Source organism: Bufo bufo, chromosome 2 (genome assembly GCF_905171765.1).
Source record: "Bufo bufo chromosome 2, aBufBuf1.1, whole genome shotgun sequence".
In the NCBI taxonomy this organism is placed as follows: Eukaryota; Metazoa; Chordata; class Amphibia; order Anura; family Bufonidae; genus Bufo; species Bufo bufo.
Window position 1 is genome coordinate 145,529,939 of NC_053390.1, and position 144,179 is coordinate 145,674,117.

Below are 144,179 nucleotides of genomic sequence, written 5' to 3' on the forward strand. Positions count from 1 at the left end.
AGGTTAACACGTGAGGAGCGGATAGAAATTGTGTTGATGTCTGGTGAACGCAGTAACCGGGTCATTGCAGCAGATTTCAATACAAGACACCCTACGAGACCACCCATCTCCCATGCTACAGTTAGCAAACTGCTTGCTAAGTTTCGTGAAACTGGTTCAGTGTTGGATTTGCCAAAATGTGGACGCATGAAATCTGTCTCTAATGAAGAAACATCAGTGGCTGTCCTAGCTTCATTCAGCAAGAGCCCACAGTGTAGCACTCGCCGCATGTCACTGGAGAGTGGCATTAGTCGAACATCCCTTCGGCGGATATTAGCTACTCACAAATGGCACCCTTACAAACTCCAGCTACTGCAGCATCTCAACGAGGATGACCCAGATCGGCGCACTGAATTCGCAGAATGGGCAAAACAAAAATTGGAACAGGACCCTCAGTTTACGCAGAAGATTTTGTTCAGTGATGAGGCAAACTTTTATGTGAATGGTGAAGTTAACAAACAAAACCACCGCTATTGGTCTGACACTAACCCACATTGGATAGATCCCTCCAAGACTGTTGGAACAAAAAATTGATGGTATGGGGTGGTATATGGGGTACAAAGATAGTGGGGCCATTCTTCATCAACGGAAACCTCAAGGCCACTGGATATGCGAAATTGCTACATGATGATGTGTGTCCCTCTTTATGCACTGAAGCTGGCACGTTCCCTGAGTTTTTCCAGCAAGATGGTGCACCACCACATTATGGGTGTCAGGTCCGAGCATTCCTAGATGAACAGTTTCCTGGAAAGTGGATTGGTCGTCGTGGGCCAGTTGAATGGCCCACAAGGTCTCCCGATCTGACCCCCTTAGACTTTTATCTTTGGGGTCATCTGAAGGCAATTGTCTATGCTGTGAAGATACGAGATGTGCAGCACCTGAAACTACGGATACTGGAAGCCTGTGCTAGCATTTCTCCTGCGGTGTTGCTATCAGTGTGTGAAGAGTGGGAGAAGAGGGTTGCATTGACAATCCAACAAAATGGGCAGCACATTGAACACGTTTTATAAGTGGCCAGAAACTTGTAAATAACTCATGAAAGAATAAAGTTACGTTAAAACCAAACACACCATTGTTTTTCATGTGAAATTCCCAATAAGTTTGATGTGTCACATGACCCTCTTCCTATTGAAAAAACAAAAGTTGGATTCAAAATGGCCGCCTTCAAAATGGCCGCCATGGTCACCACCCATCTTGTTTCCCCCCTCACATATACTAATGTGCCACAGACAGGAAGTTAATATCACCAACCATTCCCATTTTATTAAGGTGTATCTATATAAATGGCCCACACTGTAGAATGTTTGGATACGAGGCTATGTCTTCTTACATTGATGCTACCGTATCTACTTTCTGTAGGATATGAAAGCCTACAGTGGATATACATTTGCCACAACTTGTATAATTTCATTATAGGTCTTGATCGCAAATGAACAAAGCTCAAAAACGTATCAGGAAATCACAAAACATTATCTCGTAGATAAAACCACAGAACATTGGAGGGTTTGTAGATAAAACCACTAGGAGAACATATCAGACCATTACTATTGTCATTATCAGAAAGCTTTTTACTGTAAATGTCTACAAAATGCGCTATAAAGAAATGTCAGGTCAAACCCCTCGCCGCAGCAAAATCAAGACAGGAAATGGAGTTCTATCAGATAAAGATAAGAATGCAGGAAGCAGCGCATAACATGAGCTTGTTAGGAGAGGACTATGATCCTGAGGTGACGTACCGTTCACACAGAGCTTTTTTGGGGCACATTTTGTCACGGACTCTGTGCCAACAATTTGAGCCAAAGATGCATGCAGTATTTGCGGCTCAGATGCGGACCCATTCACTTCAATGGGGCCGCAAAAGATGCGGACAGCACTCCGTCTGCTATCCACATTCGTATGTCCGTTCCGTAGCCCCGCAAAAAAAAATATAACATGCCCTATTCTTGTCCGTTTTAGGCATTGTTACAATGGATCCGCAAAAAAAAAAACGGATAGCATACGGACCGCAAAACACATACAGTCGTGTGAATGTAGCCATTGTAAGCCAAAACTAGGATTGGAGCCTCCGCAGACATAAGGTATAAGGGCTCATGCACACGACCGTATGTATTTTACGGTCCGCAAAAAACGGATCCGCAAAAAATACAGATGACATCCGTGTGCATTCCGTATTTTGCGGAACGGAACAACTGGCCCCTAATAGAACAGTCCTATCCTTTTTTCGTATGCGCATAATAATAGGACATGTTCTATTTTTTTGCGGATCGGAAATAGGGACATACGGAAATGGAATGCACACGGAGTAACTTCTGTTTTTTTTTGTGGACCCATTGAAATGAAGGGTTCCATATGCGGTCCGCAAAAAAAACAACGGAATAGACACGGAAAGAAAATACGTTCGTGTGCATGAGCCCTAAGGGAAAGACCTGCTCCTGTTCGGTGTTTAGGGCCACACTTGGTTTTGGCTCAAAATCACTGATGGAAATCACTGACCAAACACTGACTGTGTGAATGAGGCATTAAAAAGTTGCCTGTCCATTCTTGACACAGATTCTGTGTGGAATCCACATCTAGAATTCCCATAAAAATAGGTGGGAATGAAATTCCACATCAAAAAACATGTCACAAATTTTTTTTTCAGCACAGAAAATACTCAGTGTGAACATATCCTTAAATTCTGTCTGACACAAAGGGGGCATTCACACGACCGTAGTTTTGGACGGTATCTGACCCATGTTTTTTGCGACATTTGAATAGCGGACATGTAATGTACGACTAATCAAAGGCCATAATAACTGATCTCTGGAAGTTAGGGTGCTGAGCCTACCTTTTTAAAAAAAAAAAAAAAAAAAAAAAAAATTCTTCATGAGACAACCCTATAGGGGCCTTTACAATACAGCTTCTCTACTATCTGTGTGAGGGGCCTTCAGATCTTCTTGGGTACAGGTACGAGGGAAATTTGAGAATCTCCTCTAGCTACACCACTCTCTGGATCCAGGTAAAAAAAGAAAAAAAGAGTCACAGTAACTGCCGGCGTCCATAGTCTTCACCTTGTATCACACACTTGTAGACAGTGTTTCCCCATAGCAAGCAGCACAACACTGCCTACAGTCATCACAACGTATTCTGACTGCACACAGACACATCAGGGAAAAGCACCGCCACTGCCCAAGGCAACCAGTCATGTGCCACTTTGGAACAATAAACCATTGGTCACCACAGGCCACTACTCCACTTTTCACCACAGGCCACTACTCCACTTTTCACCACTGGCCACTACTCCACTTTTCACCACTGGCCACTACTCCCCTTTTCACCACAGGCCACTACTCCACTTTTCACCACTGGCCACTACTCCACTTTTCACCACTGGCCACTACTCCACTTTTCACCACAGGCCACTACTCCACTTTTCACCACAGGCCACTACTTCACTTTTCACCACAGGCCACTACTCCACTTTTCACCACAGGCCACTACACCACTTTTCCCCACAGGCCACTACTCCACTTTTCACCACTGGCCACTACTCCACTTTTCACCACTGGCCACTACTCCACTTTTCACCACAGGCCACTACTCCACTTTTCACCACAGGCCACTACTTCACTTTTCACCACTGGCCACTACTCCACTTTTCACCACAGGCCACTACTCCACTTTTCACCACAGGCCACTACTCCACTTTTCGCCACAGGCCACTACACCACTTTTCACCACAGGCCACTACTCCACTTTTCACCACTGGCCACTACACCACTTTTCCCCACAGGCCACTACTCCACTTTTCACCACTGGCCACTACTCCACTTTTCACCACAGGCCACTACTTCACTTTTCACCAAAGGCCACTACTCCACTTTTCACCACAGGCCACTACTCCACTTTTCACCACTGGCCACTACTCCACTTTTCACCAAAGGCCACTACTCCACTTTTCACCACAGGCCACTACTCCACTTTTCACCACAGGCCACTACTCCACTTTTCACCACTGGCCACTACTCCACTTTTCACCACAGGCCACTACTCCACTTTTCACCACTGGCCACTTATTTATGATGGGCTGTGGTGTTTGGCTCTGTTGGGGTGGTATAATGTGCCACAATATGGTATTCCTGGCCCTGCCTTCCATCAATTTGGACCCGACTACAAAACAGGCCCACTTTTAGTATTTTTCCAGTGCCACTTTAAGTTCCCAGTTCGCCCATGAGTTTTGGTAATTCTCCCCCACTGTCTGTTTTATACTACTGAGGTCACAACAGGCAAACATTGTACCAGGCGAAAAAATCTGGGCAGCCATGTTGAACACAATGGGATAGATATACCGATGCTATTGTCCTAGTTTTCTGTCAATAGTGCATTGAAAAGAATGGCGTTCGGGCTGAGCAGTGTTTACCAGGTCCTCCATGACTTTTTGCGAGATTTGTGTGGTGTTTAAAATAGTGGGTTTTGATGGCAAGTAGCACAATGTTTTTACCAAAAAGAGCAGCCATTTTCTGCAGGAGTGGGCAGGGAACGATGCCAGCTACAACCCAGCATAGCTCAGTAGATGCACCATATCCATCAGTGAGCGTTACAGGAAGGTTATTTATGTAAGTTTGTTCTCTTTCCAATAAGAAAAGAGAGGTTGTCTCTCAGGCGCGGCGTTCTTTGGGCGCACCAAAGGAAGATATTCTCTGGGCCCAACTGTATCACCAATAAAGTCTAATAGGTTTTGATTCAAAGAAATAGATTTTAGTGGCAAGTTATTGGCCCCACTAGTATCAGAGCCTGGGACCACCAAAGGATTCTCTGGCGGGCCAGACCAATGCTGCTCCACCGCCACCAGATATAATCCTGGAAGCCAATAGCTCAGATTTACTAATCCTATAGATGGCGTAAGATTCGAAAGGCTGTCTAGACCTGCACCAGATTTATCACAGAGGTCCAGGCTGGATGATAAATTTGGATCAGGGATAGACATTTTTGTCTAGGTTTAGACCAACTACTAGTTAGCTTGCTTCGAGACAGATTTTTATGCCATAATTGTTGTGCAAAATGGTGCATTTTAGGCCCAACCCCATTGTTGAGCATGTTGACATAAAGTATAAAAACTCTAGATGCACCAAATTGTGGCAATCTGTGCCATTTCTACACAGATTGTTGGTGTAGACACATCAGTAAATGTGGGCCAATCTGTGACCTATATACAGTAGTCTGACCTTTGACCTATGTACAATAGATACTGTGAGCGGAGGAGCTGTATACGGTATGTACTGTGAGCGGAGGAGCTGTATACGGTATGTACTGTGAGCGGAGGAGCCGTATACGGTATGTACTGTGAGCGGAGGAGCCGTATACGGTATGTACTGTGAGCGGAGGAGCTGTATACGGTATGTACTGTGAGCGGAGGAGCTGTATACGGTATATACTGTGAGCGGAGGAGCCGTATACGGTATGTACTGTGAGCGGAGGAGCTGTATACGGTATGTACTGTGAGCGGAGGAGCCGTATACGGTATGTACTGTGAGCGGAGGAGCCGTATACGGTATGTACTGTGAGCGGAGGAGCTGTATACGGTATGTACTGTGAGCGGAGGAGCTGTATACGGTATATACTGTGAGCGGAGGAGCCGTATACGGTATGTACTGTGAGCGGAGGAGCTGTATACGGTATGTACTGTGAGCGGAGGAGCTGTATACGGTATGTACTGTGAGCGGAGGAGCTGTATACGGTATGTACTGTGATCGGAGGAGCTGTATACGGTATGTACTGTGAGCGGAGGAGCTGTATACGGTATGTACTGTGAGCGGAGGAGCTGTATACGGTATGTACTGTGATCGGAGGAGCTGTATACAGTATGTACTGTGAGCGGAGGAGCTGTATACGGTATGTACTGTGATCGGAGGAGCCGTATACGGTATGTACTGTGAGAGGAGGAGCTGTATACGGTATGTACTGTGAGCGGAGGAGCTGTATACGGTATGTACTGTGAGCGGAGGAGCTGTATACGGTATGTTCTGTGAGCGGAGGAGCTGTATACGGTATGTACTGTGAACAGAGGAGCTGTATAAGGTATGTACTGTGAGCGGAGGAGCTGTATACAGTATGTACTGTGAGCGGAGGAGCTGTATACGGTATGTACTGTGAGCGGAGGAGCTGTATACGGTATGTACTGTGAGCGGAGGAGCCGTATACGGTATGTACTGTGAGCGGAGGAGCCGTATACGGTATGTACTGTGAGCGGAGGAGCTGTATACGGTATGTACTGTGAGCGGAGGAGCTGTATACGGTATGTACTGTGAGCGGAGGAGCCGTATACGGTATGTACTGTGAGCGGAGGAGCTGTATACGGTATGTACTGTGAGCGGAGGAGCCGTATACGGTATGTACTGTGAGCGGAGGAGCCGTATACGGTATGTACTGTGAGCGGAGGAGCTGTATACGGTATGTACTGTGAGCGGAGGAGCTGTATACGGTATGTACTGTGAGCGGAGGAGCCGTATACGGTATGTACTGTGAGCGGAGGAGCTGTATACGGTATGTACTGTGAGCGGAGGAGCTGTATACGGTATGTACTGTGAGCGGAGGAGCTGTATACCGTATGTACTGTGATCGGAGGAGCTGTATACGGTATGTACTGTGAGCGGAGGAGCTGTATACGGTATGTACTGTGAGCGGAGGAGCTGTATACGGTATGTACTGTGATCGGAGGAGCTGTATACAGTATGTACTGTGAGCGGAGGAGCTGTATACGGTATGTACTGTGATCGGAGGAGCCGTATACGGTATGTACTGTGAGCGGAGGAGCCGTATACGGTATGTACTGTGAGCGGAGGAGCTGTATACGGTATGTACTGTGAGCGGAGGAGCTGTATACGGTATGTTCTGTGAGCGGAGGAGCTGTATACGGTATGTACTGTGAACAGAGGAGCTGTATAAGGTATGTACTGTGAGCGGAGGAGCTGTATACGGTATGTACTGTGATCGGAGGAGCTGTATACAGTATGTACTGTGAGCGGAGGAGCTGTATACGGTATGTACTGTGAGCGGAGGAGCTGTATACGGTATGTACTGTGAGCGGAGGAGCCGTATACAGTATGTACTGTGAGCGGAGGAGCTGTATACGGTATGTACTGTGAGCGGAGGAGCTGTATACGGTATGTACTGTGAGCGGAGGAGCTGTATACGGTATGTACTGTGATCGGAGGAGCTGTATACGGTATGTACTGTGAGCGGAGGAGCTGTATACGGTATGTACTGTGAGCGGAGGAGCCGTATACGGTATGTACTGTGAGCGGAGGAGCCGTATACGGTATGTACTGTGATCGGAGGAGCTGTATACGGTATGTACTGTGAGCGGAGGAGCTGTATACGGTATGTACTGTGAGCGGAGGAGCCGTATACGGTATGTACTGTGAGCGGAGGAGCTGTATACGGTATGTACTGTGAGCGGAGGAGCTGTATACAGTATGTACTGTGAGCGGAGGAGCTGTATACGGTATGTACTGTGAGCGGAGGAGCTGTATACGGTATGTACTGTGATCGGAGGAGCCGTATACGGTATGTACTGTGAGCGGAGGAGCTGTATACGGTATGTACTGTGATCGGAGGAGCTGTATCCGGTATGTACTGTGAGCGGAGGAGCTGTATACGGTATGTATTGTGAGCGGAGGAGCTGTATACGGTATGTACTGTGAGCGGAGGAGCTGTATACGGTATGTACTGTGATCGGAGGAGCCGTATACGGTATGTACTGTGATCGGAGGAGCCGTATACGGTATGTACTGTGAGCGGAGGAGCTGTATACGGTATGTACTGTGAGCAGGGGAGCCGTATACGGTATGTACTGTGAGCGGAGGAGCCGTATACGGTATGTACTGTGAGCGGAGGAGCCGTATACGGTATGTACTGTGAGCGGAGGAGCCGTATACGGTATGTACTGTGAGCGGAGGAGCTGTATACGGTATGTACTGTGAGCGGAGGAGCTGTATACGGTATGTACTGTGAGCGGAGGAGCCGTATACGGTATATACTGTGAGCGGAGGAGCCGTATACGGTATGTACTGTGAACAGAGGAGCTGTATACGGTATGTACTGTGAGCGGAGGAGCTGTATACGGTATGTACTGTGAGCGGAGGAGCTGTATACGGTATGTACTGTGAGCGGAGGAGCTGTATACGGTATGTACTGTGAGCGGAGGAGCTGTATACGGTATGTACTGTGAGCGGAGGAGCTGTATACGGTATGTACTGTGAGCGGAGGAGCTGTATACGGTATGTACTGTGAGCGGAGGAGCTGTATACGGTATGTACTGTGAGCGGAGGAGCCGTATACGGTATGTACTGTGAGCGGAGGAGCCGTATACGGTATGTACTGTGAGCGGAGGAGCTGTATACGGTATGTACTGTGAGCGGAGGAGCTGTATACGGTATATACTGTGAGCGGAGGAGCCGTATACGGTATGTACTGTGAGCGGAGGAGCTGTATACGGTATGTACTGTGAGCGGAGGAGCTGTATACGGTATGTACTGTGAGCGGAGGAGCTGTATACGGTATGTACTGTGATCGGAGGAGCTGTATACGGTATGTACTGTGAGCGGAGGAGCTGTATACGGTATGTACTGTGAGCGGAGGAGCTGTATACGGTATGTACTGTGATCGGAGGAGCTGTATACAGTATGTACTGTGAGCGGAGGAGCTGTATACGGTATGTACTGTGATCGGAGGAGCCGTATACGGTATGTACTGTGAGCGGAGGAGCTGTATACGGTATGTACTGTGAGCGGAGGAGCTGTATACGGTATGTACTGTGAGCGGAGGAGCTGTATACGGTATGTTCTGTGAGCGGAGGAGCTGTATACGGTATGTACTGTGAACAGAGGAGCTGTATAAGGTATGTACTGTGAGCGGAGGAGCTGTATACAGTATGTACTGTGAGCGGAGGAGCTGTATACGGTATGTACTGTGAGCGGAGGAGCTGTATACGGTATGTACTGTGAGCGGAGGAGCCGTATACGGTATGTACTGTGAGCGGAGGAGCCGTATACGGTATGTACTGTGAGCGGAGGAGCTGTATACGGTATGTACTGTGAGCGGAGGAGCTGTATACGGTATATACTGTGAGCGGAGGAGCCGTATACGGTATGTACTGTGAGCGGAGGAGCTGTATACGGTATGTACTGTGAGCGGAGGAGCCGTATACGGTATGTACTGTGAGCGGAGGAGCCGTATACGGTATGTACTGTGAGCGGAGGAGCTGTATACGGTATGTACTGTGAGCGGAGGAGCCGTATACGGTATATACTGTGAGCGGAGGAGCCGTATACGGTATGTACTGTGAGCGGAGGAGCTGTATACGGTATGTACTGTGAGCGGAGGAGCTGTATACGGTATGTACTGTGAGCGGAGGAGCTGTATACGGTATGTACTGTGATCGGAGGAGCTGTATACAGTATGTACTGTGAGCGGAGGAGCTGTATACGGTATGTACTGTGATCGGAGGAGCCGTATACGGTATGTACTGTGAGCGGAGGAGCCGTATACGGTATGTACTGTGAGCGGAGGAGCTGTATACGGTATGTACTGTGAGCGGAGGAGCCGTATACGGTATGTACTGTGAACAGAGGAGCTGTATACGGTATGTACTGTGAGCGGAGGAGCTGTATACGGTATGTACTGTGAGCGGAGGAGCTGTATACGGTATGTACTGTGAGCGGAGGAGCTGTATACGGTATGTACTGTGAGCGGAGGAGCTGTATACGGTATGTACTGTGAGCGGAGGAGCTGTATACGGTATGTACTGTGAGCGGAGGAGCTGTATACGGTATGTACTGTGATCGGAGGAGCTGTATACGGTATGTACTGTGCATGAGCCCTTTATAAGGTAAAGCAGCCTTCACTATTGAGGTGTAATGTGTGCCCCATTGCGGTATATTGTACTGGGGGTTATATGTTTTACTATATTGAGCTGCTGGGGAGGTAATTCGCACTGTACTGCGATATAATGTGTTATTAGGGTTATGTATCTGTGTGTATAAAATATTGTACTTTTTGAGGGGGGTGGCATATGCCTGGGGGGGCCCTGATCTTCTGAGACGCTCCCCTGTCCCCAGTAGTACACATGCAGCGCCCCTGCAGACAGGCATGGAGCACAGGACAGCAGCCATGTGCCGCCCGGGGAGGGAGGAGGAGGGCGGGCTGTCATGGAGGGTGGGAGGGGAGAGGAAGTGTGCGGCACAAACACCCCTCCCCCGCCTGTCCCAGCACTGACACCGGGCTGCCCGCACCTGATGGCTGGTCTCTAGCTGCTGCCGCTTCTACAGGAGACAGGTGACAGGACAGCTGAGCCATGGACGCCGCATCCACCGGTGAGTGGTCGCAGGGGACCTGTCACATGTCATGTCCCCCCCCCCCCGGGTGCTGCGTGTTTACAAACAGTCCTGCAGCTCATCATGGCCGCACGCGGGTGCCCAGTGTAAGCCCCGGTGTGGGCAGCCTGTGCCCCGTGCATGCTGGCCTGCCCAGGACTGTGGGGAGCCTCTGAAGGTCACACACAGGGGGGCACATGAGGGGAGAGCCCTGACCTTCTACCCTGGCATGTAGATGCTGGGCTGCATGGTGGAAAGTCTGGTTGTGCCCACTTGCCCATGAAATCAGTGCCCCTCAGGAAGTGCCCAGCGCCCATCACTTTACACAAAGCTCCTGGTCTGGCCTCTTCTGATGGGACGTGGTCATTGGGCATGGTACATGTAGAAGTGGACGGCTTTTTAGGTATCGTGGAAAGTAGGGCGATCAGTCTTTTTAGCAAAGGACCATAATTCTCCTCAAAATGCTTATTGAGGAACGGAAGTGACAATCGTGTGTCGTCGGGTTATCAGGACCAGGTAAGTGTAGACTTGTGATGAGCCAACCTGTGTTTTCAAGTTTGGCGTTTGGGTTAAGAATTCCGTTACCACGGACCATAACGGAATTCTATGACGGCATGCACCACGGAACCCTATATGGCCAGCATAGCCTTCTATTATGACGGAATGCCTCTTATAGGCTTCTGTGGTGCTTGCCGTCATAGAATTCCGTTATGGTCCGTGGTAGCGGAATCCATTATGGAATTGTTAAATAACCTGTATCCCGGTCATCACTAATGTAGACGCACTGGAGCACCTCCGACAGGAAGGACATCAAAGGGGTTGTTCGGGTTCAGAGCTGAACCCGGATATATCCCAGCCTCATGCTCCGATGCTCTCCCTCGCCATGTGCTGTATCGCGCAGGGCAAGGGCTTTTTTGTTTACATTAGGGTACTCTCACACTAGCGTTAAAGTTTTCCGGTATTGAGTTCCGTCCTAGGGGCTCAATACCAGAAAAAACACATCAGTTTTATCCCAGTGCATTCTGAATGGAGAGCAATCCGCATGCTGCAGTATTTTCTCCGGCCAAAATTCCGGAACTCTTGCCTGATTGCCGGACCCATTGAAATGTATTAATGTCGGATCCGGTACCAAGTGTTCGGGAAAACCGGATCCGGTTTCCCAGTCTGCGCATGCGCAAACCTTTAAAAGTGTGAAAAAAATAAATTCCTCTAAGGCTAGTGTGAAAGTACCCTTACACGGCTAGGCGGAGGCTTCCACCAAGCTGCGCTACGGGTGACGTCACTGGCTTTGATGGGCGGACTTTAGCGATGCTCTAGCCGTTTTACAGGCTAGGGCAGCGCTAAATCCCGCCCATTAGTGCTGGTGAGGTCACCAGGTTCGCTGCTGGGCGGAAGCCGCCACCTAGCAATCCCCATGGAGAGCCTGGTACGTCGCCGGAGCTCCATAAAATGCCTTTTGCGCTGCGCTCAGGGGAAGGGAGAGCATCGGAGCATGAAGGGGTATAGATGGGGGTATGTCTAGGTTCGGCTCTGAACCCGGTCCATTCCTTTAAAGGGGTTTTCTCACTTCAACAAATGGCATTTATCGTGTTCTTTCAGCCATGGCGACATGAGCACCCGAGCAGTGCGATGTGCTGACTGGCCCCCTTTTGTACATTTCTCATGTAGACCGTTAATACAAGGCTCTCACTAATGTATGGTATTTGCCATATTGCTTCCTTTGCTGGCTGGATTCAATTTTCTATAACATTATACACGGCTCGTTTCCAGGGGTTTTGACCGCTGCGGAGCAGATACTCGGAGGCCAGGACTATGCGCGCTCCACGGTCCCGGCCGCCAGGTGCTTTTTCCACACGATGCAGATTACACATGGATTTTTGTGCAGAAAAACCAAAATGAGAACTGACCAATCTCCTGTAGACTTCGCTCTTTTCTTCCATGCGGAAATTGGGCTGCTGTGAGTTCTGAACTCTGCAGCCGGTCAGTTGTGTGATTCCACACCTTATGTAGAGGGTTTTCCCCCCAGAATTCAAAGGGGTTGTAGGGGTTGTTAACGTAACAGAAAATTCTCAATGAAAACGGCATAAAATGGCTACATGCACACGACCGTATGTGTTTTGCGGTCCACAAATAAAAAACGGATGACATCCATATGCCATCCGTTTTTTTTTTTTTTTTTGCGGATCCATTGTAACAATGCCTAAAACGGACAAGAATAGGACATGTTATATTTTTTTTGCGGGGCTACGGAATGGACATACTGATGCGGACAGCACACAGTGTGCTGTCTGGATTTTTTGCGGACCCATTGAAATAAATGGGTCTGCATCCTATCCGCAAAAAAAAAACGCAACGGAACGGACACGGAAACAAACAACGTTCGTGTGCATGTAGCCAAACTGCGCAAAAAAAAAAATGCAACGTTAGAAAGAAATAGTGCGGTTTTATGGGAATTTATTTATTTATTTTTTATGCAGTTTTGGCGCAGGCTTTCTGCGCTATGTTCAGGTACCCTTGGGCCGTCTGCACACAAGGGCGGGTGAAGGCACATAAGATCCACACAAATTTCTGCGGATGCAATGCGATTTTCACGCAGCCCCATTCACTTCTATGGGGCCTGCGTTGCGTGAAAAACGCAGAATATAGAACATACGCCGATTTTTCACGCAACGTACAGATGATGCGTGAAAAACAATGCTCGTGTTCACAGCCCCATTGAAATGAATGGGTCCGGATTCAGTGCGGGTGCAATGCGTTTATGTCACGCATTGCACCCGCGTGGAAAACTCGCCCGTGTGAAAGGAGCCTTACATGTACACTGGGAGATTTCATGGCACAAGCACCAAACTTGTGCAAAACAAGCGCGACGTGAACTTGCCGTAGATAGAGTCCTTCTTTGAATAGGGTTTGCAGGAATCCATGCACATGCTGACAAAATAACCCCTATACGGTGGACGGAGCTGCTGGAGGCTCTGCCCGCTGTGTAGTGGCTGTGCCCGGGTACTGCAGCTGTCGTACGTTGGCGCCTTCCATCCACAGTATAGTTTCCAGCATCGGCTGCCTGAAACAACTAATTGCTGGTGGTGCTGGATGTTGGGCTGTATATTGTTTTGATGATAAAACATATTTTTTTCTTTTAATAGAAAATGAAAGCTATGTCCAAAGATAAAAATATGCAAATATTTTCTATGTTTTTCTGCTGGGTCGCGGAACGGACATACAGATGCTGACAGTACACAGTGTGCTGTCTGCATCTTTTGCGGCCCCATTGAAATGAATGTAGACCGTAAATCTGGTCTTGTGAATGCCCTCTAATACAGATACAGAATCCAGCCTCAGGCCTCTCCCATGTCACTGAACCACAGACAGCTCATGTATCCATTGATTTTAATGTTTTTCTTCACACATCCTTGTTCTTCCACCGACCTGAAGCGCTGACGGTCTTATCACGGACATGTGAATATTGCGTGATTTCATCCTCATTGCAATTCAGATTGTGATTCTTCAGATTTAGGTTCAAGTCAGGGCCACGCGTCTGGAGTCTGGATCTCTGTGTCTTGCCGTTGACACTATTGACCTTACAGATGACATTTAAAACCTAGCTCTGCTCCAATTTCCTAAACTCATCTGGAAAGATGGAAGATGTCCTGTGATTAGTGATGAGCGCGGAGGTCAGTTTCTCTTTCAGACAATTCTGATAAAACAAGACTTGTTTGCCGCTGTATGGTAGTGTATCCAAGCCTGAGGTACAGGACTGACCTGTGAGCTCCTATACCTGCTGTATGGTAGTGTATCCAAGCCTGAGGTACAGTACTGACCTGTGAGCTCCTATAGCCGCTGTATGGTAGTGTATCCAAGCCTGAGGTACAGTACTGACCTGTGTTCTCCTATACCCGCTGTATGGTAGTGTATCCAAGCCTGAGGTACAGTACTGACCTGTGGGTTCCTATAGCCGCTGTATGGTAGTGTATCCAAGCCTGAGGTACAGGACTGACCTGTGAGCTCCTATACCTGCTGTATGGTAGTGTATCCAAGCCTGAGGTACAGTACTGACCTGTGAGCTCCTATAGCCGCTGTATGGTAGTGTATCCAAGCCTGAGGTACAGTACTGACCTGTGTTCTCCTATACCCGCTGTATGGTAGTGTATCCAAGCCTGAGGTACAGTACTGACCTGTGGGTTCCTATAGCCGCTGTATGGTAGTGTATCCAAGCCTGAGGTACAGGACTGACCTGTGAGCTCCTATACCTGCTGTATGGTAGTGTATCCAAGCCTGAGGTACAGTACTGACCTGTGGGCTCCTATACCCGCTGTATGGTAGTGTATCCAAGCCTGAGGTACAGGACTGACCTGTGAGCTCCTATAGCCGCTGTATGGTAGTGTATCCAAGCCTGAGGTACAGTACTGACCTGTGGGCTCCTATAGCCGCTGTATGGTAGTGTATCCAAGCCTGAGGTACAGTACTGACCTGTGGGCTCCTATAGCCGCTGTATGGTAGTGTATCCAAGCCTGAGGTACAGTACTGACCCGTGGGCTCCTATACCCGCTGTATGGTAGTGTATCCAAGCCCGAGGTACAGTACTGACCCGTGGGCTCCTATACCTGCTGTATGGTAGTGTATCCAAGCCCGCGGTACAGTGCTGACCCGTTAGCTCCTATACCCGCTGTGTTTGCGGTGCACGGAGCGGTATTATAGATACGAGCGGTGTCTTTGTCAATATAATTCCTCTGGATAGTTTCCCAAACCTGTCAGTGTGAGGGAGCAGGAGGCCCGGCTCTGTCCGTATATACAATAGCTAGTGATACGTGGGGAAGCCGCATTGTTGTCCTGAGCTCAGAATAGATCGAATTCATATTCGGACGAGGTTGATGGCTCCGCTTTTACACTCGCACATTCCTGGGTTATTAGGTTCTGGTCCTACAATTACTTACATGATGGTAGAGAGTATAAATACATGGTGTCTGTGTGGTTATATACAGAACATAGCTGCTTATTTGGCCTTGTGCACATGTTTTTGCGGATTGCACACGGACCTATTCATTTCTATAGGTCCACACCGGACAGCACATGGACGTCATCAAACAAAGGTGCTTCAAGTCCTGAGTATAGGGTCTGAATACTTATGTCAACGCAAGATTTTATTTTTTATTTTTAATAAATTAGCAAAGATTTTCAAGATTCTGTTTTTGTTTTCTCATTATGGGGTATTGAGCGCAGAATGATGGGGAAAAACATGAATTTTTTTTAAACTTTTGCACTAAATAACAATGTGAAAAAAGTATAAAAGCATAACAAACTGAATATCTAGTTTTTTTTTAATGTAACTTTTATGTCATCTATGACAATGCAGCTGATTCTTGTGCGGACCTGCGGCAGTGCCACAGAAATGCACAATTATTATATGGCTTCTGAACATACCCTTATGGTAGTATATATTTTTTTTCTATGGAAGTTATTATATGACAATCACAACATCGCAGTAAGAAAAATACTAGGAGGATGTAGTAGTATCATAACGTTTTTTTTTTGCTGTGCAATTTGTGAAAATATAATCCTAGTATTTTTTACATTATCACAACTATTAGTCTATAACATTATAATGTCCCTAATAGCAGTAGTGCACATCAGTGTCTGGATCTGCTAACAACTGGGGGCCCACATACAGGGGGCCTAAGAGCTTAACCCCTTAAAGTTGTATTCCCATCATAATTTTTATTTTTCGCCGGGCCGCTCGCTGTCCTGAACGCGCACGCCGCCACGCATGCGCCATGATGACTTCTTCCTGGCCAGAATACTACAGAGCCGCGAACGCGCACGCCAGCTCTGTACTATACTGGCCAGGGATAAGTCACCATGGCTCATGCGCGGCGGCGTGAGCATTCAGTCCAGCGCCCGGCTGGGAGAAGACGTCAATCAGGAAAAAAACTGTGTGCTGGCAGCTGGTAAGTATGAAAAGGCGCCATGGGAATACCCCTTGAAGGACCATGCCATTTTTCACCTTAAGGACCAGGCCATTTTTTGCAAATCTGACAGGTGTCACTTTATGTGGTGATAACTTTAAAACGCTTTTACTTAGGCTACATGCACACGACCGTATGTGTTTTGCGGTCCGCAAATGTCATCCGTTTTTTTTGCGGATCCATTGTAGCAATGCCTATCCTTGTCCGCAAAACAGACAAGAATAGGACATGTTCTATTTTTTTTTTTTGCGGGCCTTCGGAACAGACATACTGATGCGGACAGCACGGGTCCGCATCCTATCCGCAAAAAAAATGGTACAGACACGGAAACGAAATACTTTTGTGTGCATGTAGCCTTATCCAAGCAATTCTGATATTGTTTTCTCGTCACAGATTGTACTTCATTTGAGTCAAAATATTTCATTTAATTTTATAAAAAAAAAAAAAAAAAAAAATACCCAAATTTTTGACAAATTCGCAATTTTCAAGCAGATAGTGATACCTCTTAAAATAGTTATTACTTTACATTTCCCATATGTCTACTTCATGTTTGGATCATTTTGTAAATGACTTTCTTTCTTTGGGACGTTATAAGGCTTAGAAGTTTAGAAGAATTAGGCTGGGTTCACACGAGCGTGTCCGGATTAGTTCCGGATGCGTCCCGGTGTGTTGCGGCAAACCCGCGCGAGTAGGAATGCAATTGCAGTCAGTTTTGACTGCGATTGCGTTCCGATGTTCAGTTTTTATCGTGCGTGTGCAATGTGTTTTGCACGCGCGTGATAAAAAACCGACTGTGGTACCCAGACCCGAACTTCTTCACAGAAGTTCAGGTTTGGGTTCGGTGTTGTGTAGATGTTATTATTTTCCCTTATAACATGGTTATAAGGGAAAATAATAGCATTCTGAAAACAGAATGCTTAGTAGGTGATCAGTTGAGGGTTAAAAAATGGACCATGATGGACCATGTGATTGGAGCATGTGATCTTACGTCACCAAAGGTCCTTTAGCCCATAGTTTATCTTTTGAGAAGTAAAGAAGAGATCGGGACTTACGCGAACAAACGGAGAAGGTGAGTTAATTTTTTTTATTTTTTTTAACCCTCAACTGATCACCTACTAAGCATTCTGTTTTCAGAATGCTATTATTTTCCTTTATAACCATGTTATAAGGGAAAATAATACAGTGAATAGACTGTCACCTAGCAACCATGCGTGAAAATCGCACAGCATCCGCACTTGCTTGCGGATGCTTGCGATTTTCACGCAACCCCATTAACTTCTATGGGGCCTGCGTTGCGTGAAAAACGCAGAATATAGAGCATGCTGCGATTTTCACGCAACGCGTGTGAACGCAGCCTTAAAGGAAAATGAAGATAAAATTTCACTTTTTTGCAGATTTTCCATTTTTATCCATTTTTTCCAGTAACCAAGCAAGGGTTAACAGACAAACAAAACTCAATATTTATTACTCTGATTCTGTAGTTTACAGAAACACCCCATATGTGGTCGTAAACAGCTGTACTGGCACACGGCAGGGTGCAGAAGGAAAGGAACGCCATTTGGTTTTTGGAGGGCAGATTTCACTGGGATAATTTTAAGTTGCCATGTCACATTTGAAGACCCCCTGATGCACCCCTAGAGTAGAAAGTCCCCAAAAAGTCCCCATTTTGGAAACTGCGGGATAAGGTGGCAGTTTTGTTGGTACTATTTTAGGGTACATATGATTTTTGGTTGCTCTATATTAGGCCTCATGCACACGACAGTAGTATTTTTTCACGGCCTGCAAAACGGGGTTCCGTGATCCGTTTCCGTGTGTCTTCCTTGATTTTTGGAGGATCACCAGATATGAAGGAAAGTGAAAAAAAATCAAGATGCGGACGAGGATGACAATCTTGTGTGCCTCCGTGTTTTTTCACGGACCCATTGACTTGAATGGGTCCGCGAACCGTTGTCCGTGAAAAAATAGGACAGGTCATATTTTTTGGACGGACTGGAAACACGGATCACGGACGCGGATGACAAACGGTGCATTATCCGAGTTTTCAACGGACCCATTGAAAGTCAGAGGGTCCGCAGAAAATCACGGAAAACGGAACTACGGACACGGAACACAACAACGGTCGTGTGCATGAGGCCTTACTCTTTTTGTGAGGCAAGGTAACAAAAAATAGCTGTTTTGGCATTCTTATTTTTTGTTATTTACAATGTTCATCTGACAGGTTAGATCATGTGGTATTTTTATAGAGCAGGTTGTTACGGACGCGACAATACCAAATATGACTACTTTTTTGTTTTTTGTTTCAGTTTTACATAATAAAGCATTTTCGAAAAAAATATTTTTAGTGTCTCCATATTCTGAAAGCCATAGTGTGTTTGTTTTTTTGCAACTGTCTTATGTAGGGACTCATTTTTATCAGGATGAGATGACGGTTTGATTGTTACTATTTTAGGGTGCATATGACTTTTTGATCGCTTGGTATTGCACTTTTTGTGATGTAAGACAAAAATGTGATGTGACAAAAATGGCTGTTTTTAAACCGTGTTTATTATTTTTTTTTTTTTACGGTGTTCACCTGAGGGGTTAGGTCATGTGGTATTTTTATAGAGCAGTTTGTTACGGACGCGGCAATACCTAATATGTCAACTTTTTTTGTTTTAAGTTTTACACAATAACAGCATTTTTGAAAGAAGAAAAATCATGTTTTAGTGTCTCCATATTCTGAGTCCCATAATTTTTTATTTTTGGGGCAATTGTCTTAGGTAGGGTCTAATTTTTTGTGGGATGAGATGACGGTTTGATTGGTACTATTTTGGGGTGCGTATGACTTTTTTTGATCGCTTGGTATCACAGTTTTTGTGATTGTAAGATGAAAAAATAAAAGCTTTTTTACCACAGTTGTTATTGTTTTTTTTTTTTTAACGGTGTTGACCAGATGGGGTGGATCATGTGATATTTTTATAGAGCATGTTGTTACGCATGCGGTGATACCTAATATGTATGGTTTTTTTATTTATTTTTTATTTTTTATTTTTTTTACAATTTTATGTCTCTTTAGATGGGAAACATTTTTTTTTTTTTAATTGAAACATTTTTTTTTCACTTATTTAATTTTTTATTTTTGTCCCACTATGGGAATACAACATTACAATTGTTGCCTATGAGATCCAGCCTGGGGGCTGGGCCTCATAGGCCTCCGTACATGCCGGGCCTCATAGGCCTCCGTACATGCCGGGCCCCAAGGCCTTGGAATGGCTTGGGGCTGCCATGGCAACCATCGGGTCTCTGCCACCGCAGCGCGTTGTGATGTTTACACTGTCAATGAAGTCCTAAATCAGTGATGTTTGGACACTTCCTGAGTCATCTGCGGATCTCTGCTTCCTGCTCCCTTTTGACACCCAGGTAATGACCTTTCATCCCGTCCCTGGCCTCAGCAGTGACCCACCTTAGCCAGTGATTGACCGAATGGTCGATTCATGGATGTGAAGATGGACCAGGAAGCAGAGACTGTGCTTTTTTTACAGCATTCTGAGTCTTTTTCAAAAAATTATCAGCCATATAACCATTGTACTTATAGTTGCTGACAGGCCCAAGCTATCGAGTAGTAGATATCAGCATGGTGTGTTGACGTTCCAGGTTCTGTGAAAGAGAAACTTTGTATTGGGTCGGTCTTTCTCAGCACTTATTTTCTGATGTAATGTTGGAATGAGACCAAAGAAGAAAATTCTCAAACCCCTTATATTGTTTTTATCCAAACTAGAACAGTAAGAGGAGTTCCTGGTTTTGGTTGTGAAAGTGGTTGAGTAGACACTATGTGATCTGCAGTGGAAGGTTGCGTGATTTCTGTGATTTCAGGAGCTTCTGTCAGCTAGTAGCTTATCAATAGTACAGGCGTCATCTGTTGGTAAACAGAAACGAGAGGCGCACCATAGGGTAATAACGTATAGGAAAGGTAAGTATTGGGCTCCAAATAGGAGTTGTGCAGATCTAAGGAACAACTCTAGAAGAAGCTTGTCTGAGTGGTAGAGGGTGGATCTCAAGAAAGGGCGTTCTGCAGCCACGGATGTTGCTCTTCTTATCGGGGATGCCTGGTTCCCCAAAAAGATTTGGAAGTAAACCTGTTCAGGAAAACATCCCTCGGCGCAAGGAACCATCCTGAAGATCCAGATTGATGTAGGTTGTGAGTAGTTTATTAAGCAGAAAGATACAACGCGTTTCAGGAGTTATCTCCCCTTCATCAGGTAAAAACTGCATGTATAACATTAACACGTAAATCAGGTATATATACACATAAAAAAACACCCCAAAAAAGGGGTCAAAGGTCAGGGGGGTGGTCCAGGGGTGTGGTCCCCCAAGAAGAAACACCAAATGCAGACCAAAATCGTAAAATAGACATGCACATCGATAAAATTTGGTGGTTCAAATGGTCAAACATAAGAATTATTTATACTCTATAAATAAATCAGTATTAAAAAAAATCGCTGAGAAGGGTCACATGATCAAGCTGGGATCATGTGACCGCAGTAGCGGTAAAGTGACGTCTGGTTTCCTTGGTTGCCAGATGCATAGTATGTTGGCTAGGCTGGACAGGTACAATGTACCATCTGATCTGAGGGCCTGGGAGGAGGAGGTGCGGGAGCGGAGTGCCGTGGTCACGTGACCTCGGGGCCGGTCATGTGGATACCACGTTGCTAGGCAATCTGACGCAGATGTCAGAGCTGTATGCCTGGTTAAGCTGGAGGGAGCGGCAGTGTGATCTAGTCACCTAAAGTGACAAGAGGACCCTATGGGAAAAAGGAACGAACTGTGGGCATTAAATAGATAATGAATTTGTAATTCACATTTGGTGTTTCTTCTTAAGGGAACACACCCCTGGACCACCCCCCAAACACCTCCCCTGACCTTTGAACTCTTTTTTTGGTGTTTTTTTTTTTTATGTTTGTATATATACCCGCTTTTAAGTGTTAATATGTTATACATGCAGTTTTACCTGATGGAGAGAGAACTCACTGAAACGCGTTGTATCTTTCTGCTTAATAAACTACTCAAAACCTACATCAATCTGGATCTTCCGGCTGGTTCCTTGCGCCGAGGGATGTTTTCCTGAACGTGTTTACTAGCTAGTAGCTTATGACATTGTAGCACAAGTCGCATGCTAAATGTGTCATCAGAAAGTGACCTGTTTAAATCACATTTTTATATTTAACATATTTTTTAAGACTTTTTGGTGATGTTAGTTTTAATTTTCAATGTCAATATAATATAAAATACAATATAAACACAAAATCCTGCAGTTTTCACACTGGCCACTAAGCCTAATAATTGGTGCCACTTCTTGGTCTGTACAGATCACATTACTGCAGTTACCTGCTTATGTGTTATTCTAATCCTGCCTGTAATTTGATCACCTCTGTGTATAGATAAGATATATATATATATATATATATATATATATATATCCCCTATTTACAATAGGTGATTGTCAAAGCGTATCTATTCATGCTGTATACACAGAGCATGCCTAGAAAACTCTCCCATAGAAGTCAATGAGGTCCTCTCCTGACCATTGTGTCTATGGACCATGGGGCTGCCGGAAAGCAATTTTCTTAACGATTTCGAAATCCCGTTAAGAACAGCTCAGGAAAGATGTTCGCCCCTATAATCATGTTCAGGTAACAGAATAAAGAAATCTGTAATCAGAAAATAAAAAGAGATTAGAAAAAAAGAGATGTGTTTCTGTCTAATTTTAACTAGCAGATAAAATTTTTGGTGATGCACTTCCTTTAAAGGGAAACTATCACCAGTATTTTTAACAAATGGCAGTGCACACTATGGCTCTGTGTACCATCGATACAACTAGATAGGAGCGAATTTTTTAAAAATTTGGTTCGCCAAATTTTTTGAAATAAAATTTGCTTCGATCCGAATAAATTTGCGGCAAATTACGTAAAAAAAAACCAGCCTATTTTTGGCTGCATAGAGCCTTTATAGTGGTGTAGAACACTGTGCCTTGCTGTAACACGCATAGGGAGTTTGCTGTGGTAGTGATATTATACTGTGAGTCCGTATGGCATGCAGATGGCAGGCATCACTCTTAGAATCACTGCACACTTCACTTATTTGGGCAGTCACAGGGTCAAAACTGAGGTATCAACTCAGCCTTACAGGTCAATGTTAGCGCCAAGAAGAAGCGCACTCCTTTTACACCGTCGTCAGCTGATTCCACATAGATGTCTACAGAACCTGTTCTATTAAACGCTTATACAAGTAGAGCCCCCTGACAGAGTGGAGAGAGTGTCAGCAGTAAGTTTGTGTTGACCTCACTGATTATTTCGCCCTTCCTCTGAACCGTCAGAACAATAACCCACAAAAAACGGATCCTGTCTGTGGAGCATCCGCCTTCACTCAGTCAGCATTTGCTCAATAATCCATCAGTATTGCTAATGCCAAAAAAACAGGAGTGGATTGAAAACTGAGATGACGCGTGAATAGAAGATTTGCATGTCTTCTGTGTTTTGTACCCCCTCCTGCTTTTGGCTACCAAATCATAAGCCAATTCGGATGGGACCATACAGGCATTACAGCTGCTACACAGACAGGATCCGTTGTGCGTCTCATTTTTCCTTCCTTCTGACAGATCAGAAGAAAGGTCAAATAAATCATGTCAACCGGGCCGAAAGCCAAAATAGTGGCCTAGTCATGAAGTGGGGATGGGTGGGAACACCATGAGAAGTCCACAGAGTGGCCCAATGACAGGGTCTGGAGGTGGAAGCAGTATGAGGAGGCCAGCGGGTGGCACAATGACACAGTCTGGAGTAGAGTTGTTGCGATACCAAATTTTTTATTTGATTTCGATACCATAAAAAAGTATTGCGATACTCGGGCTGCAGCTAACGATTATTTGAATAATCGATTAGTTGTTGATAATTTCATCGATTAATCGGGAAAAAACACCAAAATGACAAAAAAAGGGGTTTATAGGATTTTACTTGAAAAATTATGTTCAAAGGCCATATTAAAACAAATTGTGGATGGCGCTGTTATGGGGGGGGGGATCTGTGGATGGCGCTGTTATGGGGGGGATCTGTGGATGGCGCGTTTATGGGGGGGATCTGTGGATGGCGCTGTTATGGGAGGGGATCTGTGGATGGCGCTGTTATGGGAGGGGATCTGTGGATGGCGCTGTTATGGGAGGGGATCTGTGGATGGCGCTGTTATGGGAGGGGATCTGTGGATGGCGCTGTTATGGGAGGGGATCTGTGGATGGCGCTGTTATGGGAGGGGATCTGTGGATGGCGCTGTTATGGGAGGGGATCTGTGGATGGCGCTGTTATGGGAGGGGATCTGTGGATGGCGCTGTTATGGGAGGGGATCTGTGGATGGCGCTGTTATGGGAGGGGATCTGTGGATGGCGCTGTTATGGGGAGGGGGATCTGTGTATGACCATGCTATGGGGGGATTTATGGATGACACTATATAGCATCTTGTGTCATCCACAGATCCCCTCCATAACAGTGCCATCCACAGATCCTCCTCCCCATAACAGCCCCGGCCCCGCCGCTCACAGCAGTATTCCTTAACCGGCAGTAACTTTTACTTTAAATCACTGCATCTTTATTACCTTACAATAAAGCTCCAGTAACAGGCAGAGCAAGCGGTGTCGTAACGTCACTTACTCACGTGACACTCCTGCTCCACCCACTTCATGAATGAAGCAGGCGGAGCCTGCGCGTCACGTGAGTAAGTGACGTTACGCCGCCGCCCGCTCTGCCTGTTACTGGAGCTTCATTGTTTAGGGCTCTTTCACACTTGCGTTGTTCTTTTCCGGCATAGAGTTCCGTCTTCGGGGCTCTATGCCGGAAAAATCCGGATCAGGATTATCCCAATGCATTCTGAATAGAGAGAAATCCGTTCAGGATGCATCAGGATGTCTTCAGTTCAGGACCGGAACATTTTTTGGCCGGAGAAAATACCGCAGCATGCTGCGCTTTTTGCTCCGGCCAAAAATCCTGAACACTTGCCGCAAGGCCGGATCCGGAATTAATGCCCATTGAAAGGCATTAATCCGGATCCGGCCTTAAGCTAAACGTCGTTTCGGCGCATTACCGGATCCAACGTTTAGCTTTTTCTGAATGGTTACCATGGCTGCCAGGACGCTAAAGTCCTGTTTGCCATGGTAAAGTGTAGTGGGGAGCGGGGGAGCAGTATACTTACCGTCCGTGCGGCTCCCGGGGCGCTTCAGAGTGACGTCAGGGCGCCCCACGCGCATGGATGACGTGATCGCATGGATGACGTGATCGCATGGATCACGTCATCCATGCGCATGGGGCGCTCTGACATCATTCTGGAGCGCCCCGGGAGCCGCACGGACGGTAAGTATACTGCTCCCCCGCTCCCCACTACTACTATGGCAACCAGGACTTTAATAGCGTCCTGGCTGCCATAGTAACACTGAACGCATTTTGAACACGGATCAGTCTTCAAATGCTTTCAGTTCACTTGCGGTGTTACGGATCCGGCGGGCACTTCCGGCAAATGGAGTACACAACGGATCCGGACAACGCAAGTGTGAAAGAGCCCTAAGGTAATAAAGATGCAGTGATTTAAAGTTCAAGGACCCGCAGGCAATAGCGCCTGACTGCCCGCTCCCGCCAGCATAGCAATGAATCGGCCGATTATTCGATAATGGGATTAGTTGACAACAAATCCAGTTATCGAATATTATCGATAAAGTCGATTAATCGTTGCAGCCCTACTCGATACCATTCGATACCACGTGAAAAAAATAAAACACCAAAAAAGCCTCGTGCATTCCGCATTTTATAAAATGGCGATTTGCACAGTTTTTTTATTTTATTTTTTTCTGTTACAGACTTTTTGGACGTGGCGATATGTAATATTTTTATTTATTGTTTATATACTTTATATGTAAAATTGGGAAAGTGGGTGATTTATGCTTTGGTGTTTTTTTTTACTTTTTATTTAATAACTATTCCCCCCCCCCCCCCCTCCTTAGTGGCTAGAACCTCTTTTCTTCCCTTGTACTATTCACCCTGATAGAGCTCTTTCAGTGTGAATAGGACTTCACACTCTCCCTGCTTCCTGGTGCATAGTACACACAGCAGCAGGTAGCTGACTATGGCAGCCAGGGCTTCAGTAGCGTCCTGGCTGCCATGGTAACCGATCGAAGCCCCAGGATTACACTGCCACCAATGATAAGGGGAGGGGACCCTGTGGCCACCAATGATAATTAACCCTTAATACAGGGTCAGTAAGTCAGTAAGGCTTGATTTAAATCATAGTTTTCTACATAAAGACTAATTCTTGCTGGTATAACTTATACTATGCAAGTAGATGAAGATTTTTAGAATAACAACTTTTCATATTAGTTTGATTAGGTTGATTCTGTATTCATAGGTTTGTAGAAGTTAGGATTAAGGTCTTTTTCTCAACTCTGTTCATGTTATAAAATTTTTGCTGTGAAGAAGAGGCATGTGATGTCTGCTGAGTCAAATTCAGTTTTGAGAACTGCAAAAGTAAACCAAGCATCTGTGATAATATCTTGTAGGCAGAGAAACTGACCAATAATCTTAGAAAAACCTCTGGAAGAGCATGACATTGTGAATGGATTAATGTAATACAGCCTTATTCTACATAATTAAAAAGCGAATCTTTATTTCATGATGGAATAACCTTTGGATGGTAATATATTGTGTTTGTTTTTTTTTTTGTTTTTTTAAATCATTGATTTTTATCCACCCTGCCACAGAGTGACAAGATGACATAGTGTGGATATGACAGCAGCATCAGGATACCACAGAGTGGCAAGGTGACATAGTGTGGAGATGGCAGCAGCAGGATACCACAGAGTGGCAAGGTGACATAGTGTGGATATGGCAACAGCATCAGGATACCACAGAGTGGCAAGGTGACATAGTGTGGATATGGCAACAGCATCAGGATACCACAGAGTGGCAAGGTGACATAGTGAGGAGGTGACAGCAGCATCAGGAGACCACAAAGTGACCCAGTGACAGAGTGGGGCGGTGGGTTCCCATACCAGTACCCGCTGACGAAGGTGGGTGAAAGAAGGAGCACTTGGCATCAGATGTGTGGCATCAGGCAGGTGTCAGCATCAGAACAGTAGCTGAGGCAGGTAGCCAGAAGAAACCGGTCTCTTTTGTCAAAGTGTTGGTGTGGCACCATGGATAATCTAGTCTGATGCATCAGGCATTGGTGGGTGGAAATCCTGGCTGATCCTCGCCTGATTCATCTTGACAAAGATCAGTCTAGCGAGTTCTTCTTGAAGTAACTATGGCCCCCTCTGCACTAAACACCCGCTCTGATGCCACACTACTGGCCGGGCAGGACAGCTTTTCCAAGGCAAACTTGGCTAGTTGGGGCCACAAATCCAGTTTGGCTGCCCAGTAGTCCAGCGGATCTTCAATGTAGGTTGGCAGGGTGCTGTCCAAGTATGCCACCACCTGCTGGTTCAGGTTCTGCTCCAGGTCTACCTGCTGCTGCTGGTGAGTAGTTTCTTCACTATGCGGGTGAAGAAAGCTACTCATCAGCGACTGTAGACTCAGGCTGCTGCTGATGGAGCTGCTACTGCTCCTGCCACCCCACCCCACCCCACCCCACCCCAGCAGCCATGGCAGTGAAACGTGAGTGCAGAGGGCCCCCCCGGTCAGACCTGCGAGAGGATGGACGATGGCACAGATAGGCGGCGGCCAACTGACTACATAGGATGTCTCTGTAGTAGTTCACTTTGTCCTCCCTCTCAGTGGGTGTAAAAAAGGCCCCCATTCTGTACTGGTAGCGAGGGTCCAACAAGGTGGAGAGCCAGAAGTCATCCCTCTGCCGAATGTTGACAATTCGGCTGTCACTATGCAAGCAAGTGAGCATGCATCAGGCCATTTGTGCAAGTGACTCGGAGGGACTCCCTGCCTCCATCTCCACCGCATACGGCCCACCGTGTGTCTGGGTCCTCTGTCTCGTCTTCCTCATCGCCCTGTAGCTCCTCTGGCTGCTCCTGCTCCTCCTCTCCTGTCACCTGAGTAGAAAAACCACCCATTTCGCTACACATTGCTTGTGCTCCAATGTCGTCGTCCTCCTCCTCTTCCCTCTTTCACGAAACGCTTTTAGGAGAAATAAATGCACCAGTGAAGTGTGTACCTATTTTTCTTTCTATACTGAAATAGGCCACTACATGCTTTTGCCAAAAGTAAATGCACCAGTGAAGTTCGTATATATTTTTCTTTCTGTACGCTTTCAACACCTATAACTGCAACACAGCACTTGCACCTCAAAAACAAATTGCTGGAATGACAGAGCTGTATAATGGCTATTTGAATCCCCAAATAATCTTTCCCTGCACTTGTAAATCGCTTTTCTAGCCCTGTCCCTGGCACCTTCTGACATCTCTCCCTGCACTAAGATGCTGTGAAATGATTCCTCCCTATCCTTTCCCTGCACTTATAAATCGTTTTTTCAGTTTCTTTGTTCGCAATTAGGTCTTTTCTATTGCTGTCCCTAGCGCCTTCTCACATCTGTCCCTGCACTCAGAACGCTTAAAAATAGCTGAATCTAAAATGGCTGCCGTATTTATAGGGCTGTGACATCACAGGGCTGGCTGGCTGCATGCATGCATGTCAATCTGGGTGATCCCGCCTTCCCAGAGTTCCTTGCCCCATGTCCTTAGTTCTCACACTTGTAGCTGCCATTTTAGGAAAAATTGCAATTCGTTACCGCGAAGTGCGGGGAAATTCGCATTCGTTGCGAATCTAATTTTTCCTGAAATTTGGATCGAATTCCACTTCGTCATCTTCGATTCGCTCATCTCTAATTACAACTATACCTTTGTTAGGGATATCCATCTTTCTGAACAGCAGAAAATTAACTTTGATATGCCAGTTAGCCTCAAAGTGCCGAGCGGGGCATGGATAACGGTTCCAGGAGCCCAAACCCACCTCTTCCAAGGGCCAAGCCAGCCCACCCATGCAACAACCTCCAATGAATTATAACAGGGAGGGACTGTGTTACCATGTTTCTCCCAAGCAAAAGGTCTGTGGAACCCTTAAATAGTCTCTTTACTGTCACACAATTTCATTTATTAGAGAATTGTGTAAATAGCGAATTTCCACCATCCATGCATCCACCTGAAAAAAAGCTGTAAAGTCATGACGGGCACTAGGGGTCTCACTTCTACCTTTGTTGTAGTCCACTGCATGTTAGGCAAGATCCGTCCCTAGTAACAGAGACACAGAAGACAGCTAAAAGGAAGTGGGGGGTGTCAGAGCTAGTTGAGATTGTGAGTCGGATTAAATGGACTGCTTCTACACTGCTTCTGATCATCACATGAGCCTACTGTGTGTCTGTAAGTATGAATTATCTGTTCTGTGAGCTCCAGTGCTGAAAACAAACATAGTGGGAAGTAAGGGAAAGGACGCCACAGCTTCTGAGTGAAATACATCTAGCTGTGCAGCTGAAACAGGGAATAATATGACTGAAAAAAACATTATGGAGGCCCAAGCATAACCGCTTCATCACAGTTAAGATTGTACAAAGACGCACAGCCTTTATGCAAAGTTTTTTTTGAAACTCGGGTACTGAATATATTATGTGTAATATTTTATGCACAATTACTTCTACATAATTGGTGATGTATGCAAATTGTTCCAAACAATAGAGTACGTGGCTTGTTGTAGTTGTAGGTACTATTTCTGTGTACCTTGACGGTATTGAAAATTATCTAGAAAATGGGGCACAACTTGGAGAAATATGAAATATTAATATAGATGTGTTTTTCGGATGCAAAACGGTGGTGGCATGTACGCGAGCCATGAGGAGGAGCAGTCCAGGTGTTCCCATTTTAGAAACACGTTCCCCAGTTTTCCACCATCGTGTGCAGCATCCAGCAGGGTCATCGTCACATTTCTATTAGAGAAAGCGGTGCCTGCTTTATAGACAAAACGTGAAGCATTTATACAGTAGCTTGTGCAGTAGAAACTTTAAAAAGGCCTTAACTATGGGAGTGAAGGTATGTAGCCCAGTGGCATTCCTCTCTAGCTAGTCATACTGTTGGAACATATACCAGGTGTTTTCTGAGCATATAAAAAAGGGCTAGAGGTGATTTGCTTTTCTTTTTTTTTTCTTCTTTTATTACTTTGCCAAACTGCAAGAATTTAATTGCATTCACCATATCTATGCTTTTTAGGGGTTAGGCCATGAAAAGTATTACTGTGTTACTGCAGTGAGTATTAAACCACTGTGTTAAAGGGCATCTGTCAGCAGATTTGTACCTATGAATCTATCTGGCTGACCTCTTGGCAGCTGAAGGTCCCATGTTCATATGTGCCCACATTCCTGATATTTTATTATATGCAAATTGGCCTCTAGGAGCAACTGAGGCATTGCTGTTACGCCTAGAGGCTCAGCTCTCACTGCCTTGCCCTCTGCGCTTTGATTGACAGAGTTAGGTGTGATGATGTTTTCACTGCCTGGCCCTGTCAAAGTGCAGAGGGTGCAGCAGTTGCAGAGAGAGCACAGCATCTAGGTGTAACGGAAACGCCCCCATTGCTCCTAGAGGCTCATTTGCATATATTAAAACATAATTTTTCTCAGCAATGCGGGCACATATGACCATGGGACCAACACAAATGCGTTCAGCTGCCAATCGCACATGCATGCAGCAGGTCAGCCAGTTTCATAGGTATAAATCTGCTGATAGATGCCTTTTAGGGCTCATGTACACCACCCCGATCCCAGCAACCATAACCTAACATCCCATATCTTTTGTGATTATAAAAAAATGACATAAAAATAAAGCTCCATGTATAACAGAAAAAAGGCGCACACATTTTTTACATAACTAAACGGGGGGAAAAAAGTTAAAGTTTTCAAAGATGCATGTACTGAAAAAGAAAGTAAAAAAAAAAAAAAGCACCTGGTCTCGAAGTTATGGATGGTTTGTGGGATTACCATGGTTTTTGACAGATCTGCTTATGTAGTGTCTTATCTCGGGTACATCTTTCCCATACTTTTTTTTCCACTTTGGACTCTTGACTTGTCACTAGAGAGGAGTGAATTTCCGCTTATGAAATTAGTTCACACTTCGTTTGTTGGTTAAAGGTGAATTGCGTTATGGATTCCATTACCACGGACCATAACGCAATTCTATGACGGAATGCCTTTAGAGGACTCCCCTGCATAACGGAAACGGGACGGATCCGTTTTGCAGCCCATAGACTTCTAGTATGACGGAATGAATAATGGAATGCCTCTAAAGGCATTCCGTTATGCATTCCGTCATAGAATTGCGTTATAGTCCGTGGTAACGGAATCCATGGCGCAATTCACCTTTAACCAACAAACGAAATGTGAACGGTTTTTCAAAATATGAAATTCGCTCATCTCTACTTGTCACCATGTAAGGCCGTCATTCTGTTTTGTTTCTATCCTGTATGTAGCACTTTCTATTGCTGTATCCAACCAAACCCATGATGCACTTCTCCTTCCTCTAGTTTATAGCTCCTCCCACCCAGCTCGTTACATAGACCCTCCCCTATCACTGCCCCTGTTGCTGCTTTGACATGGACATAACATCACGGGAAAGAGTGGCATGGACATGGTCATGTGACCACAGGCCAGAACTGGCAATAAAGGTACAAAAAATACATTGCAAAATTACCTCTAACTTTATAAATGATTAAAAAAACGATGCAAACCAGGAAACCCCTATAAGTTTTAAAGAGCAGTCCATGAGACATCAATTACAATAATTATTAACTGCAAGTGAAATTTCTGTGGTGAAATGAATTTATAACGTCTTCCTGTGTTCAAAGATTAGTGGAGGTGATGAAGGGGCTGTGGCGGTTTGGGACTCCTCATTAACCTCATGAATTAGTTTCACACCTTTTTTTTCTTGCAGAATCCGGTCCTGAGGAGGGCGTTTAGAGGGGATACATATGGGGTCTCTAACACCCACAGGGAAATCCACATGAGCTGCCCATTATCTCTACTCTATTTTTATATGGCTCTTACTTTATTGCTATTTATATGTATTTGATAATGCATTATTTGGTGAGGGTGTGTGTACTTGGGATATATTTGGTATATTTTCTTCTAACCATTTTGGATTAGTGGACATCATGTATTTGGGGATCATTGTTCATGTATACTTTATGTATGTTTGGTATCTCTGGGGGTCTTTTGTTCTACCAGGGATCAGTTTCTTTATTTATGTGATATAATTTGTTTTTATTTTCATTCATTACATTTATTTTTTATTTTTTTTAAGTAATTGGGCTCCTTTAGTGCCAGGACGATATTGCGGTGCATGATGAGAGATGTATGAAAAAACGGAATAATTTATAGATCAACGCTAGCGCAATGTGTGTACATACAACTTATACTGTGTAACACACTAAACCGTACCCTGTGGAGGCAGAAAAACCAGTGGGCTCCTGGGATGTGGGGAGTCATGTAGTCTGTGCTCTGTCCACATTGTATGGTTGGGCAAATAAGAACCTGATGCTCCCAGTGCCGGGACATGATGGATCACAGGGTCGTGCTGATGGTGCCAGGATGTTCAGTGTGTGCCAGAGGCAGAGCTAATATGGCTGACCGGCGACTATGCTCTTTTGTGTGCTGGTGGTGCTGTATAATACATCATTTGTAGGTGAACTTGTTCTGTGAATGCATCTGATTGCGAAACGTTGAGTAAATTGGGAGAACAGAGACCAAGCCCGGAATCTGCCTCTTATCGCTGCAAATAAAATCTATCTAACTGTGGAAAGTCTGGTAAATCTAATGTTCCGTACGGAGTCCAGTGCTGTCCAGATGGTTTTAGTTGTCTACTGCAGAACATGTTCCCACTGCTGCAGAATCCAATGGCATCATGTTTTACACCACATCTGACCGTTGGCATTGTTCTTGGTGATATGAGGCTTGCATGCAGCTGCTCGGCCATGGAAACCCATGCCATGAAGTTCCCAGCACACCGTTTTTGTGCTGATGTTAATGCCAGAGGAGGTTTGGAGCTCTGCCGTTATTGAGTCTATGAAAACTATCTAAAAGAAAAACTGTCCTTGTTTCCCATAACATCTAATCACAATCCAGCCTTCTTTTCATTTTCTTGGAAAATGAAAGTTGGCTTGTGATTAGTTGCCAGTTCTTCTTGACAGTTTTATAAATCTTCCCCTATGTGGCTCAGCACTCAGTAACCCCGCTCTGTAACTATACGTGGTGTGCCACTTTGGGAACCACAGCAGTTCAGCCACAAACACTTCCAGTTTGCAAAAATACCGCTCACAGTTGATTATGGAACATCTAGTAGGGAAGACATTTTCATGAACTGACTTAATGCGACGGTGGGATCCTATTACAATATCATACTGGAATTCAGTGAGCTCTTTAGAATGACCCATTCTGTCACAGATGTTTGTAAAGGCAGACTGCATGGCTAGGGGCTGGATTTTATACACCTGTGGCAGTGGGACTGAATGAAATGCCAAAATTTAATAATTAAGAGCTCCAATCTGTTTGTCCATATAGTGTATCAGAAATCCAGAGACGTGTTTTGCTTCAGCAATGTATAGCTTGCTGGAGATCATTTGTTATATGGGCTGGATTTCTTTGAACTAGGAGACAGGTTGGTAATGGCGCACCCCTAGTCCACTACAGGTATTCCTCTAGCACAAAGGGAGGCAGACTGCGATAATCACTGAGGGATAAAGCAATCCTCTGTGTGTGTGTGGGGGGAGTTAAGGAATTAATTAGGAAGCCTGCAGAGGCTCTGTGTGGTCCCAGCCAGGAGTGCTGGGACCCCAAGGTTTAGCATGGTCACAGTCAGGAGGACTGGTGGACCGAGGCCCCAATGTGTTGTGTTGGTCACAGCCAGGAGGCTCATGGACCATACGGCTGTGTGAAGCCGAATTTCCCAATGTGAACAGCGACCTATAGGTGAGATAGGAAAGTGCAGTGTATTAGTGACAGCCTAAACGGGCAAGGCTTGTTTGTTTTGTGGTGTGACGCTGGAACATTGTGCCAAGTGATGCCAAACTTGGAAGTTTGAGTTTGGAGACACCCTGTTTGATGAGAAGTCTGTCATCGCCGCCCTGTTTGAGAGAGCGATCCTTACAATATATATATATATATCATGAAGGGTGATGCTGATCTGCTGAGTGTTTTAGGAGGCAATCTGTTCTGCTCGCTTATCCAAATTACTCGTGATTTTAAATTAAAATAATTTTAAAGGGAGATGGAGGATGAATGTAAAATCATTGAGGTTGTTTGTTTATTGACATTGCTGTAGTTTTACATGGCTTTGGTCCTACTAGGAAGGTATATTGTGCTGCACTGTGATATTTCATGCTGTTGAGTAGGTATGTTGTGCTGCACTGTGATATTTCTTGCTATTGAGTAGGTATGTTGTGCTGCACTGTGATATTTCGTGCTATTGAGTAGGTATATTGTGCTGCACTGTGATATTTTGTGCTGTTGAGTAGGTATGTTGTGCTGCACTGTGATATTTCGTGCTATTGAGTAGGTATATTGTGCTGCACTGTGATATTTCGTATTGATGAGTAGGTATGTTGTGCTGCACTGAGATATTTTGTGCTGTTGAGTAGGTATATTGTGCTGCACTGTGATATTTCGTGCTGCTGAGTAGGTATGTTGTGCTGCAGAAGGCATTGCCGCCACTATGTTCGTGCGATATTGTATGTGTAGAGTTAGGCCTCATGCACACGGCTGTTGTTTTGGTCCGCATCCGAGCCGCAGTTTTGGCGGCTCGGATGCGGACCCATTCACTTCAATGGGGCCGTAAAAGATGCGGACAGCACTGCGTGTGCTGTCCGCATCGGTTGCTCCGTTCCGCGGTCCACAAAAAAAATAGAACCTGTCCTAATCTTGTCCGCGTTTTGCGGACAAGAATAGGCAGTTATATTAATGGCTGTCCGTGCCTTTCCGCAAATTGAGGAACACACACGGACGCCATCCGTGTTATGCGGATCCTCGATTTGCGGACCGCAAAACACACACTGGTCGTGTGCATGTAGCCTTACACTGTAAAATGATATTCATAAGTGAACTTCAGTTTCAGATATTCTACAGCAGCCTGTGCCACCATTATACTGTATCTCGCTGCTGAGCACACTGACTAATCTAAGGCAAATACAGTATGCCCTTCTGGTTGCTAGGAGATGATGACTTTTGGCACACAACTCTTCCTTGATGCCTTGTATGGCACCAGCTCAGCTTGGATACAGGACAGAACACAGAATCTGAGATATCTGAAATTGTAGGAGCCATTTCCAGGATCCAGAAATGTAGTAAATATCCAAGTGTTGCCTGGGTAAATTTCAACCTACGGTAATTTCCTGGAATGGGCATTTCCTGCAATCTGTTTGTAGAAACAGTGCCATTGTTCAGCTGGTATGCCATGGTTACCCATACTAAATATTGTTAAAGACCTCCGAACATATATTGTAATTGCATACAGTATTTTGATAGATTTTATATACATTTAATGTCAGTCTCACATTCTAGCCTTCCAGATGCAGAATTGATTTTGTTTTGTACCTGATGATTCATTACAGCAGGCACATGAAGACAAAAGCTTTCACTTACCAGAACATGTAACATATCCAAAGACAAATGATGAGGCAGCACTCCAAATTGACAAAGGCCTCATTGAGCTGGGCTGAAACGTTGCGACTGGGGAATAAACGGGTCTAACACCCTTCACCTAATTTAGAGTGCTGCCTCATCATTTGTCTTTGGATATCGTACATGGATTTTTTTGCCTGAAATTCCAGGAGGAATTGCACAGGTTCCCACTTTGGCTGTGCTGCTGTCTTTCTTTGTGAACTACACTGCTCAAAAAAATAAAGGGAACACAAAAATAACACATCCTGGATCTGAATTAATTAAATATTCTTCTGAAATACTTTGTTCTTTACATAGTTGAATGTGCTGACAACAAAATCACACAAAAATTAAAAAATGGAAATCAAATTTTTTAACCCATGGAGGTCTGGATTTGGAGTCACACTCAAAATTAAAGTGGAAAAACACACTACAGGCTGATCCAACTTTGATGTAATGTCCTTAAAACAAGTCAAAATGAGGCTCAGTAGTGTGTGTGGCCTCCACATGCCTGTATGACCTCCCTACAACGCCTGTGCATGCTCCTGATGAGGTGGCGGACGGTCTCCTGAGGGATCTCCTCCCAGACCTGGACTAAAGCATCTGCCAATTCCTGGACAGTCTGTGGTGCAACGTGACATTGGTGGATAGAGCTAGACATGATGTCCCAGATGTGCTCAATTGGATTCAGGTCTGGGGAACGGGCGGGCCATTCCATAGCATCAATGTCTTCGTCTTGCAGGAACTGCTGACACACTCCAGCCACATGAGGTCTAGCATTGTCTTGCATTAGGAGGAACCCAGGGCCAACCGCACCAGCATATGGTCTCACAAGGGGTCTGAGGATCTCATCTCGGTACCTAATGACAGTCAGGCTACCTCTAGCGAGCACATGGAGGGCTGTGCGGCCCTCCAAAGAAATGCCACCCCACACCATTACTGACCCAATGCCAAACCGGTCATGCTGGAGGATGTTGCAGGCAGCAGAACGTTCTCCACGGCGTCTCCAGACTCTGTCACATGTGCTCAGTGTGAACCTGCTTTCATCTGTGAAGAGCACAGGGCGCCAGTGGCGAATTTGCCAATCTTGGTGTTCTCTGGCAAATGCCAAACGTCCTGCACGGTGTTGGGCTGTAAGCACAACCCCCACCTGTGGACGTCGGGCCCTCATATCACCCTCATGGAGTCTGTTTCTGACCGTTTGAGCAGACACATGCACATTTGTGGCCTGCTGGAGGTCATTTTGCAGGGCTCTGGCAGTGCTCCTCCTGTTCCTCCTTGCACAAAGGCGGAGGTAGCGGTCCTGCTGCTGGGTTGTTGCCCTCCTACGGCCTCCTCCACGTCTCCTGATGTACTGGCCTGTCTCCTGGTAGCGCCTCCATGCTCTGGACACTACGCTGACAGACACAGCAAACCTTATTACCACAGCTCGCATTGATGTGCCATCCTGGATAAGCTGCACTACCTGAGCCACTTGTGTGGGTTGTAGACGCCGTCTCATGCTACCACTAGAGTGAAAGCACCGCCAGCATTCGAAAGTGACCAAAACATCAGCCAGAAAGCATAGGAACTGAGAAGTGGTCTGTAGTCACCACCTGCAGAACCACTCCTTTATTGGGGTGTCTTGCTAATTGCCTATAATTTCCACCTGTTGTCTATCCCATTTGCACAACAGCATGTGAAATTGATTGTCACTCAGTGTTGCTTCCTAAGTGGACAGTTTGATTTCACAGAAGTGTGATTGACTTGGAGATACATTGTGTTGTTTAAGTGTTCCCTTTATTTTTTTGAGCAGTGTATATCGTGAGGCTTTTTTTATTTTATGGAGAGGACAAGCTCTCTTGGTGTCTGAGACAGGCCATTCAGATGGTGGCCACCACCCTTGATCCCACAATTGCAGCATGATAGCGGTCAGATAAAAACATTTAGTTCCCCTCTATAATTATAATTATATATATATATATATATAGAGAGAGAGAGAGAGAGAAAGAGATGTGTGTATGTGTGTGTAATAATATAAACATACATACACACACTATATATATATATATTAGTGTGTGTATGTATGTTTATATTATTACACACACATACACACATCTCTTTCTCTCTCTCTCTCTCTCTATATATATATATATATATATATATATATATATATATATATATATATATATATATATATTTTAGGCCTCCACGATATATATCGCCAAAGCAATCGTATCGCGATAATCGACGATTGCGATATGGCCATTTGGCCGACCCAAAAATGCTGTGATTACCTACAATGATACACGGCCGCTGTGATACCGCACAGCGCGGTTGGCGGGTGTATCAACAGAGGGAGTAGGGGCTGCGGGCCGGCATCTGGATTAGGAATGACAGCAGGGAGCGGTGCAGTCCCTGTATTCTAATGCACCGGCCCCGCTCACTGTTGTATAATCTTATCTAACCTGTAGGCATTGTTAAGATATAATAATCATGTGTAATACAGCTGTATTACTTACAACTAAGTTTCGTAGCAGGGCGGGCGGGCGGCGCCTCACTCACTACGTCAAGCACCTGCGCCGCCCACTTTATGATTGAGGCAGTGGGCCCGTGACGTAGTGAGTATCGCGTTGTCCTCCCGGCCTGCCTCCTCCCTCCTCTCTGCTACGGAACTTAGTTGTAAGTAATACAGCTGGATTACACATTATTATATTTTAACAATGCCTACAGGTTAGATAAGATTATGCAACAGTGAGCGGTTAGATAAGATTATGCAACAGATCCCACCCCCATAGCAGTGTCATCCACAGATCCCCCCCCCCCCCCCCCATAGCAGTGTCATCCACAGATCCCCCCCCATAGCAGTGTCATCCACAGATCCCCCCCATAGCAGTGTCATCCACAGATCCCCCCCATAGCAGTGTCATCCACAGATCCCCCCCATAGCAGTGTCACCCACAGATCCCCCCCCATAGCAGTGTCATCCACAGATCCCCCCCCCATAGCAGTGTCATCCACAGATCCCCCCCCCATAGCAGTGTCATCCACAGATCCCCCCCCCCATAGCAGTGTCATCCACAGACCCCCCCCCCCCATAGCAGTGTCATCCACAGATCCCCCCCATAGCAGTGTCATCCACAGATCCCCCCCATAGCAGTGTCATCCACAGATCCCCCCCATAGCAGTGTCATCCACAGATCCCCCCCATAGCAGTGTCATCCACAGATCCCCCCCATAGCAGTGTCATCCACAGATCCCCCCCCTCCATAACGGTGCCATCCAGAGATCCCCCCTCCATAACGGTGCCATCCAGAGATCCCCCCCTCCATAACGGTGCCATCCAGAGATCCCCCCCTCCATAACGGTGCCATCCAGAGATCCCCCCCTCCATAACGGTGCCATCCAGAGATCCCCCCTCCATAACGGTGCCATCCAGAGATCCCCCCTCCATAACGGTGCCATCCAGAGATCCCCCCCTCCTTAACGGTGCCATCCAGAGATCCCCCCCCTCCATAACAGTGGCATGGTCGTGTGCATGAGCCCTAAAAGAGATATCTAAATCGAATCAATATTTGGTGTGACTACCCTTTACCTTCAAAACAGCATCAGTTATTCTAGGTACACTTGTACACAGTTTTTGAAGGAACTTCAAGAGGGATGTTGTTCCATATCTTAATGAACTAACCACAGATCTTCTGTGGATATATTAGGCTTGCTCAAATCCTTCTGTTTCTTCATGTAATCCCAGACAGACTCAATGATGAGATAACTGCTCATCCCTTTTAGGACTTCTTGTTCTTTTTTTATGTTGAAGATTGTTCTTAATTAAAGATTAGTGAATCATTTCCATTGTTTCGGAATTCAAACCAAATCTTTCAAAAACGTTGGATTCAATAGAATCAGAATATTTTGGGATTCAGTAAGGTAGAATAAGAGAGAGAATAAGCTAAGCAATGCGTAACATTGCCCTGGGAAAGAGACACGCAAATCAGTTTTACTTACAAATGGTGTACCACAAGGTGTAACATAGCAATCCAAAGTCAATGCTCAGCCTTTTCAACAGGCCTTAAAGCATAAGGCTACTTTCACACTAGCGTTCGGGGCTCCGCTTGTGAGTTCCATTTGAAGGGGCTCACAAGCGGCCCCGAACGGATCCGTCCAGCCCTAATGCATTCTGAATGGATGCGGATCCGCTCAGAATGCATCAGTCTGGCACCGTTTGTCCTCCGCTCCGCTCAGCAGGCGGACACCTGAACGCAGCTTGCAGCGTTCAGGTGTCCGCCTGGCCGTGCGGAGGCAAACGGATCCGTCCAGACTTACAATGTAAGTCAATGGGGACGAATCCGTTTGAAGTTGACACAGTATGGCTCAATTTACAACGGATCCGTCTCCCATTGACTTTCAATGTAAAGTCAAAACGGATCCGTTTGCATTATCATGAACAAAAAAAAAAAAATTTTTTTTTTATTTTTTTTGTTCATGGTAATGCAAACGGATCCGTTCTGAACGGATCTAAGCGTTTGCATTATAGGTGCGGATCCGTCTGGGCACATACCAGACGGATCCGACCTAAACGCAGGTGTGAAAGTAGCCTAACTTGGATATTAGCCTCATCTGCACTGAGCTCTTTCCAGGTGATTTCCCTTCATCAAAGCATAGCAGAGATAATTGGCTTAGCTAGCTGAGAGGCCTTTGTTGGGGTCTGGGGATGTATACTCTTTCTCATTATGGAGAGCGCCTAATATGCATGAGACGTATTATAGGCCACGAAACACTCCTCTGGGTTTTTAGGCAAAAATATGAACATTAGCATATCTTACATCTGGTGACATCAGAGAGGGTGTATTAGTCTGTATTAGTCTGGCAGATTGTCTGCCAGATGATCGCTAACAAACGTTCGTAGTAATGCTTGTTAGCGATGATCTTGCAGTGTAAATAAACAAGCAAATGCAATCCAAATCTTTTAACAGGTTTAAAAATCATTGTTTGGAGGGGACAGATCGTGATGTCTAATCTCCTTCCGAAAGGAAAAGAAAGCTAAGCCAAATAAAATTTATTAAGACTGTTTCAAACTACCTTTTTTGCAAAAATACCGGTTTTCTGTCAGCATTTTCAGTTGCATAGGGATTAGTGATACATTGATGCCGCACATATTAGGAGGAAGAACTTGGGGGGAGATTTACTAATCTTATAGATTGTGTAAACCTAGACAGGCTAACTAAACCTGCACCAGATTTATCACAGGGGTTCAGGCTGGGTGATAAACGTGGTGCAGGGACAGACCCTTTTCTCTGATTCTATACCAACTATTGCTTGGTTTACTTTGAAACAAAATTTCCGAAATGTGGTCTATATTTGGCGCAAAACAATGCTTCTTAGGGCTGGATTTTCCCGGCCCGGTGGTTGAGCAGATTATTGGGGACATACGTTTATGCGAACGCAAGTTACAATCTGCCTGTCTGAAGGTCCAGCCCATCACCCGATGAACCAGCGATCGCTCATTGTCTGCTGCTCCTCAGCCCGTGTAAACCCACCATTAGGCCTTAGACAGATTCTAGGTGTAGACAGATTAGTAAATTGGGATTGTTGTTTTGAAGAGGCCTTGTGGTTTGTAATATTCACAATAGGAGGTATATAATCCTATATAATATGCTTCAACAGAATTTCTGTAGAATTATGATCTGAAGTCAGACCATAGTCAGGGTTGACTGTGAAGTGAATTTGTGCCTTGTGCTTTTATCTGCTTCTCTGCGTTTCCTGCAACTCAACACCCACATCGCCCAGTTTGCACCATGTTTACTCTGTACAATAACATATTTATTATAACGCTGTTTGGCCAACACATGTTTTCACAACATTTAGAATTTTCTTTTTTTTCTACTTTGCTATGAGGAGCCTGTACCTGCGTGTTCTGGTAGTATCCAGCCTGAAACATGTAAATGATTAAAGCTAATTCCCATTATCAGTTTTCTCATCATTTCCTTCATACGCTTATTTCTTAGCTTCATAATTTAAAGGGGTTATGTCACATTAACCCAATAATTTTGCAGGGTCTCATTCTGCAGTGACGTTCCTGCTGTTTGTGTAGGGGGATTGGTTGCCGGTTCCCCAAGTGCTTCTTTTCTAAGAACCAGCTGTTACTAGCGTAATCTCGTGCTTTACAGCCGGGGTCACGGGGACCTCCGATCCTAGTTGTTAAATTTACAGTTGGGTCACCAGGTTCCCCAGGGATCCGATCAGAGACTGGGGGACCCATTTTCAGTCAGCCCTGAGGGCTGTCTGTTCTGTAAGCCTGTCTTACAGACACACAGCATAATGTATTAGCATATAGGAGTATCCGATAAAATAAAGTTAGAAGGTCAGGTAATAAAAATTTTGTGGGAGTGCTTCTTAGCACTATGTGGACAGAAGTGTTGTCATGATGAAAGAACCAGTCACCTAGTGGCAGAAGCCTGTACTACTAATTCCCACCCCTGAGGAGACGGTTCCTGTTTCTTTTTGGGAACTCCTTTTGTATATTAGCTATTCACATGACTGTAACAACCCGAAGAGTTAATTTATTAGGTTATTTAGTGTAAAACATGAACGACTTAAAATGTAAAAAAATATATCATTTATTTCCACAGTAAAAATTGTGGTTGTGTGTATATATAAATTATTACGCCTCCTGTTATTCAATCTGTGTGGTATTGTGCACGTCCACCTACTGAGGTGGGCGCACATGCTCAGTTCCATCTTTCAACTTCATTTTTTACATCAGTTATGGCACAATCCCTTTAAAGGGTTTTTGTCACCAGAATTAACCCCCTTAAACTGTCTGACATTAGAGATGTGCTAATGTCAGCAGCATCTAACTCTGCTATTTTTAGGTTTATTGATGCCCCCCTTACTGCACAATTCTTACTTTTGTAATATGCTAATTAGCCTCTAGGATCGGGGGATGGGGGGCTTTGCTTATGCTCCTAGAGGCTCTGTTCTCCCACCTCATTCCACGCCCTGCCGTCCTTGATTGACAGGCCAGCGTTCGTCTTCTCCTGCCTGCCCTGTGTGCTGGGTAAGTCTCGCGCCTGCGCAATGCCGTTTAACCAGCACACAGGGCCTAAAAAAAGCCAGAATCGTATGGGCAGCAATTCATTTCTGCACTGCATTTCTGACTTCTCCTTCTTACATCTGTAGTAAACCTCACTTTAACGATTAACTCTAAGGGTACCTGCACACAATGCGGATTATGTAGGTTTTTTTCAAAGCGGATTTCGTGTGGAAAAAACTGAGCTTAATACAGTACCAGCAAATTAGACAAATCTTATGTACCCTGCTTTTTTTTTTTTTAGGTGCGGAAATTGACCTGTGCAGATTTTCAAATATGCCGCATGTCACTTGTTGTTGCGTTTTTCTTGTCCGGATTTCAGGCTTTTCAATGGAAAGGTGAGATATGTGGGAAAATCTGCCTCAAAACTGCACAAAAAACATGATAAATAGTGCGGATTTGTGCAATTGTTTTGTGCGGTTTTGGTCCTGATTTCATGCTTATTAAGGAAGATTTTATAGTGAGTGCCATGTCATACCTTTTCTTACTTGGGATCAATGAGACATGTCTCTTGGCGTGGATGCAGCTTTAGAGGCTATGTACACTTTTGGGGACTTTTGTTTTATGATTGCATTTTACTCATTTGGGGCTAAAAATAATTTTTTAAACTGGTCTTTATTAAAAAATATTGAGCCGTTCTGTCACAGAGGGTTAACTGTTTGTTTTTCTAGGTGTGTGAATTGGACTTTAACTCTCACTTTTTGCGGTCATCTAATAACCCTTATCTCTAAATTACTAAGAAGTCATAAACGCTTATTTAAGCCACATTCTTATCAGCAAGATAAGAACTGAGCTATAATGTCCCAGAGCAGCGATAAGGAGCCTGACTGAGCAGAGAGAAAATTCAGATCCCGCTCGTAGAGCATCTTGGCTCTGTTCATATTTTTAATAAAGACCAATTGAAAAAAATTATTTATAGTTCATATAATGAGTACAATGCAATAATAAAAAAAAATTGCCCCCAAAGATGTACCGTACATAGCCTTTAAGTACTCCGTGGTCATTGCGATGGGCGGCAGAAAGGACATGGCCGCCAGTGGGTTTTTGGCAGGTTAACATATTAAAGGGGTTATCTAATTTCTCCAACAGCCTGCCCATGTGCCAGGCCCCTCACAGGTAATATACTTACCCCACTCCCTGCGCCCTGTACAAGGAGAAGCAGTGGTGCAGGGACCAGGAGCGCAGTAAGCGGGGTAAGTACCGTATTTTTCTCCCCATAAAGTGGGGGGAAAATGCCCCTGCGTCTTATTTGGTGAATACTAATGAGCGATTCCATTATGGAAGCGCTCATTAGTATCGGAGGACCGGGAAGCGGTGAAGGCTCTGTACTTACCGCTTCCTGGTCCTCGGCTGTAAAGGCTGCGCACAGCGTGAGGGCTCTCCTTGACCTCACGCTGTACGTGCAGGTCCACAGCAAAGCCGACAGCAGGATGAAGAGGATCGCGATGTAGATGAGGAGCGGCGGCATCCGGGAGCAGGAGAGGTAAGTGGGTTTTTTATTTTGTCATCTGAGGCAATGGGGGCTGATCAAGAGGCAATGGAGGCTAATATGAGACTGGGGGCTGATCAAATGTGGCATGGGGGGCTGATTTGAGACTGTGGGTCTGATCTGAGGTCTGAATGGGGTCTTCTTTTTATTGGGGCTCATATCTGAGGTCTGATTGGGGGTCATTCACTTTTGGGTGTGAGCTGAGGTCTGATTGTGGGTCTGACCTGAGGTCTAATAAAAAATATTTTTTCTTATTGTCCTCCTCTAAAAACTAGGAGCGTCTTATGGGCCAGTGCGTCTTAAAGGGCGAAAAATAAGGTATATTACCTGTGAGGGGCCCGGCACATTGGGGGGGGGGGGGGGGGGGGGGGGGGCAGTGGCAGTTGGAGAAATTGGATAGCCCCTGTAATTTGTCCTGGTCACAAGTGATTTTCTGTGCGTCAGGGTGAAGACCTCGTCAAACTCTTCATATTTCCACTTCTTGAAGCATTGTGATTGTGACATAGCGAGGAGGAGAATGTTTTGGAATATGAGAAGTATTGGATTATGTGTTATCAGACGTTGTGTACTGGCTTTGAGGCTGGAGTCTTTATACCAGTAATTGGTTACGTCTCCTTATTACAGCCTCCTAAGTAAACAGTGGAGGACGTGCAGTCCATGTCTGAAGGTCATTACAGTGGCAGACCCCACCCAGACACGAATTCTGCGTCCCCAGGCGCTGCTCCAACAAAACAAGTAATAAAGTATAACTGTTTGTTTTATTTGCATATGAGTCCCTCTTAGTAACGCAGATGAATCCAGGCGGCTTACAGGATCTTATACAGGGTTCACTTTGTGCAGAAAACAAGATTTTTCCCTGTCTCCAATAATTTGATTTAGTGTTTTCTGTTTTGCTGTAGAACTTTATTAAGTTCTGGTTTTGGCATCAACCTAATTGTGTAGTATTGTCATTTATAGCATGTACTCTCATCGACAAGAAAATAATGCACCAAGAAGGAATAGTTGGGATGGAGTGAATCTTTCTGTGTGTGAATTAGGGCTGCAGCAAACAATTATTTTAGCTATCGAGTATTCTACCGGTTATTTTTACTATTAATCGAGTACTCTAATATGAAAAAATTTATGAATAGATTGTTTTCCTTTATAAACTCATCAGACCCCCTGCCATCAGTCCCCAACGCCCTTCGCCCCCCCCCCCCTGTGCAATCAACCCAAGTGCATCAATTCCCCCCAGTGCGTTCAGCTCCACTCCCCCAGTGCCATCAGCCCCTCCATGCCATCCATTGCCATGTGATGTCCCTCACTCCCATCAGATCAGCCTTTCCATGCCATGTCCCACACTTCCCCAGTGCCATCTGCCCCTCCATGCCATCCATTGCCATGTCCTCCTCCCCCAGTGCTTCCATGCCATCCATTGCCATGTCCCCCTCCCCCACTGCCTCCATTACATCCACCATGTCCCCCACTCCCCCAGTGCCTTCAGATCAGCCTTTCCATGCCATGTCCCACACTTCCCCAGTGCCATCTGCCCCTTCATGCTTCCAAGCCATCCATTGCCATGTCCTCCTCCCCCAGAGCTTCCATGCCATCCATTGCCATGTCCCCCTCCCCCAGAGCTTCCATGCCATCCATTGCCATGTCCCCCTCCCCCACTGCCTCCATGCCATCCACCATGTCCCCCACTCCCCAGTGCCATCTGTCCCTCCATGCCATCCATTGTCATTTCCTCCTCCCCCAGTGTCTCCATGCCATCCACCATGTCCCCCACTCCCTCAGTGCCATCAGATCAGACCCTTCATGCCATGTCCCCCAGTGCCATCTGCCCCTCCATGCCATCCATTGCCATGTCTTCCTCCCCCAGTGCCTTCCTGCCATCCATTGCCATGTCCCCCTCCCCCAGTGCCTCCTTTGCTATCTGTCCCACTCCCCCAGTGCCATCAGATCAGCCCCCCCATGCCATGTCCCCCGGCGCCATCAGCCCTTCTATGCCATTTCCATCCCATAAATGCTTGATTGGCGATAGATCCCGTGACCGGGCAGGTCAAGAAAGTGTTACAATGTTCTGGAGGCATTCCTGGGCGAGCATTATCCTCCTGAAAAATGCCATGGCAGTCCGTGTCAAGTCCATAGCAGTCCATGTTTCTTGTTCATGACACCACTGCAAATGATGGTGACGGTGGCCTGGCCGTAAAGGGCAGGACACATAATGGGCACCTTGACGCCAAATTTCCTTATTTCCTTCTGCTAAACGCCTGGAAATACTGCTTGTGCTTGTTGGTGGATCAAATGGTCCTCTCTACTGGTGGTAGGCAGATTTATCTTCCAGCATCAGCACCTGTGGTAGGGCCCCATAACACAGCTCAATGTCCTGGTAGGATTAGTGCTGATGGCAATAAACAGGCCGATGCAGAGTGAATGGGGGAGGTGCGATTGCTGCCGCAGTCGTTCCTCCGTCATTTAGTTGAGTTGTTGATCATCAGATGTGCTGCCGATAATCGGGCAACTCCTTCCAGATGAAAGATGCTAATGACAAATTAACATTCTCTCTTTTATTGACTGATATATATACTCTGTGTGTGTGTGTATGTGTGTGTGTGTGTATGTATATGTGTGTATATATATATATATATATATATATATATATATATATATATACAGTACAGACCAAAAGTTTGGACACACCTTCACATTCAAAGAGTTTTCTTTATTTTCATGACTAGGAAAATTGTAGATTCACACTGAAGGCATCAAAACTATGAATTAACACATGTGGAATTATATACATAACAAACAAGTGTGAAACAACTGAAAATATGTCATATTCTAGGTTCTTCAAAGTAGCCACCTTTTGCTTTGATTACTGCTTTGCACACTCTTGGCATTCTCTTGATGAGCTTCAAGAGGTAGTCCCCTGAAATGGTTTTCACTTCACAGGTGTGCCCTGTCAGGTTTAATAAGTGGGATTTCTTGCCTTATAAATGGGGTTGGGACCATCAGTTGCGTTGAGGAGAAGTCAGGTGGATACACAGCTGATAGTCCTACTGAATAGACTGTTAGAATTTGTATTATGGCAAGAAAAAAGCAGCTACAGTAAGTAAAGAAAAACGAGTGGCCATCATTACTTTAAGAAATGAAAGTCAGTCAGCCGAAAAATTGGGAAAACTTTGAAAGTAAGGGCTATTTGACCATGAAGCAGAGTGATGGGGTCCTGCGCCAGATGACCTGGCCTCCACAGTCACCGGACCTGAACCCAATCGAGACTGTTTGGGGTGAGCTGGACCGCAGAGTGAAGGCAAAAGGGCCAACAAGTGCTAAGCATCTCTGGGAACTTTTTCAAGACTGTTGGAAGACCATTTCAGGGGACTACCTCTTGAAGCTCATCAAGAGAATGCCAAGAGTGTGCAAAGCAGTAATCAAAGCAAAAGGTGGCTACTTTGAAGAACCTAGAATATGACATATTTTCAGTTGTTTCACACTTGTTTGTTATGTATATAATTCCACATGTGTTAATTCATAGTTTTGATGCCTTCATAGTCATGAAAATAAAGAAAACTCTTTGAATGAGAAGGTGTGTCCAAACTTTTGGTCTGTGTGTGTATATATATATATATATATATATATATATATATATATATATATGAGAGAGAGGCTACTTTCACACTAGCGTTTTTTGCGGATATGTCATGGATCTGCAAAAACGCTTCAGTTACAATAATACAACCATCTGCATCCATCATGAACGGATCTGGTTGTATTATCTCTTCTATAGCCATGACGGATCCGTTTTCTATTGTGTCAGAGAAAACGGATCCATCCCCATTGACTTACATTGTGTGTCAGAACGGATCCGTTTGGCTCCGCTTCCTCAGGCGGACAGCAAAACCCTGCAGGCAACGTTTTGGTGTCCGACTCCGGAGTGGAATGGTGACTGAACGGTGCCAAACTGATGCATTCTGAGCGGATCCTTTTCCATTCAGAATGCTCTAGGGCAAAACTGATCCGTTTTGGACCGCTTGTGAGCGCCCTGAACGGATCTCGCAAACTGAAAGCCAAAATGCCAGTGTGAAAGTAGCCATATCTCTTTAGATATATAAAAATATCTGTCTGTCTGTTCTTTATGTGCGGCCAAACGACTAGACCGATCTGCACCAAATTTTGCACACAGGTACATCAGGTGTCCGGGAAGGTTTTACATCGAGTCTCATCTCTCTAGGACGTACCGTTCCTGAGATAATCCCAAAAAATGCTAATATGGCATATCACATGACCAAAAGAAGCCTGCAAGTCTTTCACTCCTATCCCAACTGCCATACACACGGTCACATGGCCCTTTTCAGCCAATACAAGGTCGCAGGTCCTTAGTCTCCACAGTTATTTATTGACAATAAATGGGGACACCACTGATCATTTTACTTCAGTTTTTGAGATCCTCTGCCGGATCTCAAAGCCTGAATCAAAAACGCGGATGTGAAAGTAGCCTAATTCATGCGTAAAAAGGCACAACTACATAAATAGGGCAAAAGAATTAGTCTAAAACTGAAAATTGTCGAACAAGGTGCAGCCTTCAAAACAGGCACACTTTCATTAGTAAATGGGCCTAAAAAATTACAGTCTAAAACTGGAAAAATTTTACTAAAACACTATAATAAATGACCCTCATTGATTTCTGTTTGGTATAAAATACAAATAAAAAAAATCTCAGAATTCGCTGTGCCAGGAGAAATGAAGGCTGGGTACCATGATTTTTTGGTGGTTTAATTGAGGCGGTTTTACAAGATGATAAAGCTGATCACATTATTGTTTCATTAAATATGTAGACCCTTTATCCCTTCATTTTATAATCTGTCCTTCAAAAGTGAAGTCTGCTTATAGTTAATATTTGAAAAACCAGGAGAAGGTGCAAATCTTTTCTTTATACTTCTCTAAGTTCCTCTCCTGGTTTTGGCTTAAAATATTCACCAAATACTGATTATTGGAAAAGAAGAATCGTGTTAGGATACAATCGTTTGCATTATAGGTGCGGATCCCTCTGTGCAGATACCAGACGGATCCGCACCTAACGCAGGTGTGAAAGTAGCCTTAGAGTTTGGGCGCAATGATTTTTTTTTTTTTTGTCTATTGGTGCCCCTGTTCCACGACAATAACCTCAGCAAATTGGTGACTAACTGGACAGTTTGATCCACCAGCCATTGTCAAAGGGATGTGAACCTGAGCCAATCTGTCACTGTCCAGGCAGCGCAGACCGTGTCGGAGTGACTCTATCAGCATGATCTTGTGAAACTTGCACCATTTTACAAGATCATTCTCTCTTCAGACAGCAAAGCACGTCAAAGGGATCCCGCAGCTGAGCAACAGGCAGCAGCGGACACAGAGGCGATCTGGACGCCAAGGGGAAGCAGAAGCTCCAGCCCGTCCGGGTCTCCTCTGCCTTACCTGCTGCTGCATAATGTCTACCTGAGGCTGTGCTGCTGGATCTTCTTGCTGCGAGCTCCTATCTAAAGGTAGTGGGAGCGCATGAGATGGTATAATGGCCGTTCACACAATGTTTTTGGCGCTGTTTTTCACCCGTTTTCCATGCCAGAAAACTCCTCTTAAAAGCCTCCCATTCATTTTATTGGGAAGCAGCATGCTCTCTCTTGGAGTGGATTCCACGCAACTTCTCCCATTGAAATGAATGGGGAGCTGAAAAAATAGGAAGCTGAAAAAAAGAGGCCAAAAACCGCACAGAAAATCAACGCGGATGCCATGCTGATTGTGCAAATGCACAGAACAATCTGTTGTGGAGGAATGATGGTATGGTGGCACTTCCACTTTTTTGGACACCTGACCCGTCTAGCGCTGAAAAGCTTGACTTTTTTTCTTTTCTGGGCTACAGTAGCTTCTAGACCTGGAAAGGATATATCTAAAGTTTGAAATCAGATATTACTTTTTAATCCTGCCATAAATCAGAGGTTTCCATTTGGTACTGGGCAGCTCTCCTTTCTACTTGTGGACAATCTGATGCTTGAGTTTCTTGAGTTTATTCATACAAACCTGTAAATGCAGCTCCGATAGATGTCTGAGACCTTAATGTACCTCCAGAAAAATGGTTGACTCTTCCATAAGATGCTGTATTATGGAGATAATCTTCATTTAAACTAATGATACTGTGGGTGAAAACATCCTAAGTGCAGAGCCGTACAGTATGTAGGTACTATACGCGGTACACTGAGTCCCAATGGCTCTGTGGTATGGAGCAGTATGGTCTCCATGTGCCTTTGTCCAGGCACCATGTACAAAGGCTTGCATGAGACCTTGAAGGGGTTGTCTGGGAATTTATATTGATGACCTATCCTCAGGATAGATCTATAATATCAAATCAGCTGGGGTTTGACTCCCGGGACACCCACTGATCAGCTGTTAAAAGAAGCCAGTGCTCCGTGAGCACCACAGAGTCTTCCTATGCCATGTGTCATCACTACACATCATGGCCTTCAGGTCAATGGGCGGAGCTGCACAGCGTTGTGGTTGAAAAGCTGCCGGCTGCATGGTGAGTACGGCGGCTCCCTGAAACAGCTGATCGGCAGGGGTGCCGGGATTAGGACCTCATCAAAGTGATAATGATGACCTATCCTGAGGATAGGACGTCACTATCAATTCCTGGATAACCCCTTTAAGGTGGCCATACTCATTAGATAAATGTCAGCCAAACCTTCCGATTTTGGTGGGATCTGCCATCCATTTCATGTATATAAAGGCATCCAGAATCTCCAATTGTCAGCAGATATTGTTAGAGATGAGGTCTGAGCAGTTGGATATCAATTGCCCATTCCTTTTCTCCTTAGATAGATGAGCTGTTTTCCGAGGAATCTGTCAGTGGCTTTCTACTTTCTCCCCATTCAGGACGTGCACGTACGGCGTGGTGGGTATGGAGGAGCTGGGATCATGTGCCAGCAGCTATCTAATGTGTATAGGCGCTGGGAGCATGCGCCAACTTCTATTTAATGTGTATGACGGAGCTGGGAGCATGTGCCAGAAGCTATCTAATGTGTATGGAGGTGCTGGGAGCATGTGCCAGCAGCTATCCAATGTGTATGGAGGAAATGGGAGCATGCGCCAGCAGCTATCTAATGTGTATGGAGGAGCTGGGAGCATGCGCCAGCAGCTATCCAATGTGTATGGAGGAAATGGGAGCATGCGCCAGCAGCTATCTAATGTGTATGGAGGAGCTGGGAGCATGCGCCAGCAGCTATCTAATGTGAATGGAGGAGCTGGGAGCATGCGCCAGCAGCTATCTAATGTGAATGGAGGAGCTGGGAGAATGCACCAGCAGCTGTCTAATGTGTATGGAGGTGGTGGGAGCATGCCCCAACTGCTATCTAATGTGTATGGAGGAGCTGGAAGCATGCGCCAGCAGCTATCTAATGTGTATGGAGGTGCTGGGAGCATGCCCCAACTGCTATCTAATGTGTATGGAGGAGCTGGGAGCATGTGCCAGCAGCTATCTAATGTGAATAGAGGAGCTGGGAGCATGCGCCAACTTCTATCTAATGTGTATGGAGGAGCTGGGAGCATGCGCCAGCAGCTATCTAATGTGTATGGAGGAGCTGGGAGCATGCGCCAGCAGCTATCTAATGTGTATGGAGGAGCTGGGAGCATGCGCCAACTTCTATCTAATGTGTATGGAGGAGCTGGGAGCATGTGCCAGCAGCTATCTAATGTGAATGGAGGAGCTGGGAGCATGCGCCAACTTCTATCTAATGTGTATGGAGGAGCTGGGAGCATGCGCCAGCAGCTATCTAATGTGTATGGAGGAGCTGGGAGCATGCGCCAGCAGCTATCTAATGTGTATGGAGGAGCTGGGAGCATGCGCCAGCAGCTATCTAATAGGTATGGAGGAGCTGGAAGCATGCGCCAACTTCTATCTAATGTGTATGGAGGAGCTGGGAGCATGCGCCAGCAGCTATCTAATGTGTATGGAGGAGCTGGAAGCATGCGCCAGCAGCTATCTAATAGGTATGGAGGAGCTGGAAGCATGCCCCAACTGCTATCTAATGTGTATGGAGGAGCTGGGAGCATGCGCCAGCAGCTATCCAATGTGAATGGAGGAGCTGGGAGCATGCGCCAGCAGCTATCCAATGTGAATGGAGGAGCTGGGAGCATGCGCCAGTAGCTATCTAATGTGTATGGAGGTACTGGGAGCATGCCCCAACTGCTTTCTAATGTGTATGGAGGAGCTGGGAGCATGCGCCAGCAGCTATCCAATGTGTATGGAGGAGCTGGGAGCATGCGCTAGCAGCTATCTAATGTGTATGGAGGAGCTGGGAGCATGCGCTAGCAGCTATCTAATGTGTATGGAGGAGCTGGGAGCATGCGCCAGCAGCTATCTAATAGGTATGGAGGAGCTGGAAGCATGCGCCAGCAGCTATCTAATGTGTATGGAGGAGCTGGAAGCATGCGCCAGCAGCTATCTAATGTGTATGGAGGAGCTGGGAGCATGCGCCAGCAGCTATCTAATGTGTATGGAGGAGCTGGGAGCATGCGCCAGCAGCTATCCAATGTGTATGGAGGAGCTGGAAGCTTGCGCCAGCAGCTATCTAATAGGTATGGAGGAGCTGGAAGCATGCGCTAGCAGCTATCTAATGTGTATGGAGGAGCTGGGAGCATGCGCCAGCAGCTATCTAATGTGTATGGAGGAGCTGGAAGCATGCGCCAGCAGCTATCTAATGTGTATGGAGGAGCTGGGAGCATGCGCCAGCAGCTATCTAATGTGTATGGAGGAGCTGGAAGCTTGCGCCAGCAGCTATCTAATAGGTATGGAGGAGCTGGAAGCATGCGCCAGCAGCTATCTAATGTGTATGGAGGAGCTGGGAGCATGCGCCAGCAGCTATCTAATGTGTATGGAGGAGCTGGGAGCATGCGCCAGCAGCTATCTAATAGGTATGGAGGAGCTGGCAGAATGCGCCAGCAGCTATCTAATGTGTATGGCCAGTCTTAATTTATGCTCACACTACAGATTGTGTGGATTCAGATTAAACAAAAAAAAATTTACATAAAAATGTACCTTCTTTTTCGAGTTTTTACCTCGGCTGTACTTTGCCACCTAGTGGGGGTGTTTTTGGCTCACTTGTAATTTTTTTTTCAGTTTTATGACAAAAAAGAAATGGTTACGAGAAGTGATACTAGTTGTCGTTTCTCCCACTGACATTGTTATAAAGAAGTGAAAAGAAATAGAAATGTTAAAAAACATTGCTGACAGGATGTTCTGTACTTCTCAAAAAACATGGTCACGAATGTCTTGTAATACGAGTGTCAAACTAAGGCCTCATGCACAGTTTTTTTGGCCCCGCAAAAAAATTATAGCATGTCCTATTCTTGTCCGTTTTGCGGACAAGAATAGGCATTTCTACAATGGGCCGCCTGTTCCGTTCCGCAAATTGGGGAAGGCACACGGGCGGCTTCCGTGTTTTGCGGATCTGCAATTTATGGACCGCAAAAAACGGAACGACCTTATTTCACACAAGCGAGTTTTCTGTCAAATTTGCGGAACGGAACGGGCGGCCCATTGTAGAAATTCCTCTTCTTGTCCGCAAAACAGACAAGAATAGAACATGTTCTATTTTCTTTTTTGTGGGGCCACAGAACGGAGCAACGGATGCGGACAGCAAACGGAGTGCTGTCCGCATCTTTTGCTGCCCCATTGAGGTGAATGCGTCCGCATCCGAGCCGCCAAAATGGCGGCTGCGATGCGGACCCAAACAACGGCCGTGTGCATGAGGCCTAAAACAATGGGTCAGTGAAAAAAAACTGACAGCACACTGAAGGACTGTCCGTTTTTCACTGATAGTTGCTAGGAAATCTCCAGTTTTTGTTCACAAGTGTGAAAAAGGCATAAAAACTGATGGCATCTGCACAGGAAAAATGAAAAAACTTAAAGGGTTCTCAGGAAATGATTTAAAATGGTCGCAAGCGATCTGTCCTAGAATGTGAGCAGGATGGTTGCCTCCACTTGCAGCGTTGTACACAATATACTACACATAGGGGGGCATACCTGTCAGACTGCCAGGATCACATCATTACCAGCTGTTGTAGAGCCATGTACTGAGCCCCTCTCCCCCATTTTTAAATCAATCCATGATAAACCCTTTAACAGAATTGCAGAAAACACTGAAGGAAAACTGAGGGAGAAAAAAATATCACGTTTTTCACTGACTGAACAGGTACAAGTTCCGTATCACTCGTGTGAAATAAGAATCTTAAATTCTTATCCAATATTTCTTATTCTTAAATATTGCAGGCAGCCAGAATTGTATTAATCATCAGACTATGTGCTGTCCTGCTTATAGGGAACCAGTCGTGCTGAACATGGTGTCTAACCTGAAGGCAGCACATTTATAGAGCAGGAGAAGCTGAGAAGATAGCTATATGGTGTCTTTATGGGAAAATATTCAGTATAACTTTATATCCTTTTATATCTCTGCTCTTTCTAGGCTTTGAAGTCCAGGAGGCGGTCCTATCAGTGACTGACAGTCTTCCCTCTCACTGTGTATACAGAGACAGCTGTCAATCACTGATAGGACCGCCTCCTGGACTTCACAGCCCAGAATGAGCAGGAATAAAACTATATATCAATCTGCTCAGCTCCTCCTGCTCTATAACATGCTTCTGGCACATCATTTTCAATGTGATAAGTTCCCTTTAAGGCCTCCTGCACACAACGTATTCCTTTTTTAGTTTTTTGCAGGCCATTTTTTCCGAATCCGTTTTTCAGTTTTTTTGTTTTTGTTGTGTTTCAGTTTTGGTTCAGTTTTTCCGTATGGCGTATACAGTATACAGTAATTACATAGAAAAAATTGGGCTGGGCATAACATTTTCAATAGATGGTTCCGCAAAAACTGAACGGATACGGAAGACATACGGATGCATTTCCATATGTGTTCCGTTTTTTTTGCGGACCCATTGACTTGAATGGAGCCACGGAACGTGATTTGCGGGCAATAATAGGATATGTTCTATCTTTCAACGGAACGGAAAAACGAAAATACAGAAACGGAATGCATACGGAGTACATTCCGTTTTTTTGTGTGGAACCATTGAAATTAATAGCTCCGTATACGGAACGCAAAAAACGGACAGTAAAAGGAGGAAAAAAACGGTTGTGTGCAGGAGGCCTAAGAGTAACAGCGTGGGCACAAAAAAAATATTGTGCTTTACGATTTATAGGAGTTATGAAAACGTACAGCAGACCCATCACATCAGTGATTCATGGACGTGTGCTGTCTGTGTTCTCCGTGGGCAGCACATGTACCCATTCATTTTAATGTGTGTATTCACACATTGCTGTTTTAGCACAGAAGTATGCCCTATTTTATCCGTGATTACGGATCTATCACACCCATTAGTCTGTGGGTCAGTAAAAAACATGGACGCAACACGGACGCCATCCGCGTTTCACGGACCATTAAGAGGAGATGTTCTGAAAATTTATTTTCAGCTGTGCAGTGTCCATGGAATGCGGATAACACATGGACGAAAGACGGATCCATCACGGACATCCTCATGGATGAATCTTATCACGGATTTCATCACGGACACAGATGTGTGAATGAGGCCTTATATGTCCACTCTAGTAAGTGCTCCTCCTGCTCCCAGCCCTGTCAGCAGTGATTGACAAGCTGTGTGCACATGCAGACTAGGGCTGAAATGATTACTTGATTAAATCGACTAACTCGACACAAAGTGTCCGTGGGGGGTGGGGACCAGTGGATGACACTGGGGGGGGGGGGTGTTGGGGAAGCTGATGGCAGGGAGTCTGATGACGACCTTGGGGGGGGCTAATGAATTTTTATAAAGGAAAACGTTCTTTTAATTTAGTTTCTTTCTAGAGTACTTGCTTAATCGTTGGATTAATTGATAGAATACTTGATTACTGATATAATCAATAGCTGTATCTCTAATGCAGACTCTTAGCAGTCTGTCCGTCACTGGTGAGAAGTCGGGGGGGGGGGCGCTCCTCTTAGGCTACTTTCACACTCGCGTTTGGTGTGGATCCTTCATGGATCTGCACAGACGGATCCGTTCAGATAAACAAACGTCTGCATCCGTTCAGAACGGATCCGGTTGTATTATCTTTAACATTGCCAAGACGGATCCGCCATGAACTCCATTGAAAGTCAATGGAGGACGGATCCGTTTTCTATTGTGGCAGATTATGTCAGAGAAAACGGATCCGTCCCTATTGACTTGCATTGGGGATCATTCCAGATCATAGGCGTGCGCAGCCTATTGCATTAGGGTGTGCACCCTAAAGCACAAACACACACACACGCCGCGCGCATGTATGTATATATATATATATATATATATATATATATATATATATATATTATACCCACAGATCCTCCATAACAGTGTGTCCGTTTTTATTGTACTAATCTAATACTTAAAAGACAAGCTTTCAAGAGTTTTCCTTTCTTCCTCGGTACGCTGGAGTATTCAGAAACAATCTATTCCTAAGGATGGGTTCACATCTGCGTTATCCCATTCCGTTATAGGTTCTGTTTTAAACGGAATATAATGGAATGGCCGAATGGAATGCAAAACGGAAACCTTTAAGAGGCATTCCGTTTTGCTCTGTCCTAATAGAAGTTTATGAGAAAGCATAACCAATCCGTCTGGGTCCCCTTATGCTGTTATCCTGTCGACAGGACTTTGTTTTCCGTCTTGTAAAACGGGAACTAGATGGATCCGTTTTGATTCCCATAGACTTTTATGAGGACGGAGAGCAAACGGAAAGCCTCCTGCAGAGTCCACGCTGTACGAGAGAGATGGCAGTGGCTGTGAAGGCGAAGGTTCCAGAGCACAATGACAGCCCCAGAGCCTTTCTGCTGCCCGACCAACCGTATGCTGCCACAGCCCAGCCTGCAGGACATCAGAGAGGCCTGGGGGCCACATTACAGCACCACCACATTTACTTATTATCAAAAAGCATCATACATAACTAAAAAAAACAACAACAATTTTTTACTGTCCCTTTTAGCAAAAGCCAGAATATAATAAAAGACAAAAAATAAAACAATTTACTTACAAAAGAAGATGTTCAGTCGTCTGCTGTGCCGTCCTCTGCTTGCTTCCGCGGATTCTTTGGCCACTTTTCTGTCTCTCCTCAGTGCGCAGGCGCAGTGTTATGGGGGATCTGTGGATGACGCACTGTTATGGGGGATCTGTGGATGACGCACTGTTATGGGGGGATCTGTGGATGACACCCTGTTATGGGGGGATCTGTGGATGACACCCTGTTATGGGGGGATCTGTGGATGACACCCTGTTATGGGCATCAGTGGATGACGCACTGTTATTAACAGTGCGTCATCCACAGATCCCCCCCCATAACAGTGTCCTCCACAGATATCCCCTTAATAGACTGTTAGACCTTAATAGACTGGCACTGTTATGGGGGCATCTGTGTGGAATCTGACACAGATGCGGGGGGATCTGTGAATGACACTGTTATGGGGGGCCGGGGGGGATCTGTTAATGACACTATTATGGGGGGCTGGGGGATCTGTTGATGATACATATATATAGCAGCATCTTGTGCGATATATGTGTCATCATCCACAGATATCTCCCCCCACCCCCCATAGCAGTGTCCCTGACAGTGACTGACCCCCAATAGGGGGTGAAGGCCGGCAACTATTACCCACGGTTCCTCATGTAGGTGAGCTTGTAATTAAACTTGTGCAGAGTTGTGCTGCTATCTAATAATCTACCACTGACGTACTGGCACAGTCAGGACTGCCAATAGTATTCACATCAGTTTATCTTTTTCACACTGCACAAAAGACCTGACCTTCACCATCCATTCACTGGGCACTGGGCGGCAAACATTCATACTAGGCGGCCGGCAGCAGCGTAGCGTGATGTCACTCACTCCGTCACGCCGCTCGTGCATGCTCCTCCCACTTAATGAAGCAGGCGGAGCAGGGGCGTGACGTCGGAGTGAGTGACATCACGCGGCCGGCCGCCGGGAGAAGGAGTCACGGAGCACAGGAGCAGTGTGGATACACTACAGTATTATACTCGTCGTCAGTCGATGTATGTCATATTGAAGCTGTGCGGACAGTGCGGGGCTGGCAGCTGGGGCTCAAGCGGCACTGCGGCAGGCAGCAGCGCAGGAGGTGGAGCACAGGGGTGTGATTAGGGTGTGCCCAGGCACACCCGTCACACCCCGTGCGCACGCCTATGTTCCAGATCCGTCTTGCTCCGCATCCCAGGACGGAAAGCAAACTACAACATACTGCGGTTTGCTCTCCGGTATGGGAACGCAACTAAACGGAACGGAATGCATTTTGGAGCATTCCGTTCTGTTCAGTTACGTTTTGTCCTTATTGACAATGAATGGGGACAAAACTGAAGTGTTTTTTCCGGTATTGAGCCCCTATGACGGATCTCAATACCGGAAAACTAAAACACTAGTGTGGAAGTAGCCTAAGATAGTGCTATTAGATAGTACAACTTGTCCCGCAAAAACAAGCCCTCATATGGCTATGCAAATGGACAATTAAAAAGTTATGTCTCCATAGTAAAAAAAAAAAAAAAAAAGGAAAATGCTCCTCTTCAAACCGCCGATCGGTGGGGGTGCAGGGAGTTGGACCCCACCAATCAGACATTGATGGCCCATCCTCCGGACAGTTCATCAGTATGTACTGGCTACACAACCCCTTTAATATATCTCTTCTTTTTTTATCATAAGACATTTATTATGCTGTATATTCTATAGTAATTATATGTTTGTATCTTATCTTAACAAATTAAATCAAGACACAAGCAGCAGATTGCATTTCATTCACGCATCAGTTTGTCACTTTACATAAATATATTTGTAGAAATTGTGAAGAGACAAGTATATGAAGTTCTAGATATCAGACTTTTTTGCATGTTTTAAAAAAAAAATAAAAAAAAAATTGCATTATTTTAAAACCTAGCCCCACTGAAAAGCTAAACCTGTAGGTGTGCCTGCAATAAACACCAGTTTCGCAGTCCACTAGTGTCACTTAGGAAGTTGAGTTGTTTTGTGCTGTTGTAGGCTTTAGCAGATTTGTACCTATGACACTGGCTGACCTGTTACATGTGCGCTTGGCAGCTGAAGGCATCTGTGTTGGTCCCATGGTCATATGTGACGCATTGCTCAGAATAATGTTTTAATACACTGCTCAAAAAAATAAAGGGAACACTTAAACAACACAATGTAACTCCAAGTCAATCACACTTCTGTGAAATCAAACTGTCCACTTAGGAAGCAACACTGAGTGACAATCAATTTCACATGCTGTTGTGCAAATGGATAGACAACAGGTGGAAATTATAGGCGATTAGCAAGACACCCCCAATAAAGGAGTGGTTCTGCAGGTGGTGACCCCAGACCACTTCTCAGTTCCTATGCTTCCTGGCTGATGTTTTGGTCACTTTGAATGCTGGCGGTGCTTTCACTCTAGTGGTAGCATGAGACGGAGTCTACAACCCACACAAGTGGCTCAGGTAGTGCAGCTTATCCAGGATGGCACATCAATGCGAGCTGTGGCAAGAAGGTTTGCTGTGTCTGTCAGGGTAGTGTCCAGAGCATGGAGGCGCTACCAGGAGACAGGCCAGTACATCAGGAGACGTGGAGGAGGCCGTAGGAGGGCAACAACCCAGCAGCAGGACCGCTACCTCCGCCTTCGTGCAAGGAGGAACAGGAGGAGCACTGCCATAGCCCTGCAAAATGACCTCCAGCAGGCCACAAATGTGCATGTGTCTGCTCAAACGGTCAGAAACAGACTCCATGAGGGTGATATGAGGGCCCGACGTCCACAGGTGGGGGTTGTGCTTACAGCCCAACACCGTGCAGGACGTTTGGCATTTGCCAGAGAACACCAAGATTGGCAAATTCACCACTGGCGCCCTGTGCTCTTCACAGATGAAAGCAGGTTCACACTGAGCACATGTGACAGACGTGACAGAGTCTGGAGACGCCGTGGAGAATGTTCTGCTGCCTGCAACATCCTCCAGCATGACCGGTTTGGCATTGGGTCAGTAATGGTGTGGGGTGGCATTTCTTTGGAGGGCCGCACAGCTCTCCATGTGCTCGCTAGAGGTAGCCTGACTGCCATTAGGTACCGAGATGAGATCCTCAGACCCCTTGTGAGACCATATGCTGGTGCGGTTGGCCCTGGGTTCCTCCTAATGCAAGAAAATGCTAGACCTCATGTGGCTGGAGTGTGTCAGCAGTTCCTGCAAGACGAAGGCATTGATGCTATGGACTGGCCCGCCCGTTCCCCAGACCTGAATCCAATTGAGCACATCTGGGACATCATGTCTCGCTCTATCCACCAACGTCACGTTGCACCACAGACTGTCCAGGAGTTGGCAGATGCTTTAGTCCAGGTCTGGGAGGAGATCCCTCAGGAGACCGTCCGCCACCTCATCAGGAGCATGCACAGGCGTTGTAGGGAGGTCATACAGGCACGTGGAGGCCACACACACTACTGAGCCTCATTTTGACTTGTTTTAAGGACATTACATCAAAGTTGGATCAGCCTGTAGTGTGTTTTTCCACTTTAATTTTGAGTGTGACTCCAAATCCAGACCTCCATGGGTTGAAAAATTTGATTTCCATTTTTCTATTTTTGTGTGATTTTGTTGTCAGCACATTCAACTATGTAAAGAACAAAGTATTTCAGAAGAATATTTAATTAACTCAGATCTAGGATGTTATTTTTGTGTTCCCTTTATTTTTTTGAGCAGTGTATATGCAAATGAACCTCTAGGAGCAACAGGGGCGTTACTGTTACACCTAGAGGCTCAGCTATCTCTGCTACTGCCGCACCCTCTGCACTTTGATTAACAGGTCCAGGCAAAATACATACGGTCGTGTGCATGAGGCCTTATCCTGTTGATAAAGAATAACTTCAAATTAACAGCATACCCCTTTAGTCCTTGTTTTCTGCATTGATTACTTACCTGCAGCCCAGCACTCCGGTCCCAAAATGGCCACTGATGGAGGATCATGTGACCAGTCCTGTCCATGACCGGTCTCCAGTGATTTACACTGCCGATAGACAGGGAAACTAGCGCATACTCAGCCCATCCCCATTATTAGTCAATAAAGGCCACTGATGGATGGGACTGGTCAAATGAACCTCAATCGGGGGCCATTTTGGGACCATAGCACTAGGCTGCAGGTCAGTTATCAGCAAGGATTAGATATATTAACAGCCAACGGACGTTTGCCCATTGCTTTAAAGGGAACCTGTCGCCATGAAAATGCAATGTAAGCCTCATGCTGCATGTTATAGAGGCACTGAGCAGATTGATATGTGGCTTTATGGGAAAAGATTCAGTAAAACTTGTAATTTATACATTTAAATTTCTGCTTATTCTGGGCTGTGAAGGGAAGGCTGTCATGATAGGACCGGCTTCTGGACTTCAAAACTTAGAATGAGCAGGAATTTAAATGTATAAATTACAAGTTTTACGGATTATTTTTCCATAAAACCACCATAAATATCAATCTGCTCAGCTCCTCCTGCTCATTAACATGGAGCCTTCAGCTTAGAAACCATGTTCAACGTGACAGGTTCCCTTTAATAACAGTCTATCACTAGCTGCCTTCATGTGCCGTTCTCAGCACATATACAGCAATACACATGTCGTGGCCAACCCCTCTAAGGACCATAGTTAAGTGCACAGGGAGCTGCTTGGACATCCATGATGCCCTATCACCTGGAAATACTAAGAGTCCTGGGGTCTTCTAATGGACCCTGAACTCTCTGTCCATACAGCGCAGACCTTTATGAGCTATAATAATGGTCATATTGATTGTTACCCATATTTCCCAGAAACAGCTAAAACTGATAAATTGCAGGTACAAATTTATATTGATTTGGTAGAATAGGACGTTGGTACTAATGGAAAGTACAGAGAGAGCCACTGCCTGTTAGTGCGTCTCTGATCATATGGCTCATGTAGTCATAAGACCCCCCCTGTTTGACACCCAAAAGCCCTATTGGGATAAAGAACAGGGGTTGTCTTATCCTTTTAAGATTGAAGGGCTTGGTTAAACATAGAAAAACATGGCTGCTTTCTTCCAGAAACAGCACCTTTCTGGTGGATGGCCTGTGTCTGTTATTGCTGCTTAACCCTAGTTAAAGGGGTTATCTAGGAAAATATATTGATGACCTATCCTCACATCTACAAGGCCCCGAACCCCTGTCTATCAGCGGTTTGAAGAGGCCGGGCCGTACATCGGTCACATGGCCTAGTTGCAGCTTAAATCAAGTCAATGGAGCTAAGCTGCAATTCAAAGTACTCCGTATGATGTACGATGCTGTGCTTGGAAAGCTGCCGAGAGCCCACAGCTCTCTCCAGAGCGCCGGTAAGTGCAGCAGCTCCTTTAAACAGCTGATATGTGGGGATGCCCGGACTTGGACCCCCCACCCATGTGATAATGATGACCTATCGTATCATTTCCCGGACAACCCCTTTAAGTGAATGTGGCTAAGCTGCAAAACCAGACACAGCCCATGAGAAAGAGTTGCACTGGTTCTGGAAAAAAGCAGTTTTTCTAGTTCATCAATCCCATAGCAACTATATAATTGCAGTGTTAGTGTCTTGGGTTTCCTGATCATATTGTACCCATTTAATAAAGCTATGAAGTGTATATTTTTGGCAGAGTTCTCTTTCAGTAGAATAAGGAAATAATAGCTTGTGTTTCTTTTCATAGATCGGGCCCAGTTGCCTAGAAATATGATAGAAAACAGTATGTTTGAGGAAGAACCAGATGTGGTTGATCTTGCTAAAGAACCCAACTTAAATCCTCTGGAATCTGAAGAAGTGGAATATGAACCAAGAAGCTCTCGCCTACTTGTGCGTGGATTGGGTGAACAAGAGCTGGATGATGATGAAGAAAATTATGAATCTTCTGCAAAACTCTTGGGCATGTCTTTCATGAACAGAAGTTCAGGTCTTCGAAGCAATTCAGAGAACTATCGACAGATTCAAGAGGGACTATGTCCGGTTCCATCAGTGAGAACTGTGATTGTGGGCGTTGTACTTGTTGTGATCTTAGTTTCCATAATTACAGTCATTTACTTGCTTCCAAAGTGTACATTTACCAAAGAAGGATGTCATAAGAAAACTCATCCTATGGAACAGATATACCCCATTGCCACCAATGGAGAACTCTTCCCATGGACTAAAAGTAGACTTCCAAACTACATTAAACCCTTGGAATATGACATTACTCTTTATCCTAATCTCACGACCATGACATTTTCTGGCAAAGTTAACATAAAGCTAAGTATTGTTGAGAACACCAAGGCCATTGTGCTTCATAGCTCAGGTCTCCAAGACATACAGGCAAATGTCAATTTAACAGGCGGTGCCATTCATAGCCTCTCCGTTTTGGAATATCCAACTTTTGAGATGATTGCAATGGTTTTGTCTGAACCATTGCTGAAAGGAACTGAATGCTTGCTTACCATTGAATACCACTCCAACCTTTCAAGTTCTTACTATGGATTTTACAAAATCTCCTATATGAATGAAAATAAATCCAGGTAACTATCAATGTACTGTAATAGCTGACTAACGCTGTGCAATTGAAGCAGTCAGTCCGGCATCATGCTCATTTTCAAGGGGATGTACATCCAGTGCCATAGATCCAACCCAGTGGAGAGCCACCTATAGGTAGTCCAAGAGCCGTAGGTTGCTCCTGAGACACTGGTCGGAGAACACTGTGTGTAGTACCACACTGGGAATGTTTTGTTGCTTGTATCTTTGATTCATATATGTTGCTTTGTTAAAAATCAAAAATGTACTAAATATGTTTCAAACTTCTTGCAATTCCATCTTTTTTTTTTCATTTCCCATTAGCTTTTGTTTCATGGTCCCAATTCTGGACCGTTTCACTATTCTGAAAATGAATCATGTTCTAATACGGGTTGATCAAGCTTTGAACGTCTCTATTCCTCTGTGTGGGGGAAGGGAAGCAACAAGATCTCTCTTCTTGAACTACTGGCATTGGCTCCATTTTGTGAAAGCGCTTTGTAATAATATACATAATGGTTGGATTTGCTCTGGAAATAACATAACCTCCTATCAGATTGTTACCATGAAACAAAATAGTGGTGGGAGTGCATCATGCTAATGTTGATTTTTGTGTCTCGGTACAGCAGGTGGCTTGCAGCTACACAGTTTGAGCCTCTCGCAGCAAGAAAAGCCTTTCCTTGCTTTGATGAACCGGCGTTTAAATCCACATTTCGACTGAAGATGAAAAGAAGTAAAGAATATATTGCTCTATCAAACATGCCGAAGGTATTCTTCTCTCCCTCATGCTGGTGTGTGATTTAAGTAATGAGCATGGAGTCTGTCAGCAGTGTTGTGGATGCAAAACTGCTGACAGACATACAGTGGATATAAAAAGTCTACACACCCCTGTTAAAATGTTTCTGTGATGTAAAAAAAATGAGACAAAGATAAATCATTTCAGAACTTTTTCCACCTTTTAATGTGACCTATAAACTGTACAACTCAATTGAAAAACAAACTGAAATCTTTTAGGTGGAGGGAAGAAAACTTAAAAAACTAAAATAATAATGTGGTTACATAAGTGTGCACACCCTCTTATAACTGGGGATGTAGCTGTGTTCAGAATTAAGCAATCACATTCAAAATCATGTTAAATAGGAGTCAGCATACACCTGCCATCATTTAAAGTGCCTCTGATTAACCCCAAATAAACTTCAGCTGCTCTAGTTGGTCTTTCCTGAAATTTTCTTAGTCGCATCCCACAGCAAAAGCCATGGTCCACAGAGAGCTTCCAAAGCATCAAAGGGATCTCATTGCTAAAAGGTATCAGTCAGGAGAAGGGTACAAAAGAATTTCCAAGGCATTAGATATACCATGGAACACAGTCATCATCAAGTGGAGAAAATATGGCACAACAGTGACATTACCAAGAACTGGACGTCCCTCCAAAATTGATGAAAAGACGAGAAGAAAACTGGTCTGGGAGGCTACCAAGAGGCCTACAGCAACATTAAAGGAGCTGCAGGAATATCTGGCAAGTGCTGGGTGTGTGGTACATGTGACAACAATCTCCCGTATTCTTCATATGTCTGGGCTATGGGGTAGAGTAGCAAAGCCTTTTCTTACGAAGAAAAACCACCAAGCCAGGTTACATTTTGCAAAAACACATCTGAGGTCTCCCAAAAGGATGTGGGAAAAGGTGTTATGGTCTGATGAAACCAAGGTTGAACTTTTTGACCATAATTCCAAAAGATATGTTTGGCGTAAAAACAACACTGCACATCACCCAAAGAACACCATACCCACAGTGAAGCATGGTGGTGGCAGCATCATGCTATGGGGCTGTTTTTCTTCAGCTGGAACTGGGGCCTTAGTTAAACTAGAGGGAATTATGAACAGTTCCACATACCAGTCAATATTGGCACAAAACCTTCAGGCTTCTGCTAGAAAGCTGAACATGAAGAGGAACATCATCTTTCAGCATGACAACGACCCAAAGCATATCCAAATCAACAAAGGAATGGCTTCACCAGAAGAAGATTAAAGTTTTGGAATGGCCCAGCCAGAGCCCAGACCTGAATCAGATGCCCTCGCAATCTGACAGATTTGGAGTGTTTTTGCAAAGAAGAGTGGGCGAATCTTGCCAAGTCAAAATGTGCCATGCTGATAGACTCATACCCAAAAAGTCTGAGTGCTGTAATAAAATCAAAAGGTGCTTAAACAAAGTATTAGTTTAAGGGTGTGCACACTTATGCAACCATATTATTTTATTTTTATATCTTTTCTTCCCTCTACCTAAAGGATTTCAGTTTGTTTTTCAATTGAGTTGTACAGTTTATAGGTCACATTTAAAGGTGGAAAAAGTTCTGAAATAATTTCTTTGTCTCATTTTTTTACATCACAAAAACCTGACATTTTAACAGGGGCGTGTATATTTTTTATATCCACTGTAGTTAGGAACAGGGGATGGGAGGTAATACATAACTGTCCCTGATTGTAATCACCTTAGTGCTGAAAATAATGAACTTTGAATCCTGCAAGCACCACTTCCGCAAGTTCTCTGAGGCAGGCCACAGGCTGTAGTGCTTCAGGTTCAGTGTATGAGCCACAGGCTATAGCAACCTCCTGTTTGGTTGGATACTACAGCTGTCCCTGACAGCGGAGCCCGATGCTCTGCAGTCTACCGATATGCCATAAATGCCCCAGGTGGGACAACCCCTTTAAAGTGAGGGACAGCAAGGCTTCCACTACTACAACTTGTCCACCTGCCGTATGTACCAGAAGAGCCCCCATACCTCTTTGCCTCCATCGAACATGTGTATGTCGGTATACTTTCATTCTACCATATGTAATAGCGCATTCTGCTGTGCTGTTCCATACAGTGGCATCTCTTAGAAAAAGCGTATCTGTTTTTAAGGAGACCCTATGTACTTCCTGTGTCCAATCGCAGTACAGATTTTCTAAACACATTTTCTTTTCAGACCAACACATCAGTTCTCCCGGACGGTCTTCTCCTTGATGAATTTGCCACCAGTGTAAAAATGAGCACCTATTTGGTTGCTTTTATAGTGTCCGAGATGAAAAATGTAACTGCAAATGTGAATGGGACTTTGGTAAGTTTAAAGCAACTGACATCAGTAACGGTCTAATTATTTATATACCCCTATCCCTCTCTTACCTTTACAACTGGTCTATGTAAGAACATTGCATAAAACCACCTTGCGTATTATTATAGAGCATAGAGAATCCATAGCGAAATATAATTTAATTATCCAACTAAGCGATGGGATTTACTGTATGTCCATCCATCCTTTCCTTGTGTTTTTTTTTTTTTTACTACTGTATAGATACAATTTAAGATTTTTAATGTAAGATATCGATATTTCGATGCTTGGCGCATCCCTAGTCTAGAGTTAATTTCTCTTAGCTGCATTTTCTTGTGAGACTAACACATTTCTTTATTATCAGGTATCTGTCTATGCTGTACCACAGAAGATTGACCAAGCCCAGTATGCACTGACGGCTTCAATTATCCTGCTTGATTTCTTCTCAGAGTACTTCCAAATTGAATACCCCCTTAAAAAATTAGGTTTGTAAGCCTGTTCAGAGAACGTTTCATCTGAAGTTTACCATGTAGGAGGGCGAAGCAGAGCTGGGGATCTGGGGACATATTCCTCTGAAACGCACATCTACGTCAGAATAGGAAGTGTATTTTGTATCAGTTTGATTCCTTCTATAAGGTACAGATGAGGCCTTCTTAGGCAGTACATACAGGGGGAGAGTGCATCATTTTTGGGCCTCATGCACATGACTGTATGTATTTTGCGGTCCACAAAACACTAATCTGCAAAAAAAAGGATATCTGCGTTGCATCTATTTTTTTTGCAGATCCAATGCCAGTCTTTGTCCTCAAAACGGACAAGAATAGGACATGTTCTTTTTTTTTTTGCGGAACGAACATGTAAGACATATGGACACAGAATGCACACGGAGTCATATCCATTTTTTTCAAGCCCCATTGAAATGAATGGTTCCACTTACGGACCTGTAAAAAAAACGGAACAGAAATGGAAGAAAAATATGTTTGTGTGCCTGAGCCCTTAGGATGAGCGTTTAAGGTTGACCATACACATGAGAATAAAGTTGGAGGGCCGACCATCATTTACAAAACTAGTGAGAAGGATGTCTGCCCCAGGAAGGTGGTTGTCCAGGTTGGAAAATTTCAGCCGTTGTTGGCAGGAAGTACGTATGTGTGTACCGTGATCGGCTGAATTTGGACAATCATTTGCCATTGTGCTCACGGACCAGGAAATCAGGCTCCCGACTCTCATCATTTAGTGTAGCCTGGCAAGTTGCTGGTGGGATCATTGTCTCGTGTGTATGGCAGGCTTTAGGCGGTGTTTGTGGTACTCTACAATATACAGTATGTGAATGGGAGTTTTCACAATCTCATAGGTTTATATTTAAACCTCCACCATGATCTGTTCTGGTGTGTGGGCTCCTTGTGGAAAACTGGCAGATTTCATCCATAGTCAACCATCAGCTGCCTCTCCATTCATATGGGGGACTCCAAACCCCCTGTTCTCATGATCGGCGGAACGCCCAGTAGTCGGACTATCATTAATCACACACTTATTCCCTAAAATAAGTTACGTCTAAATCTTTGGACAACCCCTTTAAACAGCTGACACTGAGGTATATAATAGATCTGATTAATCCACTTTTTAGCCCAGTTTTTTTTAAAACTCTAACTATACTTTAGGCAGCACAGCTCGGAGTGCACACTTAATAATTAATTAATCCCCGGTAGTCCTCTCTAATCCCTGTCACGCTCCAGGGCATGCTCTCATGTTTGCTGATCTACGTGAATTGATTTACATCTCATTGCACATCATGGAGCTCCCACATTATCACATCTCTTGATCAGTTGCTTGTTCTCCGTCTGATTACTTTGTGCCGTCAGGTGAAAACACTCGATATGCCCTCAGTCATCATTTTGTGTGTTTGGTGATATAAAGCTATGATTGATATTTCTTCTCAAGGAGATCTTCAGATGATGAGTAGCGGTAATCGGGAGACATTTATCAGGTTTTGGTGCCATCTACAAAATATTCTGTTGCTTTTAGGCAACCATACTATTACTGCTGCTTTTTGGCTCAGAATCGGAGCACTTGAAAGCAGGGTGGATTTGATTTAAATCAAAATTATTTAAATCACTAGTCAGTAAGGCTTGATTTAAATCATAGTTTTCTACATAAAGACTAATTCTTGCTGGTATAACTTATAATATGCAAGTAGATGAAGATTTAAACAACTTTTCATATTAGTTTGATTAGGTTGATTCTGCATTCATAGGTTTGGAGAAGTTAGGATTAAGGTCTTTTTCTCAACTCTGTTCATGTTATAACATTTTTGCTGTGAAGAAGAGGCATGTGATCTCTGCTGAGTCAAATTCAGTTTTGAGAACTGCAAAAGTAAACCAAGCATCTGTGATAATATCTTGTAGGCAGAGAAACTGACCAATAATCTTACAAAAACCTCTGGAAGAGCATGACATTGTGAATGGATTAATGGAATTTTATTTACCAAAAAAATTACACATCTAGAAACATAGAATGTGTCGTCAGATAAGAACCATTCGGCCCATCTAGTCTGCCCAATATACTGAATACTATGGATAGCCCCTGGCCCTATCTTATATGAAGGATGGCCTTATGCCTATCCCATGCATGCTTAAACTCCTTCACTGTATTTGCAGCTACCACTTCTGCAGGAAGGCTATTCCATGCATCCACTACTCTCTCAGCAAAGTAATACTTCCTGATATTACTTTTAAACCTTTGCCCCTCTAATTTAAAACTAGGTCCTCTTGTAGCAGTTTTTCTTCTTTTAAATATTCTCTCCTCTTTTACCGAGTTGATTCCCTTTATGTATTTAAAAGTTTCTATCATATCCCCTCTGTCTCGTCTTTCTTCCAAGCTATACATGTTAAGGTCCTTTAATCTTTCCTGGTATGTTTTATCCTGCAATCCATGTACCAGTTTAGTAGCTCTTCTCTGAACTCTCTCTAGAGTATCTATATCCTTCTGGAGATATGGTCTCCAGTACTGAGCACAATACTCCAAATGAGGTCTCACTAGTGCTCTGTAGAGCGGCATGAGCACCTCCCTCTTTCTACTGGTAATGCCTCTCCCTATACACCCAAGCATTCTGCTAGCATTTCTGCCTACCTTTTAAGTCTTCTGAAATAATGACCCCTAAATCCCTTTCCTCAGATACTGAGGTTAGGACTGTATCACTGATTTTATATTCTGCTCTTGGGTTTTTACGCGCCAGGTGCGATATCTTGCACTTATCAACATGAAATTTTAGTTGCCAGATTTTTGTCCATTCCTCTAGTTTTCCTAAATCCTTTTCCATTTGGTTTATCCCTCCAGGAACATCAACCCTGTTACAAATCTTTGTGTCATCAGCAAAAAGACACACCTTACCATCGAGGCCTTCTGCAATTTCGCTGATAAAGATATTAAACAATATGGGTCCCAGAACAGATCCCTGAGGTACCCCACTGGTAACAAGACCTTGGTCTGAATATACTCCATTGACTACAACCCTCTGTTGTCTGTCCCTCAGCCACTGCCTAATCCATTCAACAATATGGGAGTCTACGTACAGCCTTAGTCTACATAATTAAAAAACAAATCTTTATTTCATGATGGAATAACCTTTGGATGGTAATATATTTTCCTCAAAAAGCTTTTTATATAAAAAAATCTGATTTAAATAAAAAAAAATCCAATTTTTTTTATTTTAAAAATCATAGATTTGTATCCACCCTGCTTGAAAGCCGCCAAATGCTTTAGCCGCAAGCCACCATTATGTTGTCCATCCATGACCAGGCAGGGAGTGGAGACACCATGTTGGGAGAGATCTGTGGTTGACGGAGGTAGCACAGTATGTGACCCTCTCGTACGTCTTTCCATGAGTAGAAAAGTGTAGTATATTTCTTTATAAACTATTTTATGCAGAAAAAGAAAGTCCTAGCAATTGTGTGGACATCTTTCTCCATTGTGATGTAGGTGAAGCATGTTCATGCAGTGACGGGTATCTATCCGTTATCATTGACATTTTTTCCCATTTAAAGGGCATCTGTCAGCAGATTTGTACCTATGACACTGGCTGACCTGTTACATGTGCACTTGGCAGCTGAAGGCATCTGTGTCAGTCCCATGTTCATATGTGCCCGCATTGCTGAGAATAACTATGTTTTAATATATGCAAATGAGCCTCTAGGAGCAATGGGGGCGTTGCCATTACACCTAAAGGCTCTGCTTTACCTGCAACTGCTGTGCCCTGTGTGTGTGTGTGGTGACGTGTACATTGGCTGGCCTTGTCAAAGTGCAGAGGGCACGGCAGTTGCCGAGAATGTGGAGCCTCTAGGTGTAATGGCCACGCCCACGTTGCTCCTAGAGGCTCATTTGCATATATTAAAACATCATTTTTCTCAGCAATGAGGGCGCATTTGAACATGGGAACAACACAGATGCCTTCAGCTGCCAAGTGCACATATAACAGGTCAGCCAGTGTCATAGGTTCAAATCTGCTGACTGATGCCCTTTAACCACCTCCGGACCGCCTAACGCAGGATCGCGTTCCGGAGGGGACAGCGCTGCGCAGAGTCACGCATATACGCGTCATCTCGCGAGACGCGAGATGACGCTCAAAGCCGGCCCGCGCATGCGCATCGCGGGCCGGCAAAAGTTAAAGAAGAAGTTCGTCACCAGCCTGCCAGCAACGATCATTGGCTGGCAGGCTGGCGATTTTTAAAAAATCCAATCACTGGCCATATAACAGATCATATTAGTAAATATGATCTGTTATATGGCTTGTCTGCTCCTCTGCTGGTCCTTTTCGTCGGTTGGATCCAGCAGAGAAGCAGACTGAACTGTGAGTAGCACCAAACACTTCACTGTAGCCCCTGATCACCCCCCTGCACCCCAATTAACCCTTTGATCGCCCCTGTCAATCACTTAGTGAAAGACAAAAAGTGATCAGTGTAAACTGTCACTTTTTTTTTTCACTAGTATTGGCTGTTAGGTTTTAGGGATAGTTTAGGCCCCTTGGTTAGGTAGTTAGCGTCAGTTAGCGCCCACCGCACCGCAGTCACTTTTATTCGCTGATTAGCGTATCGCTAATCAGCATTTGTACTTTTATAGTATCTGTAAGTGATCAAAACTGATCACGGTCAGATCTATAATTGTATTAGTGTCACCTTAGCTCGCCCTCCACCCAAAACGCAGTGTTTGCCCGATCAGGCCTGATCGGTCGCACACACGTGCGTTCACCCACGCCCGCCCCACCGCAGTGACAAAAAATTTTTTTTTTTTGATCAATGCACATTCACTTTACACGCACTGCGGCGATAAAAAAATCAGTTTTGATATTTTTTATCAACCGCAGCGGCCTCCGGTACTTCGCTAGCCTCCCCTTTGTAAGACAGGCTTGCTTTTTTTCTTGGGTAGTCTCAGGGAATACCCCTAAATTTAGTAGTCCAAAATGTCAAACAGGGGGTATTCTTCTGAAGAGGCCTACAGGATTCTGACCCAGTCGGATGAGCAGTGGGAACCCTCATCTGACGAATCTAGCGGGTCAGAATATGAACCTCTGGAAAGCAGTGGCTCTCTGACCCAAAGTTCGGACGAGGAGGTGGAGGTCCCTGGCAGCACCAAGCGTACCCGGCCCCATGTCGCTAGACCACAGGTTGCGCAGGATCCGCTTCAAGAGCAGCAGAGTGGGGCTGTCGCTGCCGGATCACGTGGTGAGGCATACACCAGCAGCGCAGCCCTTCCTGGACCTAGTACCAGCACTGCCGTACAACATGGTGAAGTAGCGAGCACCAGAAGGGCAGTTGAAGCTGGTACGGTGGCACGTGCAATAGTTACCCCGTCGCAGCCACCGCACAGACAGGCCCGTAGAGCCCCTAGAATCCCTGAGGTGCTGGCAAACCCTGATTGGCAGTCACCAACTTCAGCCGCACCAGTAGTTCCCCCTTTCACCGCCCAGTCTGAAGTTCGGGTTGAGACGGCTCAAATCGGTTCGGCCCTGCGATTTTTTTGAGCTGTTCTTGACTGCGGAGCTCTTGGACTTAGTCGTGGCAGAGACAAACCGGTATGCCACACAATTTATAACCGCAAACCCGGGAAGCTATTATGCCCAGCCTTTCCGGTGGAAACCAGTCCAAGTTTCCGAACTTAAAATTTTTCTGGGCCTTCTCCTCAACATGGGCCTGACAAAAAAGCATGAATTGCGGTCATATTGGTCCACGCACCCGATTCATCACATGCCCATGTTCTCTGCTGCTATGTCCAGGACACGATTTGAGACCATCCTGCGTTTTCTGCATTTTAGCGACAACACCACCTCCCGTCCCAGAGGCCACCCTGCTTTTGACCGGCTCCACAAAATTCGGCCCCTCATAGACCATTTCAACCAGAAATTTGCAGATTTGTATACCCCTGAGCAAAACATCTGCGTAGACGAGTCCCTAATACATTTTACCGGGCGCCTTGGCTTCAAACAATACATCCCAAGCAAGCGTGCCCGGTATGGGGTCAAATTGTATAAGCTCTGTGAAAGGGCCACAGGCTATACCCACAAATTTCGGATCTATGAGGGAAAAGATCAGACCCTGGAGCCGGTCGGTTGCCCTGACTACCTGGGGAGCAGTGGGAAGACAGTCTGGGACTTGGTGTCACCCTTATTCGGCAAGGGGTACCATCTTTATGTGGACAATTTCTACACAAGTGTGGCCCTCTTTAGGCATTTGTTTCTAGAACGGATTTGCGCCTGTGGCACCGCGCGAACTAGTCGCGTGGGCTTCCCCCAACGGCTTGTAACCACCCGTCTTGCAAGTGGGGAGAGGGCTGCCTTGTGTAACGAAGAACTGCTCGCGGTGAAATGGAGAGACAAGCGTGACGTTTACATGCTCTCCTCCATTCACGCAGACACGACAATCCAAATTGAGCGAGCAACCCGTGTCATTGAAAAGCCCCTCTGTGTCCACGACTATAATGCGCTCATGGGAGGGGTGGACTTCAATGACCAGATGTTGTCTCCGTATTTAGTTTCCCGCAGAACCAGACGCTGGTATAAGAAGGTGTCTGTATATTTAATTCAATTGGCGCTGTATAATAGTTTTGTTCTCTACAGTAAGGCTGGGAGAACACGATCTTTCCTCAAATTCCAGGAAGAGATCATCGAGAACCTCCTTTACCCAGGAGGTTCCGTGGCCCCATCCACCAGTGTAGTTAGCCGTCTACACGAGCGACATTTCCCCAGTGTCGTTCCTGGTACCTCAACCCAACCGTCACCCCGAAAAAGATGTCGTGTCTGTAGCAGGAGTGGAATAAGGCGTGACACCCGCTATTTCTGTCCTGACTGTGCTGACCACCCTGCCCTATGCTATGGAGAGTGTTTCCGGAAGTACCACACACAGGTACACCTAGCATAGGGATTGCATCTCACAGGACAGGCACACAGGGCTATTAGGGCCCTTTTACTCACAGCTGCTGCAAACCTCTCCTTTCACCTGGGATAAAGTGCATAACGTACTTTGCCACATCTTTGGGCGATTTGCGCTTTGCACATTGTCCCATGGGGAAGGAGAGGTTTGTTCTATAAAGGTAAAAAAAACTAAACAAAAAAAAAATTACCGGTAAGTAAAAAAGTAAAAAAAAAAGTTAATATGTTCTGTTCTAAAGTTAATAAAGTTATGGCTTTGCGGCCTGGTTTTTTCTTTTTTGTTTTGTTTTTTTTACCTTCCAGGTGGACCAACCGATCGAATAGCTGCAGCCCTGATGTGCATTCGGACAGAAGCATTGCGCTGCTGTCAGATTACACGCAAGTCGGTGTATGCGGCGCTGCAAGACGAGATTTCTCCTCTGCAGTAAAAGATACGTTTGCCGAGGCATATGAGCTGAGGAGGTGGCGGTGTTCATATACTTTGGCAAACACTTTGTATATATATATATATATAAAAAAAAAAAATCCCGGCAATGATTTATTCATCCACATCGATTGATGTGAATGGAGAAATCGGGTTTGCCAGGGCATACGAGCTAAGTGGGTATGGATGTTGGGCGGAGCTCCTATGTCCTGGCAGACGCCTTTCCCCTCCTTTTTCTTTTTTTGGCAGAGATTTTTTCATCCACATTGATCGATGCGAATGAAAAAATCTGTGCCGTTCATTTTTTTCTTTCAGCCCAGAGGCTGAACGGAAAAAAAAAATCTCATTACCCGTATGCTCAATATAAGGAGAATAGCAGAAACTCCTAATGCTGGGCATACATGTAATGATTGCGGAGACCCTCAAATGCCAGGGCAGTACAAACACCCCACAAATGACCCCAATTTGGAAAGAAGACACCTCAAGGTATTTGCTGAGGGTCTTATAGAGTCCATGAAAGATTGAAATTTTTGTCCCAAGTTAGCGGAAAGGGAGACTTTGTGAGAAAAAAATAAATAAATCAATTTCCGCTAACTTGTGCCAAATTATTTTTTTTTCTATGAACTCGCCATGCCCCTCATTGAATACCTTGGGGTGTCTTCTTTTCAAAATGGGGTCACATGTGGGGTATTTATACTGCCCTGGCATTTTAGGGGCCCCAAAGCGTGAGAAGAAGTCTGGTATCCAAATGTCTAAAAATGCCCTCCTAAAAGGAATTTGGGCACCTTTGCCCACCTAGGCTGCAAAAAAGTGTCACACATGTGGTATCTCCGTATTCAGGAGAAGTTGAGGAATGTGTTTTGGGGTGTCATTTTACATATACCCATGCTGGGTGAGAGAAATATCTTGGTAAAATGCCAACTTTGTATAAAAAAATGGGAAAAGTTGTCTTTTGCCAAGATATTTCTCTCACCCAGCATGAGTATATGTAAAATGACACCCCAAAACACATTCCCCAACGTCTCCTGAATACGGAGATACCACATGTGTGACACTTTTTTGCAGCCTAGGTGGGCAAAGGGGCCCACATTCCAAAGAGCACCTTTCGGATTTCACAGGTCATTTACCTACTTACCACACATTAGGGCCCCTGGAAAATGCCAGGGCAGTATAACTACCCCACAAGTGACCCCATTTTGGAAAGAAGACACCCCAAGGTATTCCGTGAGGGGCATGGCGAGTTCCTAGAATTTTTTATTTTTTGTCACAAGTTAGTGGAAAATGATGATTTTTTTTTTTTTTTTTTTTTTTCATACAAAGTCTCATATTCCACTAACTTGTGACAAAAAATAAAAACTTCCATGAACTCACTATGCCCATCAGCGAATACCTTGGGGTCTCTTCTTTCCAAAATGGGGTTACTTGTGGGGTAGTTATACTGCCCTGGCATTCTAGGGGCCCAAATGTGTGGTAAGGAGTTTGAAATCAAATTCTGTAAAAAATGACGAGTGAAATCCGAAAGGTGCTCTTTGGAATATGGGCCCCTTTGCCCACCTAGGCTGCAAAAAAGTGTCACACATCTGGTATCTCCGTATTCTGGAGAAGTTGGGGAATGTGTTTTGGGGTGTCATTTTACATATACCCATGCTGGGTGAGAGAAATATCTTGGCAAAAGACAACTTTTCCCATTTTTTTATACAAAGTTGGCATTTGACCAAGATATTTCTCTCACCCAGCATGGGTATATGTAAAAAGACACCCCAAAACACATTCCCCAACTTCTACTGAATACGGAGATACCAGATGTGTGACACTTTTTTGTAGCCTAGGTGGGCAAAGGGGCCCATATTCCAAAGAGCACCTTTCGGATTTCACTCGTCATTTTTTACAGAATTTGATTTCAAACTCCTTACCACACATTTGGGCCCCTAGAATGCCAGGGCAGTATAACTACCCCACAAGTGACCCCATTTTGGAAAGAAGAGACCCCAAGGTATTTCGTGATGGGCATAGTGAGTTCATAGAAGTTTTTATTTTTTGTCACAAGTTAGTGGAATATGAGACTTTGTAAGAAAAAAAAAAATAAAAAAAAAAATCATCATTTTCCGCTAACTTGTGACAAAAAATAAAAAGTTCTATGAACTCACTATGCCCATCAGCGAATACCTTAGGGTGTCTAATTTCAGAAATGGGGTCATTTGTGGGGTGTTTGTACTGTCTGGCCATTGTAGAACCTCAGGAAACATGACAGGTGCTCAGAAAGTCAGAGCTGCTTCAAAAAGCGGAAATTCACATTTTTGTACCATAGTTTGTAAACGCTATAACTTTTACCCAAACCATTTTTTTTTTTACCCAAACATTTTTTTTTTATCAAAGACATGTAGAACAATAAATTTAGAGCAAAATTTTATATATGGATCTCGTTTTTTTTGCAAAATTTTACAACTGAAAGTGAAAAATGTCATTTTTTTGCAAAAAAAATCGTTAAATTTCGATTAATAACAAAAAAAGTAAAAATGTCAGCAGCAATGAAATACCACCAAATGAAAGCTCTATTAGTGAGAAGAAAAGGAGGTAAAATTCATTTGGGTGGTAAGTTGCATGACCGAGCAATAAACGGTGAAAGTAGTGTAGGTCAGAAGTGTAAAAAGTGGCCTGGTCTTTCAGGGTGTTTAAGCACTGGGGGCTGAGGTGGTTAAAGTAATTGTGAAACTTTCTTTTCTACTTTGTTTCAATTCCTCAACATTTTCAAGATCTAAGTGTTTATCCACCATTCAACTCCGTTTTACAGTTTTTATATACTGTATAAAACTAGTTGCTTTATAATAGTCGCTTTATATTAGTTATCTTGTACTGATCTTCTCTGTACCATAGTGCAGAGCTGCATTCAGAGCTAAAATCGTCCAGCATTCTGGTTCGCATATACTGTATGTTCCAAAGCAAAGTATTTTTTTCACTGTTTTCAACGACAACCAGCAGAATTGTAATTACAGCTCTGGAAGATGGTACAGGCCGCAAGCCAGGATGAGTGCAGCAATCTTTCTGTAATATGCTATGATGGTTGGTGTTAGTACAGTTGCTGGGTACTGCAGTTCTAAGATGGGAAATACAGTTGGCAAATGTCAATGACAATTATGAAGATTGTGAAATTATTTATTTAAAAGGAGGCTTGTCACGTAGTATGTTGGAATAGAATATGAATATACATGACTGCCTATTGACAGTAATTGCACTTTGAATGGACTGAGTTATCAAGCTGGTCTTGTAGACTCGCTTTATGGCTTCTGGAATGAAAATGGGGGGGGGGGGGTCCTCTCTATAAAAGACTCCCATTCCTTATTAGACCTCAGATCAGATCCCCAAATTAGACCCGCATTTATTATTACACCTCAGATCAGACATAAATAAATGAACTTGTCTCTCCTGCTCAGGAGGGCAGCAGATCTAGCGGCTCTTCCTGCGCTCACTGCTCCCTTTTCTTCTCTGGGCGTCTCTTTGCACTGTCAACTGTGAGGCGCTCTGAGTCAGTATAGCAGTCATTACAGTGCAGCATGGAGCCCGGAGAAGACCATGGAGTAGTGAGTACAGCCAGCACCATGAGCGCTGTATTCACCACTCCCTGGTCTTACTGTGTATTAGTGAGCGCTCACTAGTATTCGCTGCATAAGACGCACTGCCATTTCCCCAGTGTCTTATGGAGCGCATAATACCATAGGTCTTACAAACATTGTTAAAACGACCCTCCAGTTCAAGAAAAAAAAAAAAAAACATTAATTGGGGGATGAACAGAACACTTAATTGGTGCCTTTCTATTTTTCTTCTCAGCTGCAAATCTGCCAATTCCTGGGCTCCTCATCCAAGATGGTCGCACTGCTTCTCAGACTATCTGATGCACACTCTACCTTTGGTAGCCCAAGACACTTCCTGCTGCTCTTGGGTTGGCCAGCGCTGCTCATGTGAACAGTCCTTGCCAATCCAAGAGCAGAGCTGAACAAGTAGCAAGTGGGCTACCGATGCACAGTGTGTCTGAGCAGCAGAGCGGCCATCTTGGATTGCAGAAGAAGAGCCAAAGAATTGGCAGATCTGCAGCTAAACAGCTAAAAAGATGAAAAGGAGGTCACCAGGTCCTGTTCATTTCCCAGTTAGTGATTTTTTTTTTCTGTTTTTTTTTTTTTCTAGAACTTGAGGGTGGCATTAAGCATTGCCAGTAATGAGCATTAATATTTTGGTTTGTGATTTGTATTATACAGATCTAGTGGCTATTCCAGACATTCAAGCAGGAGCCATGGAGAACTGGGGTCTGCTTACCTTCCGGGAGACCACACTTCTGTACAAAGAGAATTCCTCATCACTTATGGATAAGCAGTTAATTACTAAAGTCATAGCTCATGAATTGGCCCATCAGGTAAAAAATTTTAAAATATATGTTTGTTTGTTTTTGTTTGTTTTTTGTGCTGCATGGGGGTTTTACTAATTTGTGAATTGCAAACTTCTCGACTGGCTGATTGGTTAAGGGGACCCTGTCACTACTTTCTTCCGCCAGCACAATGAGTTGGGGAAAGGGCTATTGAGTATTGACAGATAAGTATTTATACAAAGCAAAGACTGAAACGATTACTTGATTTAAATCGAGTAATTCGACACAAAAAAGCCTCTATGCAAATTTTTTGTATCGAAGATTCGTTTGTGTCATGTGACCATGGAGCGGGAGTGAAGCGCTTGCTATTACTCCCGCTCCGTGGTCCCCTGCTGCGCTTGGAATACTCACCTTTCCAGCAGCGGGCCTCCGGACACTTCACAGCACGTCTATGGTCTTGCGCTGAACTGACCTCCTGACGTACGCACGCAGTCATCTGACACGCTGTGTGACGTCTGGCGCAGAGCAGCGCGGAGCGATGGAGTGTCGTCAGCGCCCCCTGCTAGAAAGGTAAGTTGGTGAAACTGAGGGGGTGGGGGCACGACTAAGGCCGGGCACTCGGAGTGCACAGCGTAATAGCAACCAATGACGCTGTGCAATCCGGGTGTCAGGAGGAGCAGGGCAGCAGACTATGGCACAGTGGGGGGAGAGCTGATGGCACAATGGGGGGAGAGCTGATGGCACAGTGGGGGGAGAGCTGATGGCACAGTGGGGGGAGAGCTGATGGCACAGGGGGGGGAGAGCTGATGGCACAGTGGGGGGAGAGCTGATGGCACAGGGGGGGGAGAGCTGATGGCACAGTGGGGGGAGAGCTGATGGCACAGTGGGGGGAGAGCTGATGGCACAGTGGGGGGAGAGCTGATGGCACAGTGGGGGGAGAGCTGATGGCACAGTGGGGGGAGAGCTGATGGCACAGGGGGGGGGGGGAGAGCTGATGGCACAAGGGCGGGAGAGATGATTCCACTGGGGGAGTGGAGCTGATGGCACTGGGGTGGGGGAGAGCTGATGGCACTGGGGTGGGGGAGAGCTGATGGCACTGGGGTGGGGGAGAGCTGATGGCACTGGGGTGGGGGAGAGCTGATGGCACAGTGAGGGGAGAGCTGATGGCACAGGGGGGGGAGAGATGATTCCACTGGGGGAGTGGAGCTGATGGCACTGGGGTGGGGGAGAGCTGATGGCACTGGGGTGGGGGAGAGCTGATGGCACAGTGGGGGGAGAGCTGATGGCACAGGGGGGGGAGAGCTGATGGCACAGTGGGGGGAGAGCTGATGGCACAGGGGGGGGGAGAGCTGATGGCACAAGGGCGGGAGAGATGATTCCACTGGGGGAGTGGAGCTGATGGCACTGGGGTGGGGGAGAGCTGATGGCACTGGGGTGGGGGAGAGCTGATGGCACTGGGGTGGGGGAGAGCTGATGGCACTGGGGTGGGGGAGAGCTGATGGCACTGGGGTGGGGGAGAGCTGATGGCACAGTGAGGGGAGAGCTGATGGCACAGGGGGGGAGAGCTGATGGCACAAGGGCGGGAGAGATGATTCCACTGGGGGAGTGGAGCTGATGGCACTGGGGTGGGGGAGAGCTGATGGCACAGTGGGGGGAGAGCTGATGGCACAGTGGGGGGAGAGCTGATGGCACAGTGGGGGGAGAGCTGATGGCACAGTGGGGGGAGAGCTGATGGCACAGTGGGGGGAGAGCTGATGGCACAGTGGGGGGAGAGCTGATGGCACAGTGGGGGGAGAGCTGATGGCACAGTGGGGGGAGAGCTGATGGCACAGGGGGGGGAGAGCTGATGGCACAGGGGGGGGGGGGAGAGCTGATGGCACAAGGGCGGGAGAGATGATTCCACTGGGGGAGTGGAGCTGATGGCACTGGGGTGGGGGAGAGCTGATGGCACTGGGGTGGGGGAGAGCTGATGGCACAGTGAGGGGAGAGCTGATGGCACAGGGGGGGGAGAGATGATTCCACTGGGGGAGTGGAGCTGATGGCACTGGGGTGGGGGAGAGCTGATGGCACTGGGGTGGGGGAGAGCTGATGGCACTGGGGTGGGGGAGAGCTGATGGCACTGGGGTGGGGGAGAGCTGATGGCACAGTGGGGGGAGAGCTGATGGCACAGTGGGGGGGAGAGCTGATGGCACAGTGGGGGGAGAGCTGATGGCACAGGGGGGGGGAGAGCTGATGGCACAAGGGCGGGAGAGATGATTCCACTGGGGGAGTGGAGCTGATGGCACTGGGGTGGGGGAGAGCTGATGGCACTGGGGTGGGGGAGAGCTGATGGCACTGGGGTGGGGGAGAGCTGATGGCACTGGGGTGGGGGAGAGCTGATGGCACTGGGGTGGGGGAGAGCTGATGGCACTGGGGTGGGGGAGAGCTGATGGCACTGGGGTGGGGGAGAGCTGATGGCACTGGGGTGGGGGAGAGCTGATGGCACAGTGAGGGGAGAGCTGATGGCACAGGGGGGGGAGAGCTGATGGCACAAGGGCGGGAGAGATGATTCCACTGGGGGAGTGGAGCTGATGGCACTGGGGTGGGGGAGAGCTGATGGCACTGGGGGGGGGAGAGCTGATGGCACTGGGGTGGGGGAGAGCTGATGGCACTGGGGGGAACTGATGCACTTGGCTGTTCCCACAGTGGGGAACGAAGGGTGTTGTGGACTAATGGCAGGGGGTCTTATGAGTTTTTATAAAGGAAAACAGTCTATTAATTCATTTTTACTTATTAGATTACTCGATTAATCGTAAAAAATAATCGATAAAATACTCGATTACTAAAATAATAGTTTACTGCAGCCCTATACAAAGCACTGTGTGTTTCTGAAGATATCATACTTAAAACCTGGCGCACGGCCAACTAGAAGTGCTGTGCTGGAGGAGATGTGTCAGTGTGTACCTCTTCTTTTGCCCTTACACATTTTATCATGTAATATTTAAGCGCTCATACGGGGCTGAAATGAGTAATTCTTCTGGAGAAGCCAGTAAAAAAAAGTGTTAAACTATGGCCTCTATTCTAGTTATTGTTGGAGGGCTCAGTGGTCAGAACCCTACCAGCCTATATATTACCCATTTTTGGGGCAAAACATTTTTTAAGAGGTTCTATGAGGCAAAAAAAAAAAATCCATGTTGTGGGTCAAGAGTCTGGTCAATTGATTACCCCTCTGTCGGGCCGGCAATTCCTCCGTTCCCTCTGGCTGTGGACTCTACCTCTCAGTTCCCGAACGGATGCGTTCCCAGTACTCCTGTTCAGATGCATGTGCTGTAAATACAGCTGAACAGGAACACCCTTTAAGAACCTTGTCTTCCATTCTCCATGATGTGTCAATGCCCTTCTTTAATCTAGGTTCTTGTCTTGCAGTGGTTTGGAAACCTTGTGACCATGGAGTGGTGGAATGACCTGTGGCTGAATGAAGGCTTTGCAACGTACATGGAGTACTTTGCTTTGCAGTCAAAATTTCAAGACCTGAATGCTGTGAGTATAATTATTGCTTTCAGATCTCAGGACAGAATGTGAGCACACTCTTGTATAAGCAGTAAGAATGAGCGGGCAGATGGGTAGGTTGAGAACATAGATACCAAGGTAAGTTTAGATACATTCGGTAGGTGGGCAGTTAGATGTTTAGATACATTGGGTAGGTGGGCAGGTAGATGTTTAAATGCATTGGGTAGGTGGGCAGTTAGATGTTTCCATACATTGGGTAGATGGGCAGTTAGACATTTAGATACATTGGGTAGGTGGGTAGTTAGATGTTTTGGATATGTGGGTAGGTTGGCAGTTAGATGTTTCCATACATTAAGTAGGTAGGCAGTTAGATGTTTAGATACATTGGGTAGGTGGACAGGTAGACATTTAGATATTTTGTATATGTGGGTAGTTAGACATTTAGATACATTGGGTAGGTGGGTAGTTAGATGTTTTGGATATGTGGGTAGGTGGGCAGTTAGATGTTTAGATACATTGGGTAGGTGGACAGGTAGACATTTAGATATTTTGGATATGTGGGTAGTTAGACATTTAGATACATTGGGTAGATGGGCAGTTGGCAGAGGTATAACAAAAAGGTTTTGGACACATGAGCAGGCTGGCAGCTGAGATGTTAAGGTTAGAGCGACAGACAGGAAGGATTAGCTGACTGGCAGTCCTAGAGATCTCTCGTTGGGTTATGTAGTTGGCACTCTAAAGGGAATGTTATACAGGGCATGCATCATGCAGATGGACATATATCTATCTATACAGTAGGGCCGGTAGCTGGCAGGGAGCATGTGAGACATATTGGGAAAGGTATGGAGATCAGGTGGACACATGCATGGTGTGTGGAGGTAATAGTCACTGGCTATTGTATACACCCCTGCGTGCTACACATACAGTAACTGTGATTTTGTAGAGAAAGCAACTGCATTGCACAGTAGCAGGTCTACAAAGAAGACTGGGCTTAAATACCTGAGCAGGAATGTCAAAACAGATATCAAGCCCTAGGCAGTGTTAGGTTGCAATCTTAACTGGTAAGATGACCGTGGCTCCATTTTCATAGTGGTGAAATGATTTTGGATGATTTTATTCCTTAAGGTTGTTACCCCACTGTCACAATCTATATTACCTGTTCACAGGATAGGGGACAAATGTCAGATCACTGAGGAGAGGAGTTCCCTGTCTGAATGGACCATTAGTCTGCACGTTGGTCCACCACTCTATTCACTTCTATGGGACTAACGGAGCACTGCCGACGTCAGTCTTGTAGAAGTGAATAGACCAACATGCACACTAATTGCCCATTCAGACAGGGATCTTGGGGGCTCCCATTTTAGGGATTGTTGGGGTCCCTGAGGTGATAAAAAATCTACAAAAAAATCCATGTATGAAATATCAGCAGATTATTTTAGCTGAACTTCTCCTTCTTAGTGTTATCCCAGACCACAGGATGGCAGTAAAGGCATGTTTTGACAGCTGTTTCTTCAATCTCCTAGTATATACGTGTGTGTACAGTATATAGAGTCTCATACATGTGCCTTATACAGAGGATGTAAGAAACTGCATCAAAAACCGTGAACATAGAAACCCAGCCTTCTTTCAAAAAATTTCCTGCACACAGCACCGGATGGGAAAAAATTTGTTTACTTGCTGAATTTGAAAAACCCAGTTTTTAGAGGTTGAATGAAATTAGTTTTCCCAATTTTTATTTTTTATTTTTCCCCCAGTTGTCTTTTAGGAATGTTTAGTGTGGGGGGGTCACACGTGGCAGATACCTCGGATTAGCTATTTCTTATTTTCAGGTGGCTAATCTGCAGTATTGACCGTTACCAGCAAAGTAGATGACATGTTAAGAAGTCTCATCCTTGTGATGTGAAATCTGTGGCATGTCAATTTAAGTGCTCTTTACCCTTTGCAATGGTGAGCCATTTCCATGGAAAAAACACATCATTTATATGGCTTTTGTTGTAAGTTTTTGTACCAGATCCTGTGTAAAAATCCACAGCTGACTTTTCCACTTGGCAAGTTCAGAAAAATTGAGGCAAAAAAACGGGACTTTGACCAAGATGTGGGAATAGGCCCTTACTGTACAATTGAGGAGTTTGTTAGACTGTTCTAGGAAGTTTTTTTATGATGTAGAACCTCCTTAGCCATCAGTAGAAGAGAACCTACAATGTTGGGTACTAGCTGCACATTTGTTTTAGAATAATAAAAATGCTCCCATGTAACAGCCAGAATGTACGTGCCTGTATACAGCATGTGACTGCTTCAGCCAATCACTACCCCGCAATGGTATATGGCACAAGACAGCTGAGGCCAGTGATTGGCTGCTGTGGTCATATGCGTAAGGCTACCTGCACATGACCGTATCTGATTTTGCGGTCAGCAGAAAAACTGCTACCGGCCGTGTGCGTTTCGCATTTTGTGGATTGGTACGTCTTATCCTCTGTCACAGGCTTAGGACCCCCACCAATCAAATACTGATGACCTATTCAGTGGATAGGTCATTAGTTAAAGGGTCTTGGAAAACCCCTTTAATGGCCCATGCACATGGCTGTATTGTGACTGAGGATGAGCTGTATTGTGCCAACATTTCTGAAATTTTCTCTTTGGGAAAGGATTTGCTGATCTCCTTGGACCGGATCCGATCCCATTCTTGGCCCGACGTATACAGCTCCATACTGTAGACGTGTGCACAGACACATTTATATAGGCAATGTACTTTCCACAAACTGTAAAAAATGCAGAATACAGGTCATCCGATGTAATGTTACTCCTCATGTACACACCCGATGACTTGCCTATCTGAAAAGTCAGTTCCTCTTGATTTCTGCACATATCCCCCATACACGCTGATCTGGGCCTTCGTATTCGCACTGTGTTGGATGTGAGCAGACTTTTCCTGGTGCAGTGGAGATTCTACTTTCTATTAAGTGTAAATTACTGGATTCGCTGCTTCCATAGAAGACTGTATGATCAATAATTCAGAATGGGGGATAGGATTTATTGGTTGTCTCTTGTATTTCTTCCGCCCGGTGTCTTTAGAGGGAAGGCATGAGATAAAAGCTCTTTGCTGTCATCTTCTGGCACTTTTGAACAGTCGGTAGGATCTCTACGTATTGCCTGTAGATCAAATGTGTCTTCTCCCAGTCTTGCACCGTGGTGGAAGTTTTCTGAAGGAATTAACTATAAGCATTGATGCAAGTAAGGACACTGGTGGAGGGGTATTCAGGTGCAGAAATGAGCCACAGTCCCAATGTACCATGAGATACGGGATCTTTAGCTGCATAGTATGTGCTAAGGGTACATGGTTGTATCTCATACGGTATACAGTCCAGAGCCCGAGGGGGCTGTTGAAGCGAAGGGCATTATTTGGGTGACAGGGCCACATTGCACTTCCAGCATGTGAAAAGTTTATAGACACTTGTCAGAATTCAGCCGTCAAAAAAAACCACACAGAACATGAACGGTATTGTGCGACTTCATCCGCACTGGATCTGGCAGACGTCCACTTCAGATGCAGCACCACTTTCCGAGACCTATCATGTAAAGAGCAATGCACTTGTGTGTGATCTTTGCATAATTGACCATCCCCTGGAAGAAAACAGTGAAGGTTCTCATTCAGTGACAACAAGCAGAGATTTTTAACACCGTGAGGGATTGATGCACAGTGTACAACATTTTTAAGATTGAAAAGTAATCTTCTTGGAAAGGAGGGGGGGGGGGGTCTTATCAAAGAAGATGGCCACTAGCATTGATATATGGTGGAACTGAAAATCTGGTCTGGATAATGGGTGATCTTCTTAAAAAGGTGGTCTTCTGCAGAGGTTTCACTGTGTATTATTGCATTGACTTTTTGCTATACTCTGTTTACTAGATAATATAAGATGCCTTTATTGTCACTGTACAATACAATGTAATACAATGTACAATACAATGAAATGTTGTTTGGAGCAATCCTAGATGCCATGGACAGAGGAACAAGAACTGACATTTAAATAAAGTATTACAATAGAAAAGAAGAAACACATTGCACTAGAAAGCATTACTGTTCACAGTGTATGTATATATATATATATATATATATATATATATATATATATAGCAAGAGTAAAGTAGGAAGTGCTTATGAGTATATGAATAGTAGTATTGATGTGATTAGGGTGGCACTATGCATACAGTGTTTCCTGGCACTCCCAAAGCAGTTAGGGCCCTGTACAGTGTGATCTTGGCATGTCAGGAGATCGTTTTTTTAAACTCGCTTTATTGAAAAATGGCAAGCAAGAAATACAATAAATCACTCAAAGATAAATACAATGAATTACGCATCACAGTGCGTAAGAATAAGACAGAAATAAAGAGTTTTTCTTCATCAAATCGTTAAATAGTTAAGACATATCAATATTACAACACGTCAATGAACATTTATTTTAACATAATACCTCGTGTTATATTCTTTCCAGTGAACACTAATCTGAATTACTGGAGCTGTGTGGTGGACAAAGCAATATGGCTAGGTTATAGAGTGTAGATGGACTGTTGTGGCAGTTAGAGGAGAATCACACCAAGGTCCCCATATCTTTTGGTATTTCTGGGGACATCCTCTACGGGAGTAGATGATCTTCTCAAAGGGAATGATATTGTTAACCAGGACTTTCCATTGACTAACTGTAGGGGGCCTGTCCGCCATCCATCTCGGAGCAATAGCTTTCCTAGCTAGGAAAAGGGCTTCCCTGATAAAGGTGAGAGTATAGCGTGATCTTGAATCTTCATCAATAATTCCCAGAAGACAGACCTTGGGGCAAACTTCTAAGATATCTGGGATCAGGGAAGAAACGACATCCACTACCCCCCTCCAGAAAGATTGAATATAACTACAGTCCCACATCAGGTGCCAAAAATCCGCGTTCAGCTGTGCGCATCTGTGCCATCCAGTGTGTGGGGTGAGGTAACACCTATGTAATATAAAGAGTTGTATCAGTCTGTTGGTAAGGTATGGAGATACAGCTATTGGGGCTTCAAGGGCCTCACTCCATTCCTCATCTGTCAATGTGGGTATATTCCCTTTCCATTTACATTCCGCACCCAATGGAGATGCTGAGATTTTGAGGTTGAGCAGAGGTGTGTATATGGGAGATATCAGTCTCCTCGGTCCTTGTGTTCTAAAGAACCCAATGAGTGGGTACGAAGACACTTGTCTCTTAAGTGCCCGGACCTGAGCCTGGAGGGCATGTCTAAGCTGCAGATACCTAAAGAAATGTGGCCTCAAAACTCCCACTTTGGTCTGTAGCTGAGAGAAGGAGAACAGAATGCCATTCTCATATAAATCTTTCAAGTAGCCGTATCCTTTCCATATCCTCTCCCCTTCACAGTGTACCAGATGTGGAAATAATGGATTATTCCACAGCTGGATATCATCTGGTAGATCATTGTATTGCTGCATTTTTGCAGCTCCCCACACCTGATGTGCCAGTTTAGGAATCGGTAGGAGCGAGCCTGATACAGATGTCAGGCCTTCTAAGACCGGCCAGAGAGTGGAGAGATGCAAATGCTCCTGCAAATAATATTCTGAGTTAGGAAGCACATCCCGGGTCACCCATGGCACCAGATATCACAACTGACCAGCAAGAAAATACAAGAATAGGTCCGGTAAGGCCGCCCCACCCTCATCCCAGCTCCTCTGTAGGGATTTAATGGCTAATTTTCATCTGTTCTTACCCCATATGAAAGTTGTCATGAGAGAGTGTAGTTTATCAAAGAATTTACGTGGGATGGGTCAGGAGATAATTTTTACCGAGTTTCTTAAAGGGTAACTGTCATATATATATTTTTATTTGCTAGTTTATTAGAGCTAGACATGTATACCTGAGTTAGTCTGTCAATAATTGTCAAAAGATCTGTAATTACCTTATAATAACAGCTTTCATTAATGTCCTCTGTCCCTTTCCACTGCTCCCTTCAAAGACCGTTGCTAGGGCTTGTCTGTCTTCCTTTTAGTATAAACAGAAGACAAAGGGGAGGTCCCTTCACACTGCATGTCTGCATTAGGCTTAAGAGTAAGGAGGCATGTCTCTCAGTAATCCAATCTGATTGGCTGGCAGGAAGCTGCTGGCTACAGCAAGTGTGTATGTGAAGTGACGGAAAGCAGTTTTGGCCTCAGAATGTTTAAACAGCTGTAACTAAGGGAGAAACTCAAGGAAAACCGTGGTATGTGTGCCTTATGCATAATGCTGCTGCAGCAGCAGAAACATATGCTAAAAAAATTTTTTTTGATGAAAACATGACAGTTACCCTTTAAAATGTAGAAAACATATCGGTCATATATGCATTCAGTGTGTAACTCTGGGGGATAAAAGTTGAGAGAAGAAACAATCCAGTAGCATCTATTCGTAAGTCATGGTCCCTTGATCTCTGTGTGTTTCTACCGAATTTCTTCCATAGTCCATGTGGATAATTAGAACCACTCATACTGTACTTTTCAATGATGACCACTGTTTGGTAGGTTCACACTTGAGTTAAACTGATCCAGCAGGCTGTTCCTACAGAGAACAGCCTGCCAAAGTTCACCAGATTCAGCCTAGCCAGATACTGCCGTCTACCACCGGACCCCTTTGACTATAAAGAGATCCTGCTGCTTTCTGGCATAGGTGCTTGTTTTGTTTTTGCCACAAAGCAGCCAGATGCCATTATAGTCAGTGTTTCGGCTGGGAATGGCAGTATCCGGCTAACGCAAGTGTGAACCTAACTTTAGGCCTTTTTTCCAGCATTTATTTTTTTTTTTAAACCTGAAATGCAATAATTTTTTTTTACATCGTTTTATCCAAGCATTTTGGTAGCATCCTTTATTTCCTTACATTTTGTAACATGGTTTTTGGGGGAGTAGCTGAAGTGTAGAGGGTGCCATGCATGCGGCTGTCTTCATTGGCATTTATGGAAGTAGTGAAACACTCAGATGTTTCAGCAGCCCGCATAAACATTAGAGAGAGAGACACTTTCTGGGGAGTAGGAGACCCCACGTCCCAAAAGATTTGATTCTTCAGGGTGGAACTGCCACCTATATCATATACTTTTGATATGCCATTAATGTCTCAGATGGTAATACACCTTTTAAAGGGGTTGTCTGTTTTTTACTTTTGATGACCAATCCTCAGGATAGGTCATCAATATCAGATTGGCGGAGGTCTGACTCCTGACGCCGCTGCCAAGTCAGCTGTTTGAAGAAAAGGCAGAGCTCGTACAAGCGCTGCCTCCTCTGCTCTGTTTACCTGCTTGCTGCAGCAATTGCAGTGGTGAGCAGTGTAATTAAAAGTATCGCGTCCTCATTCACTTAAATGGGACAGATCCATCCTATTCACTTGAACAGACGAGAGCTGTCCTACAGAAGTGAATGGGGACGCCATAGTTGTAATTACACTGCTCACCACTGATATTGCTGCAGCAAGCAGGTAAACAGAGCAGAGAAGGCAGCGCTTGTACGGGCAGCTGATTGGTGCGGGTGCCAGGTGTCAGCCCCCCACCTATCTGATATTGATGACCTATTCTGAGAATAGGTCATCAATTGTAAAAAGAGGACAACCCTTAACCCAAATTTATTGCGGCCCTATGGAATGGTTCAAGTCTGAAACTGCAGCCTTCGGACAAGAGAAGTTGGTGCATCTCTAATTTGAATCCACTGTGGACAATTTAGCTTTGGAACACATTGTCCTTCTGTGTTATTCTTGATTATTGTTTTTTATTAAAGGGGTTTTGCATTTTTTTTTAAACTGATGATCTATCCTCTGTGTGGTTTGGTCTGTTTTACGCCAGGTTTGATGCGTTAATTGGTTCTCATTTGCCTCTAGGATGATAACTTCCTGATAGATCGCTGCAGGGCCTTGGAAAAGGATTCATTACAGACGACTCATGCTATATCTACAGATGTGCAGTCTCCAGAACAAATCGAGGAGATATTTGATGACCTTTCTTACATAAAGGTATGCAATATTCTGCTCTCTACCCTTCAGCCTCTGTTCACACAGTGTTCGTTGTATACTCAGGGGAAAATCTCGCAATGTATACGCCAGATATATACAGTATGCCTTAGCGCACAGTAGACCGGATATATCCCAAAATAGTGTCCTTTTGCCATACTTCTGACTGGTATGTGTTGGCAAACCTGTTTTATCTGTACTGGAAAATATAGCTGCTGACACTTTCCAATACAAGTAGGGCCTTGTTCACACGTCCGTTATTTCCATCAGTTATTGTGAGGCCAAAACCAGATGCGGATCAAAAACACAGAACAGTTGCAGATCTTTTCATTCTACCTTATCTCTGTGTAGCCTCCACTCCTGGTTTTGGCTCACAATAACTGATTGATAGAAAATCAGTGAATGGCACTTTATACATCAAATGCAGTGTGAACACAATGTCTCCAGCAGGTGGCAGTAGCGTATAGTCCATGGTTTTGTATAAGGCTTTGTATAGACTGCATCAGAGTCCTACTTCTAGTGTATGCGCCAGGAAAATCTCTCAGTATATGGATATATGTTAAATGTATGTATAGATTCTATTCACCCAACAGAGTGTCTTTTTGGCATTCTTTGGGATGGTATTTGTCAGTGTACCTTTTCTTCAACCAGCAGACTGCACTTCCCTATGTAAAGGGCTATACCCTGTAGCCCTCCATTAAAGGTATATGTCGGGAGCCTGTACCTGTTACAGAAGGCTTGAATGCTGTGTGCACAGGGCCTAAAGAAAATAACAAAACTAGAAATATGTCTAATGGGGGTCCAGTGTATAATGCCGGCTCCCCTCCTCTGGGGGCCCGGGCATTCTCCAGTGTCACTTAGATCGACAACACTTAAACAGAAACCCGGCACTCTGACGTAAACTGATTCCTTTTTATGATAAATCCTTAAAAAAAGCAGCAGTAGATATTAATAAATGGCATGTAGCCTCTGTGTTTTAGAACACGTTGGTCCTTCCTGATGGCATGGACCTCATGGATGTCTTCTGATGAGTGAACGGCACTACTGTTCTTTGCATGTTCTTCTGCACCTATTGGACCCAATTAGCATATACTAGGGTCTATTTGAGGTCCATCAAGGTTGCTATCATCTTGATTGCAAGAATTGTGCTGCACAATGTGCTTTTCTTGCTGGTGGTGTGATGGAACTGCTGGTGGAAGCACTGAAAGAAACCCTGATCATCGCCTAATATACTTCATAACATTAAAGGGATGTTCCCATATCAAACATTTATTGTGTATGGGAACTATGTGTGGTCCCTCCTCTGAGTCTGGACCCCCTCCCATACAAATGAATGGGAGTTACAGAAGTAGCATAGCACAGCCTGCTCAGCTCCATCCATCTCTGGCTTCTGCATCAATGTCGGACGGGGTCAGGGGTGGCCCATACACAGATCGGAATATCCCTTTAATAATACCTTTGTTGAATCCGTCCTGGCTGAGATTGAATAAGTATTTCAGAGTCTGATAAAATGAATCTCGAGCACTTTGAGAATGTTGAAACAGAATTCAAGATAAATAGATGCATTTCTGTAATATAGATCAAAGGGCATCTGTCAGCAGATTTGTACCTGGCGGACCTGTTATGAACGGTTGGTCCCATGTCATATGTGCCCGCATTGCAGTACAGATAACTTCAACCCGTTCAAGCTCCAGGGCTGTACTGCGCGTGTGCCACTGCCAATTCTTAAAGTGACGGATCAATCGCGAGAACACGGGTCCAGGCGAGACTACATAGCCAGCCTGGCCCTGTCACTCACAGCTGCTATCCACAATACAGGGCAGAGCTTTTGGTGCAATGAGTTGCAAGGGTGGCATCCTCGTTGCACCAAAGAGTTCATTTGCATATCAGAATAGATGTGCTTTCTCTGCGGCTGAGCTACAGATCTGGATGGGGGCAGAATCATTAGAATTAGCAAAACAGAAGTGTTCTTCGCTTAATACTGAGGTATTTACTGACAGATTCCCTTTAAGGCCTCATGCACACAAACGTATTTTCTTTCCGTGTCCGTTCTGTTTTTTTTTTTGCAGACTATATACGGAACCATTAATTTCAATGGGTCCGCAAAAAAAACGGAAGTTACTCTGTGTGCTTTCCATTTCCGTATGTCTGTATTTCAATTCCCGCAAAATAATAGAACACGTCCTATTATTGTACGCATTACGGACAAGGATAGTACTGTTCTATTAGGGGTCAGCTTTTCTGTTCCGCAAAATCTGTAATGCACACGGACGTCATCTGTATTTTTTGCGGACCGCAAATTACATAGGGTCGTGTGCATGAGGCCTAAGAGGGCTTCTCACCCAGTCCTACAGTTAGTCAGTTGGAGGCCGGCCTGTGGTGAGTGTATTCAGTGCTTGAGATCTTCTGGAGTCTTAGTGGCTTTGTGTGCATGCCTGGCAGTTAAACTGGAGCGCCGATGGCTTGTATTGGTATATTGGACATTCGAATATATCACAATTTTGCCACCGAAGAAGGAGCAAGTAGTTTCCCGAAACGTGTTTGGCAGCATATAGGACTATATTTTAATTGCAGTTCTAACTATATGGCTTCTATATCTGTATTGCAAGCAAGCCAACCGCAAGCATACCAAACACAAGCCATCAGGGCACCGGTTTAAATCGGGCATGCACTGAAACTCCAGTGAACTACATGCAGATCTCAAATACTGAATATGCTCTACACAGGCCGGCCTGTGGCCTGGTCTGGAGAAGACCAGGGAGTGTGACTGCAGAAGAGGTAAGTTCATTTATTTATTTTAGATGTGATGGAGGTCTGATCTGATGAGGGGATCTGGTATGGGGGGTCTGATCTGAGGATCTGTATAGGGGCCTCATCTGAGGATCTGATATGGAGGGCTCATCTCATATGGGAGTCTGATCTGAGGGTCTGTATGGGGGCCTGATCTGAGGATCTGATATGGAGGGCTTATCTCATATGGGAGTCTGATCTGAGGATCTGATATGGAGGGCTTATCTCATATGGGAGTCTGATCTGAGGGTCTGATATGAGATCTCATAAAAAATATATTTTTTCTTATTATTTTCCTCTTCTAATACCTAGGTGCATCTTATAGGGCAAAAATGCAGTATATAAATGAGCAAAGTGCGATCAACTTTTATTGGTATTTTATTGTGGGTTTTTATGTATTTTTGTTAGTGATATTTTATTCTGATACTCTATGAATATTTACTATTAGCTAGCTTATCATTTTATATTGTGTGATATCTATGTTATTCATACGTTTGGTAACTTAATACATTTTGGTATATACTTCATATACTTTTTGGTTTTGCTACTTGCAGAGCCAGTCCTAATTATTGACTTTAAATTTCTGTAACGTGCCCTTTAAATCTTGCATTCATGTAGTGTTTTCTCTTTTTTTGTATAGGGTGCTTCCATTCTGCAGATGCTGAATGCTTATCTCTCTGAGAAAGTCTTTCACGAGTGCATTGTTAAGTATTTGCAAGATCATCAATATGGAACAACGAAGAGCGATGGGTTATGGGACAGCATGAACCTGGTAGGTGTCCTGCTGCGTTTTTATAGTCTTTCTAATTCTTCACAGATGAAACGTCTCCAGCCGCTAACCTCCGCAATTACGTCGGCCATAGAAATGTTCTGCCTGCCGTGCATACATTCAGGGAAAATGTCCTAGGGTTTTCTGTAGTCTGGGCAGAGGAAAGCAAAAGTAATTGTAGAGCAGGAAAGTAAGCAGGGCACAGTGGGCAAACGCAATAATGGCCGCGGGGTTGTGAGAACTTCCTATTAATAGACAAAATAGATGTTTGTGGAAGGTTGAAGAATGTCTCTGGTCGGAATTGTAGACCATAGCGTAGGAAAGCCAAGGGTAAGTAGTTGTGTAATGTGGGTGATGTCATATATTCTTACTCCTTACTTTTCACCTATGCTGGACGTTATTATTTTAAGATATTAAAATAACAGAGAAGAGATAAATGCTTTTGGTATAACGTTTCATATAATCCCCAAAAATTGGACTGTAATGAAATGTCTGCCTCTTTCCAGTATGCATAAGTATCTACATGTGCGGTATTTACAAGGCTTATACCTTTCATTAGCACATAGTCCAAGTGAAACACGATTATTCCTATCATCATGTCAGTGTTCCCCTTCCATTAAATGAGAAAGAAATAAAAATAATGGCACGGTCATTTATCCTGTGCCGTGACTTGGGGAGAGCCCGACCATCTAGTGTATATTTAATTAACGTGGACATCTATTTTATTTCTCTCTGGTTATTCATGGCCAGCCCAAAAAGTCAGGAAATAAGTTGATTAAAAAAAATGGGTTCACAGAGAGTTTACCGAATTATTTCTAACAATAAATTTATGATGCGTTTGACAAAAAGAGTCATTCCTTGCAGCCTTTACTAGTATTTCTGAAGATGAAGACTCATGGCAAAGAATGACCTAGGTTGCATCGCTCCTTTTGTCAAATGCAATAAAGAAGGGCCAATCTAATTAGGAGTGATGTTGTGTCAGCCAATAATTTAACTGAGATATCAGATTTGCTATATACGTTGTCATCTTGTGACAGTAGAGCAACATTTCACTCTTCAGGTCACAAAATCGAATCCAGATGTGAAGAACATCATGAAGACCTGGACTCGACAAGCTGGTTATCCTCTGGTGACTGTTGAAAGGAAGGGAAAGGAGGTGTTTGTGAGTCAGGAGCGATTCCTTCGAACTGTAAATTCCAGCAATGCCACTGGAAATTCTAGGTGGGTGTTTATGCTTTTTTAAATTTTTTATGTAATGTATTTTTTTTCTTCTGTTGAATAGACTATTGAAAACACTTGACAGTTGTCTTTAAAAAACATGAGATGGACAAGGGTTCAGATCTGACTGGTGTATTAATTGCCAAAGTGTAGGGATGTTCTTCACATGGTAGGCTCTTCAGTCTGTATGTACACAGTGTGACACCTATTCATTTATCTAGGCATGGGTTTGGTTGAGGACCGCAAAGTTTCTTTAATTATTTATTTAACGTGTAGAGACAGTGAATTTATTAGGGTCATTTATTAAAACGCCAGTCTTAATAAAGCCCCTCCACTGGCGGTGGATCGCCGAAGTTATGTAGAGGCGCAGTCCTCTACATAACTTTGGCGCATCCAGCGTCGCTTCTCAATGTGATTCAGCTTCCTAGCTGGCTTACATTTTTACCATTTTCTTTGCCTAAGGCCTCATGCACTCGGCCGTTGATCTGCTATTCCGTGCATTGGGGACCGAAACATCTGTGCAAATTCCGAGACCCATTCAACTTCAATGAGTCCGTGGTCCGTCTGCACCGCAAAGAAAGTACTGCATGCACTGCTTTTTTGCAGGGAAGAGCAGGGGTGCACCTAGCCTTTCTGCTGCCTGAGGCAAAAACCTGAAACAGCACCCCCCTCCCCAATGCCAAACCCTTCCCTTCAGCCCATGGCCCTTCGGCTGCCCCCCTCCACCTGGTGCTGCCTGAGACGATCGCCTCACCTGGCCTCATTGGTGGTGCAGCCCTGAGGCAGAGGCTTGTGCCTCCGTTCTGCACCGGACCTTCCGTATTGAGGACCCATTCAAGATAATGGTCCCCATCCATGATGCAGGGTGCATACAGCCGGGGCCCGCATATTGCAGACCCGCTGATAGCGGGCTACAATACAGGCACGGACGGGAAATGGCCGTGTGTATGAGGCCTAACTAGGCGTAGAAAATGATGAATGACACGGGCCTGCTGGCCCATCCCCATCCACACTACGCTGAAGTTTTTTAGAGCTGACTTGAGCGGGGAAAAGTCGAAGATTGCGGCGCAACTAACCATTGCAACACAATCTGTGCCTGAAATATGGCTAATATAGGCGTATTTCAGGTTAATAAATGACCCCCAAAGTGTTTATGTAATGAACTTTATTACCATTTATGAGAAGACTATATGTAAAGTGTTCCATCAGGAACTCTTTGATTGTTGCTATCTGTAGAATGCAGAGGCAGACTCCTCAACCTGCCTCTCCCCTCCCTGCTCCAGGTGCTGCCTCTTTACATGTGTAATATGTTACCAAATATACTACAAATTTGATCTGTTGCATGGCAGCAGTGCTGACCCCTATCTTCCCAGTATGTCCATGGTTAGCTCTAGGAAGATAGAGAGGAGTGCTGCCGCCATTGTACAGCAATACACAGTTCACTTACTGTCAGCGCTGGTAGCAGCGTCCTCTCTATCTTCCTAGCACTCATGAGAGGTGCTGACAGCAGATCAAATATGCAGGGACACTTGGAATATTACACAGCCTGCCTCTGTATCTTACAGGTACTAGATCTGTCTTCTAGTGTCTAGTAGAGACTAAAGATGGAATTTCCTTCGCAATGCTGAGTTAGAGTGTTGCTAAGGGGATACTTTACATTCAGTTTTCTTATAAAAGTTAACATAATTCTCTATTAAAATATACTACAAAAACACTTGTCGACACATAAAAAAATGATAGTTTCACTTTAAGGAACAAAATTGTAGAAGAAAAACATCAGCACTTGACTGACCTTCACTTGTGAGTCACTTCGCACCAAGCCACCTACGGATGATATTGCACCCCCCGGGGGAGATTTATGAAAACTGGTGTAAAGGAAAACTTGCTTAGTTGCCCATAGATTCCTACTTTTATTTTCCAAAGGAGCTCTGAAATATAAAAGGTGGAATCCGATTGGTTGCTACGGGCAATAATCTCCCCCGGTGTCCGATGTGATTCCAGGTCCTTTTTATATTACTGACAGTAGATGGGGTTTCCCACAATCCTAGTCCAGTAGTGTTCTAGTATGGATAAACGCCTTTGTGCGTGATGTATGTTTCCTATATTAGATGGAATCCATGCGTAATTTCATTTTCTTTTCATTAGCACCCTGTGGAACGTGCCTCTGTCTTATACATTTGGACCCTGTGAAGGACCTGCATGTTTTTCAGCATTTTTACTAAGTCAAAAGCAAGGTAAGTAATTAGAGCATTAAAGAAACCCCTTTATTTGTTTTTGCCCTGGTACAAAGAATGGAGGATACATGTCAGCCACTGCATGTTCCTTATTGTTAAAGGGAACCTGCCAAAGAGATTCATGCTGCCCGAACCACAGGCGGCAGGACATCTCGCCAAGCTCCCTTGTTACAGATTTTTTTTTACCCTAAAACACTGCAGCATGAATCTCCCGACAGTTTCCCTTTAATTACCTACAAAGTAGGAGTATTTCAACCCAAAAATTTAAAGATGTTCAACTAGTAGTAAACCGCAAGTTAGAGTTGTAGTCAATGACTACACTTTTGCAAAAATAGTTGCCACAATAAAACCGAAAAATGACAAAAATAGCTGACTTATGATTTACTATATGGATCTGGGGCAGTCATGCAGTCCGGTTACAAGCTGGCTCCAGAGGTGTTCTGGCCTCTGCCTCATCAGCACATTGCACCGTACTTAGGAGTGGTGGAGGCCAAGATTTCGGCCCCGGCAAATTTACACCTGGAAACGGGTATAAATGTTGGCTTAAAACTACTCCAGTCAGGGGCTGGGGTAGTTTTTACTTCTGGCGCACATATTGCTGGAGGTGTGCCTACTTTATGACTAGGTGCACGCATTGTGACAAATTTGGCAAATCCTCTGTCGGCACAGAGGGGTAAACAAAGACCGTGTGAAAAGCTGCCCTTTGTAAATGACCGCCATTGTGCTTGCACCAGATGCTGCTGAAGATGACTTGCCAGCTACATGACTGCTTCTTAGACCGGGATCGCCCACTTGGCTATTCTACTTTATAACTTTTTCCCTTTATGTTAAGGGGCTGTTCACATCTCGTTTTTGTTGTTGTACGTCAAGCGGATAAGTTTGAAAACAAAATGTATAGAAACATATGCCTTGATGTACCCATAGAGTATAATTGGGCAAACGTAGTTCAAAAGTGCATTCTTTTAAGGCTACATGCACAGTTTTTTTGCGGCTTGGATGCGGACCCATTGACTTCAATGTCCGCATCCGTTGCTCCGTTCCGTAGTCCGCAAAAAAAAAAAATATAACCCGTTTGGCGGACAAGAATAGGCAGTTATATCAATGGCTGTCCATGCCGTTCCGCAAATTGCGGAATGCACACGGACGCCATCCATGTTTTGCGGCTCCGCAATTTGCGAACCTCAAAACACGGAACGGTCGCGTGCATGTAGCCTAACTCAGTTTGTCGTTGTTTACAGTTTTGTATGTTTTTTTGGACTGTATAACTTGGCGTACCATAATTTTTGAAATGTATACTTTTTTTGATACACTTCAGTGAATGGGAGATGGATGGAAACGCAAGGCAACACGTTTCTATCCCTTAAACGTATCAGTTTTTACAGATCATGCCTTCAAATCGTTATTAAAAAAAAAGTTTCATCTGAAAAAAATCTATTTTTTCAAAAATAAATAAAAAGGATAATATTGCCTATGTTGATATACTTTTTTTTTACTGTATGTCTAAACAAATTCGCTTGACTTACAGCAAAAGCGAGATGTGAACAGGCCCTAAAACTGACCTTTGGAAACCTTTAATATCTTGTAGAACAATATGTGGGGTCTTCATGCATGATGACAGATTCCCTTTAATGATTGCTGGAACCAAGCAGCTACTTCAGCTTTCCAGTGTGAGGGCCTTGAAAAAGATCCTCTCTAAAACATGGCTCTCCTGACACCCATAATGTCAGTGGCCTGGAAATCCTGCTTTTCCAGAGTATCACCCAGTGACCCCAATGTTCATAACTTTAAAGGCTTGGAAGGAATGTGGATGAGGCCTGGATGTCTCTATTGAGAACACATGGAGGGGTGGAGGTAGCTGTTGGCTGAACCAGCCGGCCAGCCACTATCTAATGTGTCTGAACAGTACGCAGGTGGTTTTTAACCACTGTAATAAAAATATTTTCATGCCTATGTGATAGCATTTGCTATATCACTTTTGATTAAAACGCTTCTTCAAGGTGATCATACTAAGATCTCATAGAGCAATATTCTACCCCATAGAGAAAAAAAAATCTGTGGTTTGGATAATCTACTTTTCTCTCTATAGGTAAATTCGTTTTGCCAAGCGAACCCTCCTGGCTGAAGTTTAATGTGAAGATGGCTGGATACTACATAGTGGATTATGGTCAAGATGGTTGGGATGCTCTCATTAACCAGCTGCGAAAAAACCCCACTGTCTTCGCTGCCAGTGATCGAGCCAACCTGATCCATGACATGTTTGCCCTTTCAAGGTATATTGAATTTTTTTCGGTTTTTTTTTCTTTCTCCTGGCTTCTCTGTCAGTAAGGAAGCATTCACGCGACTATATTTTCTGTCCGTGCTCGATATGCATTTTTTTTTTCTCTCTGACCCATTCATTTCTGAGGCGGCAAAAAAGACGGGCAGCACACACGTGTCATTTACGTGTTGTCCGCATCCGTGCGGCTGTTCCGCAAATTATAGAACATGTCCTACTGTCCATTTGGCAGACAAGAATAGGCAGGTCGACAGCCGGCCTGCGGAAAGTGTAGGATGGACACGGCCGGGATTGGCGGTTTGTGGACTGCAGACGGTTACGGTTGTGTGAATGCTCCCTAAGGTAGAGGCAGCCTTTAATATTGGGAGCCTGTAGTTTTTGCTTTAACCCCAGATAAGGAATGATTTCTTGTCTGCCTGTTGATGTATTTTCTGCGCAGTACATTTTATTGGAATGTTGTTTGCTTTTCATACTGGACAGGAAATATTCCCGACCTCAGACCTGCTCTGGATGTTTCAACACACGGCTGATTTATTGACATTACTAAGTGAACAAATCTCAGCATCTTGTGGTTTTTGCTATGCACACATTTGGACTGGCCCAAATTCTGATTACCCTCGCTTGCTTCTTTTTAGATAAATACCCTGTTGAGCAAAGCAGCCGCAGACAACACTGCTATTACACCAATTGTATACATTCAAAGCTGTCTGCTTTCGCCAAAAACAACACGAAAAGTATAGTATAGAGATTAAAGACTAAAGTAGTTTTTACATGCCTTTCATATCAGTAACCTGCGTTCAGTGGAGACAGACATTTACTGTCCTGAATTGTTATTAGGTGTATCAGTTGTCCGGAAACTTGGCAAACTGTTTAACAACACTTTAAAGGAGGTTTTTCAGGACTTTTTATATTGATCGCTTATCCTTATGGGTGTATAAGACCCCCCAATCAGGCAGACGATTATCGGGAGGGAAGCGTTCCTTCCCAGTAATCACCTGCTTGCTAGTGGAGGAGTCTGCTGCTATGACATGCAGCGATCTCCTCTACAGCATGGAAAGGAGCGATCATTATGCCGTCGCTCGTCCCCATGCTGATTAGTGCTTTGCCAGTGGTAGATTGTAATTAGACAGCGCTATCTGCCACCGGCAAACAATTTTTTTTAAAGGGAACCTGTCACCGGGATTTTGTCTATAGAGCTGAGGACATGGGTTGCTAGATGGCCGCTAGCACATCTGCAATATCCAGTCCCCGTAGCTCTGTGTGCTTTATGAGTCCTGTACGTGAGATGAGTCAGGGACAGGACTCCTCTCAGGTTAATTTGCATATGTATCAAATCGGTTTTTTTTACACATTAAAAGCACACAGAGCTATGGGGACTGGGTAGTGCGGATGTGCTAGCGGCCATCTAGCAGCCCATGTCCTCAGCTCTATACCCAAAATCCAGGTGACAGGTTTTCTTTAAGCGTGTCACAATTGCCTGATGAATGTTTGCTCGTTCATCGGGCAATCGGCGGCAGTATTACACTGCAAGATGATCGCTAACGAGCGTTCTTATGAAGGCTCGTTAGTGATCATTGGGCAGAAAATCTGCCCGTGTCATACACCCTTTAGCATAGGCCATTGATATCCAATCTGATCGGACTTCAGGAAACCTGGCCGATCAGCTTTTTCCATTCGCTCCGGCCCTGGGATTACTATTTAGTGAACAGAGCCGTTTACTGCAGCGCTGCTCCCATTCACTTTAATCAGTTCTTTTATTACTTCTTCCATAACAGTCAGATTAAGATTTTGCCATTTCATTTCAAATTGCTAAATTAAAAAAACAAACACAAATGACTGAAAAATCCAATATACATGATCCCCAGTGTGAATTAGATATCCTCGTCTTGTAACGTAATAGGGGCTGAAGATGTCAGATTTGTTTGTGCAGAATTTTATCTAATGTCTTTGTCCACGTTTTAGCTTCAGCAGAAAGAAATGTTTATCTCTATGGAGGGAAGAAAGATAATCAGCTGTCTGACACCACAGGCACCTCTTATCCTGTGCAAAACCAGTAGAGAAAAAAATCTGACATACTGTGGCTGACCCCATCTCTAAGGAATGGCAGACAGGGTCTGTAGTAGCCATACGCACAAGGGCCACCGAGCTCCAGTGAGTTTGCAGCGGTCTGAGAGGGTACTAAGCACAGCGCCGTACATTGTATTGTGGTTGTGATTGGTATTGCAGTTCACTTGAATGGGACAGAGCTGCAACTAAGCCATGTGACATACAATGCAGTCAAAATGGTGCAAAGGCATTGCGTAAACAGGTGTTATTGAATGAGCTTCTATGGAGATTCAAATAACCGTAAAGCCTGCACCTATTTCAGTGCTGCCCCCTGTGTAATGCAGCCCCTATGCAAGAGACCATTATGCCCATCATACAAATTTAAAATGATCATTTATGGTGGCAGCCAGTGACAAAAAATTTATATTCTGAGTTTCAGAAACCTTTTCCAGCTGTCAGAAATATAATAGATATTCATCTCTAGTGATGATCATTATCCCTATTACTGTAAAAGTGATTAATGGGGGAACAGGGATTGATAACATGCATAGGAGTCCATGATACCCTCCCTCTGTGGTCATATACAGTGAATACGAATCTGTATTTCCTCCCTGCAGCCTGTTTGCATGTCCTTGACTGCTCCCTTTCCTCCTCTACACTAACTGAGATCACACCTAGCTGGATAAGGGGGCTGTTTTAACCTATGATATCTCAAGCTATGATTGGGCAGACAATCTAAGCTTTAAAACAAGACCAGGACCACAGTGCTAGCTGCCATAAAATTGGAGGTACAGTCTTTAGAAATCAGGTCAGGGGTGAGAATTGCAGGTTTATGCAGTTCTCACTGGGACCCTATTCTATGTGCTCTGGTTTAATTCTATTTATTGCTTCATCAGCTTTAAAACATTACCAAGATCTTTGCTCTAGCCCAGTCATAGTGTAAGAAGTAGTCCTCTACAGCCACACATCCATGAACAGTGTTTGTTCAAATCAGTATAGTTCTTTCCTGCGTGAGCAAACACTGTTCGGGATGATCAGTTTTATAATCCGATGTTTTTTTTATAGAATTTTTCAATAACAAACAAATTGCACTTTACAATCATACAATCCACTTCAGTTCGGATCCAGGTGGACATATTATTGACCAACCCATCACAATGAGATAGTAAATGATTATTGAGTGTAAGCCCTCAACCAATCCCCCTCCCCCCTTGAGACAAGCGAAGTAACATCATTTGGCCTATATAAATTCATACAAAAATAGCAATAGTACAGATTGTCCTTTAGTTCCTCGAGAATTAGAATGAAAAGAGGCAATGAAGTGCCCCAGGGGCAGCGGCAATGTACCAGCAACATCACACACCTTTTTAGAGTTCAGACATACCTCACCCTATTATACCTCCCAGTCCTCTATCAAGAGCTGACCAGGGACTGCACACTCCAGATCTATCTATCTTTCTCTATCTATCTCTATCTATCTATCTATCAATCTATCCAGAGACCCCAAATAGCCTTGAATTTTGAGAGGCAATTTCGTTTAACATAGACCCCCTTTTCCAACCTTATCACAACATTTAACCTTGCAATAAACTCAGTTGCGCTCGGAGGCAGCGGCTGTATCCACTTCGCTGCCAATGTTTTACATGCCTGATATAAGATTGTTTTTATTCCTGTAAGGACAGGTGCCTGTAAGTTATCAGAATCAAAAATACCAAGCAAGCACATTTTAGGATCAGGAGAAAATTTTTATTTATTAGTTTTATTATTTCTTTCCAATATAATCTCAAGGGACTGCAACTCTATAACATGTGGAATAAATCAGCCCCCGCCTCCCTGCATTTTAGACAGGATGAGTCTCCCCTATACCCCACCTTATACATAAATAGTGGAGTTTTATACACCCTATGCATCATGAATAGCTGTGACATTCTAGCTGCTTCACTAAGAGATAAGTTCGGGGTCAATGCCAGTACTTCTTCCCACTGGGTATCAGTTACAGCCCCAACATCCTTTTCCTATTGCGTTTTAACCTTGAGCGGGAATTTCTTCAAGTATTCCCCATGTAGCGATTGATAGACTATCGAGATGGCCCCCTTTACTGAACCTACCGCCACTATTGTGTTAAGCATCGGATTAGAGGTATATTGTAGTGATGATAGTTTGAGTTGTGCATCTAGTGCATGTCTTAACTGTAGGTATTTATAAAAATGAATGGAATGGAGGCCAAACTCAGAGCATAGCTGTTGAAACTGTTTCAAAAGTCTCTGGGAATATAGCTGACCAATGTTCCAAAATCCTTTCTTTTCCCACTGGGAGAACTCCGTCAATTGAGATAGTTCTGGTAGGGAGGGATTGTTCCATATGGGAGAAATATTTAACATTCCTGAGACTCCCAGGACCTCCCTAGCCTTCACCCACACCTTCCTCATAAGTCCCAAAATCGGTGAGGATTTTATTTCTGAATCCACTTCCCCCTCCATGATCGCAAAAGGCGGAGAACATCCCGATGCCCATTCTACAAGCCTACCTCCCCTCCCAGCACCACCAGCTACACTTCATCCCTTAAAATGTTGCAATTGGGCCGAAAGGAAGTGTATGAAAGGGTTAGGTAGTACCAAACCGTCCACATCCTTGCCTCTTTGCAGAGTTTCATATTTGATTCTACTCCTTTTGTTTTTCCACAATAAAGAACAAAAGATTTCTTGAATCTTGTAGAAATAATGCATGGGTATCCATACCGGTGAGTTATTAAGCATATAAAAAAGTTGTGGCATTAGCACCATTTTAATTAAGTTACCCCTACCTATTAGCGATATGGGCAGTTTATGCCAGGAGGCTGCTTTAAGCTTAAACTTGGCTAGTAATGGCGCTATATTGTCAAGTATGTACCTATAGGGATTGGTAGAGATTTCAACCCCTAAATATTTAAAAGATGACACAACCCTAAGATTAGTATGGTCAAGACAACGATTCTGTGGAAGTGGAGACAATGGGAGAATCACCGACTTATTCCAGTTAATAAGCAATCCGGATTGTCTGCCAAAGTCAGATATAAGTGATATAATAGGGTCTATTGATGAGGCCAAGTCACCTACATACAGCAGCATGTCATCCGCTTATAGCGACGCACGTTCCTCCATGTCTCCTCTCCCCAGACCCCTTAGAAGTGGTGTGGTTGTGAGCAGGCAAGCCAGAGGTTCTATAGCAACGGCAAATAAGAGAGGAGACAAGGGACAGCCTTTCCTCGTACCCCTCTCCAACTCTAACGCCGGGAAGACCCCCCCCCCCCCCCCCTGTTTACTCCTAATTCTAGCTCTTGGCTGGTTGTAAAGCAACTTCACCCAATTAATGAACACCGGGCCAATTCCCATTTTGGACATAACTGCCCAGAGGTAATCCCACTCTACGCTATCGAAAGCTTTGGCTGCGTTGAGTGAGATCACAGCCCCACAGCCATCCTCCTCCCCCCTATCCAGCTGGAGGTTTAGGAACAGACGCCTAAGATTCAGGGATGTGGATTTTCCAGGCATAAAGCCACATTGGTCTTCATGAATAATAGTGGAAATAACATTCAATAACCTATTAGCTAGAACCTTGGCCAACACTTTAATGTCCACCGTCAGCAGGGAAATAGGCCGGTAAGAGTCTGCCTGTGTAGGGTCCTTGCCCGGTTTTGGGAGCACCACCACGATTGCCTCTCTCATCGAACCGGGTAAAATACCTGCCTGATAAGAGTCCTTGAAGACATTCAGGAGGTGTGGGAGCAATAGCTCTTGGTGCCTCTTGTAGAATTCCCCAGGTAGGCCATCTCCTCCAGGTGCCTTCTCATCCGGAAAGGATCGTAGCGCCAATTCAAGTTCTTCTAATTGAATGTCCCCATCTAGCATTTCTCGATGTTCCACGGACAAATTAGGCATCGGTATACCATGCCTAAGTATTTCTCTCTATCCTTCGGGCTAACTGTCAACCTAGATCGATAGACTTCCTTGAAATGAGCATGAAATACTCCCCCTATATTTTTCTCTCTGGTAACTAATTCCCCTTGCATATACCTAATAGAGGACACACAAGAGGGGCCAGTTTGTGCTTTAATGATAGTAGCTAATAGACGACCGGCACTCTCTCCCTCCATAAAATACTTCTGTGTCCTAAAGAAATGTTTATCCCCAGCTCTATTAGATGTTCCTTTAACAGTCCCAGGGCCTCCTTCCAGTTCGGGGTGATCAGTTTTAATCTTTGATATTATAAATTACTATTCAGATTCCCAAAAAGTTTTATATTACATATAGACATCATAATGCAGTCTAAAGTGCATTAAAGAGTGACTGCACTTTCAGAAAACTAGTTGTGATCCTCACTACCTGGCTCTCCTAGGCAACTGAAGATGGCCTCATAGACCCTGTTAACTACTGAGACATGTCACATAATGCATTACTTGGTATCTTTGACCCCATAGAGATTGGTTTAATCCACAATCAGACTTGCACTCTCGTTATATTTGTATTACATTTGAAGTTATGTGTTTTTTTGTGTTTTTTTTATTTTATTTTATTACTGTGAATTGGTTGTAGGTTCACTGGATAACTAATTATATTGTTGCTTTATTTTACAAGTGTTGGAAAGATCCCGCTGTCAAAGGTATTTGATTTCCTTTCCTATCTTGTAAATGAAACGGACATTGTCCCAATCAGACAAGCACTTCAGCAGCTCCGCATCATCCAGAGTCTCCTGGCTAAACAGGGCTTCCTTGATGTGGCATCAAACTTAGAGGTGTGTATAATTTTTTATTACTTTTTGCCCTCTTTAGGTGAAGTTTCAAAATCAGATATTACAGTGATAAATCTGCCAAATTCTGTATTCTGTTTCAACGCCCCATTCCTTTGTCAGCAGTCCCTCCCTTTGTCACACAGTGTGTAAATCTTTTCAAAGCACCTGCTGGGTCTCTAACCTGCTGGGTTACCTTATGGAATATACAGATTTTTGTGAGTAGGACTTGCAGTGAAGATTGAAACCATTAAGACCGCATAGGTGCTTTGTGAAGATTCTCTTTTATTATAAGTCCCCTTTAGCACTTCCACGGGACAAATGAAGCATTACGTGATGTCCATTTATGTTAATTGGCTGCCCATGTAATGCACAAACATGCTGGATCTGAGAGAGAGAGAACCCTACACTTTCCGCCTGGCTACTTGATGAAGGTGTCTAATGAAGGCACTGCTGAACAGGGTTTTTGTTTTCTAAACCAGACAATCTCTTTAAATTTTAACATTAGGTACACTAATAGATGGACTACACTGATAATGATAAAGACATTATTTGTGTCATTCATTTCTAGGATATGCAGTGAATTTAATTTGGCAAATGTGAATTAAATAAAAATATTCAGTACAATAAAAAAAAAAGTCTGAGACAGTCATACAGACTAAAGTTAAAGGGGTATTTATTTTTTTATTTATTTTTTAAGTTTGAACCCCAACTTGCCTTACCTGTGAAAAAACATACTCAACGGCTTCCCGCCACTCAATTCCAACTCCTATCACTGGTCTTCGGGGTCCCAACTGTAAACTTCCGGGTGGACGGGGTTATATGCTCCGCTGCAGCCAATAACTAGCCTCCTTGGAAACGTGCTTCTTAGGGCTCATGCACACGAACGTATTTTTCTTCCGTTTCCATTCCGTTTTTTTACAGGTCCGTATACGGAACCATTCATTTCAATGGGGCTTGAAAAAAACCGGAAATGACTCCGTGTGCATTCCATGTCCGTTCCGTTTTGCGGACAAGGACAGGCATTGTTACAATGGATCCACACACGGCTGTTATCCCTTTTTTTTGGACTAAAAAATATATATACAAACGCAAAAACACAAATGCAATAGCACTCTGCAACCAGCACTCTGCCCTGCCTTTATGCTGGATGTTGAATGAGGCATTGGTGTACATTTTGGCCAAAGCGTAATAAGCCACTCACCACGTCAAGGTCGCCTCTGAGTGGTCCCTAACACTAGTACCTACCTGTTATGGGCCATGATAGCCACACAAAGTGGTGCCGTGACAGCTTTCATCGGATCCAGGGATGCAAGTACCAACATGCATGCTAAGCCCACCATATACTTCTCCTGGAGCCAAATGGCTACTGGTAGGCGCTGTAAAAGCAGACTCAGTTTTATACTGACTTTAAAACCAGCCTCCAGGGCAGACTAACTGGTCAGGTGTGCATGACTCAAAGGAGATCGCCACGCCTCCAATATATACTACAAAGAAAAAATGTGGGGGGTTCAGTCAGCACAACCCTATATGCAGGTGCACATCGCTATGGCGAAATACACATACAAACTCAAAAACACAAATGCAATAGCACTCTGCAACCAGCACTCCGCCCTGCCTCTATGCTGGATGTTGAATGAGGCATTGATGTACATTTTGGCCAAAAATATATATGGTCGTGTGCATAAGCTCTTAGAGATACATCACCGTTGGGGTCAATCATTGGCTGCACTGGCACATTTGACCCCATCTGTTCAAAAATCAGTACTGTACTGCTAATGCATCAGAAGTATTTCCAATTACCATTTTTATATTTATTGGATATCTAACTGGGCATGTTTTCTTACATACCGAAAGACCTGTAAAGGGATCTGGAACAGATCAGAGAAGAGCAGGTCTGTATATATTTTTTTTGCACAGGAACAGCAGGCTGGGCTTTAAATTTAAAAAAAAACTGGAGAACCCAACAACAAGCATACTTTTCTGTATCCATACATAAGGGCCTTCCAAAAACTACATTAGATGTTAAGACTTTTATCATTCACTTATTAACTTCTGTATTCTGAAACTGTCCTACCCCTTTAATGTTACCACTGGCTGGTACACACCCCTATAATACACACCTATACAGCCTCAAAACCTAGTCTGAATGTGAGTTCACGCAAGCTGATAGCATCAAAAGGATGTGTGATGTTTATGCCATAACAGCTTTAGGCCTCATGCACACGATCGTATGTATTTTGCGGAACGGAACAGCTGGTCCCTAATAGAACAGTCCTATCCTTGTCCGTAATGTGGACAATAATAGGACATGTTCTATTTTTTTGCGGACCCATTGAAATGAATGGTTCCGCAAAAAAAAAAAGGTACGGACACGGAAAGAAAATACGTTCATGTGCATGAGGCCTAAATATGTGCCTGTTGTATTCTTGTGTGAACCTGACCTCATAAATATCACTTTTGAATATGGAGCGCTACATTAACTGCCTTCTATGTTGTATTATAGACCCGGGCCTTTGACCTTTTAAGCCGTCAAATTAACAAACAAGAGTGGACGGATGATGGATCATTGTCTGAACAGGAACTAAGATCGTTACTCTTGGATTTAGCGTGTATGCGTGATGATATCAACTGTGTTCACAATGCTACTGAGCTGTTCAATGCCTGGCGAAGCAATGGGACACAGTAAGAGTTTTATCTTAGTCTATAGGCTACAAAATTACTTCTTTCCTACCGAGGACAGTGTATGAGCTACATTTGGGGTGGCGGGGATTGATCTCCAGTTCTAAAAAGTGAACCATTATTTTAATAGTCCGGCTTCTACAATCCCCAGGGAAGGACTCAACTGGATGGCACAATTCACTTTGATCCCCTTTCCCACAGGTTTAGGGTTGAATTACTAACCTGTAGGTAGGTCAACAGTATTACCAGGCTGGAAAAGCCATTTAAATGGCTTGTCTGATCTTGGAGCCGACAACGCTTGGGTTCAAAACATGCTTCCCAAAATATTAAAAAAACGCTCCCCTGTCCGAGGTCTTATTGCTGTTCCCTTCCCACCCGCTTCCTGGGCCTGTTGCAGTCACAACAGCTTGAACAGTAGGTCACAGCAGCGGTGTACCGCTCAAGCCGCTGTGACTGCTGAGGTCTGTGATTGGCTGCAGGGATCATGGTACCAAGCAGCTTCCCGATCTTGTGTGGACCGGAAGTGGCTGAAAGTGGACCAGCAGCGGGAATGCAAATAGGTGAGTGTGGTGTTTTTTTTGTTTTGTTTTTTTATGCTCGGGGACAGGTTAGGAACTCAGGGGTTGTGGACTCCAAGACCGGACAACGCCTTTAAGTCACTTACCTGTTTCATTTTACATGGACAGGTAATTTGCCCGTAAATGAACGCCAATCAACAATATAGCAAGTCAATTGTTGTTCGTATAGTACGTTTAAATGTAGCACATCCTCCTGTATCTGGACAAATGATCATAAGTACGATCATTCATCTCCATACACTTTACATTTTGTTGGCAGCACATTCTCTGCTTACATGGGTAGCTGTGCTGCCAACAGATGATAATTTTTGCGCCCACATAAAATATGCAATTAACAACAAGTTTCCTCATATATGTCAGCTAATCGTCATGTTTACACGGCGCAGTGATCATGGAGAAACGTTAACTAACGCCTAAGCCTCTATAATTCACTCCTTTTGTGTTAGTACAGGGATCAGCAACCTCCGAAACTACAACTCCCTGGGTGCTCCATTCACTTCTATGGGAGTTAGAAGAATAGCTGAGCATGTTTGCATGCTGGGAGTTGTAGTTTCACAGCAGCTGGAGTGCCGAAGGTTGCTGACCCCTGTGTTAGTAGGAGATCAGCATAATACTGAATTTAGGTTCAGGCATGAATAGCGAAGAAAACGGAAATTCAGCGCATTAAATACATTTACTCAACATTTTGTGTTTTCCTATAAAAGCACATAGGGGCAAAACCGGCGTTCTAGAGGACGCACTTTATAAACCCCTGTAGCTGGCGGTGGGTCGCTGAACTTATGTAGAGGCACCATGGTGTGCGAGAGAATCTGCGCCAGATATACACCACTGACGTGGCCTCTATCTGGTCATAAAGGACCCCCATAGTTTCTGGTGTGGCCAAACAAAATGCTTGGTGTTATTTTCGGCAGGGTAGTTATATCTCTGGAGGTCATCATATTTTTAATATAGATCATCTTGAATTCATTTGTGATCTCAAATGCATTGTTTATGTTGTTTATTTTCTTTAGTCTCCCAACAGCTGTCAGGAAAGTTGTATTTAAAGTTGGAGCCCGCACAGATGACGGGTGGGAGCATCTGTACAACATGTACTGCACATCCTTGTCTGAAGCAGAGAAGATGAAAATGCTGGGAGGACTTGCCAGCACATATAATGGCAAAAAATTACAGTGGTACGTATTATTATTTTTATAATATTAAAGGGGTTGTCTATTGGGGAATCATTTTTAGGAAAGGGCTCAGAGACAGTAAAAAAAAATAAAAGTACTCTCACCTCATCAATCCCTTTTTACTACTGTTCCAACATTTACCAGGTCGCTGCTGGTCCATCTAGACACTGGAAATGCCAGGAGATGCCCGCTCAGCCAATCCTTGCCTGAGGAGTGTTTTTTAAAAAAAAAATTCTACACTGCGTGCAGAATTATTAGGCAAATGAGTATTTTGACCACATCATCCTCTTTATGCATGTTGTCTTACTCCAAGCTGTATAGGCTCGAAAGTCTACTACCAATTAAGCATATTAGGTGATGTGCATCTCTGTAATGAGAAGGGGTGTGGTCTAATGACATCAACACCCTATATTAGGTGTGCATAATTATTAGGCAACTTCCTTTCCTTTGGCAAAATGGGTCAAAACAAGGACTTGACAGGCTCAGAAAAGTCAAAAATAGTGAGATATCTTGCAGAGGGATGCAGCACTCTTAAAATTGCAAAGCTTCTGAAGCGTGATCATCGAACAATCAAGCGTTTCATTCAAAATAGTCAACAGGGTCGCAAGAAGCGTGTGGAAAAACCAAGGCGCAAAATAACTGCCCATGAACTGAGAAAGGTCAAGCGTGCAGCTGCCAAGATGCCACTTGCCACCAGTTTGGCCATATTTCAGAGCTGCAACATCACTGGAGTGCCCAAAAGCACAAGGTGTGCAATACTCAGAGACATGGCCAAGGTAAGAAAGGCTGAAAGACGACCACCACTGAACAAGACACACAAGCTGAAACGTCAAGACTGGGCCAAGAAATATCTCAAGACTGATTTTTCTAAGGTTTTATGGACTGATGAAATGAGAGTGAGTCTTGATGGGCCAGATGGATGGGCCCGTGGCTGGATTGGTAAAGGGCAGAGAGCTCCAGTCCGACTCAGACGCCAGCAAGGTGGAGGTGGAGTACTGGTTTGGGCTGGTATCATCAAAGATGAGCTTGTGGGGCCTTTTCGGGTTGAGGATGGAGTCAAGCTCAACTCCCAGTCCTACTGCCAGTTTCTGGAAGACACCTTCTTCAAGCAGTGGTACAGGAAGAAGTCTGCATCCTTCAAGAAAAACATGATTTTCATGCAGGACAATGCTCCATTACACGCGTCCAAGTACTCCACAGCGTGGCTGGCAAGAAAGGGTATAAAAGAAGAAAATCTAATGACATGGCCTCCTTGTTCACCTGATCTGAACCCCATTGAGAACCTGTGGTCCATCATCAAATGTGAGATTTACAAGGAGGGAAAACAGTACACCTCTCTGAACAGTGTCTGGGAGACTGTGGTTGCTGCTGCACGCAATGTTGATGGTGAACAGATCAAAACACTGACAGAATCCATGGATGGCAGGCTTTTGAGTGTCCTTGCAAAGAAAGGTGGCTATATTGGTCACTGATTTGTTTTTGTTTTGTTTTTGAATGTCAGAAATGTATATTTGTGAATGTTGAGATGTTATTTTGGTTTCACTGGTAAAAATAAATAATTGAAATGGGTATATATTTGTTTTTTGTTAAGTTGCCTAATAATTATGCACAGTAATAGTCCCCTGCACACACAGATATCCCCCTAAAATAGCTAAAACTAAAAACAAACTAAAAACTACTTCCAAAAATATTCAGCTTTGATATTAATGAGTTTTTTGGGTTCATTGAGAACATGGTTGTTGTTCAATAATAAAATTAATCCTCAAAAATACAACTTGCCTAATAATTCTGCACTCCCTGTATAGCTTCATCTATAGCTTTTTGAATGTTAAAAGATTGCATCAATAGGTCTCCTATTTTTAGGGCTTGACTATTATTTTCTTATATTTTATTTCTAAACTGTGAACGGCAGCGGGCACTTTATATTTGCAGAGGTCGCTGGCAGCGCAGTATGATTGGGTGTCACGTCACCTAACTTCAAATTAGGGTACTTTCACACTAGCGTTTTTCTTTTCCGGCATAGAGTTCCGTCACAGGGGCGTTATACCGGAAAAGAACTGATCAGGTATATCCCCATGCATTCTGAATGGAGAGTAATACGTTCAGGATGCACCAGGATGTCTTCAGTTCAGTAGTTTTGATCAGCATGCTACGGTTTTATCTCCGGCCCAAAAAACTGAAGACATGCCTGAATGCCGGATCCGGCATTCCTTCCCATATGAATGTATTAGTGCCGGATCCGGCATTCAAAATACCGGAATGCCGGATCCATCCTTCCGGCCTGTGCATGCGCAGACCGGTAAAAATGTGAAAAAAGATACAAGACGGATCCGTCTGTCCGCATGACAAGAGGAGAGACGGATCCGTCCTTGCAATGCATTTGTGAGACGGATCCGTATCCCTCTCACAAATGCTTTCAGTCAGCGGCGGAACTGCCCGCTGGATCACACTGCCGCAAGTGTGAAAGTAGCCTTAGCATCATGTAGAATTTTTTTTTTTTTTTGTAATATTGCATTTTGAGACTAGTACGCAGGTGTCTGGCTTCTGCTATACTGTAAATCATAGCGGTTCCCTCTTTAACGGAGGGCACCCGGGGCACACGCCTCCTTCTACAGAGCTGGTACAGTCACACGGTCAGGTTTCCAAAACCAGGAAGTGAATAAGGGATAAGTTGTCATAATGGGAAATGAATACACAATAAAAATTGTGAATACTACAGAAAGTGCAGCAAGTTCTACAACAGCCTTCAGAAATCAAGGAACCAGGATGGACCAGGTGATCCCACACATTCCCACAAGGAATTAAAAATGGCCTATTAGGCTTAGACTGTAATGTGGTAGACTTGATGTGAATACTATTAATTTGTAAAATAACAATTTTTTCCAGACCAAAGGAATCTGTGTTGTGATTCTTAGTCCGGCATAGTGCTAGACAGTAGTGATCTTGCTGCATTTATTTAATTTGTACATGTATGAAGCCAAGAAAATAAATAGGTAGGAATATATCATAAGGGTATGGCAGTTTTTGGGCTGAACAAAAGTCACAAGTGCCGCTTGGAGCTAATTTTTGTGACTTGATGTCGTTTTACTCCACCCTTGCCCCTTTTGAAAAGTGGATGGGAAATGAGTGTGGCCATGTATGTTAATTCCAGATTGATCACTGTGACCCCACTCCAGTAGGGTGGTGGCATCGAGAAACTAGAGTAGCATTTCTAGACAAAAGTGTTTGTTGACTTCAGCAGTTACCCTCATGATGAATTCCTTCCATAGCGTTGGAGAGAATGCCTTCATAGCTGTGTGTGTGTATGAAGCGTGTTCTTCTCTGCCAGTAATAGTATCCAGTGGACTTCACTGCATCCTCTGTAGAGTAAATATTTCCTTTGCTAAACACAATCAAGAGCAGATGTTCTGCAATTTGTAGGAAATTAATGATGTCATGTTTCATCAAGTTTCTGCTTTCATCTCTGTTTCATCACGTTGTCTTCGCCGTTACAGGGAATGTCTTCTTAGTGCAGAAAGCCTATGTGCATCACTGTTGGATAACTAATATTGCTAGTTTAATTAAACGCTATGCAGTCATTCATTTCCATAAAATTGTAACCAATATTTGTAGCATGATAAAAAAAAAATTATACAAAATACTATATTCTTAATATGTATCATGCAGTTCTCAAAATTAAAAAAATTTGTAAAACTTTTTTTTCAGTCATCAAACTTTTTTTCCCGTCATACTCCTGGTGCCATGAAGAGACGTCAGGGCCAACTGTGTATGGACCTGCCACCTTTATTTCTTGAGGCGATGAAGTCAAACATGGCATGTTCAATCATACTATAGTGTTCCCTCAAGTTTCAGTATTAGGCCTCATGCACACAACCTTATTTATTTTGCGTATTTGCAAAATACAGATATCATACACGTTTCATCTACATTTTTTAAGGACCCATTGACTTTACACTTGGCTCTGACTTCTCCTAAAGTCTCGCACTGCAGCGTCCGTTGCGCAGGCACAGTACAGGAGAGAGGCAAGCAATACAGGAGACAGCTGACGGTGAGCCTCTTTCTTGCACTGTGTCTGTGCCAGATAGCAATGTGCGCACGTAATGAACATGGGACAGATTCCTTCAGCTGCCAAGCTCATATGCAACAAGTCAGCCAGTTTCATAGGTGCAAAACTGCTGACAGATGCCCTTTAACAGTAGCAAGTGATAGATTATTGAAAAAAACTCTGTTCCCTCTTTATGCAGAGTCTCATTGTATCCTATGTGATGCAGAATCACCCTGCTCTCCCCTGCCTCCTGCTTGTGATAGGTTTCTTCATGTCAGCTCTTACAAGCAGGAGGCAGGGGGAAAGCAGTGTGAAGCTACTTCCCTCAAAAAAATGCACTTTGAGTTTGTGGTTTTTCTGTGGCTGCAGCATTGTGTGTATAGTTGAGTATTGTAAGTATATGTTTAACTAATTAAGGAAAAATGTAAAAATAAATAGCATAGACAGACAATGTGAGTCCAGGGAGTTTTTTTTAAGTCTACTCATTGTAGGGACTTGCCTGCTGTATCACTGCTCTCCTGATCTCTTAGGACAGAAACAATATCTTCAAGACAACTCTATGCATACCGAAAAAGGAGGATAGAGTTTGGAGGGGAGGGGTCTGAGATCTGCCAAGAGGGGTTTAATGGATGGTGATGCAATCCCATAGTTCACAGAAGTCCTTTATACAGGAGAGCAAACTCTCAACGGTGGCCACACTGTGGGGGTGGGGGGTGCTTATCTCATGACGCAGCTGCCTATAATGAAAAGGGCAAAAATGTATACATGTAACTGAGCTGGGATGAAACAAATTACACAGCTAGAATATTGCTGGTAAATTAGCGTATGTCTAAAGAAAATTTGTTGGAGTATTTCTTTAAGCATATTTGCTCTTTGCTGCAATATACAGTGTGAGGCCTGTTCCCACATTTTATGCTATTTAAATATAGCATAGTCAACTTATAATTACATTCTGCCAAGTTTCCTATTTTACTTTTATTGGCCAAATAACTTCCATAGCCTAAGAGGCTATTGGTGGTCTGTAGGCTTCACCTAGGCCAAACTCCAGACTGTCAACGATCCATAGCTTTCCATAGTTTGTAACAAGTTTGGGGCCCTAGCATGTGTTCATATTGCACCTGAAGCTAAGGAAAGCTCTTTACCAGATCCTAAAATACAGTTTGTTATTTCAAACTAGGTACAGATGTAGCAGACTAGAAAATTCTTTGGGGAAGGGGGAAGGGGGGTAATTTATTAAACAGAAATGCACCTAAATTAGGCGTATTTCTGGCGCAGATTGCGGTGCAAAGGTCATTTTGATTTATGGACTTAATCCTAGCTCACGCCAGGTCTAAAAAAGGGCGGGGAAGGGGACAGGCCGGTAGGCTGTCTCATTTACCATTTTCTACGCCTGTTTTAGGCGTAAAAAAATGGTCTAAATGTAAGACGGCAAGGAAGCTGTCTTACATTTAGAAGCGAAGTTGGAGCCGACGAAGTTATGTAGAGGCCAACGCTTCTACATACCGTAACTGCGGCAGATCCACCGCCAGTGCAGGGCGTTTAAAATGCCGGTCTTAATAAATGTGCCTCTTGGTCTCTAAATGTATAAACTCCAGTGTGTATAGGTGATTTCATTTATCATAACTCTAAATTTTTATTCTGTACCCCAGGTTGATGTCCGCCAGCCTTCATGGAGAAGGTATAAGATCACAGGACTTTCCCACTGTTATCCGGCTCATTAGTGAGAATATTCCTGGGCATGTGCTGGCTTGGAATTTTGTCAAACAGAACTGGGATGAAATTACTCAGAAGTAAGCATGAATGAGTCCACTACAAAGATTGTACCTAAATAAATACTTTGCCTTACATACATTGTGTTATGGCCATTAATATCAGAGGGCAGAGAATGAGTGAGAATGAAGAGCACGCTGACCAGCTACAGACATCTCACCATCAAGAGCTAACCCATTAGAAGGGGGTAGCTATAGTGGGAGCAGTCACACCCCGTCCTTGGTGCCTAAGGGGCCCAAAAGACCTTTTGTCACATAAGACATTAGAATTATAAATATGGTAGGTGGGAGGCACATTTCCAGATTATGCATTGGTGGCCTGGTACACCTCTGCCCATTTGGTAGACATGCCAATAGCCCTTGTTTTTCCTTCCTGGTATCCTTTAGTTCATGTAGAGCATATGGTCAAAGATTTTCTGTTAATATTAATGATTTTCTTGTTAGATTCCTTCCTGGCTCGTTCCCTATACAGTCCATCGTGACCAAGACTACTGCTCATTTCGGTACAGAGGTTTACTTAAATGAGGTTAGTCATTTACCTTTAAATACCTTTGTCTAAAAATGTATATTATATAATAATGGTGGCCATGTTTGCATGTGACCACTGCAAATAGTCAGTGGCCTCGGAGGTCACGTGCTGTACTTCTGGCATTGCCATGCACTGACTGCTGAGGCCACTGATTGACTGCAGTGGGCACTTGCAGCCATTGCACATCATTGCTGGCAGCCTGTAATCAAAGACCACTGGGTTTTACTGAGTATTTTTTTCTTTTGTTATTTTATATTATTTTGTTATTCTATTGTTATGCTTTCTTTTTTTTTCTTTTTTATTCCAACAACCATTGAATGGTGGAAGCCTAGGGATTTTATCTCTCCGCAGTTGCTACACCCTCTTGCTCAAGAGAGTACTATGGTGTATAGCAGGTTACTTTGAGATTTTTTTCTGAGGGAATACCTGTGTATACCCTGGTTGCACCCTAAAAAAGACAATTGTCAGTGAAAATTACTTAGCGATTTTCATTATTGCTGCAGACTTTCCTGTGTATCTTCGGCTTATACTTCTGCTGGACATTTGATACATTCATACTTAAATATTACATATTTTTTTTATTATAGGTGATTAATTTCTTCAATTCTACTAAGGGCAAAAGCAGAGAAATGTGGTGCGTGAAAGAGGCCATTGAAACCATCAAACTGAACATCGATTGGATTGCCAAAAACCATGACAACCTTTTCTGGCTGTAGCTCACCCATCCGAATTTGTGTCGGGTGACACTTACAGGCCATTAAAGCACAGACGTGTCACGCAGCCTGCAATCTTGTGTGGACTACCGGAGGGTTCTTGATAGCTCAGGGCAAAAAGAAGAATCTTCTTTTGTACGAGTCACTGTTATTATGGAGAGAGACTGTATTTCTTACAGAGTTGTGACTATTACCGCACTGTGCCAAGAGTGGCTTCCATGGGAAAGCAATTTCTATGACCACTGTGCTTAACCTGCCCGGTAAACCCTTGACGTGCAGGTTCTATGCAGTGTGTGTCAACAGCACAAATTTTCTTTTAGACTATGTATATATTGAATACAGCCATATTCACAATGGAGAATGGGATTTGTTACTAGGACAGGAACTTTCCTTATCGTTTGTTGCATTTTAACACTGGAAAGAAGTTTGAAAAATGATAAGAATACGTTAAGTGTTTAGCTGCCTTCTTCCCCCTCAGGTTTTGCATTTGGCTTGTGAAAAATTGTAAAGCTGCAAGGATGTCCATGGCGAATCACTGCTGACTAGAGTGATCTTTTTTATAGAGTGGTCCTATATGTTTGCAGATACAAATGTAACACAGTAGAGAATTGTGAATTCTCAAACTAGTGGTAGGCAATAGAAATGACTTTTTCATGACTGTCTGCTGAGATGCACTATGTTTTATACCAAGCTTGTCTTCTATGATATTGCACTGTCCTTACATGACTGTACATGCTAATTAAATAAGCCCCTGCTACTTGTATGATATCACTCACTTTGGAAGCACTGCAATATGTAATGAGGTCAATAAAGGGAAAATCTAATTTAGGGAAATCTTAAAAATCTGTTTATTATTAAATGACCTTTCTAATGGCAATGTGGCAGCATTTCTTTTTTTTACCATAGGATTTGTTCTATTGTTTCAGCAGTCATTCTAGATACATGTAAATCATCGTGCAGCATCAGGGGCTGATAGGGAACTTAAAGTGGCCCTAAGTTGTAGAGGAGTCCAAAGTGACAGAAGGCAGGGCAACACAAGTAGGCAGAGATAACAGAAGTAGGCAGGGCCAGAAATACCATAGTGCAGCACAAAATACCGCCCCAGCAAAACCGAATACCACAGTGCAGCATTCACCAGGGCACCAGTGGCTGCTGGCCAGGTGTATAATTACCTGATACTCCAAGCATTGATTAATGTTGAGAGCATCAGATTGTTATGAACCTGGACAGCGGCCGTTAGGAGGGCTCGGGCAGCCCCCTGGGCATCGGCCCACCAGGAAAGTTTCCTGTAGAATATATGGTCAGTCTGCCCCTGTGCAGTATTACTGATATTGCCTCCACATTTGGTTTTGAACCCATTTGCTATCTGGACATTTTGCACACTTTGAACATGCACAAAACCTGAATTATAAAAGGAAAAAAAAAATCTTAGCATTATTTTGTGTTTTCTGAGAATAAGCACCTGGCACATTGTGAAAATGCCACCCAGCGGTTTACTCTCATGGGTGCCTGCCTGCATTTTTGCATCAAAATATAACCTTTTATTTAAAAAGAAAAATGCTGAAAAATGTTTGTGACTTAAAGGAGTTTTTGGGGAATTCAATATTAAAGACCTACCCTCAGGATACTGTACATACCATTTATGATTAGTGGAAATTAACTGAGGAAGGTGAAATGTCAGATGACGCTGAGTGTCAAAGTAAATTCCCCATTAAATGTGGTCTGTCTGACCAAGGAAGAGGTGCTGCGGCATCTTAAAAAGATGAAAATAGACAAATCACCGGGTCCTGATGGCATACACCCCCGTATCCTAAGAGAGTTAAGTAATGTAATAAACATCCCCTTATTTCTAATATTTAACCGCTTCCCAACACTCGCTGTACATGTTCAGAGGTTTTCAGTTCTTTAACCCTTAGAGGACCAGACAAATTTATTTTTTTGCTTCTTCGTTTTTTTCCTCCCTGCCTTCCTGGAGCCATACACTTTTTACTTTTGCGTTCACTTAGCCGTATGAGGGTTTGTTTTTATTGTTGTATGCAATGTAGTGTAACTTTACTTTTTCTTTGCATCGCCATATTCTGACTCCCACACGTTTTTTATATTATGTCTACTGAGCTGTGTGAAGGTTTACTTTTACTTTTATTTAACATAGTGGCATAGATTATAAGGCTGAAAAAAGACATCCATCCATCCCGTTCAGCCTGTTATACTGCAAGTTGATCCAACTTGTAGGCTGCTCTGTACTTTTTTTTTAATACATTTTTTGGGGGGCAGGTGAAGCGACAAAAAAAAACTGTGAATCGGCCATTTTTAATTATTTTTCATGATACAGGATAAATATTTTTATATTTTAATAGTTCTTGCATTTTGGGATTCAACAGTGCCTATGATAATTTTTTTGATTATTTAATTATCATATTGCCATTTCTTTTTAGCAATGGGATTTTATGCATTGATGAATAGCACATTCAGTTTATTCCAATATAGTGCTGCCACCTGCAGGCCTACATTTGAATATCCCGGTGATGGGCATCGTAGCCTTTGGCAAGGTTCCTATCGTTACCATGGAACAACTTCCCCAATCAGAGCGAGAGGAATCTGTTCTGGACATGGGAGCGCAGTGCTCCCAGATTTTCACCAGATGTCATGATCACAATTAACCAGGGCATCAGAGGGGTTAAACGTCTGAGATTGGTGCTATCGCTGATCGCACACATTATAAGAGTAGAAACCCATGTACAGCCCTGATCATCAAGGGGTTAAAAATGGCACAGCAGACACCTGGAGGCAAAGCCCGTGATCGGTGATTACACTAATAATAGATTTTTAACCCAAAGATGCTGTAGTTGTAACCACAGGATCTGAGAGGTTTTCTCCTAGGAGTGCTGTGCTCCCAGGGCCTGAGTCGCTATGGCAACCTCGGGCCCTCTAAAGGATTGGAGGCCTTCTACAGCAAAAAGGAACATGGCACATCTCCCATTGGCTGCAATGGCTATGGGATTGCAGTCTATATCTTTGCATTCTATGGAAGAAGCAATCAGATGAACACATGTTCAAGTCCCCATGCTATTAAAATATAGACGTATTTATCCCATATGGTGAACGCCTCAGAAAAATAATCAAAATGGAAGATTCAAGTCAAACACACCCCAGAACAAGTATCAATAAAAACTACAGATCACCCTGCAAAAAATGAGTCTTCACACAACAACTTAAATATGAAAAATGTATCGGAGTCAAAATATAGCAATGAAAAGAACAAATACATTTTTACAAATAATTTTTATTTTTTTAAGTATAAAAAGAAAAACTATAAAAAATGTGTCATTGCTGTAATCATACTGACCTAGAGAATGAAGATAACGTCAGTTTTACTGCATAGGGAGCGTTGTAAAAACAAAACCCATAAAACCGTGGCGGAATAGCGTTTTTTTTTTTTTTCCACTTCCACCTCATTTGGAATTTTCCAGCTTTGCACTACATCGTATGCAATATACCGTAAAATGGTGCCATTAGAAAGTACAACTTGTCTAGCCCAAAAAACTTATGGCTCCAGGAAGGCAGGGCATAAAATACATAAATGGAGCCATTTTCCATCAGGAAGGAGATAATGACAGGGTCTGTTCCACAGGATTGGAGCTTAGCAAATATTCAAACGGGTCAAAAATTGAGCCCGGAAACTGTAGGCTGGTAAGTGGAATATTTGGGTAAAGCGAAGGTGTTTTAAGAGATGCTAGCTTGCAGTACCTCAATAAAAAAATAAGCGAATAACGCCATTTCAGCATGGCTTCATGAGGGATCGTTCCTCTCAAAAGAATCTAATCAGTTTCTATGAGGAGGTAAGTTCTAGACTTGACAGCGGCGAATCAATGGATGTCTTATATCTGGACTTCTCCAAAGCATTTGACACTGTACCACATAAAAGGTTAGTATATAAAATGAGAATGCTCGGACTGGGAGAAAATGTCTGTATGTAAGTAAGGGTACTTTCACACTTGCGTTGTTGGATTCCGGCAGGCAGATGACACTAAACTGTGTAAAGTAATTAACACAAAAGAGGACAGTATACTACTACAGATTGGAGGCTTTGGCAGAGAAGTGGCAGATGAGGTTTAACACTCACAAATGTAAGGTTATACACATGGGAAGGAATAATGCAAGTCACCCGTACATACTAAATGGTAAAACACTGGGTAAGGCCTTATTCACATGTCCGTTGTTTCTTTCCTGATCTGTTCCTTTTTTTGCTGAACAGATCTGGACCCATTCATTTTCAATGGGTCCTGAAAAAAAGTCAGACATTGAGCTGTCCGTTTTTTTTCAGGACCCATTGAAAATGAATGGGTCCAGATCTGTTCCGCAAAAAACGGAACAGATCAGGAAAGAAACAACGGACGTGTGAATAAGGCCTAACACTGACATGGAAGAGGACTTAGGAATTTTAGTGGACAGCAAACTAAGCTGTAAAAACCAGTTTCAGGCAGCTGCTGCCAAGGCAATATATCAGAGGTCAGCACAGAGATATCTCCCATCATCTATTTATCCCCAGGACTGTGACGAGGGGACATCCTCTGCGTCTGGAGGAAAGAAGGTTTGTACACAAACATAGAAAAGGATTCTTTACGGTAAGAGCAGTGAGACTATGGAACTCTCTGCCTGAGGAGGTGGTGATGGTGAGTACAATAAAGGATTTCAAGAGGGGCCTGGATGTATTTCTGGAGTGTAATAATATTACAGGCTATAGCTACTAGAGAGGGGTCGTTGATCCAAAGAGTTATTCTGACTGGAGTCAGGAAGGAATTTCTTCCCCTAAAATGAGGAAAATTGTCTTCCTCTGGATCAATTTTAAAGAGAAATAGGCTGAACTTGATGGAAGTACAGTATGTCTTTTTTCAGCCCTACCAACTATGTTATTGTGTTTACTGCTTTGCTAGTGTTAAGGGGAAAGTTCTTCTATCTCACCTCCTGGGGTCACTGGAAGACTATACACTGGGAGACTTGACAGTTACAGTCTGTGATTTTGCCTCCTTTTGGTTGTGTTTTGTCCATTCATTTCAGTGCACATGCCAGAAGTAAGAAACTAACCTACTGTAGAAGAAAATGCTCCGGAGACGTCTCACTATATTCTGTTAGGGGACCATCTCACACTGTGGATTGTTTTTCTACTTCTTTTATATTTGCTTGCAGTTTATTGTGCTGTGTTTTAGCACATTGTAGACGCCCCCATACATATTATTATAAGGTCATCTGAAACCCGCCTTGTTTTGCAGGACTGGCTGACGATGGGAAGTCCCGACTCTTCCCCACAAGATGATGATAGGGGAAGGATTGGGTGAACTGATCTTTTTGTTCTTCCAGGACATAAGCCACCATCAGAGGTGTCTGGCAGCAGCTTTAACCACTCTCCCTATTGAAAACACATGAATGCTGTTCCTAACCAAGTGTGCATGTGTATGGGGGAGTTGGGAGGGATAGCTGTTGGCTAAGCAAGCCTTTGGTTAGTAAATATTGCAGGTGTATGGGAACCTTAACAGGTTGTCCATCTTTTATTAGACTTTTTAAACTATCCGTAGCACCCTCTTGTACTTGTTGAAAGAAATCATACTCGCCTGCTCACCGCTGCTTCATTATGGTTCCCTGCCTCTCTTCAGTGGTGTTCTGGTTCCCAGTGGATACATGCGCTGCTAAAGCCAATGGCTAGCTTCAGCAACGTCTTTCCAAGCTGCATTTCAATGGCATATATTTATATGACCTATATCTCATTTATAATGGCAGGCTATCACAATGCAAACCCAATTAAAGAAATCCCATCTGTCAAGTTTATGGCATATCGCCAGGATATAGCATAGGTATGGGTCCCACCTCAAGGAACTGCTCCTGTCTCTTGAACCGGGCTCCAAAGTGAATGGAGAACGCAATGCACATGTGCAACTTGCTTGCCATTCACTGCAACGGGACTTCCAAAAATATCCAAGTGACCACACTTGGCTATTTTTGGAAGGCTCCTAGTGGTGTTTTGCTAGCTCTCCCTTCACTTTGGGGTCTTGATCTGGCGATAGAAGCGTGTCTGAGAGGTGCCATAAATCTCCTAGATGCGAATACTGGGAGTCCGTAGTCACCTGTTTTTGTATCTGTAGTTCTCATCATGCTGTTTCTTAACTAACACGAAATACAAGTTCATTTCTCAAACTACATTACAAAAGTTATTTACGGCAAGCCTGTCTAGCATTCACAAAACTTTACTTTGTAACACTTGTTATATTGCAGTCCCTAGGGCAAATTGTAGTATTTTAGCATTTGTTTTTCTCTGGCTTTCCCTGTATTGTGTGGGCAGCTTCCCACCTCATTCTGGTGATCAGTGGGAATTCCAGCATTCGGACCCCCAACAAGTACATCTTAATGCCAGGCCACCTTTAACTGTTGAGATCCAGAATAACAATGTTCCTATGTGTTACATGTGTGACATAAAAGGATCCGTTTACTATCCATAGCTGTCTGTGAGCTAAAGTCCTTTGTAGAGAAAATGATGGACTGACTGCAATGTGGATGCATATGGTGTAGGAGTCTGGCTCGGAAACGAGCACAGATCACATAAAATTATTTTATGATGCATTTAATATGATCGTGGTGCTGCTTGTTCACCATTTCCAGAGCAGGTGTCTTCACCCCTGGGTACCGCACACACACATATCTTCTTTCTGGAGAGTGGTTTTCAGGACCAAATTACATGTTTAGTTTAAAATATTAATGAACCAGTAAACATAAATGAAAAGAATGGCTCGGTGCCACTAACATTTGGGGCTCCTCAGTACTGATGAGGAGTCGGCGTATTTAGGTTATGTTTCTCTCGTGATCTGTTCATTTGAGACCGTCCTCACTAAGTGAAGTCATGAGGGGTTAATCTGTAAGTATCTACAAGATTTACACTTACTCAATTGACAGTTTTCTTCCATTTCTAGATATCGAAGGTTGTCGTGGTGAAACAAGGTAAATAATCTAAGCACCTTTTCTTTACGCCTAATGTCTCATTCACACAGTCAGTGTTCGGTCAGTGATTTCCATCAGTAATTTTGAGCCAAAACCAAGTGTGGCCCTAAACACAGAACAGGAGCAGATCTTTCCCTTAGGCCTCCTGCACACGAACGTATTTTTTTGCGGTCCGCAAAAACGGGTCCCGTTTTTCCGTGATCCGTGACCGTTTTTTCGTCCGTGGGTCTTCCTTGATTTTTGGAGGATCCACGGACATGAAAAAAAAGTTTTGGTGTCCGCCTGGCCGTGCGGAGCCAAACGGATCCGTCCTGAATTACAATGCAAGTCAATGGGGGCGGATCCGTTTGACGTTGACACAATATGGTGCCATTTCAAACGGATCCGTCCCCATTGACTTTCAATGTAAAGTCTGGAGTCCCTTTTATACCATCGGATTGGAGTTTTCTCCAATCCGATGGTATATTTTAACTTGAAGCGTCCCCATCACCATGGGAACGCCTCTATGTTAGAATATACTGTCGGATATGAGTTAGATCGTGAAACCTCATTTCCGACAGTATATTCTAACACAGAGGCGTTCCCATGGTGATGGGGACGCTTCTAGTTAGAATATACTACAAACTGTGTACATGACTGCCCCCTGCTGCCTAGCAGCATCCGATCTCTTACAGGGGGATGTGATCAGCACAATTAATCCTTCAGGTGCCGCACCTGAAGGGGTTAATTGTGCTATCATCTCCCCCTGTAAGAGATCAGGGCTGCCAGGCAGCAGGGGGCAGACCCCCCCTCCCCAGTTTGAATATCATTGGTGGCCAGTGCAGCCCCCCCCCCCCCCTTCCTCCCTCTATTGTAATAATTCCTTGGTGGCACAGTGTGCGCCCCCCCCGCCCCCCCCCCCCCTTCCTCCCTCTATTGTAATCGTTGGTGGCACAGTGTGCGCCCCCCATTGGCCCCCCTCCCTCTATAGCATTAACAACATTGGTGGCCAGTGTGCGGCCTCCCATCTAGCCCCCCCCCCCATCATTGGTGGCAGTGGGTTACTAGCAGTAGTGATTCATACTTACCTGGGAGCTGCGATGTCTGCTTCCGGCCGGGAGCTCCTCCTACTGGTAAGTGACAGTTAATTTAGCAATGACACTTACCAGTAGGTGGAGCTCCCGGCCGGACACGAACATTGCAGCAGCCGGTAAGTATGAATCTTCTACTATTGTACTATTGCTAAGTAACCATGGCAACCAGCGTCCTGGTTGCCATGGTTACCGATCGGAGCCCCAGCGATTAAACTGGGACTCCGATCGGAACTCCGCTGCCACCAATGATGGGGGGGGGGGGGGGGAGATGGGAGGCCGCACACTGGCCACCAATGTTGTTAATGCTATAGAGGGAGGGGGGGGGGGGCGATGGGGGGCGCACACTGTGCCACCAACGAATTATTACAATAGAGGGAGGGAGGGGGGGGGCGCACACTGTGCCACCAACGAATAATTACAATAGAGGGAGGGGGGGGGCCGCACTGGCCACCAATGATATTTAAACTGGGGAGGGGGGGGAGGGTCTGCCCCCTGCTGCCTGGCAGCCCTGATCTCTTACAGGGGGCCGTGATCAGCACAATTAACCCATTCAGGTGCCGCACCTGAAGGGGTTAATTGTGCTGATCACGGCCCCCTGTAAGAGATCGGGTGCTGCCAGGCAGCAGGGGGCAGTCTTGTACACAGTTTGTAGTGTATTCTAACTAGAAGCGTCCCCATCACCATGGGAACGCTTCTGTGTTAGAATATACTGTCGGTTCTGAGTTTTCACGAAGTGAAAACTCAGCTTTGAAAAAGCTTTTATACAGACGGATCTTCGGATCCGTCTGTATAAAAACTAACCTACGGCCACGGATCACGGACACGGATGCCAATCTTGTGTGCATCCGTGTTCTTTCACGGACCCATTGACTTGAATGGGTCCGTGAACCGTTGGCCGTGAAAAAAATAGGACAGGTCATATTTTTTTCACGGCCAGGAAACACGGATCACGGATGCGGCTGCAAAACGGTGCATTTTCCGATTTTTCCACGGACCCATTGAAAGTCAATGGGTCCGTGAAAAAAAGCGGAAAACGGCACAACGGCCACGGGTGCACACAACGTTCGTGTGCAGGAGGCCTTATACCTTATATCTGTGGAGGCTCCAATCCTGGTTCTGGCTCAAAATCACTGATGGAAATCACCGACCAAAACAGAAATCACTGACCAAAACACTGATGTGAGAATAAGGCTTAAAGGGAACCTGTCATGTGGATATTTGATTATAATCTAACTAATTATATACAATCATTAACTACTAAAAAGTGTCTTAGATGTATTCACTTACTGGTGTGACAGATGGTTACCTCATAATATACACACAAAGATGCCGCATGCTAATGAGCTGATTGGAGTCCGGCGTGATGTCATTGAGTCCAGTGTATATTTAATTCAGAGTTATAGCCACTCCCCCGCCCACCTGCTGCTGGTTCATATGGAAACAAACTGTCATTCAGCAGCAGGTGGGCGGGGAGAGTCAGGAGCTCATGAATATTCATGACTCATCATTATCAGCTGGAGCTTTTCAATACAAGATGTTGGCAGATTGGCTGGGTCAATTAAAGAAAGTGACCCAGCATTGTGCTAAGAGAATCAGTCACTTATTTATGTTGCCCTTAGTTAGGACACCATAAAACTGGTGACAGGTTCCCTTTAAGGCAGGGCCTAATAGTCTGCCTGTTAGTGAAAGGCATAGCACACTGCAATGCAGGAGTATTGCAATGTATTATACAATGCCAGTCCATAATTTCCTTTCTATTTCCAATATTATACAATTAGGCCTCATGCACACAAACGTATTTTCTTTCAGTGTCCATTCCGTTTTTTTTTTGTTGCGGACCGTATGCGGAACCATTCATTTCAATCAGTCCGCAAAAAAAATATGGAAGGTACTCAGTGTGCATTCCGTTTCCGTATGTCCGTATTTCCGTTCTGCAAAAAAAATAGAACATGTCCTATTATTGTGCGCATTACGGACAAGGATAGTACTGTTCTATTAGGGGCCAGCTGTTCCATTCCGCAAAATACGGAATACACACGTACGTCATCCGTATATTTCGCGGACCGCAAAATACATACGCTTATGTGCATGAGGCCTTAATCTTCTGTTCAAGTCTCCTAGTAGGGCTAAAACAAAGGACTGTAAGAAATAATTAAATTATTTATCCGTGATTAATCCAAGTCCACTAAGCAATTGCAGCAAACATTCTCAGGAATTTAGGCAATTTCCACCAGTCACAATCTTAACCGCCTCCGGACCGCCTAACGCAGGATCGCGTTCTGGAGGCGGCAGCTCTGCGCACAGTCACGCATATACGCGTCATCTCGCGAGACGCGAGATTTCCTGTGAACGCGCGCACACAGGCGCGCGCGTTCACAGGATCGGAAGGTAAGCGAGTGGATCTCCAGCCTGCCAGTGGCGATCGTTCCCTGGCAGACTGGAGATGCGATTTTTTTAACCCCTAACAGGTATATTAGACGCTGTTTTGATAACAGCGTCTAATATACCTGCTACCTGGTCCTCTGGTGGTCCCCTTTGCTTGGATCGACCACCAGAGGACACAGGCAGCTCAGTAATAAGTAGCACCAAACACCACTACACTACACTACACCCCCCCTGTCACTTATTAACCCCTTATCACCCCATATAGACTCCCTGATCACCCCCCTGTAAGGCTCCATTCAGACGTCCATATGTTTTTTACGGATACATGGATCGGATCTGCAAAACACATACGGACATCTGAATGGAGCCTTACAGGGGGGTGATCACCCCATATAGACTCCCTGATCACCCCCCTGTCATTGATCAGCCCCCTGTAAGGCTCCATTCAGACATTTTTTTTGGCCCAAGTTAGCGGAAATTGTTTTTTTTTTTTTTTCTTACAAAGTCTCATATTCCACTAACTTGTGTCAAAAAATAAAATCTCACATGAACTCACCATACTCCTCACGGAATCCAAATGCGTAAAAATTTTTTAGACAAGTATATTCCAGACTTCTTCTCACGCTTTAGGGCCCCTAAAATGCCAGGGCAGTATAAATACCCCACATGTGACCCCATTTCGGAAAGAAGACACCCCAAGGTATTCCGTGAGGGGCATATTGAGTCCATGAAAGATTGAAATTTTTGTCCCAAGTTAGCGGAAAGGGAGACTTTGTGAGAAAAAACAAAAAAAATATCAATTTCCGCTAACTTGTGCCAAAAAAAAAATATTCTATGAACTCGCCATGCCCCTCATTGAATACCTTGGGGTGTCTTCTTTCCAAAATGGGGTCACATGTGGGGTATTTATACTGCCCTGGCATTTTAGGGGCCCTAAAGCGTGAGAAGTCTGGGATCCAAATGTCTAAAAATGCCCTCGTAAAAGGAATTTGGGCCCCTTTGCGCATCTAGGCTGCAAAAAAGTGTCACACATGTGGTATCTCCGTACTCAGGAGAAGTTGGGCAATGTGTTTTGGGGTGTCATTTTACATATACCCATGCTGGGTGAGATAAATATCTTGGTCAAATGCCAACTTTGTATAAAAAAAATGGGAAAAGTTGTCTTTTGCCGAGATATTTCTCTCACCCAGCATGGGTATATGTAAAATGACACCCCAAAACACATTGCCCAACTTCTCCTGAATACGGCGATACCACATGTGTGACACTTTTTTGCAGCCTAGGTGGGCAAAGGGGCCCACATTCCAAAGAGCACCTTTAGGATTTCACAGGTCATTTTTTACACATTTTGATTTCAAAATACTTCCCACACATTAGGGCCCCTAAATTGCCAGGGCAGTATAACTACCCCACAAGTGACCCCATTTTGGAAAGAAGACACCCCAAGGTATTCTGTGATTGGCATGGCGAGTTCCTAGAATTTTTTATTTTTTGTCACAAGTTAGTGGAATATGAGACTTTGTAAGAAAAAAAAAAATAATCATTTTCCGCTAACTTGTGAATAGTGAATTCACTATGCCCATCAGCGAATACCTTAGGGTGTCTACTTTCCGAAATGGGGTCATTTGTGGGGCGTTTGTACTGTCTGGGCATTGTAGAACCTCAGGAAACATGACAGGTGCTCAGAAAGTCAGAGCTGCTTCAAAAAGCGGAAATTCACATTTTTGTACTATAGTTTGTAAACGCTATAACTTTTACCCAAAGCATTTTTATTTTATCAAAGACATGTAGAACAATAAATTTAGAGAAAAATTTATATATGGATGTCGTTTTTTTTTGAAAAATTTTACAACTGAAAGTGAAAAATGTCATTTTTTGCAAAAAAATCGTTAAATTTCGATTAATAACAAAAAAAGTAAAAATGTCAGCAGCAATGAAATACCACCAAATGAAAGCTCTATTAGTGAGAAGAAAAGGAGGTAAAATTCCTTTGGGTGGTAAGTTGCATGACTGAGCAATAAACCGCTAAAGTAGTGTAGTGCAGAAGTGTAAAAAGTGGCCTGGTCATTAAGGGGGTTTAAGCTAGGGGGGCTGAGGTGGTTAAAAAGAGATCTGTGCAGATTTCTGTGTTATTTTTTGAGCAATAGCAAAGGCAATAGATCAGAGAAAGTACTTTCAGTGTGGAAACACAATGTGCAGCCTTAGATCACACCCCCATCAGACTTCCCAGCCTTTAGATCACACCCCCATCAGACCCTCCTTAGCCTCAGATCAGCCCCCATCAGCCCCCAAGCCTCAGATCAAAACTTCTCTACCCTCAATTAGCCTCAGATCAGCCCCTATCAGACCCCCCAGCATCTAATCAGACCTCATATCGGACAATAAAAAATAAAAAAAACTTTCCTCTCCAGCTCCGGACAGTGCTGTCACTTGGCGGATTCACATACCCTCCCTGGTCTTCTTCCCGACGCTCTGTACTGTGACCTGACAGCACACAGTGTCACATCATAGTTTGAATCTATGTGCACTATGTCCGGACGCTGTATGTGTCAGGACACAGAGCGGGGCCGGAAGAAGACCAGGGAAGGTGAGAACAGCCAGTGCAGCGCTGTTCTCACCTCCCTTGCCTCCCGCATGCTAATGACAGCAAAAGGCCACCCATGATCTGATATTGATGACCTATCTGAATGAAAGGTCTCCACTGATGGTGTCACAGCGTGCGGCAAGTGGGATCATGTTGTGACGTCTTCATGCTCACCGCAGGTCCTTTCGCAGGTTTTCTTTAATCAAGACGGAGCAGACGGCCTCTCCGCGATCATGTGGATGAGGCGATGAAAGGGATTTTCATAATCTTACTTTTGATACATCACAGATTAGACATATATTATACAAGCCTCATCTCTTGTGGAAATGCAGTGCCTCGAATTAACACATATCACACCCTGCCAGTTGCTGGACACAATAGCAGCCTCCCTGAACAAAGGAGCTATTTAACATCTCACCTCGCATACAATCACAACGAACTGAGATAACCTATTCAACTTATTAGCATGTAGAGGAAAACCTGTTCAATGTAAAATAGCTCTTTTGCAAGTATTGTATATAGCAGATACCAGCATTGTTTAACAAAGTTTCAACTGTATTTTGACAACACATGTTCCCAAGGCCTCTTAAGAAATACCAGGATTGTTCCAATTGGATCTTGAGAGACAATATGCGCCCACCCCCAAAAAGCCTTATAAGTATGTGCTGAAAAATAAAGATGTCAGATATTTAACAACCTAAGTTCAGTCTGGGCTGGTTATTTACCTCCTGATCAGAAGCAAACCGGATATTCGTTGCACAGGGAAATATTCATGGGTTGGAGGTCTGATGCCTCATCATATAACCATCATAAACCTGCCTGAAGAAAACCGCTAACAGGCGAGTATAATTTTTTTCATTTTCAGCCACAATTTTAGGAATAATCGATTTGTTACCGCTTGAGTGAAGCTAGGAATTTCGACTTTGCACGGATTCAAATTTTGCTTAAACTTCAGATCGAGATCGAATTCCGCTTCGTATGCTTCGATTCACTCAACACTATTGACGGTCCTCTTTAGAGGGGTGTTCCTGCCTAAAACAGTCCCTTTGGTTGGACTGTCATGGATAAAAGTATAGGTGATTTCCAGCCAGAATTTAAACGTGACCCTATAAAATATACCGTACCAAAAATATTGATAGTCAAAATATCCCTTTAAGAGCTGCAAAACTTATAGTGTTATTTAAATAGTGGAAACATTTTTGGCCTAGGTGGAATGTATGACCAGTGTCATTCTCCTTGTGTATGTATCCACTTTCAAGTACATTGACCTTTAGCTAAAAACGGCCTCAAGAATTTGGCATGTTTTTACAGTGTGATATATTTTCTAAATGATGTATTTAGCATCTACTTGATCTATATATTTTTACTTTTAGCTACTTAGTGCATTGTGTGCTTCTCTGACCATTACATCAGCCATATTTCACATTTGCAGTGAGTGCGTTGTCAGACAGCGCTGTAGTGGTAAGTGTGACCGTATGTCAGCAGTAGATAACATATGATCAATAAATGGTGTCTGCATAGTGAAATACTGTATTTGTAAGTAATTCCCTATGCTTTGTGTGCAAAATATTAGAAAATCCTTCTTTCACTAGAGCACAGTTATCCAGGTATCACAAATGGTTTACTGGTTCATGACCTAGGGAATTCAAATGATTGGGTTGACGAATAGTGAATTTGTCTACATTTTTCTACATGTGATCGCACAAATGATTAATTGTAAAGTTTATAGAGCCTTTTGGAACATTTTTGGAGATTTGATATGGGCTATCATCCTGTTCGGAAAAAATATATATTTGCAGCTAGATAGATATGTTGCTTTCATTTAGGGTAAAGTTACCTTTGAGGCACTTGTATTCACATGTATCTAAAGTGTCTCATGAAAATATCACTACATTACAACCAAATCCTACAAGCTTCATACAAAGCAAGCTTTATTTCTATTAGATCTGTGGAAGCCATATTTTTGATGGCCAGAATGCGGCTGTGTCTCGAGGGTTTATATTCTGCCTGGATTCAGCAGTGGACCAGATGATAATAGAGGTGCAATTCAGTAGAACCATGGGAAGTCCAGGTGTTATGTTTGTAAGATAGTTTTGAGCAAACCCTAATTCTGTTTTATGGTTCATTTGCTGAAGGGACAGTGTTTTTTACATTGAAATATGTCAGTTCTTCAGGGCATTCAGAGCTCTTCATAAGAAAAATAGAGCTTTGAACTCCGAGTATAAGAGTGGTTTTACACACTTTTAAAAAAAAAAAAAAACGCTGCTGTATTTTCTGAAGCAGTCTTTGAGGTAAAGACAGAATAAGATCTAGCAGGAAAGAAAAGACCTTCTTTTATATTTTCTATTCCTTTTTAATCCATATCTGGCCATGGCTAAAAAAAAAAGCTGAATGAAAAAATGGTCACGAAAACTACACAAATATGTAAAATCAATGTAATGTGAAATACATTTATTAGATGCAATTCTGATGGAAATTGCCTGTGATCAGTAACGCTTCCTAGTAATATAATGATAGACTTTAGAAGTAAGTGATACAAAGTGATACCACAATTTACGTTAATTCTAAAGCTGGCAATACTGTATAGACAAATGTCAGGAGACACCAATTTTGATGGAATCAGCCAACAGTCTAATGTGCATGGGAGACGGTCGACAACTACACTATATGGAAAAAGTATTGGGACACCTGCATATTACACCTACAAAACTTGACATCCCATTCTCAATTATTATGCAGTAATTTGCAGCTAAAACAGCTTCAACTCTCCTGGGAAGGCTTTTTACAAGATTTTGGAGCGTGTCTGTGGGACATTTGCCCATTCATCCAGAAAAGCGTTTGTGAGTTCAGACACTGATGTTAGATTGACTGGCCCCAATCTGGCTCTGATTCATCCCAAAGGTGTTTGATTTCAGAGCCATTCAAGTTCTTCCACACCAAACTGACCGAACCATGCCTTAATGGACCTTGCTTTATGAACCGGGGCACTATTATTCTGGAACAGAAAAGGGTTTTCACCAAACTGTTCCCACAAAGATGAAAGCATACAATTGTCCAAAATGTTTTGGTTTGCAGAAGCATTAAGATTTCCCTTCACTGGAACAAAGGGTCTTAGGTCAACCCCTGAAAAATAACCCTATAACATTATCCCTCCTCCAGCAAACTTTCCACAATGCCGAACTACAATGCAGTCGGACATTGTGTGTCCAATACTTTTGTCTATATAGTGTATCTCTCCTTACTTTAAATGGGGAAGACACTGACTATTAGCCAGCTTTGGCAGTGACTTATCTTCCAGGGTAACAAAAGGATTGGGTGTTAAAATTCATCTTCATTTTTTCCTGTCAGGGGGGAGTTGTGAGCTCTCCATACATATTATATTGTCTTCTGGACCCGGTGAAAATGAGGGTTTGGCCAACAATAGTCTAATGTCTATGTTTGGGGACCTCAGCTGTCCCTCACTCTCTGCTGTTGGGAGCGAGGATAGGCAGGGTCAGTTTCAACCTGGGTGAGAAGGGCTTGCAGAAGTGACTTAGCCCCATTCATGGTTATGAATATGGCCAAACACAACTGATTGCGATCAATTTCATTTTGTGATTGTTCCAAGATTTCTCCCAAACTGAGCTATACAGTACAAGTGCTAGGATCCATCAAAATATTGCTTCATCCTGCAATATAGCAGCTAGTCCTACGTTAGTGATAACCACCCTGGAGAGGTTTAGCATTAAAGAAGAATGTGTAATATTCAGTTTCACTGGACCAAACACCTTTGAACGATACGTGCCATTACCTCTTTCCTCGGATGGATTGCACTTTTAAACCAGTCTTTACTTTTTAAAGGATTGATTAATCTGGCTAATATAAACCTTATGAGGCATAACTGGAATACTATCAATCCAAGGAAATGTCAGTCAATACTGCATCAGTTAGATTCAACCTTTGAAGTCAGCTTTGTCCTGTTGAGCACGATCACCATTCTTCACACCTGACATTGATTTTGCCGAGAGCATATCAATGTCACAGCTTCTCTGTGTCCTCTTTCCCAGTGACAGAAACCTTCATGAACACAGGCTGAATTTCAAACACAATGCCTGACTGAACTGGACATGTTTGCCTCTGCCGCACCAATTCCAACACTTCCCTCTTAGATCCAGAGCCTTCTCTGATTTCCTCAAGTAAAACTTGAAGGGTTTGGAACTAATTTATGTCTATAACACTTGGTGAAACATCACTAATGGTTACCACATGAACTTCAATATCCCTGGTTGTTTTCTTTGGCTAATATTTCCACAACAGATTATCCCTGCATACGGGAATGCCAGAATTATCACCGTAACTCTTTGCTGAGTTAAAGTTGGACTGTCAAGCCTGATGCAAATAGTACAAAAATAAATATATAATTGACTGTTCTGAAAATTAAAATCTCTGCGTTCTAAGTTGTGTGCAACACGTAAATGGAAAATTGAATTTGTCAAGCTTCTGAACACTTGGCACATTTAGATGATAAGCGTTAACCATGATTGTCTAATGCGTAGAAGGAAGACATGTCGTCTATTTTCTTAAAGGAGTATCACCATCAGGCTTTAATAGTTATGCTTGGGTTGTCACAAGGTACTGTTCTCCTTGTGGAGATCCAATTGGTAGGGAAGTGTCAGGAAATTCACTTTGGAGAAAAATTTTGCTAAACAGCTATCCTCAAGAAGGAAGAAAACTCTCTCTAGTGCCACCTGTAGATGCTATCTAGTCAGTTTGTGACCATTTATGAAGCCATATAACATTATTTTGACTGATAGGTTAATCAGCCAAACCCAAGTTTAATTTCAGGGCTGCAAAAAGGGTCAGACATTGACTTACAGAGCAGGTACCTACAGTGTATGTATTTTTTTTTTCAATTGGTCTTTAAAAATGTTCAACTGTTCCTGAGAAACAAGGGTTAAAAAACAGTCCGTGTTCAAGCTGTCATAGTCTGTTTTCTTTGAATTCCATAATCTGATAACTCATGTGTTACTCTTTTCTTTGATTCTCTAACCTCATAAACACTCATTATAACTCAATTCTTATTAAACTGGAAAGAATATGGCTTAAATACGTGTTTTTGAGGTCAGAAGATCAGATATAAAAGAACTAGACATGAGCAAACAGACTGATTTTAACCCTTGTATCTCAGAAAAGGCTGAACATGTTTAATAAAGATCAATTAAAAAAAATATTTTTAGCCAAAAATGAGTGAACTGCAATAATAACAAAATGCCCCCTGAAAGTTTACACAGCCTTTAAATTACATTTTTATGTTAAATGTTTTCTTTCAAAATTTTGTTGATTTCTGTTTTTATTTTCTATGTTTAAAAATACCTAAAATTGTGCAGTTTTTCGCACTAGCCACTAGGCCTAATAATGTCACACGACTTCCTTTTCAGTATAGGTGACTTCTCAGTAGCCATCATAATATATCCAAATATGGCAAATATCCCCTTTGTATAGCTAAAACAAAATCCTCCATTCACAATAGATGACATCTTAGCTTATCCACTCCTTTCTGACCTGGTCACAGAGCATGCCTACAAAACTCAATCATAGAAGTCAATGAGGTTCCCTCCCGTCCATTGTGTCTATGGCACATGTGGCTGCACTTAAAGAGCAGAAAGCCTTGACATATTTTAGACTTAGTGCCCAAAACTGCAGGATTTCAGGAGGTTTTAAAATATAGATGGAGACTTAAAAAAAAAAAAAAAAATCACCTACATTTCTAAAAAATATATTGAGCACAAAAACCTGATTCTTAACCATGTCGTTTTCTAATGATACATTTCCTTTAATATAAAGAAACACTAATACCTTAATTACTTCCACATCCATTGACATCTTCTGCCCCAACTTTCACACTATTACATATAGAAAAAAGTAATATTCTTATGTCGTGTGAGCAGGGGAAGTCTGGACATTTGGGAACATTTGCCCTGTCTCCCCTATGAAAGTCAGCAACTCCATAATTTATTTTACTTTAAAGGGTTAACGAATACTGTTTAATGGCAAATGTAGTAATAGAATAATGAGCGAGCACTCATACACTTGGCAACCAGATTGACATATGCAGAAAATATTTATTAAATCCCCATAAAATGCAAGTAATAAAATTTATAAGAACAATGTAGCAATAATATACAACATTACAGTCACATATATTGTGGTAGATATGATCGACACTATATTCATATGACTCAATAGTGTCGATAAATTCAATAATATATATCACACCAAAAAAACTTCAAGTACAGTGGGATGCGAAAGTTTGGGCAACCTTGTTAATCGTCATGATTTTCCTGTATAAATCGTTGGTTGTTACGATAAAAAATGTCAGTTAAATATATCATATAGGAGACACACACAGTGATATTTGAGAAGTGAAATAAAGTTTATTGGATTTACAGAAAGTGTGCTATAATTGTTTAAACAAAATTAGGCAGGTGCATAAATTTGGGCACCACAAAAAAGAAATGAAATCAATATTTAGTAGATCCTCCTTTTGCAGATATTACAGCCTCTAAACGCTTCCTGTAGGTTCCAATGAGAGTATGGATTCTGGTTGAAGGTATTTTGGACCATTCCTCTTTACAAAACATCTTTAGTTCATTCAGGTTTGATGGCTTCCGAGCATGGACAGCTCTCTTTAAGTCACACCACCGATTTTCAATTATATTCAGGTCTGGGGACTGAGATGGCCATTCCAGAACGTTGTACTTGTTCCTCTGCATAAATGCCTTAGTGGATTTTGAACAGTGTTTAGGATTGTTGTCTTGTTGAAATATCCAGCCCCGGCGCAGCTTCAGCTTTGTCACTGATTCCTGGACATTGGTCTCCAGAATCTGCTGATACTGAGTGGAATCCATGCGTCCCTCAACTTTGACAAGATTCCCAGTCCCTGCACTGGCCACACAGTCCCACAGCATGAGGGAACCACCACCATATTTTACTGTAGGTAGCAGGTGTTTTTCTTAGAATGCTGTGTTCTTTTTCCTCCATGCATAACGCCCCTTGTTATGGCCAAATAACTCAATTTTAGTTTCATCAGTCCACAGCACCTTATTCCAAAATGAAGCTGGCTTGTCCAAATGTGCTTTAGCCCAACTTAAGCTGCACTTTTTGTGCTGTGGGTGGAGAAAAGGCTTCCTCTGCATCACTCTCGCATACAGCATCTACTTGTGTAAAGTGCGCGAATGGTTGAACGATGCACAGTGACTCCATCTGCAGCAAGATGATGTTGTAGGTCTTTGGTGCTGGTCTGTGGATTGACTCTGACTGTTCTCACCATTCGTCGCTTCTGTCTATCTGAGATTTTTCTTGGTCTGCCACTTTGAGCCTTAACTTGAACTGAGCCTGTGGTCTTCCATTTCCTCAATATGTTCCTAACTGTGGAAACAGACAGCTGAAATCTCTGAGACAGCTTTCTGTATCCTTCCCCTAAACCATGATGGTGAACAATCTTTGTCTTCAGGTCATTTGAGAGTTGTTTTGAGACCCCCATGTTGATACTCTTCAGAAAAAACTAAAAGAGGAGGGAAACTTACAATTGACCCCCTTAAATACTCTTTCTCATAATTGGATTCACCTGTGTATGTAGGTCATGGGTCACTGAGCTTACCAAGCCAATTTGAGTTCCAATAATTAGTTCTAAAGGTTTTGGAATCAATAAAATGACAACAGTGCCCAAATTTATGCACCTGCCTAATTTTGTTTAAACAATTATAGCACACTTTCTGTAAATCCAATAAACTTTATTTCACTTCTCAAATATCACTGTGTGTGTCTCCTATATGATATATTTAACTGACATTTTTTATCGTAACAACCAACGATTTATAAAGGAAAATCATGACGATTAACAAGGTTGCCCAAACTTTCGCATCCCACTGTATATGTTGTTATTTGGGAAAGAGGGGGTATTATCTTCTAGAGCTCTATCCCAATTTAGGAAACTGAATGTCACTGAAAATGTTGTAGGTGTATTCACTGGGAGCGCAATATGTTCATAAAGTGTCCACAGGAATCCTGATAATATGAAAAGTCTCTTATAGCATATCCTTTTAAGCTCGATATGAGCTTTGGATTGAAGAAAACTTTAAATCGATGTTTGGCTTACCGTCTAGCGTCTGCTGTCTCCCTATTGCTTCAATGGAGCTTTAAATATTTGCCGGCTTATTCAGTCGCTCCATACAGCAAGCTGGTTTGAATTTCGCGGGAGTTCCAAAGATCGCAGGAGTTGCCACTCTGTTCCGCAATTTCCTTTGGTGCAGCTTTCGACGATAAGAATAGTTAATCCTTTACTGTAGAGCAGGCAGACACTTGACCACTGAGGAAGGGAGAGTGAATCTACCCGTAACGCGTATGGTGAAACAAGTGATGTACCTGCATTGAAAAGCCTCCGATAATACTGTATGGCCATACAGAAGAAAATCTCTACAGTAAAGGATTAACTATTCTTATCGTCGAAAGCTGCACCAAAGGAAATTGCGGAACAGAGTGGCAACTCCTATTTTTTTGACGGACAACGGTTCACGGACCCATTCAAGTCAATGGGTCCGTGAAAGAACACGGATGCACACAAGATTGGCATCCGCGTCCGTGATCCGTGGCCGTAGGTTACTTTTTATACAGACGGATCCGAAGATCCATCTGCATAAAAGCGTTTTCAGAGATGAGTTTTCACTTCGTGAAAACTCAAATCCGACAGTATATTCTAACACAGAGGCGTTCCCATAGTGATGGGGACGCTTCTAGTTAGAATATACTACGAACTGTGTACATGACTGCCCCCTGCTGCCTGGCAGCACCCGATCTCTTACAGGGGGCTGTGATCTGCACAATTAACCCCTCAGGTGCTGCACCTGAGGGGTTAATTGTGCATATCATAGCCCCCTATATGAGATCAGGGGCTGCCAGGCAGCAGGGGGCAGACCCCCCTCCCTCCCTAGTTTGAATATCATTGGTGGCCAGTGTGCGGCCCCCCCCGCCCCCCCTATTGTAAAATCTTTGGTAGCCAGTGTGCGGCCTCCGTCTGCCCCCCTCCCCCCCTCTATTGTAATATCATTGGTGGCCAGTGTGCGGCCTCCGTCGGCCCCCCTCCCCTCCTCTATTGTAATTTCATTGGTGGCCAGTGTGCGGCCTCCGTCGGCCCCCCTCCCCCCCTCTATTGTAATTTCATTGGTGGCCAGTGTGCGGCCTCCGTCGGCCCCCCTCCCCCCTCTATTGTAATTTCATTGGTGGCCAGTGTGCGGCCTCCCTCCCCCCCTCTATTGTAATTTCATTGGTGGCCAGTGTGCGGCCTCCCCTCTCCCCCCCCCTGCCCGATCATTGGTGGCAGCGGAGATTCCGATCGGAGTCCCAGTTTAATCGCTCTGGGGCTCCGATCGGTAACCATGGCAACCAGGACGCTACTGTAGGCCTGTTTGCCATGGTTACTTAGCAATATTACAATATTAGAAGCATCATACTTACCTGCTGGCTGCTGCGCTGTCTGTGTCCGGCCGGGAGCTTCTCCTACTGGTAAGTGACAGATCATTAAGCAATGCGCCGCACAGACCTGTCACTTACCAGTAGGAGGAGCTCCCGGCCGGACACAGACATCGCAGCAGCCAGCAGGTAAGTATGATGCTTCTAATATTGTAATATTGCTAAGTAACCATGGCAACCAGGCCTGCAGTAGCGTCCTGGTTGCCATGGTTACCGATCGGAGCCCCAGAGCGATTAAACTGGGACTCCGATCGGAATCTCCGCTGCCACCAATGATCGGGCAGGGGGGGGGGGTTAGGGGGTGGGGGAGGCCGCACACTGGCCACCAATGAAATTACAATAGAGGGGGGCCGACGGAGGCCGCACACTGGCCACCAATGAAGTTACAATAGAGGGGGGCCGACAGAGGCCGCACACTGGCCACCAATGATATTACAATAGAGGGGGGCGCACACTGGCCACCAATGATATTACAACAGAGGGGGGGCCGGGGGAGGCCGTACACTGGCCACCAATGATATTCAAACTGGGGAGGGAGGGGGGTCTGCCCCCTGCTGCCTTGCAGCCCCTGGTCTCTTACAGGGGGCTATGATACGCACAATTAACCCCATTCAGGTGCGGCACCTGAAGGGTTAATTGTGCTGATCACAGGCCCCTGTAAGAGATCGGGTGCTGCCAGGCAGCAGGGGGCAGTCATGTACACAGTTCGTAGTATATTCTAACTAGAAGCGTCCCCATCACTATGGGAACGCCTCTGTGTTAGAATATACTGTCGGATCTGAGTATCACGATGTAACTCAAATCCGATGGTATATTCTAACATAGAGGCGTTCCCATGGTGATGGGGACGCTTCAAGTTAAAATATACTATTGGATTGGAGAAAACTCTGATCCTATGGTATATTAACTCCTGACTTTACATTGAAAGTCAATGGGGGACGGATCCGTTTGAAATTGCACCATATTGTATCAACATCAAACGGATCCGTCCCCATTGACTTGCATTGTAATTCAGGACGGATCCGTTTGGCTCCGCACGGCCAGGCGGACACCAAAATGACTTTTTTTTCATGTCCGTGGATCCTCCAAAAATCAAGGAAGACCCACGGACGAAAAAACGGTCACGGATCACGGACCAACGGAACCCCGTTTTGCGGACCGTGAAAAAATACGGTCGTGTGCATGAGGCCTAAGGCAGCATGACCTCTTCAAGTATTCTGATGCATTCAAACTGATCTATGATCCCTGGTATGCAATAAATAGGCCCAACACCGTAGTATGAGAAACATCCCCATATCATGATGCTTGCGCCACCATGCTTCACTGTCTTCACAGTGTACTGTGGCTTGAATTCAGTGTTTGGGGGTCGTCTGACAAACTGTCTCCGGCAACTAGACCCAAAAAGAACAATCTTACTTTCATCAGTCCACAAAATGTCTCTTTAGGCCAGTCAATGTGCTCTTTGGCAAATTGTAACCTCTTCAGCACATGTCTTTTTTTCAACAGTGGGACTTTGCGGGGGCTTCTTGCAGATAACTTGGCTTCACATAGGCGTCTTCTAATAGTAAAGCCTCATGCACACGACCGTTGTGTGCACTCGTGTCCGTTGCGACGTTTTCCGTTTTTTTTCGCGGACCCATTGACTTTCAATGGGTCCGTGGAAAAATCGCAAAATGCACCGTTTTGCAGCCGCATCCGTGATCCGTGTTTCCTGGCCGTGAAAAAAATATGACCTTTCCTATTTTTTTCACGGCCAACGGTTCACGGACCCATTTAAGTCAATGGGTCCGTGAAAGAACACGGATGCACACAAGATTGGCATCCGTGTCCGTGATCCGTGGCCGTAGGCTACTTTCATACAGACGGATCCGTCTGCATAAAAGCATTTTCAGAGCTGAGTTTTCACTTCGTGAAAACTCAAATCCGACAGTATATTCTAACACAGAGGCGTTCCCATGGTGATGGGGACGCTTCAGGTTAGAATATACTAAAAGAACTGTGTACATGACTGCCCCCTGCTGCCTGGCAGGTGCTGCCAGGCAGCAGGGGGCAGCCCCCCCCCCCTGTAGTTAACACATTGGTGGCCAGTGGGCCCCCCTCCCTCCCCTGTAGTTAACTCTTTGTTGTCCAGTGCGGCCGGCCCCCCCTCCCTCCCCTGTAGTTAACTCTTTGTTGTCCAGTGCGGCCGCCCCCCCCTCCCTCCCCTGTAGTTAACTCGTTGGTGGCCAGTGGGCCCTCCCCCTCCCTCACCCTCCTAATTAAAATCTCCCCCCTTATCATTGGTGGCAGCGGAGAGTACCGATCGGAGTCCCAGTTTAATCGCTGGGGCTCTGATCGGTAACCATGGCAACCAGGACGCTACTGCAGTCCCGGTTGCCATGGTTACTTAGCAATTTGTAGAAGCATTATACTTACATGCGAGCTGCGATGTCTCCGTGTCCGGCCGGGAGCTCCTCCTACTGGTAAGTGACAGATCATTAAGCAATGCGCCGCACAGACCTGTCACTTACCAGTAGGAGGAGCTCCCGACCGGACACGGAGACATCGCAGCTCGCAGGTAAGTATAATGCTTCTACAAATTGCTAAGTAACCATGGCAACCGGGACTGCAGTAGCGTCCTGGTTGCCATGGTTACCTATCGGAGCCCCAGCGATTAAACTGGGACTCCGATCGGTATTCTCCGCTGCCACCAATGATAGGGGGGGAGATTTTAATTAGGAGGGGGAGGGAGGGCCCACTGGCCACCAACGAGTTAACTACAGGGGAGGGAGGGGGGGCCGGGCCGCACTGGACAACAAAGAGTTAACTACAGGGGAGGGAGGGGGGGGGGCGGCCGCACTGGACAACAAAGAGTTAACTACAGGGGAGGGAGGGGGGCCCACTGGCCACCAATGAGTTAACTATAGGGGAGGGAGGGGGCCGGCCGCACTGGACAACAAAGAGTTAACTACAGGGGGGAGGGGGGGCGGCCGCACTGGCCACCAATGAGTTAAAAACAGGGGGGGGGGGGTGGTGGTCTGCCCCCTGGTGCCAGGCAGCAGGGGGCAGTCATGTACACAGTTATTTTAGTATATTCTAACCTGAAGCGTCCCCATCACCATGGGAACGCCTCTGTGTTAGAATATACTGTCGGATTTGAGTTTCACGATCTAACTCATATCCGACAGTATATTCTAACATAGAGGCGTTCCCATGATGATGGGGACGCTTCAAGTTAAAATATACCATCGGATTGGAGAAAACTCCGATCCTATGGTATATTAACTCCTGACTTTACATTGAAAGTCAATGGGGGATGGATCCGTTTGAAATTGCACCATATTGTGTCAACGTCAAACGGATCCGTCCCCATTGACTTGCATTGTAATTCAGAACGGATCCGTTTGGCTCCGCACGGCCAGGCGGACACCAAAACAACATTTTTTTCATGTCCGTGGATCCTCCAAAAATCAAGGAAGACCCACGGACGAAAAAACGGTGACGGATCACGGACCTACGGACCCCGTTTTTGCGGACCGTAAAAAAAAACTGTCGTGTGCATGAGGCCTAACAGTACTCATAAGGTAACTTTAGACCTTCTTTGATCTTCCTGGAGCTGATGGTTGGCTGAGTCCTTGCCATTTTGGCTATTCTTCTATCCATTTGAATGGTTGTTTTTCCGCTTTCTTCTACGTCTTTCAGGTTTTGGTTGCCATTTTAAAGCATTTGCGATAATTTTAGCTGAGCAGCCTATCATTTTCTGCACTTCTTTATATGTTTTCCCCTCTCCAATCAACTTTTTAATCAAGGTACACTGTTCTTCTGAACCATGTCTGGAACAACCCATTTTCGTCAGAATTTCAGAGAGAAATTGGTTGCACAGCATGTACAACATTTGCTGCCTTCCTTCCTTAAATAAGGGCAATAATTTCCACCTGTTTTTCGAAGAATGAATGACCTCACTCATTGAACTCCACACTGCTATTATTTTGAACATGCCCCTTTCAATAAGTGATTGAATTACAAAGAATCAGCAGCATGCATGTCATGACTGTTGGGGTTCTTTTACTCTACTAAAGCTGCTAGTAAATTATTTGCCATGCAGAAATATCATTTCTACCAAAAACAGTGATTGATCAGGTTAGTGATGTCTGACTGCTATTATTTTGAACACAACTGTAGGTTTGTTACTT

General features: G+C 44.2%; 1 protein-coding gene across 3 annotated transcripts; it reads left to right on the forward strand.

Annotated features, from left to right (window-relative positions):
• The first annotated feature begins 10,251 nt into the window (after nt 1-10,251).
• On the forward strand, nt 10,252-117,479 carry LOC120992535 (leucyl and cystinyl aminopeptidase). Of its 3 annotated transcripts, none has more exons than XM_040421571.1 (19): nt 10,274-10,391; nt 13,885-14,062; nt 62,297-63,131; nt 63,747-63,888; nt 66,084-66,215; nt 66,571-66,691; nt 78,298-78,452; nt 81,810-81,923; nt 89,762-89,893; nt 93,321-93,452; nt 94,510-94,670; nt 96,813-96,901; nt 98,988-99,171; nt 105,836-105,992; nt 108,493-108,671; nt 110,257-110,418; nt 116,110-116,250; nt 116,674-116,755; nt 117,346-117,479. In XM_040421571.1, exons 3-19 carry the CDS (start codon nt 62,320-62,322, stop codon nt 117,472-117,474), a joined length of 3,024 nt encoding a protein of 1,007 aa, XP_040277505.1. In that variant the 5' UTR covers nt 10,274-10,391; nt 13,885-14,062; nt 62,297-62,319; the 3' UTR covers nt 117,475-117,479. The 3 variants fall into 3 exon arrangements, with proteins under 3 accessions (XP_040277504.1, XP_040277505.1, XP_040277506.1); XM_040421572.1 differs by lacking the exon at nt 13,885-14,062 and adding an exon at nt 44,179-44,289 and having other exon boundaries at nt 10,284-10,391; XM_040421570.1 differs by lacking the exon at nt 13,885-14,062 and having other exon boundaries at nt 10,252-10,391.
• Nucleotides 117,480-144,179: the final 26,700 nt, after the last annotated feature.

Excerpts from the sequence above, each read along its gene's own strand:
- LOC120992535 (XM_040421570.1), top strand. Across the intron at positions 63,132-63,746 it reads ATGAATGAAAATAAATCCAG|CAGGTGGCTTGCAGCTACAC; the intron begins GTAACTATCAAT and ends GTCTCGGTACAG. Across the intron at positions 94,671-96,812 it reads AATGCCACTGGAAATTCTAG|CACCCTGTGGAACGTGCCTC; the intron begins GTGGGTGTTTAT and ends TCTTTTCATTAG.